This window comes from Pteronotus mesoamericanus, unplaced genomic scaffold (assembly GCF_021234165.1).
Source record: "Pteronotus mesoamericanus isolate MK-2021 breed Mesoamerican mustached bat unplaced genomic scaffold, CSHL_Meso_final contig_256, whole genome shotgun sequence".
NCBI lineage: Eukaryota > Metazoa > Chordata > Mammalia > Chiroptera > Mormoopidae > Pteronotus > Pteronotus mesoamericanus.
The window spans coordinates 816,629-960,807 of record NW_026555108.1 but is presented as its reverse complement, the minus strand read 5'-3'; the positions used below and the strand labels follow the sequence as shown (position 1 = coordinate 960,807).

The following is a 144,179-nucleotide window of genomic DNA, read 5'->3' as shown; positions in this document are numbered from 1 at the left end:
GACAAACATGACCACATAATTCATAAGGCTCATTGTTATACTAGAACAGAAGTTGGCACACTACAAACCAGGGAGGGGAGGGCAAGTCCAGTTGATCACCTATTTTTAGAAATAAAGCTTTATTGGCACACAGCCATGCACATTCATTTACACATTGTCAGTGGCTGCTTTTGTACTACCACAGCAGAGTTGAGCAGGTGCAGTAGAGACCATATAGCCCACAAACAGTAAAGAATTTTCTATCTGGTCATTTTCAGAAAATGTTTGACCGCCCCTGTACTCAAGGGCTAGGAAAGACTCTAGGACATAACTTGATTATGCTTTGGAGGGGAGGTGGTAGTGGAGGGAACAGATAAAGCCACCCAGAGTGGCACAGGGACTTGAGTCTCAGAGGCAGAGTGTGAGTCTCCATCTTCTTTCCAGTGCCCATCATGCTTTTTTGATACTTGGGTTTTTGGACATGTGCTGGCTCACCAACAGAGCAAATTCAGATTTCCTGCACCTCTAAATACACATGCAGTTGAGCTGAAAGATGCAATGGATCTAGGTGGTCGGAATAAAGATGTTGTGGGAGTACATAGCTGTCTTGGCTTCTTGGTATCCTGGGACAGAGAGCATCTCAAACATGGTGAGATGATCAAAAATAATAATAATAAGAGATAGATGATAAGAAAAAAAATCCTGGGTGGAATGAGGGCTTTGTGGGCTGCGTGACTTTGGGGAAGACACCTAATCTCTCTCATCCTCTCTGTACCCAAGAACAGTAGTTGCTGCCTAACCTGCCCTGGCTCTCCAGGTTCTTATGCAGAGTGGGGAAAGGACACCCGTAAAGAGCTCGGGGTTCAGATAAGGGGAAGTCTGGTACTAGAGGAGTTGGCCCAGGTACAAGATCTGCTTTTCACTCTGAGACTCCCTGGCTTCTCTCAGAGTTCAAATATCTTTCTTCTCCACCACCTTTTACCCCCAGGAGATAAACCATTTTGTCCAAGCCCCTAATTAGCTTGGGGAAGGGAGTAGTGGTAGAACTTATAGCCAGAAACTCCAAGTATGGACTGTTGGCCTTCTAGATCTCTTGCAGAGATAGTTTCTTCTGCAGTTTCTCCAGCAATAGCTGTAGAACCTTGGAGCAGACCCTGGAGTTGGCACCCACTGCCTTTCACAGCTCTGCCTATAATTACCTTGGGGCCACCAGCCCCTCCAGTGAGCTTAGGTCAGGTCCACTGAGCACCCAGGAACACGCACAGCTATAAGACATTAGTTAACTTTCTTATTCATCCTTTCCACAAACTTTCCTAGAGCTCCTACTCTGAGCCAGTCACTGTGCCCAGCATCAGAAACACGGTGGGGACTAAGACACAACCCCTACCATAACAGTGTTCTAACACAGAAACAAATAATTATAGTACCCTCTATATCATTGTCACTTGTCCTTTTGGGAATGTGGCAGTGTTTAAATTAATATATACTATATGGAATATAAATATGTAAACATGTACTGTGTTAGAGTACTAGTGGAGTTCAAAAGGGTGGAAGCAGACCGGGCCTCAGAAACAAGGGGACACTTGAACTGGGTCTTGAATAATAAGTAGTTTTCTAGGCAAATGGGGTAAAGGAAAGTCCAAGTGGAAGAAATTCCATATGCAAAGGCAGGCACAGAGGCATGAAAGGACATGGTGGATTTCAGAATAGTGGAGGGTTTCATGGAGCTAAAATATGAGAGTGGAGAAGTAGGAAGTAGGGGCTAGGGTTGAAAAAAACTAGTAGATGCTTCATTATAAACAGCCTTGAATGCTGTGCTAAATTTGGTGGGGGGGGTTTTCTGATGATTGTGAGGAACCAACATAAAATTTACTTATTTATTTATTTGTTTGTTTATTTGTTTATTTTTAGAGAGAGGGAAAGGGAGGGAGAAAGAGAGGGAGAGCAATGTCAATGTGCGAGAGATATATTAATCGGTTGCCTCTTGCACGGCCCTAATCAGGGACCTGGCCCAAAGCTTAGGCATGCGCTAGGACTGGGAATCAAACTGGCCACCTTCTGGTTCTCAGGCTGGTGCTCAGTCTATTGAGCCGCACCAGCCAGAAAATTTTTATTTAGTGTGGTTCTTTAAGCAATTTTTAAGAAAACAGATTCCAGCATCATTACTTAGGACTGAATCGTTAAACCCTCTTTAGATCTATGTTTTCCAAACTATAGTGAGTTTTGAAATAGACTTTTTTAAAAAGCCAGTTTTTTAATGAAATAGGAAATAATGGATATTTGCAGAGTATATCACATGATGAGGGTATGTATTGTTTCAGGAGACTTTTGTTTAAGGGTGTGTGGGTGTGTGTGTGTGTGTGTGTGTGTGTGTGTGTGTGTGTGTCTGTGAGCACATACCCATAAGGAGGGGTATGCAAAATGTATTCCTATCTATGGGTCACTGTCAAAAACGTTTGAAAAACATAGCTCTAGAAGTCTAGGCTCTGAGATATGAGGAACTTCAGCCCCTTCTCTCTCACTCTCAGCCATCTCTGACCTAACTTTTTCCAGGAAGCCTGCCTCCCATAGACTGTGACCATTCAGGCAAGCTTGGTACTAGTCATGGTGGCAGAAAATTACAGAAATATAGGGATATATTCCTGTACATGGTACCAAGCCAGGTGAGAGATGGCCTGTAGCACAGCCTCCTTTACTTTGGTGACGTGGATGAGGGAGAACTGTTGGTAAACCTGCTTGGCAATGCCAGTCACCTGAGAGTAAGGCATGGGCTGGGCTTAAGGAATATGCTCACCACTATCTAGTTTGAGCCTTGCAGTCCTCTGACAAAAAACATGAATCGTTTTTTAAAAGTACTTTGTAGGGGAAAGGGGATGAATAAGCAGGGCACAGAGTACTTACAAAGTTAAAATACGGTATATGATACTGTAATGATGGATATGTGTTCAAACCCATAGAATATACACCACCAAGAGTGAACCCTAAGGTAAATTATGGACTTTGAGTAATTATAATGTATAAATGTCAGGTCATTCTTGGTAAAAAAACAAAAACAAAAACAAAAACAAAAAAAAAACAAAAAAAAACCCTCTACCATTCTAGTAAGTGACGTTGCTATGACAGAGGTTATTCATGGGTGACAACAGAGGTGTAAAAGAACTCTCTGTACCTTCCTCTCAATTTTGCTGTGAACCTAAAACTGATCTAAAAAAAAAAACAGTCTTTTTAAAAGTGGTTTCTGTGAAAAAGGGTGGGTTTTTTCTCCCAGAAGAGAATTCTTCTAGGAAAAGTTCTAATGTTACTGAGATTGGTAGAATTCTATGCTTATTGTCAGAAGCAACTTTTTGAAAGTGGCTAATTCCAAAGGGAATTAATCAGGAGATTTCATTTTGTAGAAGATCTAATGAAGGAAGGAAAAAAGTTAATTAAGGTAGCAGTCTGACACAAACATAAGGTTTCAGGGAGAGACTGAAAGAACCTTAGATGTTAATAATTAAGGATGTGTCAGGAAGATACTAGGGCTTGGTATCTTGCATATAAAGCTCTTATATACTCCTCACAAGTTACTGATGTTAATAAAACATCAATTCATTAAACTGTCCTTTTCTTCAAATACAAGAAAAAATTTAGAAAGTCACAAATGTAGCAAAAGTGAGCTATGGAAGAAGTGAGCCAGCTGGGCTGTGTGGGCTCAGGAGACAAGTTACAAGAGGCAAAAGAAGGGCCCTTGTAGCTCAGGAGAAAGAAAGCAAACTTATTCTCCTTGAGGGAAGAAAGACACAGGCATGCTCTAGGGAGGAAGGGAGTGCACATACATTGAATTGTCTTCATAAATTAATTTTTTTATTTTATTTATATTTTACTTTATTTTTATTGTTAACCCTAATACAGATATCCCCATTTCCCCCCCCCTTTGCCTGCCTTCACTCAGCCCCTGCCCTTCCTTCCCTCTGCCCATCACTACACTATTGTCTGTGTTTATAAGTTATGCTATACTCATAAGTTCTTTGGCTAATCCTTCACTGTTTTTCATCCATTCCTCCACCAATAAATTAACGTTTTGTTTTGGGGAAATGTGAACACTGATATGCAACTTTATGATATTAAGGACTTATTTAACATGTGACAATGGCATTATAGATATAGAAAAAAGTCCTTATCTTTTCCAAATACATACTGAAGTATTTATAGATGAAATAAAATGATGTCTAAGATAATCCAGTGGGCAGGGTACTTTATATATGAAATCATTAGTTGATAATTATTGAGGCTGAGTGGTGGATACACAAAGTTTATTAAATTATTCTCTTTACTTTTTATAAACTTAAAATTTTCCACAATAAAGTTGCATAAATAAATTAAAATTTTCCACAAAAAAATTGCATAAATAAATAAAATAAAAATTTAAAGGGAGGTTTTTAATAGGAAAATACAATGAATGGGCAGAAAGATATGCCTGGTAAGCATAACCCAGAACCATCCTGTTGTTTGAACCAGTCCCTTCTAACGAAGTCCCTATACCAGGTTCAATAGTGCCCCCTCCAAATTCATATACTTCCCAGAACCTCAGGACGAGACCCCATTTGGAAATTGCAGATCTAAGTAGTTAAGATAAGGTAGCAATGAAGTAGGGTAAACCCTTGAGCCAATATGACTGGTGTCCTTAAACAGAGAAGAAAACACACACAGACACATAGGGAGAATGCCATACGAACATGGAGGCAGAGCCTGGAGTTATTCCACAAGAAACCAAGGAGTGACAAGGATTTCCAGCAACTACCACAAGCCCTGTGAGCCTCAAGAAGGAACTGACACTTAATTTCAGATTTCTAGCCTCTACAACTGTGAGAGAATAAATTTCTGTTGTTGTAAGCCATCTGTTTGGTGGTACTTCAGTGCAGCAGCCCTAGCAAACAAATACAGGCACCATTGGTTGTATATGCTCTCCTATTAGCTGCATATCTTGACTTCAGACCAACAGCCTGAGGCTTTGCTTCTCCAAAGAGTAGCCAGCAAAAACCTCGCAGCAAATACAGCGTGTGCGCAGGAGGCCAGGGCAGGGGAGTGAAGTCACAGGCTAAACATGGCATAGCCCATCTTCTTGGACAACTAATTTCAGTCAGTGGGTAAGTAATTCAAATCTTGATTTTTATACTAAAGAAAACAGGGACGTAGCATGGAATATATTGAAAAGCTGATGTGACTGTTTAAGATAAAACATGAGGCTTCAAAAAAATGTTTTTGACCTGGCAGCTGGAGGCTAGTCTCCTCCCCAGATTCCCAGGGGCTCAAGGACACTTTCCTCTGCTCTGAGATATCCTTTTGTAGAAATATTTGAAAATCACTAGCTTGAGGAAAATAAACAGAGTAAGGAGTGCAAAACTTGGAAAGTTAAGTAAAAAGTGAGAACATTTCCAGATGGATCTAAGATTTAAATATTAAGAAAGAAAAAGAGACTTTAAAATGCAAAAAGAAAAACTGGCAAAACTTGTATAACCTCTGAGTGAAGAAGCCCTTTTTAAACACGATACAAAAATTCAAAAGCAGAAAAGATAGATTACTACATTTTACTACATAATGCTTAAAACTTCTGCATCATAAAAATACATACAACATTAAATGAAAATACAAACAACAAACTAGAAACATATTTGCATAAAACAGAAAAGGAAGGGATTACTTTCCTCAATAACAGAGAGATCATATAAATCATTAAGGTGACTAATAAACAATAAAAATGGAGAGGGGTATAAATAGGGAGTGCACAAACTATTATTAATGGCTAATACAATTGCTCATCTTTAGTCATAATGAAAAAAATCAAATTAAAGTGAGATACTATGTTTTACTTATCAGACCAGTGGGATGAGAGTGTAGAGAAACAGCCATTTTTTTTAACTTTTTAAAAGATTTTATTTATTTACTTTTAGGGAGAGGGGAAGGAAGGAATAAAGAGAGGAGAGACACATCAATGTACAAGAGATAACATGATTGCCTTCCACATGCTCCCAGCTGGAAACTGAATGCCCTGAGTGGGAATTGAACAGGTGACCTTTCAGTTAGCAGACCAGGGCTCAATCCACTGAGCCACACCAGCCAGGGCAGACTGTATTCTTAAAATCAAGAAAGTCTTGTTTTTCTAGACTCTCACCCATTGTAGCAGAAATGCACAATGGTGCTGCTGAACTCCGTGTCCTGTGCGACTACACCCTTTATAGTGAAGGGATCTCTGAAGGGATTATCTCACCTTATCCAGGTGGTCCCCAAATACTTAAAAAATGCTGCTAGCATCTCAGCAGCAGTGTAAATATGACATGTCAAGCTGTTCTGAGTTTCAAGCAATACCGTCAGGAAGCTCCTTCGTTGGAAGTGCTCCCCAAAAGCCTGAGACAGCCAATAATATTGGTTGTGTATGAGGAAGCAGGAGTAGTTGAGGTCTGGGGAGAATGGGGGCAGTAAATCAGTTCTTGGGAGGAAGAGGTGAAGGGAGTAAGGACCTCTCTCAGGCTTACTGGCTTCAACCCTAAAATGCAAAGCTGCAGGATGAAGGATAGAGGAGACTGTTCTGTTTCCTTACCCTACAGTAGCCCACTGACTCAAAGACTCAGAAATTTAGAGTGGCAAAGGGCCTCTCAAAGATCATGGAGTTCACTGCTTCATGTTATAGAAGTCAGAGGAAAGAAGAAACTTGCCCATGTCTCACAACAAGTCTGTGGCAGAGCTGGAGCTAAAGCTCAGACCTTTTGCCTCCAAGTCCAGTGCTCTTTTCATAATATCAAGCTGCCATAGCAACTCAAGGGAGTCTGGCTGAAATTCCATGATTCCACCAAAGAGATGAGACTCCAGTCTCCCAAACCTCATCCCAGTAAGTGTTGCTCACAATCACTATCTTCAACAATCTGGGAGCGATATGTACATAATTTCCTACAATTTTCTGGGGTCTCCTAGTCCATCTCTGACTGGCTATGACAGTGATGAAGACTCTGACTCTCTCTCTCTCTCTCTCTCTCTCTCTCTCTCTCTCTGTGTCCCCTCCTCCATCTCTCTCTCACCTCAGCTTTCCAGAAGAGCGCTACTAAACAGCCCCAAGAGAGCTGAGTCAGTGAGGCTGACTTCACCCTCCACTGAGGACTTGCTAAATCCTGAAGCTTGGGATCAATAGCCTGCCCTGAAAATGATATAGTAGGCAGTAAGACAGACGTGAGCAGAGTATGAAGGATAGGCTAGGTACAGAAGGTTAAAGGCCTGGGTGCCTAGCAACAAGCAGAACTGGGAAAACAAGTATTGTAGGGTGTAACCTCGCCTGCAGGATGACATTTCCTCCTCTGGCATATCGCCAGTTTTGTGGTTTAGATACCCTCCCTGACCTTTCTTGTCACTGGTCATGAGGTTTGGGGCCTCCCCTGACCTTTCCTCCCTGGCATATCTCTAGTCATGAGGTTTAGACCCACTTAGAGGAGGGAACAAGGGGGACAGAGAATAGTCTCATAAGACTCCCATACAAGACCTTGCAGGACCACTCCCTTAAGCAGTAAGCCCTCAGGACAATGAGTTACTGACCCAAATCAGATAATCTTAGGAAAAAGCTTCCGATCTGTTAACCACAAAGACAGAGTGTTGGTCAAATTAGAGATAACATTTAGGCCTCAGTTGTGTTTCAGCTCCAGGCCAAGAAAAGCAGCTAAACCAGACAAAGCACCACTGTGCCTGACTTCAGGACCAGCTGCAGAGACTAACAACCTCCTGCTCTGTGGTCAAACAGTCAATAGAGACCATGACCCTAAAAGGGTACACCTGAAAAACTGATGCAGCCTCTACTGAGGTCCTCCCCTGAGACCCGCCCTAAAATTCCCCACCTTTGGAAAACAGATAAAAACACTTAAGATGAAGGACTCAGCACTCCCTCCCCTGTCCCCCCGCTCCCCCTCCTCCCTCTCCCCCCTCTCCCCCCTCTCCCCTCCTCCCTCTTCCTCCCCTCTCCCTCCTCCCCTCCTCCCCCTCCTCCCCTCCTCCCCTCCTCCCCCTCCTCCCCTGCTCCCCTCCTCCCCCTTTCTTTTTCTTCCTCTTGAGCATGCTTGTGCCTCTCCCCACCTGCTTCTTTTCTCCCCTCACCCTCTTTCTGTCTCTCACACGCCTGTGACTTTCCTTCCCCCTTTTCCCCCTCAAAGCACGTAGCTTTGCTTTCTTTCTCCTAAGGTCAAGCCCCCCTCTTTTTTTGCCTCTGTAACTTGCTTCCTGAGTCCACACAACCTAGCTGGCTCACTTCTTCCACACCTCACTTCAACTTCAGTGACTTTCTAAATAAACTTTTGCTTGTATTTGAGTTTCTTGGCTCTGAATTCTTTTCTTAGCAGAATTCAGGGACTGAGGTCTAACATCTGGTGCCGTTTGACGTTAACAAAAGCTTCATTATCCTCTCTTGGCCTGAGTTCCCATGAAGGAGCTCCCACCCCAGGTAAACACTTTGCCTCCACCTCCTCTCTACCACACTGCCTAGTCAGAGATGGGGTAAGACAGGGGTCAGGAGTTAAGGGGCCACCGGGGCTGTGGCGCTCAGTCAAGTGACAAGAGGCAGCCTGCTCCGGCTTCCTTGTCCAAAGATGATTCATTTCTGGCCTCTGAGAAAGAAAGGGAAGTGGGATAGAACAGATCCCAGAATCAAAAGCGGGAGAGGGATGACTCCTCTAACTTAAAAATTACCATTCATATTCCTTTCAGCTTCCCAGCAAAGGCTTTCACAATTAGACAGTCCAACGCCTTATATGACAGAGGGAAGAGTGAGGCCCACAGAAGGGAAGGATTGGTGGGGAAGTAGCTAAGGCCAGACTGGAATCTTACCCGTCTGCTGCTGCACCCTGATGGTGTAGACATAAAACACTCCTTCCAGGGCATATAGATGGGTATCTTCCTCAGGACCCCCAGAGAGAACGCTCCAAACAACTGCCAGGTACCTTGTCTGGCTGAGCTCCACGTTGTACTTAAGAGGAGAGAAAAGCTTTTAAGCCTTTGGGTGGCGGGGAACATTAAGACCCTACATTTGAGCCCTGTGGGGTTTCCTTAGAGAAAGGACAGGTGAATGCTTAGAGAGTAGGTCAGCACTCCTCTGTGTGGGGGGAATTACTTTACTGATTTAGGAATTATATACTTGGAACTGATAGGCACGTGGTACGCACAGGTAAAATTGTACATGTCATTTAAGTACTGAAAAACATCTGTAGTGATTGGTATTCTTCACTCTCACCACTTCCACTCTGATTCCTTCCTTGGGATACCCCCTGCACAGAGCTCCCACACAATCTATCAGCCAACAGCTAAATGGCTGGCATAGTGGAGGGCCTCTAGGACTCTGTTCTAGTAACAGGGCCCCCAAAGTTTCAGGCTCGTCAGAGCCTCTAACAAGTGTTAAGTATTTTAAATATCATGTCTTATTATTTCCATTTACTTTGGGGAAAACCAAGGTTTAGAGAGGTGACATGACTTGGACAAGGTGACAAACCTAGTCTTACAGGATGAATTATGTCCCTCCAAAATGCTTATGTTAAAATTTAAATCTCCAGTACCCCAGAATATGAGAGTATTTATAGGGGTGATTGAGTTAAAATGAGGCTGTTAGGGTAGGCCCTAAGCCAATCTAATTGGTGTCCTTATAAGAAGAAATTTAGACACACAGACATCACAGATGCATGTGCACAGAGAAAAGACCTCCCAATGAGAAGGTGACCATCTATCTGCAAGCCAAGGACAGAGGCTTCAGAAGAAACCAAACCTGAGGACACCTTGATCTTGAACTTCTAGCCTTCAGGTATATGAGAAAATAAATGTCTGTTTTGAAGCCATGCAGCCTGTGGTACTTCATTATGGAAGCCCTCCCAAATGAACATAGCTAGGAAAGAGCAGAGGCAGGAATTCACTGCCAGGATATGTGCATCCATAGCCATGCTTGCCCAGTGTAGCAGTTGCTTAAAGGTTAGGGCAAAGAGAATCAGAGAGAGATCAAAGCCCTGAGTCTCCCAGTGTATTAGGCCCTGGTCAGGCCTATGTAAGCATCTCACACCAGCCTAGTGTCTGCAGTAGTTGGAGCCAAGAGGTAGCTAATGCGGGGCCAGGGGACATTTAACCCAAATAATAAGCCTTGAAAAAGGCTTAGAGGACATTGCCAACTCTCAATTACCCATGTACTAATAACTAGTGGATGATTCACAAGGTGTTTCATTGTTTGTTTTTTATTAAAACCTGTTTCTTACCCTTTGTGCACACCTTGTACTACCTCCTCCTCAGCAGCATACATTCGGTGGTTGTCTAACTCTGACAAGTCCTGGGTCAGAGATGCCTTGCTAGGCCTGAAGCCAGGGTTCTCAGAGCAGAAGACTAAAGCACCTGATCCAAAGCCTACACCATCTGTTCATAAAGAATCAGACAGGGGATGAAGATGCATGAGCCAGGGGCTGGCAAGGACACAGGCTCTCAGTGGAATGGAGTGGAGTGTAATGTGGACTGAAACAGGGGTTTCTATGGAAAGCAACCTCACAGGGTAATCTGATCATAAATTCCTAACTGGGTAGGCCTTGGTCGGTAGTCACACCCGAGGCATATAACGTTTTCACTAAAAGGTTTATCTTTGCCTTAAGCAAGCCCTGTCCAGTTTTTCTGTGCATCTATGTTAACACACCATTTAAATTAATCATAACCACCCTCAGAGAAAGCACATAATCTTGTTAACTATCCTGTAATCCAATCCCCATTTTGTTTTCCCTGACGTCCACGTAATCTTTCTTCCATTCCCTCCTTAATTCCAAATGCATAACAGAAACTGCAAAACTGTTCCTCTCTGGAGCATTCAGATCTTGCTCCCTGGCATGTCAGCGTGGTGCAAATATACTTTTGTAAAAATTCTCTGTATGTTTGAATGTTTCCTTTTTGCATTTTATTTTTTAAAGATTTTCTTTCTTTCTTTCTCAGAGAGTGGGGAAGGGAGGAAGACAGAGAGGGAGAGGAACATCTATGTGTGGGACGTTTTCTTTCCCACACCCCAAACAGGGGAGCTGGCTGGAAACCCAGGCCTGTGCCCTGACTGGGAATTGAACCAGTGACTTTTCAGTTCTCAGGCCTGCTCTCAATCCACTGAGCCACACCAGTCAGGGCCTCTCTTTTTTAATTTTAGAAGTTTATTTTTTACTGTATTTTTTCCTTTACCGTTTTATCCCCCTTGTACTCTTTTCCACCTCAGGTTTGAACATTTCTGATGTTGATAGTGGGATGGCATGTGGGCACAAATGGAAACAGCAAGGAAATGTTAACTTATTAAGTTCCTATCAGATGCCATACACACATTTTCTCTTTTCAAGCTTTCCTTAAAAACCATCCGAAAAAACTACCATCTATTAACCCCATTTTACAGGTGAAACTAACAGGAGGGAAAGTTATTTCAGCCAAGGTTGTAGTAGGCACTTAGACAGGTATGAGCAGAGGAACGATAGGCCAGGTACTCAAGGTCACCATGGTGAAAAGCCACAGGTACCTAGCCATGAACAATCTTGGCATATTGAACTGATGCTCTAACCAACTGACCTACCCAGCCAGGGCAGCTACTACCTCAGTCTTTTAGTTTCATTCTTTATTTTTTATTGATTAGGCTGTTATAGTTGTCCCCACTTTTCCGCCTTTCCCACCTCCACCCAGCCCTTGCCCTCCCCCCACCAGCCATCATCACACTGTGGTCTGTGTGTGTGGGTTATGCATATACCGTATTTTGCCATGTATAATGCGCACCCACGTTTTTGGCCCAAACTTTCTGGGAAAAAAATCTTTCGCTTTAATTTTTTAATTCAATTTTTACCGTCAATTATTTATTTATTTATATTTAGATACTTGGTTTTTTATTATAAAGGAATTTTAGCATTCATTTTTGAACATATTATGGTACAAGAAATTTTATGTCACAAATAATTACAAAACACAAAAACAGATACAAGGTACAAGAAATTTATGTACCGGTACAAATTTATGATATTTACGCATCATAGAAGGCTGAGAACTCTTTGTCACTGTCAGTATCAGAAGTATCGCCTTCTCCAATTTCTACATTACATTGTCTTCTGAAGGGTCACTTTCCTCGTCCCAGTAAATTTCACTGTCCTCAGTTCCATCCATGGGCAAGTTTCGTTCGTGTCCCCACGCTCAAACCTTCTCTCTTCATAAAGTTAAAGCACCATTTAGGAGTCCCTGACAAATCATCAGTGTTTTTTTTTTTTTCTCGTGCAATCCTTTTACCTTCTTGTACCATCTTGGTTGAAACAGAGATCCCAGTCTGACGCTGCTCGAGAATCCAGGTCTTCACCTCCTGCTCCACCTCCAGCCACTTCGGAGGTTTCCCTCGCATTGCCTTCTGTCTTGGCATCTGAAGGAGCATTTCTTCCTGTTGCTTCCACAATCTGATGGCACTCTCTGTGGCAGGAGGTCCAAAGTGTCTCTCGGCAGCTCTGTTGCCATGCTTTTCAACATATTTAATAACTTTTAGCTTAAAGCTTTGCAGTGTATGAAAACCATTTTGACATTTTCCAAGGGGTTTTCCAATAATTTTTTCTGCCTAAAGTGTACAAAGAGAAATGTCATGTTGTTCACCCTATAGTAATAAAGTCGGTCATCACCTATCTTATCAAGTGGATGACAATCAGCATCACCTGTCTTATCAAGTGGCTAACAAACATCACTCTTCCTTTCATTTCATTGAATCTTTGGCTGAAACTCCTTTGTTACAAGTTCAACAAAACCGATTATTATCATATTCCAGGGTATTATTTTGCATATGGACTTCGTTATTGCTTTCTAGAGTTACACTTTTAACGCAAAAGCATAAATAAAAGAATTTAAAACATTTATATAGAGAAATTAGTACTGCCCATGTATAATGCACATCCTTATTTTTCCCTCAAAAAATTGGGTAAAAAAGTGCATATTATATCCAGCAAAATATGGGTATATTCTTTGGTTAATACACTCACCTTTTTTTCTTTTTTTAGTACATTTTATTGGTTATGCTATTACAGTTGTTCTATTTTTTCTCCCCTTAATCCCTCTCCACCCTGCACTCCCCCTCCAGTAGTCCTCCCACTTAGTTCATGTCCATGGGTCGTACATATAAGTTCTTTGGCTTCTCCATTTCCTATACTATTCTTAACCTCCCCCTGTCTATTTTGTACCCACAATTTATGCTGCTTACGCTGTACCTTTTCGTCCATTCTTCCTCCTCCCCTGCCCCTCTGATCTCCATTTCTGTGATTCTGGTCCTGTTCTAGTTGTTTGCTTAGTTTGTTTTTGGTTTTGTTCTTTATGTTCAGTTGTTGATACCTATAAGTTTGATGTAATTTTACTGTTCATAGCTTTAATCTTCTTTTTCTTAGATAAATCCCTTTAACATTTCATACAATAATGGCTTGGTGATAATGAACTCCTTTAATTTTATCTTATCTGGGAAGCACTTCATCTGCCCTTCCAGTCTAAATGATAGCTTTGCTGGAGAGAGTCATCTTGGATGGAAGTCCTTGCCTTTAATGACTTTGAATACTTCTTGCCAGCCCCTTCTTGCTGCAAGGTTTCTTTGGAGAAATCAGCTGATAGTCTTATGGGAACTCCTTTGCAGGTAACTCTCTCCTTTTCTCTTGCTACTTTTAAGACTCTCTCCTTACCTTTAATCTTGGGTAATTTAATTATGGTATGTCTTGGTGTGTTCTTCCTTGGGCCCAATTTCTTTGAGAGTCTCTGAGCTTCCTGGACTTATGTATCTATTTCCTGCACCAGATTGGGGAAGTTTTCCTTCCTTATTTGTTCAAATAAGCTTTCACTTTCTTGCTCTTCCTCTTCTCCTTCTGGCACCCCTATGATTTGGATTTTGGAACGTTTAGAGTTGTCCCAGAGGTTCCTAAGCCTCTCCTCATTTTTTTTTTAATTCTTGTTTCTTCATTCTGTTCCAAAGTGTTGATTTGAGTCCTGATTTCCTTCCCTTCACCGTTGGCCCTGTATAGTTTTCTTTATTTCACTTTGCATAGCCTTCACTTTTTCCTCTGTTTTGTGACCATACTCAACCATTTCTCCGAGCATCCTGATGGATTACCAGTGTTTTGAACTCTGCATCTGACAGGTTAGCTATCTCCTCATCACTTAGCTCTTTTTCTGGAGCTTTGATCTGTTTTTTTCATTCAGGCCACATTTCTTTGTCTCGGCGCACCTGTTACGTTGTAAGGTCAGGAGCCTTAGGTATTCGCCAGGGCGGGGCAACCCACATTCCTTTGTTGTGGTGCTGTCTGTGAGGGAGGGGTCAGAGAGGGAACAATGCCGCTTGCTCAGCTCTCACTCCACTTTTGGTCACTTCCCCTGCTACTCACAAGCAACTTGGGCCCTTCTGGGGCTGATTCCGGGGCAAGGACGGTGGGTTTTTGTACATTCTAAGGCCCCATGGGTCCCTCCAATGGGCTCTCCTGTGAGGCTGGGAGTTTCTCCCACCACTGCAACCCCCACAGATTTTTACAGCCAGAGGTTTAGAGGGTTTATTGCCCACACTGGAACCCTGGGTTGCGCTTTCTGTCTTGCTCCCCGGTTGTTCCTCCCAGCTTATCTGCACAGGAGTGTGGGACCGCCCCATCCATCAGCTGCCACCTCACCTACCCAGTTTGCCTACTGCTGCCTTGCAGCACGTCCTCTGTGCCCTGGCTGCCCATCTTAGCCCCTCCTACTGGCCTGGATGAATGTTTCTTCTTTAACTCCTTGGTTGTTGGACTTCCATACGGTTTGATTTTCTGGCAGTTCTGGTTGTTGTGTTTTTAAATTAGTCGTTGCCCTTCTTTTGGTTGTGTTTGGAAGCAAAACATGTCTACCTACGCCTCCATCTTGGCCAGAAGTCCCATTCATTTTTTTCTTCCAGGCTCCCCTCCCCGACTCCAACAGCTGCCAATCTATTCCATATACCTATGCCTCTGTTCCTATTTTGTTAATTAGTTTATTTTGTTTATTAGATTCTATGTATGAGTGAGATCATATGGTATTTGTCTTTAGCTGCCTGGCTTATTTCACTTAGTGTAATACTCTCTGGGACAAGCATCTCCACAAAGTATTAAACTAAGGATACACATGTTTTTATCTTGCTAAAATTCTAGCAGTGGACACTCCCTCCTTCCTTTTTTCCCCTCCCTGCCCCATTCACAGAAGAGAAAAGTACCACACAGGGTTCATCAAGCCTATTCTTCAGCATAAGACTGATGTGTAAAAGGATTTCATTATACAATGGAACTGGAGAATGGAAAATGGAGAATCTCTTACATGTGCCCTCAGAAGAAGAGAAGAGACTGATTCCCTGTAAATGCCTCATTTACAGAAAACTGAAACTTATCTCCTGACCAATAAACATCCACCACGAATTTCTTTTCATCAAGCCAATGAACTTACTACCTGGGCTCTGTATGGATTTCCCCCTTTTTCTATTTACTCCTTGCCCATAAACACAGTCCAACCCAAACCCTCAAGGGACTAGCTACAGCATGTATTTTCCAAATTTCAATTCCTCTGCATTTCCCAAATAAACTACATTTCAGGTAATTGGAGCTTGCCTCAGTTTACTTCCCCTAGGATCCTGTACATTTCCTTGACAAAGAGAAAATTCTGATATGTCCTAAGTTAAATAGCTGCAGACAGAGGGAAGAGGGAAGAGACAAAAAAGGGTTCATCAGTTAACAAATACAATGGAAAACCAACAAAAGACTGCTCCCACTCATTAGTGTATGTTGGAATTATTAAATTAACTTCTAGGTGGCTATTTCCAAGATTATTTTAAAAGACAGAGTAGCCAGATACCATGAAACCCTAGGAGCCTCTGATTCTTATTTACACACGAGCTTTAAGGAATCTGCTGTGGACTCTGCTGCCTCTATCCCGAAACTAGCCCTGCTTCAGCTTCTCCCACCCCCATTGTCTATAGGTAATGTAAATCCTTTCAGAATAGCTTACATCTTTCTCCCACCTACTTGATATATAAAAATGCTTGCAAGGCTCTGGAATGATGGACATGTTGTCTTTCCCACCTGGCCTTGCTGCTGGGGTTTAAAGTCTGTACCCCAAGACAGGTCTCCTTTTGTGTGTGTGTGGCTAGCAATGGCATTTAATAAACTCTTTCTTTTTAAAAGACTTTCTAAAAATAAAAAAAAATAATTTAAAAAATAAATAAATAAATAAATAGACTTTCAGCCATGGAAGTTGGGGGGGGGGTTGTTTGTTTTTTCAAAGATTTCAGTTATTTATTTTTAGAGACAGGGGAAGGGAAGGAGAGAAACATCAATGTGAGAGAGAAACATCCATAGGTTGCCTCTCACATTCCCCCAACTGGGGACCTGGCCCACAACCCAGGCAGGTGCCTGACTAAGGATCGAACCAGCGACCCTTTGGTTCACAGGCTGGCGCTCAACCCACTGAGACACATCAGCCAGGGTGGAAGGTAGTTTTTTTGTTGTGGTCAAACATTCTCTTCTACCTTACCCACTCTCAGAATCTCCCAAAGTCACGTTTTTGTGAAATTTGGCCTTGAGATCCTCAGTCATGCAGAATAGCAAAATCTATGTCTAGTTTTTCAAATGTATTCCACCGGCAGCCAGGGCAAGGCCACAAACTCTACAGTAGTCTGAATCTTAGAAAGAGTTGGCTAGCCACTTACCCAGTCAACCTTCACTTATTCAGCCTCCTTTCTTTAATTACACAGCAAGTTTTAATCAGTCATTCCTATCCTTGGCCAGGTCAGTCAGCTAATTAGAGAGCTGTTTTCTCTGAAGAGGTTGTTAGATGATTAATCAACTTGTCAATGTTGATTGCTCAGTTAATCAGTGAATTAGGCCCAATGAGTCAGGCTTTAGTAGGTGGGCACCAGTCAGTTAACTGAACAATACAGCCCAACTCATTGGAAAGTAGCATAATGTTACCTTAAAATATGCCTCTTTGTCATAAGAATTATTTTGAGAAACTGAAGACACAGGAGAAGCTCTAAAAACAGAGTAGAAGTTATCGTTTTATACAGAAAATCTATATTAGAAAGGGAGCCTGTACCAAAAAGGGAGCTATTACTGTTACCAGAGGAGGACCAAGACCAAAACCTGGTCTGCTCAGGCACCATCTGGGCATGGTTCTTCTGTAGTGTTGCAGGAAAGGAATTTCAGGGACACACGCATAGAAGGATTTTAAGCAATAGTCTCAAGATTTATTAGAATTAAAAAGAGACAGTACGCCCTCAAAGAGGCAGAGCATGCACAGGCTATAGAAGGGGGTTCTTTGAGGCCCTTGCTAAGTCTCCCTGTGTTTTCTTCGGTTCTGAAAAGAGTAGGCTTTCTTTCAAACTATCCAATCTCTTTGCTGGTTCTTCTGAGGACTGTGCTTGTGCCCTCCCTATATTCAATCCCTTTCCTGGATCTTCTGAGGTTTCATGTCCTTATCCTATCTGATTTTTTTCCTCAGATTTTCCCAGATTAATCTCCTCCCCCTTTGTGGTCGCCATTTTGGCTCCTACTGTGCATGCCTCATACTTCTGCTTCATCATTTGGTTTCTACTGTGCATGTGCTTGGTAAAAGAAATCCCTCTGCACCATTTTCTCCCTTCCCCCATTAATGCTGAGGAACAATGCTGGTTACCCACCCCCCTCCCTGGATGGCTTAAAGCTATCTTTCCTGCGTAGTCCACTAGGCAGGATGTTGACCAGAGCAATGCCCATTTCTCCCTGGGGTGACTATGAAACTGCTATTTCCCAATTTAATTAGGCTTAATCAGATGTTTGGCTCTCTTTCATTCATAACTAACTGCCTACTGTGACATTACTAGAGATAACTTTAATCTGAGAGACTTATCTACGCGGCAGGGCACCCTCTGTTTATGGTGTATTTTCTCCCCTCACCTTCCTGTGAATTGCCTTTTTCCTCTTTGAAGCCTTGGGCCCATATAGTTTTCCTAAACCTCAATTGTTTGGGTGACTTTTGGATCTTCTATTTTTGTGGGCCCTGTTATATGTACACAATCCAATTTGTTCTTATCTTGTTAGCCTGTCTTATGGCAATTTAATTATTAGACCAGCTACAGAACCTAAAAGGAAAAAATGCTTCCTCCCGTACATCATCAGTCTGTGCTATCAGTTGGTTAGAGTTAGTTAATTGGTCAGTTCCTAATCAGGACTAAGAAGTCCAAATTAGTTCAAGCCAGCCAATCAATAATGGTCAGTTGAATTTCTTAGGGTTAATTATTCAATCAGGCCATCAGGATGAGGGCTTAGTCAGTCAGAAGGTCAATCTAATTGACCTTCCAGTCAGTAAATTGAGTTGTGAGTCAGTGAAATTGTGAGTTAGCTTTTCAGTCAGCCAGCTGGTTGGTCAGCTGTGGATTGCTCACTTGACATAGAGTGCTGTGATACTGTGATTTATAATAAGACATATACAATTCAGTCCCCCCACCATTTCTGGCACAGAGTTCGTAAAACCATTGGAATTTCCTAAGTGATAACAGCTATAAATGTGTCTTGATATTCATAACAAACCCTTCAACCACACCTGAGTTTATGTTAATAAAGTGCCTTCTGGAAGGTCCTTAAGAATGGGGCTGGTTGCCAGGAGAACCAACCAGTCCCATCCCCCTGACCAAACAGGAGGGGAAAGGGCTGGAGATTGAATTGACTGGCCAATGTCCAATTAGTTAATCAATCATATGTATGTAATAAAGCTACCATAAAAACCCAAGAGGATGGAGTTTGGAGGGCTTTCAGGTAGTTTAACACCTGAAGGTTCTGTGAAAGCTCTGTGTCCACTTCTCACAAATCTTTTCCTATATGTCTCTTTCATCTGGCTGTTTTTGAATAATACCCTTTTATAATAAACTGGTAATCTAGTAAGTACAATGTTTCTCTGAGCTCTGTTAGCCGCTCTAACAAATTGAAGACAGTATGGACCAAAAAGAGGGGGCTTCTATGGAAAGTAACCTCACAGGGTGATCTGATCATAAATTCCTAACTGGGCAGGTCATGGTGGGGAGCCATGCCCCAGGCATATAACTTCTTTACTAAAAGGCTTATTTTGCCTTAAGCAAACCCTGTCCATTTTTTCTCTGAATCTAGGTTAACACAGGTTTGAAATAAACCATAACCACCCTCAATGGGAGCACATAATCATGTTAACTAGCCTGTAATCCAATACCCACTTTGATTTTCCCCACCTTTATTCAATCTTTCTTAGGTCCCTTCCTTAATTTCAAATGCATAAAAGAAGCAGCAAAACTGTTATTCTCTGGAGCATTTGAGCTCTTGCTCCCCAGCATGTCAGTTTGATTCAGGTAAGTTCACAAAAGTTCTCTACAGGTTTGGACATTTTTTTTTCTTTTTTTTAATTTAATCTCTATTGTATTTTCCCATTAGCATTTAGTCCCCTTAAACCCCCTCCCTCCAGCAATCACCACACTGTGGTTTGGACATTTCTTACCTCAACACTGAGGAGTGAGTTGTGGGAACCTCCAATCTATTGCCAGTAGGTGAGAAGCACAGGTTATTACCTGGACTTGCAATTGGCCTCTGAAGTGGAGGTGGGGGTAGTTTTGTGGGTCTGAAATCTTAATCTGTGAGATCTGATGTCTTCCAGTAGATAGTGTTAGAATTTAATAGAATTATAGGAAACTCAGTTCGTGTTATAGAATTGCTTGCTGTGGGGAAAAAGGCACATATAGATGGGTTTGCCTCAGAGCAATCTTCTTGCTCCAGGATCTCTAGCAGTGGCAGTGCAAGAAACCTCTGGAAGCAGGAGGCCAGAAATTCTGCCTTCTCTTGATCTTTCAGAGAGGGCTTGAGTTTGCTGGAAAAAGACCCCCTGTATATAGTAAAAAAAAAAAAAAAATTGGAAAGACCAGGTAGAAGGTGGCCCAAGGCAGAATATGGAAAAAGCAAAAGGGTATAGAGAGGAAAGGAGGCCTGCTCTCAGGGGCAAGATAAGAAAGAAAGAGGCAGAGCCTGAGACTTAGGCCTGGACTCTGTGGCCTGATCTATGAAGTATGGACCCAGCCAGCGAGGGGAAAGATGTCTGTCCCACACTAGGCAGGAGTTTGAGAAGTACTTATTTTAATTCAAGGATTGGTGGCTTAAAGCTGGGATTCAGCCCACTCAGAGGAGAAGCATCTCCTTTTTGGGCACTGCCCCTAAGTCCCCTTCAGGTGCTAAAGCACAAAGCAGCAGACAAAGCCCTCAGAACAGGAAGGAAGCAAGGGTAAAGGCCCCTGCCATAAGAACAAGGTGGTAGGGGGCTACCTGAGAGCAGCAACAGCAAGGAAGGCCTCCTGAATATCTGAGGTGCTTCAAGATGTCTTGAGGCTTCTGTCCCACCATCTCTGACAACAAATGGGGAAGGAAAACTCAGGCTAACCAAAGAGGATCCCTGTGACCAAGGCCCTCCAGGCAAAGGTTTTTCATAGGCTCCCCAGCTCCTATGTCTTTACTGACATCTTTCTCAATAGTGAATTGCCTTACAGCCATCAGCAGCTGCTGATGTAACATAAAAGACAAGATTAGACTCAAGAGGAAGGGGGAAGAGGAAATACACATTTAATGAGCTCCTACTGTTGAGACAGAAAAGAGAATAGGGAACAAAGGCCCCAAGCTCTACCCCTCCCCTTTTCGTCTTGGCTGGACACAACCTTCACTGACCACCTGTTCCCCCGCTTCCCCCTCCCCAATTTCCTGTCATTGAGAGGACCAAAAAGAAATCACTATCTGGAAAGGAGAGACAAGGACAAGCCACGTCGGCAGTCACCCAACCAACGTCAGAAGCCAAGGACCACCCTATTCCCCCTTGTCCGCATTTAATTAAAACCTTCCCACCCACACCCCATCAGCACGCCTTGTTCTCCAAGGTTGCCTGCTCTCACTTCTCCAGTGCGTACTGTTGCTTTAATAAATTTACTGTGCTTTACTAAATCCTTCTGTCACACTCTTGAATCTTTTCTTGTTCCATGACAAGAACCTGGATAAGGCTGAGGCCTCCCCTGGCCTCCCTGGGTGCCACTGGGGTCACTATGAGGATCTAAAAAATCATGGATTCACCAATGAGGGCACACAGGTCTCAAAGACAAGCAAATGGAGTGGTTAAAGAGTCGACTTTGGATTCAGACTGCCCTCTCACTGCCTTTACTCTCATATCTGGAAAGTACATATGAAAAAAACATGTACCTCGCAAATATGTTGTACATTTTAAAGATTTGATTTATTTATTTTGAGAGAGAGGAGAGAGAGAGAAACATCAACCGGTTGCCTCTCACACACCCCCAACCAGGGACCTGGCCAGCAACCCAGCAGGCCTGTGCCCTGGCTATAACGTTTAAATAAGTTCACATGCATTTGACATTTGAAAAGGTGCCTGGCACCCAGTATCACCCAGTACAGAGGAGCTGTTATTGTCACACATCGTGTGCCAGGTAGTTTTCCGGGAAATCAAATGGTAAACATGGTGCATCTTTCTGAAAAATTAATTTTCCTCCACGGTGTTGACATAAGTAACATCCAAACCTGTAAGAATTTTTATGAGCTTATTTGAGCTGAACTGACGACAATTGCCAGGAAGGAAAATCTCAAAGGACTGAGAAAATGCTCCAGAGAACAGGCAGTTTTGCACTTTAATTTATGCAGTACAATCAAAGGAGGGGGTGTAAAAGGATTACATTAAATCTTTTGGTGATAGATTAGGGAGGTGGGAGAAAACAGAGCAGGAGGGGGAGAGTCTCTGAGACTGGATAAAGAATAAAGCAACAGACATATTTCTTTTACTTTGGTGGGTATAGGACAGTTAACAATTAACACAATAACAATAACAATAACAATGAGAGGTTTTGTGGTCTCTCCTCTGGTGGAATGTTGTGCCCTGAGGGGTCTGGAAAAAGGAAATTACCCTGACATTCCTATGCTATTATAGATGTAAAAAGACAATAGACAGCCTTAGTTAAGATAAAGATTGACTTTTGTCAAGGAAGATACCAGCCTAGGCCAGAACTACCCTCCACAATTTGCTTTTAGTTACAAGTTTTAATTTCTGAATGTCCTATGTGGTTACTTTGGTCTCTGAGTTTGTGAGGATGCCATGCAGGCCTCCCCTGAGCTTGTCATGTTAAGTATGTGACCCGTTTTTCATCCACAATGGTAAATATTTGTAAAACATTACTTCAACATTAAACAGAATATTTTGGTGTAGAAATTCTTCATGAATCCTTAAGCTAAAACAAGATGTTTAGCTTAAAGGAAGCCTAGGACTCGCCACAGGAGACTTCCTGAAACTCTCTCTCAGACCGTGTCTACTTATTCTGTACTGTGTGTCCCCAGAGCCAAACATGGTGTTTGTCACTTAGAAAGCACTTGATGAATTTTTGTGTGTTTGAATGAATCAACATGCCCCACTTATGTGTCTGTACCTAAAAAGTTTAGAGGAACTTTAAATCTCCACAATAAACCTGCAAAATATTATACACTACAATTATCTTTAGATATTAGGAAATCAAAACTAGTTAAATAAAAAAAAAAATTAAAGCCCTGACCGGTGGGCATTGCCCCCGCAAACCAAAAGCTCTCCGACTCAATTCCTGGTCAGGACACATGCTAGAAACAACTGATTGATGTTTCTCCCTCACATCAATGTTTCTCTCCCTCTCTTTCTCCCTCCCTTCCCGTCTCTCAATTAATTAATTAATTAATTAATTAATTAAACTATTTAGGTCCTGATTCCCTCTCCCTCCCCATGCCTTTCACGGTGGAGCAGGAGGCAACCTGCCTGGGTCTGGGAACCATGTCTGCCCACTGCTTTCTCCTTTAGCAGATCACTTATACTACAAGTGTCTGTTTCCTCCCCTATAAAATGGGAAAGAAGCTCTCCTGCTCAGAGTGGCAGAGATCAAGAGAGATGCATGAGAAAGCACTTTGTAAACAGCTAAAGCAGTGTACACATATGAAAATTATGATTTGCTCATAAACCCATAGATTTATTGTTATCATATAGAGACGGCAAGTAAGTGATTTTAAAATGCATAGCACAGTAGTTAAGAGAGAAGGCTCTGGAATCACATTGCATGGGTTTGAGCCCACCTCTGACGCTGTATGATTTTGGGAAAGTCATATACCTGCTTTAGCCTCATTTTTTCCCTTTGAAAAATGGCTACAACTATAGTCCCTACCTCATAGGATTGTTATGAGGAATAAATGGTAGTTTTTATAATAATATCTAACTTGTGAAGTGCCAGGCACTGTGCTTAACACTTCTTATTTTTCCTGAGCTACAAATCAGATAAACTGAGACAGAGAGGTTAAGTCACTTGCCAAAAGTCACACAACAAGCGGCAGGACTGGATTCCAATACAGACCATCTGGTTCCAGAGCCCAAGATCTTTTTAAAAATTGTAATGAGTTTATTTGAGCCAAACTGATGACATATGCAGGGGAGCAAGGTTTCAAATGCTCTATCTACAGCACAAGTTCTTATCTGCCATGCTGGTTTGGTGAATATCCAGTTATTTCCCTTAACACTCATAATGATTTCTGAAAGGATAGAATCCAAGAGTTGCTAAAATCAGAGATTAGAATCTATCAGTATAAGAAATGTCCAAACCACTCCCTGGTTGGGTAGGTCAGCTGTTTAGAATGTTATCACCAAGGTTGCAAGTTTAATCCCTGGTCAGGGCACATACTTGTTGCTTTTATTAAATAAAGTTTGTATGATGCATTTTTTTAAAAGGATGGAACTAAGGTAGATTACATGAAGGAGAAAGCAAGGCAGGTATTCGATTATAGAATGGTTAACAAGATTATGTGTCCCCTTGAAAGTGATTACGATTTAATTCAAAGGTGTGTCACAAGTCCATTTTTAGGGGCAATGGGGAGTGTTCAGGGAAACAGTGAACCTAGTGTCAGAAGCCCTGGGTTTGATTACCTCACCCTGATTTTAGGCAAGTTGACTAACCCATGTAAGCCACATGTATGTACCTGATCTGTAAAATAGGCTGATGATTATCTTCTTCCCAGAGCTAGAAAGATGAATAAAGTATATAATGCCATAAATACCTTTAAAAATCATAAAGTGATGTAAAATGATATAAATTATATAAAATTATGATAAATAATTACATCATAAAGTGATTATAAAATTTTTATAATCATCAAAATTATAAATTCAGACACAATGCTGATGAAACATGCTAAATTCAGATTTTGTTTCCTCAATGAGTAATATCAACTCTGCCTACTAGTTTGAAGCTCCCAAAGGGAAGTAAGATGGTAAGAGGAAAGCAGTAAGAGATGTAGGGTGACCAATGCTTCTCTGATCTGCCCAGGACTGAGCGGGGTTCTCAGGGCTCAGGACTTTCAGTGCTAAAACCAGGAAAACTCCTGGGAAACCAGGACAAGTTGGTGACCATAAAAAGAACTCCAGCCAGAAAGTGAGGAAGAAAAAAGGGGATGAACATCTGACTTCCTCCTCTGTGCTGGACACTGTCTTGGCATTGTTCTTCAGGTTCAATTCCAAGCTCTGACATCAACTTAACCTTGAACAAGTGTCTGGGTTTCAGGTGGTATAAGAGCTCTGAAGCCCATCCAAATCTGAACATTCTGAGAGTCCTTTCCTTCAAACTCAGATGGCATTTGAGACCCAGGGAGGTAAATCCCACCCAGCATACTGGAGGCAGATGAATGTGGTCATGAGTTTCCAAGCCCTATCCGCAGCATGTCCCACTTCCCCTAATACCACCCTTCTCTAAAAAACTTTCTGGTAGAGCTTTATTTACACTTGCTGAACTCCTGCTGGAGTTCTGTCATCTCGATTTTCTCCATGAGCATCTGCAGGGACATTTTATGAATCTGTAAAAACATACTTAGGTTTCAGGGATCAAGGCAGACTAGATAGGGCCTCAGAGGTATGTGGGTCAGCTTCCTGCAGTAAAGTGTGGGGATGAAACCTGGGATTGATGTATGGGGGAGAGGAGGCTTCCTTGGAGTCCTAGCTTAACTCAACTTGGGGTAGTTTCAAAGACCCCATTTTAGGGTAAGGATTTAAATACTGGGACTGAGTGACCAAAGGCAGGGGCAGAGTGGAAATAGGGTTGTCTCAGGAACACAGTACTGCTCCAGGAACAGGACATGGAGATGACCTGAAGTGGCTCAGAATCCTTCCCAATTGGCCGGAGAGGGGTGCCAGTAGGAGCTCGCTTTCCCCCAAAGCTTACTGTTCTCAGACAAGCTGAACCTTCTCTAAAGTACTCCTCTCCCTTCCTACCTCAAGCCCCTCTGGGCATATATTTTCTCCCTCTGCTTTCTCTGCGCTGGCAGATCCACTGCCCCCACTGTTTCAGCTCTCTGTCTACCACCGTTATCTCTATTCCCCAAAACACATCCCAGGGGCCAAGACGAAAGAGGTGGCATACTTGGGCAGTTTGTCTGGGAACATTACATCCCTAGGAGCAGGAACAGCAATTTAGGCTTTCTCAGGGGGAGGACTGGGCTGGGGGAGTGAGGGATAGTGGCAAATATCCAGGACTAGGAATTGGAAACCCTGGGCCCAAGTCTAGGTCCTACTGTGGTAGGTAATTAGACAGGCATGGGCAGAGTAGGAACAATAGGCCAGGTACTGGAGGTCTCCGGGGCAGAAAGTCCTGAGTACCTAGCAATGAGCAAAACTGGGATGGGACCTTGCTCCCAGGATGACCTTTCTTCCCTTAGCTTGCCACTGGTCACAAGGTTCAGACCCTCCCCCAACTTTTCATATTGCTGGTCATTGTGGTTCAGATACTCCCCTACCTTTTCCACCCCATGACATGTCCTTAATCATGCAGGTTAGACCTCCTTAGAGGGGGAACGAACAAGGGCACAGAAGAATAGCCTATATAACCCACATAAAAACCCTTGAACAACCACTCCCTTAAACATAAAGCCCTAGAGATAACATCTAGGCCTCAGTTGTGTTTCAGCTCCAGGCCCAGAAAAGCAGCAAGGTCATGCAGGACGACATCATGGCTGACGTCAGGACCAGGTGCGATGACTAATGACCGCCTGTTTACGGGCCGACCAGTGAGTGGAGATCATGACTCTGATGGGACATACCTGGAAAGCTGATGAATATTCTGTTGAATCCTCCTCTGAGACCAGCCCTAAAATCCCTGCTTTTGGAAAACAGATAAAATCCCTTGAGACAAAGGACTGAGCACGGCTCTCGCTCTCTCTGAAACATACCTGCACCTTCCCCCCTCTACTTCTCCCAGGCACATTATCTTTGCCTCTCATTCTCCTAAGCTCCAAGGGTCCTTTTTACTTCTGTAACTCATTTCCTGAGCCCATGAAGCCCAGCTGGCTCACTTCTTCCACAGCTCACTTCTACCTCTACCCCTGTGACTTTCTAAATAAACTTTTGCTTTCATTTGAGTTCCTTGGCTCTGAATTTTTTTAGCCAAACTCAAGGCTCGAGGTCTAACATCTGATGCCATTTTGTCACTATTAATACTGCCATTTACTTATTGGCTGTGTGGACTCAGGCAAATCACTTGTACCTCTTTGAATCTCAATTTCTTCTTCAGCAAAATGGAAGGAATGACAATCTATTAGCCTCAAAGTGTTGATGTGGGCAACAGATGTGTAGTGGACATGGATTTTGTAAAGTGTCGAGGCCTCTACGTTTGTTTGCCATTTTTTTACTTCTCCCTCCAAAGTCAATTGAATAGAGCACATTAAGTGTCCTCAATGTGCCAGGCACTGTGAAGACTACAAAAGTAAATAAGACAGGATCCCTGAAGACAAGGCCAAACATTGTTGTGTTAAGGTAGTAGAACTACAAATAATTCTTCTTTTTCTATTTTCTACACTTTTTTATGTAATGTGGTTGTTATTTTTCATAAATAAATGATAAGCTAATATTGGTTGAATATCTAATATGTGCCAAGCACTATGTTGGACAAACTGCACACATTATTTTATTTAATCCTTGCAACAACTCTATACCGCACCCCATAAAATTGTCACAAGGATTAAATAAGATTTTTACTATTTCACACCGTTTTACAAATACAGATACTGGACTCAAGAGGTTAATCCACTTGCCCTGGTCAGGAAGCTCAGCTTGGTTAGAGCATCACTGCGATATGCCAAGGTTGCAGATTTGATCCCCAGTCAGGGCACATACAAAAGTCAACCAATGAATGCATAAATAAGTGGAAAAATGAATCAATGTTTCTCTTTCTCTCTTTAAAATCAATAAATAAAATCAATAAATAAAAGTTTTAAAAAGAGGTTAAATCATTTGTTGAGGGTATGACATCCAGTAAATGAGTAATAGAGCCAGAGTTTCAATCCAGACCTCTCAGATTCCAAAATCAAACCCACTCTTCAGGAGTTGCAATTCTTAAGGGGGTACTGAACTGAAATATACAACACACTATAAGACTATGTTAAGTTTCAGAATAAAGGTAGAAAATTCTGCATACACAAGAGAACAAGTAAACTCAAATGGGTCTGGAACTAAGTCATCTATTAGTCTCCTGCCCTTTATTTCATTCTTTCATGAAAACCATGAAAAGAATTTTCCAACAGACCACAAATCACACACATGTCTAAAATCACAACCCACAGCACACAAGACCACAAAAAAAGATAAGAGAGAAGCTGCTCAGACCCTTAGTTTTATTTTTATTTTTTAATGTATATTTAAGATTTTCTTCATTTTTAGAGGGGGAAGGGAGGAAGACAGTGAAGGAGAGAAACAGCAACATGTGGTTGCCTCTCGAGCACTGCCTACTGGGGACCTGGCCCACAACCCAGGCATGTGCCCTGACTGGGAATTGAACCAGTGACCCTTTGGTTCACAGGCCAGTACTCAATCCACTGAGCCACACCATCCAGGGCTCAGACCCTTCATTTTAATACATACTACTGGCTTGAGATTTATGGAAGTAAAAAAAGAGAGAGAGAGAGAGAGAGAGAGAGAAGTCAATTATTTAACTGAATTATGCCAAGCTAGGCAAATGAGTTACATCCAGGATCAGAGTGATCACCTTACCAATACCTCTGATGATCTGCCTTCTTCCCTCCCCACTTTAAGGCTGAGGACACTGACCTTTCAAAGGAGCAGGAGAATCAGCAAGCTGCTCTTCAGCTTAAGGTACCAGGTAGCCAGGTTCCTGCACAAGGGCTAGGAAAATGTTCAAAAAGTAAGAAGTCTTTTGAATAGTAATTTAGATTCCAACAGCAGTGTATTCTAGTGCCAAGCTCAGTGCCCAACGCTGATCGTCACTGCTTGCCCTTCTCTAAGCTTAGAAAGTTAAACTGGCTGATCTTCTGAAGGACCTTCCAGCCCCAATGGCCCGTGCTTCAGGGAGAGTTTGCCTCAGAGATTTTAAGTGTAAGAGGGGATCCCTGCGAGCGTGCTTCCTCACTGTCGCTGGTGGAAGTGGGGTCCTTGAAGCGTCATGAGAATAAGAAAAGCATTTTCAAGGGCCCACAAGGGAGGATAAGGTCTGGTGATAAGATTTATTTGGGGTGGAAATACAATGCTGCCCCAGGTTCCTAATGTCTCATCTGTGCTCATTTTGCTCTGAATGAAATCCAATCCCGTCTTCATTGGGCCCAGAAATAGGACCAGTGTCCACACATTTTGCACCATTGCTTCAGTCCACGTCTCTGTCCCCATCTGGCTGGCTTGGTCTATTCCTGGCTGGGACTGTACTCAGGCCTGCACAGTCTTCTGTGGGCCTCAGGTGGCTGCTAGGGCCACATGGCTGCTCTGAAGAGAATGCTTGAATGAACAGGGCGCCCGCACGTTACAGGGAGGGGGATTCTTTGTTAGACCAATTATATTATCTCAGGCTTGGGATGGACCAAGGGCTTCTTTAAACTGACCAATCAACTTCCCAAGCTTTTGTGGGTTTGCACTGGATCCTCCACCTAACCAATCTAGTTTCCAGGTCTTCCAGGGTTCTGTGTCCTTTAATCCAATCCAATCCATCTCCCGGGCTGGATAGACAGGCCTTTATGGTCACCATATTGGCTCCTATTGCACATGCCTCATAGAAGTACCCCTCCTTTGCTATTTTGGCTTCTACTGCACATGTGCGTACCTCCCCCCGTGGTCTACGGGGAATGGACCGGTTGTACCCTGCAGAGATTGGAAAGCTGGTCCTCCCAACATGGGGGAGGGAGGAGTGTTAATTTCCATGGCAGGTCAATGCTTCTCTGCCGTGGAGTGTATGAAGCTATAGCTTCCTGGTTAAGCAGGCTCATGCCTCCCTAGTTGATTATGCTTAATAATGTCTGATTCCCTTTGCTTCCTTCTTTTATTAACATCTAGCTACCTACGCTAACATCACCACTCCTTGTGAAGTATTGCTGACTGGCCTAAAGACCAGTAGATTACATGCAGGAAGTGGGAGGGGGATAAATCAAAGAACATTATTCTCTGGCAGCCTTGGACTTCAGAGAAAAACAGATAATACTGTGATGAGAGTGAACAGTTCCTGTTAGGCAAACAGCAGCACTAATAAATCCTGGCCTTTAATTAATCAAAAGATACTCATGGGAAAGCAGTGAGCAACTCTCAGATCACACTGTAGGTACTAGAAGCAAATGCAAATTTGTTTCCACTTTGCTAAGACCAGAGTGAGGATGGCTGTTTAGAACATCAAAATGCAGGCAGGAAGCAGAACATAAGAGACAGACAGTACATTTTCTAGCAATTAGCAGAGAAAGCCGCAGACTTCCCTAAAAAATTCCTCTCCCCAGAAAACACAGATTCCTTCCAAAAGGCCTAGCAAAGGGCTTGTGATGTTAGACGTTTTTGTCCAGGGACAAAAGCTATTTTTCTTTTTTTTGATCAGGGTTAGGGTGGAGTGTTGAGGGCTCCTGGGAAATGATGGTGCACTGAGAAAATGTGAGCTCCAGCGTGGCACAGTGGATTTGCTGTCCCTTTTCTGCCGCAAGTCACTCCACTCACCTCTCCTACCCTACCCTCTCCTACTCAAGGGTAATATCCCCAAAAGGTGTCAAGACAATCTTGTAGGTACATCTTCCTAGGACTCCCTCGTTTCTCATCACGGTCTCCTTACCCTTGAAGATGATTTTGTCAATGGGATTAATATACCCCAAGGAGGCCCGCTTCCTGCTGAAGGCTTTGGACATTAAGTGTTCAGACCTGTGTGTCCACACTGTCAACAGCAAGTCACTGGCTGCATTGTGTATTCCAGGCCAATGGCAGAGGGAGAGGAAGACCCTAGAGGGGGATGGAAGGGAGTCTGAATCATCCCGCTGGGTGTTTGGAAGACCTGAAACCATCCCACTTCCTTGGAATGGACTTGTCCGAATGCCCGTGGCTAGACCATCCAACTGCATGGAGTCTCAGTTGCCTATCCAAGGAAACTGGGATATTACTTTTGTCACACACTTGTTGCCAGCATTGAACAATATGTGTAAGGTGCCCCCAAAAACACCTGGCATATAGTATCTACTGAGGTTGCCTATTTTGACTAGAATGACATCCTGGTTTGCCTATGACTTCCCTGGCTCCAGCACTGAAAGTTCCTCATCTTGGGAAACTCCCTGAGTTCTGGCAGACCAGACAGTAGGTCATCCTATTTTCTATCCTCCCTCCTCAACTCTCCAAATGAAGGCACAATCCAACCATCTCACATTCTTGTTTATTTGACTCACAAACCAATCAACTTCTGTATTTCTCTAATCAAAATCCTAAAAATTTGTAGCATATACCTAAGTCCAACAAATTGCAATATGCTTCTAATACCTGTAAGTTTGGGTTCTAGGTCAGTGCTTCTCAACTGAGGTGATTTTACCTGCAGGGCCATTTGGCGATGTCTGGAGGCACTTTTTGTTGTCACGGCCAGGAGGCAGAAGAGTGCCAGTGGCATCTAGTGGGTGGGGACCAGGGATGCTGCTGAACATCCCGTGATGCACAGGACAACTCCAACAACAAATCATTTGGGTCTAATGTCAATTGTGCTAAGGTTGAGAAACATAGGTGTTACAAATGAAGACTGAGGCTGAGTGAGAGCTTAAGGTCAAAGAGCTGGAAAATGGCCCAGGTAGGATTCAAATCCAGACTGGTTGACTCTGAGTCCAGTTATTTTCTTACAATATTACAATGCTCTTGAGAAATGTTTTGTTTATCACCTCATTTGGGTGTATCATATCCCTGGCATGTTAAGACACAGCCTATGTTAGAGATAAAAAGATAGAGTCTCCAAAACTCAGGTTGTTAGTTTCTCAATCCATTTTTGCTTCATACCCTGCAGCCTACCCCACCTCTCTCTCTCTCTCTCTTTCTCTCTCTCTCTCTCTCACACACACATACACACACACACACACCCCCACACAAGCGCGGGGGGCCCGCGCGGCACAAAATATGATGGAAATGAGGGTTTGGTGATTGGCTGGGACCCCTGAGAGGCCTGGAGGTGAGTAACAGCCAGGAAACAAGGTGGTGCTGGAGAGGTAAGAGTGGAAAGATGGTAGTCAGTTATGGGGAGACAGAAAGTCCGTCCCGCCAGCTTCTTAGCATCCACAAGAATGTCTCCACCTTCTGATTCCAAAACCAGGTCTCAAGAGGGACCACATCTTGCACTGTGGAGCTCATAGAAGTGAACTGTTGATGTAATCTACTCCGACGTTCTCATTTTACAGATACAGAAATCCAGATAAGTGTCTGGCTCATTGTCTTGAGGAGAGAGACGGAAACGCTAGGGTATGCTGCCACCTAGTGCAGGTCTTATGTCACTGCATTCTCTGGAATCAGGCTTACATGCCAAGCCGACCTTTCCAATTTAGTGCTAGATGCAAGCCAAAACACCCCCTCACCCAGCAGGCTCTATTAATACCCTGGAATTTAAGGGTCCTAAGGCAGATGTTAGGGTATGGAGGAGGGGGAGGGACAGAAGAAAGGAAGCTATAAACCTTCCCCCTCCCCTTTCTGACATCTCTTTTACAATGTGGTCCTGGAATGTTGACTCTCTCATGTCAACTCTATCTCCCAGCTTCACTGTCTAGCTCCCACTCCCTCCGTACCCTTAACCTTGGTCAATTTGTCCTTTCTAAAGCTCCTGTTAAACAGAAAACCACAGGCCCAAAATGGCATCACTTCTGCTAAAGCAAACCTACAGTTAATACCTAAACTAATTGCAGTTTCGACCTAAACCAGAAACGTAATCCTAATCAACCAGTCTGGAATTTTCTGGTCAACACCAAAGATATAATCTGTCACGTGGGCCCTCTCTACCGCCGACCCCCAATAGGAAGAAGAGACAATCTGCATGATAAAACCCTTGCGGAACCGTCCCCCAAAGATATGTCCTGGTTTAAAAATAATTCTTTATTTTATTTTACTAATAACTCCCCTGCCACGTGCTCCTTCCTATACAAACCTTCCATTGAGTACACCTTAAGTGCCCTTCTAATTGCTAGATGGGATGTTGTTCGATTCATGAATTATTTAATAAAGCCAATTAGATCTTCAAATTTACTCAGTGGAATTTTGTCATTAACACAACTAAACCTCAAAGCAAATGAATTAACCCTAAATGTACCATTTTCCACACCCAAGCTAGCCCCTACACATACTTCTGTTACCTGCCAGACCTAATAGGCATCAGAGTTTGGGACCCCACTCTACCCTGAGCCCTGACTCCCTAAGGCAGACAGTCTAATGGAGTATTCCAGCTACATATATCATGCTGGCAGTGTAAACACCTCCTTTAATACATAGAGTGGTTCTTGAAAGGTGGCCCCTAAATGAATAATGTCACCACTATCTGGGAACTTGTTAAAAATGCAAAACATCAGGCTCTGTGCCATACCTACAGTATCAGAGACCCTGGGGTGAAACCCAGTAATCTTGGTTTTAACCAGAACCCCAGTTGAGTCTGCTATAAGCAGAACTTGGAGACATTCTGTGCTGTATCTTTTAATTTTAAAGATGTTATTTATTTTTTGAGCGAGGGGAAGGGAGGGAGAAAGAGAGGGAGGCAAACATCAATGTGTGGGGATAACATCCATTAGTTGCCCGTTCCACCTGGGGACCTGGCCCACAACCCAGGTATGTGCCCTGACTGGGAATCAAACAGCGATCTTTCAGTTCATTGGCTGGCATTCAATCCACTAAGCCATACCAGTCAGGGCCTGTCTTGTACCTTAGGTTAGTTTGCCAAAAAGCAAAATTGTATCATTTTAGGGGTACAAGGAAAGAGGGCTGTTACCACCCAGCTTTTACACCAGGGGCTCGCCCTGCTCCAGTACAGCCCTGGGAGCTTGAAGTCCGGGAGCTTTCGAGTGTCAGGCAATCTCCACGTTATTGATTCACGCACAAAAAATTTCAAGGCATGAGCCCTGGTGAGAACAAAGCAAGTTTAATTCAGGCAGAGAAAAAGAAAGAGGTCAGGATGCAGGCACCGCTGTGAAAGCAGCAAAAAGTACACACCTGAGTGGACATTGGACAACTCATTGAGTTGCACACGTGGTCAGTTAATTATTGGGATTTTACGTGTTTGGCGGAGGGCGGGGTCGGGCGGGTGTCTTTAAGCTTTTCGGCGCCAAATTCTGATTCCACCTTTTGGTTGGGAGGAGGGTCTTGTTCCTAATATTGTTTGTTCCAGAAGTGTCATGGCATTTGACAGTCCTGGGGAAGGGGGCTTCTACTTGCGGTGTCAATTTTCATTATAATGATAGCTCAATGAGATTTGGGGTCGTTCTCTGGTCAGTTTTTCTTCCATCTTGGATTAGTCTGGCTCTAATTGGTTTTCGTTATCTCCCCCCTTGACTATGGTGATTTAAACCACCTGCTTTTAGGCATCTTCAGTTAGGGAGGATAGGGTCTTGTGATTTATTAGCTAGCTGTTAGTTGCTCAGCCATCCTGGCCTTTTGTTCAACCCTTTATCTCAGTTTCCTGTTTCCACTGGCCAGGGAACTTTCCTAGTTTCTTACTAACCTGCCTGAAGGCCACCTGAGAGTAGTTGCACTTTGTACAACTTTCTTCCCGTACATGTGAATGGTGCCATGTAGATTTGTGTAGTGCAGACCTGCTAGTAACGGGGCTGTTCTTCCTGCCATGAAAAGAATGAAACAAAAGCCAAGTAAAGAACCCCACATTTCCTCTTAGTCCTCATGGTGATGCTCTGGAGCTGTGCCATACAAACCAGAGCCAATATTGTGCATCTCTTCAGAACTGTACATTCAGGAATTTCACATTGATACCTTGAAATCAGCTATGACAAAGGTATTTAAACCATGGAGATCAGCAAACAGTACAAATCAGATTTGTTTGTTTTTAAATTAAGCGTCTGTTTACCCTTCCTAGCAGAGCTATCTCTCCAGCAAATCTGTACAGAAATGTTCTGCATCATAGTTCTTAGTGGCAAAAAGTTGGTAACAAAGTGAATGCCCAGCAATAGGGGGTGGGTGAAGAAATTACAGTATGTCCCGCCACGGAATATTATGTAGCCATCAAAAAGGAAATAATCGCAGCTATACCAGATGATTTAAAGGGGCGTTATTGTTGAAAATAATATGTAGAAAAGTCTTTAGGATATGACCTCATTTCAGAAAACAAGCAATATGTACATCTATGCATAGTAATATTTGGTTATGTGCGTAATTTGGTTGATATGTAATAGCATATCAACGTAGATTATGGGAATGATGGGAAAAAGGATTACCACAAAAAAAAAAAAGGACTATTCAGCCATGACTGGTGGGGCTCAGTGCGCTGGGTGTCATCCTGCAGACAGAAAGGTCCCCAGTTTGTTTCCCAGTCAGGGCACATGCCTGGGTTGTGGTTTTTTGGTCCCCAGGTGGGGCCGTGTGAGAGGCAACCGACTGGTGTTCCTCTAGCACATCGATGTTTCTGTCCCTGTCTCTCTCCCTACCTTCCCCTCTCTCTAAAAACAAAATCTTTTTAAAAAACGACCATTCAAAATATCCCCAATATTTATACAATCAGATTTACATAGTTATGACAATTTACATATTCTGTAAATGTAAACCTGTTTGGAACACTATAATTAAAATGATATAAAGTTGGCACATGGTAAGATGGTGGTAGGCATGGCAATAGTATCAAGGATCCATCTGAGCTTGCACTCCCACAAGTGGAACAGTTCCTGAATCCTAGTCAGTAAGTAAAGGACCAGGATTTAACAATTCTCAGTTCCCCTGGCTTCATGACCTGATATACAGGTCAACTGCTGGGCAACGTAGGGCACAGCCAAGTCATTGATCAGAGGAAAAATTAGATACAGAGAGGTGACCAACCAGAAACCAGCTGGGCTCTTTCAATTCTAATAGAACCAGCGCAGACAGAAGAAAGCTGGGTCCTTCCTAAGGGTCCCAGGCTTGCGCTGGGACTAGACTCCTGAGCCTCGATTCCTTAAGACTTAGCCTCCCCAAACCCTGTATTTATTCCCTTTTATTAGTAGGGGTAAGGGCAGAAGCTTTGACACAGTTCATTTGAACTATATATCCCTTATCTTTAGCATTTTTCTCCAATATTCTGCAAATACACTCATTCCTAATATTTAATCCCCTTTTCCTGTTCCTTTCCGTCTCCATTTTCAATGTTTCACTCCCAACTCTAGATTGAGCTCATTCTGTAGAGATCTTCCCTGAACTCCTTGTTACTCTTTTATCCCTGTACTTATTTCTCTTTTTTTAAAAGCATGTGTACAAGTATATTAGTCCATTAAATGTTTTTAAAAATATTTTATTTATTTTTAGAGAGAGGGGAAGGGAGGGAGAAAGAGAGGGAGAGAAACATCCATGTGTGGTTGCCTCTCGTGCGCCCCCCACTGGGGACCTGGCCTGCAACCCAGGCCTGTGCCCTGACTGGGAATCGAACAGGAGACCCTTTGGTTCGCAGGCCAGTGCTCAATCCACTGAGCCACATGAGGGGGAGGTATTTCTTTTCTAATACAGCTCTTATCATTACCTGAAACTATATCATTTGGTATTTGTTTCAGTGTAGGTTCTCTCTTTCCTTACATTGGAATGTAGTAGGTTCCATGTAGACCAGGACTTTGCTCTGTTCACTATTGCATCTTCATTTCATTCCCTTTTTCAGTAGTTTAGCTGAGAACTGCCTGTGCTGTACTGACCCAGCAGTAGAAAGACAAGGCCTTTGGCTGATGTCAGCATTTCTGAAAAACAAAATTCTTCCCAGGGCCCTGTGTATGCAGACCTTGGCCCTGATCATGCACACTGTTCCTGATCTGCAGATTACTGATACATTTCTTGTTACTTCTAGAAACTAGGTATCGCCTTAGCCCCTCTCCCACCGTGTAGGCGGAGCTCCTGTTCTCTTTGAGTGCAAGCAGTGGAATAGTCAGCCTGCTGTCCAAGAAGCTCCTCTTTGCTGGGACTTTGGCCTTACCGCGTACAGAATATCTGTGACGGGCTTATGCCATGGAACAAGGAGAGTTCGGGGGACTATGTGAGCTCTGCTACTTCTCAGCTTGCTTGTAAGTTTTCCCTCAATTAATCCCATGTTGTAACTGCACCCTGTGTATGTGGAAGGCTGGCTCCCCAAATTTTACCAACACAGCCTGCTGATAGGAAGAAGCTGAGTTGCTTGCTTACCGGCTAAAGGGGAACATCACCGCTGCAAAGCTTCAGCAGAGGTGTCTCAGAGGGAGGGAAGGCACGGTTAGAACTTGAGAATTGGAAGTTTGGTATGAAGTAGGTTTTTCAATGTAAAGGCTTGATTAGAATTAGGTAAGGATCGTAATACAACAGTCCAGGATTGGTGGAAACAGCAAGACAAGGATTTTGAGTTGAGGGATTTAAAGAATCTTAGGGCATTTCAAGATTTCTGTTAATGCTTTCCATTGAAGACTTAGTTGTTGGCTTTTTCGGGATGGTCTGGTACTGAACCATTTGCTTAGGCAGGGAGTCCTGGAAAAGTAAAGTCATACTGATGAAGACAGTAAAATAGCAAAAAATCATATCAGTGTAGACAGTAAGGCATGGTTTCAGATCTCAATGTCCAGACTGAGTATGGGGGTAGAAGGTTTTGGTTCACAAGTGCTAGTGGTGTATATCCATGACCCCCTGACATGGCAGTAATGAGCAGCATTTAAAAAAATAAAACAAAATAAACAAGAGTTGAATTGCATGTAGTAAGTATTGTTTTGTGCAAACTTTGTTTTAGTCAGACATTTTGAAGGTCTGACTAAATGAGTCATAAAATAAAATGTATTTCATACAATGGGTCTGGACCCAGACATGTTCAAAATCTACTGCCCTAGAGAAATGCTGATAGACCTCCTCGCACAGCCAGTTTGCACTGCTCCAATCTAGCTCCCCATGCTAGTAGAGGAATATCTGGCTGTGTTAGGGAAGACTACATAATCTGAGAATTGGAACAGAGGCCTTGTTCAGCTAGATTAATGGCTGAGTGGAAATTGTTTGAATCTATAAGGCTGCCATCCACCATTTTGACAGAAAGCAAAAAAAGAAAGCCACATTGCTACAGAAGATGGAGGCTAGACACAAATAATGACTTCCTACTGCGAGCATCTAAAACAAATCCTTAAGAAGGAATAGGTTCCCATTGGACTGAAATACAACCCTGGGACTGGATAAGATGACCTCAGGGGGCCCCTGTATTGGAAGAATGTTATGATTCTGGACAGAATCCTACAACAAAAGCAGGCAATTAGCCTGAGATGCATTTATCTGGATATCACCTCCCAGCACCTGATTTTGAGGTATTGTTGGGTAAATGTCAAACAGTTGCCAATGAAGAGCTTCCAGGCCCCAGCGGGCCATTTACTTTTCTGAGGAAATTCTGCCACTTTAGGTCTTCAGAGGGCTGGAGGTATTGGAAGAGATATTAGCCCCTCTTTCCCCTCCCCTATCAGGCCTGAAATTTTTCAGAAGGCCCGTTACTTTGGAGAAGGCACTATAGTCTCCATTTTAAAATATAAATTCTCCTTTGGTGCAGAATTTCAGCCATTCACATTTGTTTTACCTAATTCTTAAGAGGCTTAGGTTAAAAAGAAAGTCTCAAAAACACTGCAATACTACGTTAGTGGGAGTTGCTGTGGTTTCTTCAGGAATTCACTCAGCAAACAAGGATTAAGGTAATTGGAGCCCTGGATGTCCCTGCTTTTGAAACTCTCATGGTCTGAGGCAGACCTGTAAACAGGTCAATCACAGCCCCTGTCTCCATGTTGGGGAAAGAACCTCCTTTCTTTATGGTGCCATCTTAGGCCACTGTAGCTGATTTCTGTTTCTCATCTGTAAACTAACTTGAACAAAACCAACTTCACAGAATTGTGAGGACCATGTGAAAGACAAAATGTTGCAGGCAATTAATGAGATGACTTTATTCGGGCTCTAGCCATAGGGAGAATGCTCAAAGTGGAGGAGGGAGGAGTTGGAGTTTTATAGAGGCAGGTAAACAAAGGAGTCATCAAGAAGTGTTATGGGAGTAATGAGGAAGTATATGGAGAGGGACTTATCTCAGAATATTCCAGGGCAATGTGATCCTTTGCAATAAGCTGTTTTTGGAACACAGAAGAGCGGAGGAGTTTCTCAACTGTGTCTGCTTTCTTGGTAGGCATTCAGCATGTGTTTCGTTTCCTTATTTCTTCCAAGAGAAAAATGTACAAAGTGATTGGGGGTTCAGAGAAGAACCTGACATGTTTATTCTGCCTGGGAGAACTAGAGTTGACAAAGGATCCTGAATCTTAAAAGATGAATAGTGGTTTGCCAGAAAAAGGGAAGAAAGGAGAGCATTCTAAATAGTGCTAACATAATAGACGAAAGCATTCAGAGGTGTCTACCCTTTTGGCGTCTCTGGGCCACACTAGAAGAAGAAGAGTTGTCTTGGGCCACACATTAAATGCATTGCGACACGTAATCACCAAAAAAAAAATCTCATAATGTTTTAAGTAAGTTTACAATTTTGTGATGGCTCGCATTCACAGCCACCCTGAGCTGCATGCGGCCTGTGTACCCCTGGATAGAGGCTTATAAGAGGTTTGCATATTCAGAGATTGGCTGTAACTTCAATGTAGTACAAAGAGTAACTAGGCACGAAGTTTTTTTTTTTTAATATTTTATTATTTATTTTTAGACAGAAGGGAAGGGAGAAAGAGAGGGAGAGAAACACCCATGTGTGGTTGCCTCTTGTGCACCCCCTACTGGGGACCTGGCCCACAATCCTGGCATGTGCCCTGACTGGGAACCGAACCCGCGACCCTTTGGTTCACAGGCCGGTCCTCAATCTACTGAACCACACCAGCCAGGGCATGAGGTAGGTTTGAGCCAAATTATAAAAATCTTTGAAAAACCACTTAATGCCTACTGTTTAAGGAAAGTAGTCCAGGAATTTATAATTCTGACAAGATGCAGTTTTAATTTTTGAAATCAGTTCTCTGCTGTGTAAGGGATAGGGGCAGGGAGACCAGTTAGGCAGGTAGTGTGTGATCCAGAGAGGACCAAGGGCTGAACTGGTGCAGTGGCCATGAGAATGTCAAGGAAAAGACTGATTAGAAAGATAGTAAGTAGAATTTACTAGACAGATTATGTAATTGTGGGGAACGGAAGCAAAAGGTGAGGGAGGAGGTGGAAAAGTAAAGGATTATAATATTAATAACAATACAGGCTAATATCTCAAATGCTTATAATGTGCCATATGTGGTACTAAGAACACTATAATTATCTCCTTTTTAAATCAATTTTTTGATTACTTATTTATTTTTAGACAGAGGGAAGGGAGGGAGAAAAACATCAATGTGTGGTTGCCTCCCATGCACCCCCTACTGGGGACCTGGCCTGCAATCCAAGCACATGCCCTGACGGGGAATCGAACCAGTGACCCTTTGGTTCACAGGCCGGCACTCAACCCACTGAGCAATACCAACCAGGGCTATACTTAATCTCTTTTAATCTATACAATAGTCCTCTGAGGTAAGTGCTCTTTTTTCTGCATTTTCAGATGAAAGTAACCTGTTCAAGTTTTCATATAGAATTAGTGGTAAAGCCAGAATTCAAGACCCAGCTGCTGAATTCAGAGATTGAAGTTTGGATGATAGTGTTGCCATTTACTGGGATCAAAGGATATAGGTGGGGGATCAGATTTATGGGGAAAGTATTTTATTTTGATCAGGTTGATATTAAGTGCAGCAAGCAGTTGATTGGATGGATGTGGAGCTCCACAGAAAGATTTGGACCAGAGCTGGAGACTTGAAGGGCATCAACATCTAGGTATGTACTCAGTAGGGGCCTCAGGACTGCCTAAGGTCAGTGCAATGCATCAAGTGAGGCTGAGCAGTTAGAGGGAGGGGGATGGTGGAACAAATAAGGGGAAGCGGTAGGTTGAAGACAAATTTAACCAACTTCAAGATTTCATAGGCAATGGCTTAGACTTGGAGAGTGCTTGTTGAATTCAATCCCACTGATAGAGCTGATGGTGTCCTGCAGCACCAGATGCCTAGGGATTCTTAGGATTCTTTTTTTAAAATATACTTTTTAAAATATTTTATTTTAGCCCTGGCTGGCATGGCTCAGTAGATTGAGTGCTGGCATAAAATCTTTGAAAGATAAAATCTTTTAAAGATAAAAATCTTTTAAAGATGATAAAATCTTTTAACGATAAAAATCTTTTAAAGATGATAAAATCTTTTAAAGCTGATAAAATCTCAGATTTTGATTTTATCTTAGATGTTATCTTTTTAAAGATTTTTATCTTAGTTTTTATCTTTTAAAGATTTTTATCTTAGGTTTTATCTTTAAGAGATTTTATCTATTTATTTTTAGAAAAAGGGGAAGGGAGGGAGAACGAGACAGAGAGAACATTGATATGCAAGAGATTCTTAGGATTCTTTTTTTAAATATATTTTTAAGAGATTTTATTTTAGCCCTGGCTGCTGTGGCTCAGTGGATTGAGCTCTGGCATAAAATATTTTAAAGATAAAATATTTTAAAGATGATAAAATCTTAGATTTTAATTTTATCTTAGATTTTATCTTTAAAAGATTTTATCTATTTTATTTTTAGAAAGAGGAGAAGGGAGGGAGAAAGAGACAGAGAGAAACACCGATGTGCAATAGATCCATCAATTGGCTGCCTCTTGCACACCCTGCACTGGGAACCTGGCCTGCAACCCAGGCATGTGCCATAGGCTGGCACTCAATCCACTGAGCCACACCGGCCAGGGAGGGATTCTTAGGATTTTTGAGCATGTGCCTGTAGTAGGTTGAAGAAACTGCTCCTCCTACCCCCAAATCAGACATCCACATCATAATCCGTGGAACCTGTAAATGTTACTTTACATGGTAAAATAAATAAATTTTTAAAATAATGCTACCCTATTAGGTAAAATAAATTTCATAATAAATCTAATTTCAGATATAATCAAATTAAAGATCTTGAAATAGGGAGATTATCCAGGATTATTCAGGTGGGCCCTAAATGCAATTACATGTACTAGAGGGAGACAGAGGGAAATCTTACAAACACAGAGAAAAGGTGAAGATAGAGCAGAGAGACATTTGAAGATGCTGACCTTGAACATTGGAGTGATATAGCTACAAGCCAAGGAATTCCAGTAGCTACCAGAAGCTGGAAAAGACAAGGAATGGATTCTCCCCTAGAGCAGCTAGACGGACTATAGCCCTGCCAGCACTTTGATTTCAGCCAAATAAAACTGATTTTGGACTTCTGACTTCCAGAACTATGAGATCCTGAAGGTGAAAGGGTATCTGGTTTCTAGCAGATACCTGGCCAACTGATTGGCATGACTACTCAGGACGGAGTAACTGTCATTCAAGAACCATGGGCAGAATACATCTTAGGAGAAGCTGGCTGGATAAAGAAGCATATATGGAAAATGGATTGGAATTTGTTGCTGTAAAGTGAAAAAATAAAAAGAGCCTACTCACAACAGTGATCTTCAGATTGCTAGCAACACCTCTCTCTTCAGTATTAAATTCGAAAAGGACTTCTGTGAGGATTGGGACGGAGTCCTGAACACATTTTAACCAACCTGTAAAATCAGAAGGGGTTCATAAAATTGCCTCCCTCCCAGAACTGCAAAATTCCAAGGAATTATTCAGTAAAACGAAACATACCTTTGTGGATGGTGAAGCCAACATAGATGCGGAACGCTGGCAGAGTAAATTCCCTACAATTTTCACCTATGGAAGAGAACCCAGAGATCACCCATTCTTAGCCCTGCATTGTACAGATATGAAGGCTCAGCAGATTTTTCAACCCAAGTTTAGATATTTAAATATTTGCTCTGTACTCCAGCTTCAGGGTCCACGATGTTCTACGAGGTCAGGTGCTGATCTGTGGCAATGAAAACGTGCGCATTTCTACTTCGTAGGATAACGACAATCCCTCCCTTGCCCTCCAGGGGGCGCCCACTAAAATTGTCCTGTACCCCAGACAATATGTCTTCGGGTCTGTAAAAAAGACCCGTTAGCAACTAGAAAATTAGCGGAACCTTGAGGCCGAATGCTTGTAGCTGGTAGAGTTGCTTTGAGAAAAGAACACTTCCGGCCGACGAGGGTACACCTTCAACTCGTGCTTCCAACGGTCCCCCAGCTCTCACGTTCCGATTTGTTACGTTGGCGGTGGGAGGAGGGCTTGCGTCGGGGTCACACTCTCCCATTGGCTGCTGGCGCGTGGCGGTTCGGAGTGAGGCTAGCACGTCGAGCTGTAGGCTCTGCCGAGTGTGTGACGCCAGACTTGGCGTCTAGCCGAGAGTGTGGCGGGATTCCTGGGTCGGGTCAGGTCTGGGTTCTCGGAGGGATGGATCGCGTGTGGACTGCATGGTGCGGGAAGGGCGTCAAAGAGAAAAATGTGTCGCCCCTCTGGGCTCAGCGCATCGTAGTTGCCTGGCTCAGTAAGGCCGAGTGGGATCAGGTGACGGTGTACCTGTTCTGCGACGACCATAAATTGCAGCGGTACGCACTGAATCGCATCACAGCGTGGAGGAGCAGGTAAGGCAATCTGCTCAGCCCTACTGCCTGTGTGCTGGTCACGCCTTCGTTTGTGGAAATCCTTTAAGGGTTTTTTTCTCTAGTCTTTCCCAAAAATTGCCGCGGGTACCCCTCTGAGTGGTTTGGGTGTTGCTTCTCTCAAGTTCCTGAGGGAAAGTCGCAGCCATGCTCTGGCGCTAATCCTGTTTGTGGAAAGAAAGAGGGTGTGCCTCAGCCAGCGTCCTGTTAAATATGCAAGCTTTTACCCCTAACTTCCCCCATCTTGAGGAGGGTGTCGGAGGGACCGGTGTGACTGAGCCAGGGCGTAAGGAGTAAGTTAGCATCCTAGGGTGGATTCCCGATTTGAATTAGAGAGGTTCGGGGGGAGGTTGCCCGCAAACCCGTGTTTGAATGGGACGCCTCAGCCCAGTTGGTAAGATTGATTTGGGTGCGGACCAGGGGTAAAATTCTCAAGGAAACAGTCTTCTCTAGCAAAATGAATTGGGGGTTTAAGGGGAAAGAAAGGGTTGTGTCCATGCTGACTTGTTCGTTGATTGCATAGCAGTTAGATATCCTCTGTGTATCCTGGCCAACTTCTCATGCCCTGTATACTGTTGGATCTCAGGGACATTGCCTTTCCTCTTTCCACCTTCTGGACTCATGTCCATTCATGTACACCTGAGGCGGTATATACAGAGATTGGAAAAAGTAGGTATACAGCTGTCATACAAATAAACAATACAATCATTAAGAAGTAATAATACAAGAATAAACAGTTTTGCATACTCACAGCTGTAAACCTCCTTTTCACACCACTGTGTTTGGAATAGCCTACAGCAACTTTCGTTGTGAGGTGGAGGGTGGACCAGTGTCAGGGACCTTTATGATGGTGCTGGACTGTGGCCCTTTAGGTTAGGCAACGAACTGCCCCTGGCAGTGGCTTCTACTGCTGACCTCGTACGCTGTAAGCTCTTGGATGTAACTGGTGGCTTGGGCACTGATGAACTTAGACTGCTCTATGGCATGGCATTGGTCAGGTAAGACCCACATGGGTAGGGGTGGAGGGTGGTTTGGGGGGTAGGGGTGGGTGGAGGTTAGCATGTGATGAACAAATTTTGGCGTCAGGTGCCATCCGAAGGAAAAAGCCACGTGTGTCCTTGTGTATCAGTCACCCTGTGATTCCTCGACAGCTTTGTCATACTCTGTCAACACACATTCCTCTCTTTCTTCACCTGAGAGCCTTCTCTCTTCCATTTTTCTTGCCTTCTTTTTCTTAGAATGTGAGGTGGGGGGCGGTTCACACCAAATGATCTCTGTGGGTCTCTTCCAGCTTTAACAGGTTGATTTCTTTCTCCCCGCTCCAACCCTTTCATCCGCAGAAACTTTTCTGAATGGCTCAGTGTCCCTGTCCCATGGTTTAATGTGGATTTTCCAACCCTACCCCAATGTACACCTAGCACTACCCTCTTCTTCTCTGAAATGTTGCTGAGTTGTGGATGTGGAGATGTGGGCTGGGAGTTCCAGACTTACAAAGTGCCTCAGTGTGGTCCTAGCTCTCTCATGCACATCGGGAAAAGGGCTACTGCGTTTTCTCACCTGTCAGACATTTTGCTCATCTCATCCTAGTCCCCTCAAGGTCCTTCCTGGCTCCTCTTACCTTCTCCGTTGTTTAGCTGCGCTCCCCATTGTCATGCGACATAGTCCTTGGTTCTAGCATTTATAACGCAGTATGTTCTATCATCATATGCTGTTTCGTGTCATGACTATTTATCCTAGACTGAAGTCTTCAAGACCAAAGCAGTGTCTTATTCACCTGTGTGGCTTCAGTACAGGACAGACTCTCAGTAAATGCTGGACTGGATGGGACCATCCCTGCTGTGCACACACTGACCATAAGAACAGGACAGAACAGTCAGTGGACAGGTTGTGGAAATGCAAGGTGTCAGTAAAGCAGCGAGGGCTTTTGACGCCCCACTGCTTTGACTAAAACAGTTAACTTGGGCTGTGCCACTCATTTCTCCCCCAACCCCAGGTTTGTGAATCTTATCTCGGAGAGGAAGACAAAGTCTGCCAGGCTCCCCCTCAAGTGCCTGGCTCAGGAGGTGTGTATGACAAAGTGGTCTCGCTCAACTCTCTTTCCCCAGGAGGGCTCACTATATGGGGCGTGGGGTGATGTGGGCACACAGCAAGGCTACCTCATGTCATCACTGCGCGCCAAGCCCAGCAAGAACCCCAGAGCCTCAGCCTCCAGCTCGAAAAAAGGAAACAAGGAGACTTCCTCCCTTGTTTATGCCTGCTCTCTCCGGTGGGCTTGGCCTAAAGCTAAGGTGCCCACATGGAATGCATTACTGGGTGGGGACAGGAAAGAGGTAGCAGTCACAGCGCCTGCCCTCTGGGAGCTGCCAGTTTGCTGGAGGAGACAACTTCAGCCAAGCAGCATGGAAATGCCAGGCATTACTGCCCTGAGTGAGTGTGTGAGGTGTGTAGAGGGCAGGAGGGTTCTCAGCCATCAAGTGCAGCTTCCTGGAGGGAGTGTGGGACAGAGGGAGGGTGGGAGGGAGGGAGGGAGGGAAGGTGGGAGGGAGGGGTACAAGGTACTCAGGAAGAGGGACTGGTATTGTTAACGGTAGCTTATAGGAATCTCTTTGTTGGAGGAATGTGGTTGGTGGTTGGGGGGAGGCAAGTGTCTGATTTTCAAGATTACCTTCTCAGAGCAGTAAAAAGAATCAGGAGACCTGGTTTCTCATCCTAGCTCTTCCACAAAGACTGACACCTCCTCTCAGGACCTCAGTTTCTCCATCTGTAAAACGGGGGGAGGCCAGTCTCCTTCGTGCCTGTGCTCCCCTCCAGCTTTACTAGTTTCTAATTTTGGCACTCACGCCCTCCCCCACAATCAGGTGAACATTCCAGATTGGATTGTTGAACTTCGCCATCAGCTTACCCACAAGAAAATGCCCCATATAAATGACTGCCGCAGAGGTGAGTCCCCAGGGTGTATATCTATCACAATTAAGCGTAGGGAACAGGGCTCGGTGACACTGTGGGGAGAGGGAGGAGGGTCCCCACCTGGGGTCAAAGCCAGGACTAGAGTGAGGCCAGTGAGGCACGCGTCTCGGGAACAAAGTCGAAGAGGGTGTCAAAAGCTCAGTAGTCACAATAGATAACATTTTAATTTGGGAAAACCCCACAATGAATAAAATCCCCAAAATTTTAAATGAAGACAGAGTTAGTGTTATTGAGTTCTCCTTTGGCTTTAGACTCCAGTGTGGCTTGGCAGGGCACGATTCTGCTCTGAATTAGGGCGCTTTTTTTTGGCATCTCCTTAAGTTTTGTGCCGGAGGAAGAGGGGAGTGGGAACAGGTGGAAAGGTGCGAGTCATTAAATGTCATGAGCCCAGAGGTGCTTTGGACACCCCGTTCCAACTGAGAACCAGTCACTCAGCCTAGCCCCTTCATGTTGGGGGAACTGAGATCTAGAAAAAGAGAAGAGACTTGGCCAAGGCCACGTAACTAGCTAGTGGGACTGTCCCTGTTCCCCCACTTGCCAGTCCTGTGCCATTTTTGGCATCCTGTTTGCAAATCCAGTGTTAGGTTTTTTCGAAAAAAGGCGCTTGTAAGCAGGGGAAAGCAAATAGCCCCAAGCAAGAGGGGCTGCTTATGGATATTTGAGATTTGTGCTTTCTTGGAGTCAAGCCTCTTCCCCTGGTGCTTGCAAGGTGAGGCTGGCGGCTTGCGTGCGGCTGCTTCTGTGGCACTGCCTGTCTTCCTGCCCCCCTCTAGGTTGCTATTTTGTCCTGAATTGGCTCCAGAAGACCTACTGGTGCCGCCAACTGGAGAACAGTCTGAGAGAAGCATGGGAGTTGGAGGAAGACAAGGAAGACGGAGATGAAGACAACCAGGAGGAAGTAAAGAGCATTGTTGAGGACATCACAGAACATAAACCAAAGGCTGAGGATGAGGAGAAAGCTGCAGAGCTGGATGTCAGGGCTGGTGGAGAGAGCCAAGGCGACAAAGAGATGGATGCACATTGGGAAAAGGCTCGCAGGAATAAAGAGCTGTATGGTAGGTGTCACTGGGGGTGGGCAGAGAGGGACTCGCGAGCCCCTCTCGGGCTTAGGGTTGACAGTAGTTATTTTCCTTGCTCAGCCTTCCCTTTGGGGTTGTGGTGCATCTTAAATGAATCATGTCACAAACCACCTTCCTTAAGCCTTGTGAAGTGGGAGAGGTGAGGATTCTCGTTACCCAAGAAATAAGATGAGAGGGGCTCACAATTCCATCAGTAGAAGGGGCTAGGCTGGCTGCCCTATCTGTTTCCCTCTTTGGTTTTCAGAAAGAGCCCGAGAACTGCTGATATCCTATGAAGAGGAGCAGTTTAAGGTAAGAAAGGGCCCTTAACTTGGCCCCAGCCATTTCTTCCCTTTTGCCAGCTACCTGAGAAGGAGTTTGAAAGAGAAGTGGCAAAGCTTGAGGGAACCTCTCAGTAAGAGAGAGGGGGCAAAAGGAAGGAGACGAGGGTCAGAGTCCAGTTGGCTGATCCTCCACAGTGATGGAGGGGAGCAGATGATGGAAGTTAGCGCCTAATCAGTGGTAGGGAACAAGTGGGCATAGGTGGTTGCATAGGCCTGCAGTACTGCAGCTGTTCAGCAGGTGGCGCCCAAAGAACTTTCATAGATCAGGTGCGCTTAAGGCGTCCTGTTTTTAGCAGGAAGGGAGATAGCTTAGAAATCATTCTAGCTCAACCCTTCCTTTTCACAGATGGAGAAATGGAAGCCATGAATAAGTGGAATGGCCTGGGATCACATATGCAGTTAGTGGTGGAACTAGGATTAGAACTTGGGTCTCCAGATTGTCTTCCATAATCCATCACTTCCCCTCGCCCCATGGCCCGAGAGTCTTTGCCCAACTCCATCCAAATGCCCCCGGTAGATAACTTAGTATTAGGGTATCTGGTGATTGGGAGCCACAGGGAATTCAGTGGTGGGGGGAGGAGAGGGGATAGTCTAGCATTTGAGGGTCAGGATATTTTTAGTTGCAGGTCCCATAGGAGAGTGGCGGGCCCACCCCTGCGTGCCCTGCCCTATCCCCTCAAGGAAGGTGCTGAGAGGTCTTATGGGAAGCGATCCTGGAGGGGTGGGGGCAGGTGACCTGGCCAAACCAGCCTGCTGATGGGACCCTCTTTGCTGGCAGGTGCTGGAGAAATTTAGGTATCTACCTCAGGCCATTAAGGTGTGGAATCAGCTGCCTCCACCTGTAGACTGCATCCTGGCAGACCTCAAAGGCATTACATGGGAGAACAGGTGGGTAACTAAGCCATCAGGGGTGGCCTGCCCTCTAGGGTAGAGCGTAGCGACCCCACTGAAATCAGTTTCCATATCCCAGCTTGCCACGCTGTGCTGCGGGAAGTCTCTGGGATCGTTCTGATCCCCACACAGGGTGACCCTACGTTCTAGTTTCTAATTAGGAGAAAGAGGAGAATTTATTCTTGTTACTCATATTAACATTATCTCTTCCATATGATAATGGAATGGTGCAGTTTCGTGTTAGGAGTTAGCATATGTTTTTGAAATTAAGATTGTTGGGTTGTTGAGCTTGAACACGATCTTACAATAGCTAGGACTTTTTACAGTTTAGCTAAGATTTGGCTTTATTATTTGGGTGATCTTAAACCATCATCCCTTTCGTTTGGCGCTGTCAGCTACCAGGCTGGGGTTGCCTACTGTGAATCACGGAAATGGCTGGAGGCAGGATGCCTGCTGTCACCTGCCCACTAGCCAGGTTTGCTCCTCTCTGTCCAGTGGTATGTGGAGCTCTTGGCAACTGGGAAAAGCCCTTATTCCTTATCCCTTCACTGTTGGGGCCTTGTTCAAGTTTGAAGTAAAAGATACATGGCGGGCACTGCTGCTCTTTCCTTTTGAAATTCTGTTGGCGAGTATGAGCATCCCCTGGAGGGTTGTGATTGGGGCTTTCTCAGGGTATGACTCCTCCAAAGACTAAGTCCATCCCGACTCGGTATGGCCATGACCCATCTTCCCCTCCCACCAAAATTAGCGCTTCATTCAATCCAGGGCAGACAAACAATGTCTGTCTCTTCCTGTCCTCCCTGGTTCTTGGGGGCTTGCTGCCTAAATTCAGCTGGAAAGGACTTTGGGGGACATACCCCTGAGAACCTGTGGGCACAGCCCTAGGTGTTCCCAGCCAGAGACAGGAATGGAACTGGGACGCGGCAGAGGGTGCAGGAAGGTGGTGTGTAGGTGGCAGAGTGGGCCTCAATAAGAGCCCGCAGGGCAGGCTGGGGTTGCCCCTGGAGCCTTCCTCACTTCCAGGATACTACTGGGTCCAAAGGCGTTTTCTCAATGTTTGCCCAGCCTAGGCTTCTTGGCCGCAGCCTTCAGCAAAGGTGTGGGCAGTGGCCCCCTCAGCTGCTGGGGGAAACTATCCTCATGCCCCAGTACAGTAGCATCTGTCTGGCTGTGCTGAGCACGCAGCTGACTGGCTTCTTTAGGTGCTCTTCCTGGATACTGACCTGGGGAGGCTGATGGAAGGACAGACAACTCCTTTCCTTCTTTAGCGTAGCAGAGTGTGGGATCTGAGTATGAGAAGTCTCCGTGCGTTGAGATACCCTGGGAACTCTCATTTCCCCGCCAGCCCTGTTCAGCTAGCAGAGCCTCTCTGGCGGAGGGACCGCTGGCTCTGGAGGAGACAGCTGGCTGTGGCTGGTGTCAGTCTGAGCAGACGGGGGTGAGGAATTACTCCCGTAGCCTACACTTGCAACCCCTGTAACTCAGTTCTGGGTTCTTTGAGTCCCTGGAAGTAGGGATCATATGCAGCCCAGCAATTGAATCCCCAAGGTTTCTGCTTCTGGGATCTGAAAGAGAGCAACTGGGGGGTAAGAGAGGGGTAGGAGACCAGAGGACTGTCCAGACAAAGAGCCTGAGCAGGAACTGACATCTAAAATCCCTTAACCCACTGACTCCAGACGTTTAACTCCTCTGCGGACCTGCGACTGTTCGCCATCTGTGCTTGCGGCTTGATCAGCCTCTGCTGCCCTCACTACGGGCCCTAGGTCAGCATGTGCTTGGTGAATGCTTGTTCGGAACCCACTGATCGCAGTCTCTGGCCCAGCCCCTTCCCCAGGAGGCTGGGGCCTGAGATCCAACCGTCAACTGTCCATTCCCACCCCCGCCCATGCTGCTTTGGCCAGTTGAGCCAGAGGCATTAGCTGCTTTGGGAGTGGGTAGGAGAGTAGGAGAGGGTCTCCCGCCTGTTTCAGTTTGTTTAATTGAGTGTCATTTTTCTCCAGGGATGTTGTGCTGGATGCTTTTCTGGATGATGGCTTTCTTATTCCTACGTTTGAGCAGTTGGCAGCTTTGCAGATAGAGTATGAAGGTAGGGTCTTGGGGGCTCACTGCTGCCTGGGGGAATGTGTTGGAGGCAAGAACACCAGGGGTGGGCTTGGTGGGCCTGGGCTCTGGGGAAATGCTGTTTCCTGCCATTCCATACCCTCTGGAAGCCCCACTGGGCTGAGAAGAACAGGTAAACTCACTGATAAGCCCTGACTGGGCTTTCCTTAGGGGGCCTGGAATTGGGTGGGCTGCGGTGGGGTGGGGGGGAGTCTAACGCTATTATTGTGCTGTGTTAATTGTGATTTAGCCACTTGCTAGAGAGCTAGAACAGCAGAACTGGAAAGACCTTGTGAGGTCATCTAGTTCAACATCCTCATGTTACAGACGGGCAGACTGAGGTCCAGAAAGGGGAAGGTACTGACCCAGAGTCACACAGTGAGTTACTGACAGAGCTGAAGCTAGAACCAGAGCTCTCTTTCTTGTGTACTGTTTTGAGTGAATTGTTGGTTGCCGGATACTAACTAGTTTCTTTTCCTGCTGTTCTGCTCTCTCTCTCCTCCGGTTCTGTGAACGGCACCTGTTTTTGTTGGTGATGGGGGTCTCCTCTCTTTTCCCCCTCTCGCTCCTCCCCTCCCTTCCCCCATTCTCTCTCTCTCTCTCTCTCTCTATCCCTCTTCCCCGTTTTTCCCTCTCCCTCTCCCTCCCTGTCTCCCTTTGCAACCCCCCACCTCTCTTCTCTCTTTTGACGCATGGCCCTTAAACAACCAGAAAATATGGACTTCAATGATATCGTGGTACCAAAGCCGTTCTCTCAGTTCTGGCAGCCCCTGCTCAGGGGCCTGCACTCTGAGGCCTTCACGCAGGCGCTCCTGGAGAAGATGCTCTCCGAGCTGGCAGCCCTGGGGAGCACTGGGATCCGGGCCACCTACATCCTGAGATGGACCGTTGAACTGATCGTGGCTAACACCAAGGCTGGTGAGGGAGACTAGCCCTAGCCTCAGGGCCTAACATCGCCGAAACAAGAACACCTGCCCCGTTCTCAGCTGGGCTGAATAACACCAGGTGGACACATCCCTTGTTAAAGGTTTAGGTTTGCCCAGGAGGGACAAATCTCCCTCTGCCTTTTCTTCTCAGAGGCGACTAAACTGAGCTGGAGGCAAAGCACTTCCACAGTGCTTTGAGCAATTGGGGGGTATAGAGTGGGGAGTTGGGGGCTGGGGTAGGGAGGGCCAGCGTCAAGTTTTTCAAAGGACAAGGTTGGATTGGGAGTTGGGGGGTGCGGTTCCTGGTTCTTTCTCCTCAGGCCCTCTCTTTTCTCTCAGGACGGAATGCCCGCCGATTTTCTGCCATCCAGTGGGAAGCAAGAAAGAGCTGGAGGCTCTTCAACTGCTCTGCCTCCCTTGACTGGCCCCGGATGGTTGAGTCCTGCTTGGGCTCACCTTGCTGGGCCAGCCCCCACCTCCTTCAGCTGTAAGTCTCTTGAATTCCGTCTGTTAAGAGGGTGAGGCACTGCAGGCCTTCGGGCCGCACAGCGCTACAATGGCAGAGTTAGACCGGCCCTTGCCAAGACAACTAGTCCCGTCTCCCTCCCACTGACTGATGGGAGAACTGAGTCCAGTATGAGAATGGATGAGACAACCCCTTTAGAGTGCTTAGCACAGTGCCCTGTACAGAGTGCACAATAAATGGTAGCTGCTGTTTATTATTGAACCCAGGTTCTGGCTCTAAGCCCAGTGCTGCTTCCTCTCTTGTCTTCCCCAAATACCCCTCTCATAGAAGCTCTGCAACCTTCAGTGGCTCTCTCTGGCCTTCCTGAGATCTAAGCTTCTTAGGCCTGACATTCAAAGATCTTTCTGACTCCGCCTCAACCTACCGTTGTAACCCCACCTCATGCGATCCCCCTTTATCCAATCCACTGTGGGCGCTGTGGTCAATCTGAATGTTGCACTGGTTCCTGTCATTGTCTGTGGTTGTCCCCCTTCCATTTTCTTTGTCACTTCCTCACCGTGAGCCGCTTCCCTCATACTCACGGAAGCCAATTCTCTTCCTGCTTTCTGGAACGATGTCGGTTTCATTCAAGGGATCCATCTGACACTGCAGCATCTCAGCTCCAGTGACCTTCATTCTCCATGATATGCAGCAACCCATTTCCATCTCTCAAAGCTTACATGCCAGCCTCTCACGTAGTGATCACCACCTCTTGTCCTTCCAGTCCTTACCGTTGTACCCCATAGCATCGGCTCTTTGCCCGCATCCAGATCTCCATCCCTGCATTTCCTACTCCCTCGACCCTGCTTTCCCTGGATCCTGTGGTTGATCCCTTCAGCTGCCCATCAGCACCTTTGGCTTTGCCACATCTGACTTGCAAACCCCTGAGCTGGGACTGATCCCCATTCTGCTCCCCTCAGCTCTGCCAGAGGAAAAAGCACATAGCCCTGCAGATTGCTGCCACTGCCCAGGTGTGATTTTTAATCTTGGGCGTGACCTCAGTTCTGCTCATCTGAACTGCTTGTTTTCTGCCCATTTTCCTGTTTCCTGACTGTTTAACCCCTTACCATTCACCTCAAAGCCCCTCCGCCTTCCACCTTTCCCCCTAGGTTCCTCAAGCACAAGGAGGCGTCCTACAGGGCCCCTCGACCCAGAGTCTAGTTCTTGTGAACTGATCTGCGGCTACACTCAACCTGCTCACCAGTGTCAGGATGAGGTGGCCTTTCCCCGCCTCATAGCCTCTCTGCCGCCTGTGCTGGGGAGCCACCTCTGCCAGCATTGCTGGGGCCTCATGCCGGCCTCTCCCTTGGTGCCACCAGCTCTTGCTTTTCTACCTATGAATGTGCCTGACTGTTTCTTACCCTAAAACGACAATAACAACACAAGCAAAACCTGCTTTGACCCTGCATCCCTCGGTTAGGTTAGCACCAGCTTCTCTGCTTCCTCTCCCATCAGAACACCTCAAAAGAAACTCTACACTGAACAATCTCAATTTCCTCACGACCCTCTTACTCCTCGCCCTGCCACAATTTGGTGTTTACCCCAAGAGCTACTTGGAGCTAATCACCAAATGCCGTGGGCCCTGGTCCGTCACTGTGTCTGCAGCATTGATGCTGTTTACCACTCCCTCCTTGAAATGCCCGTGCTTTTTTACTAGTTCCTCTAAAGTGCCGAGGCTCAAGTCTCTTTGTCCAGCCCAAGCCTTTGCCCCAAGATTCAGCCTCCTACATTTGACTCCGCGCCTGGGAAATGGGAAATGAATGAAGGTGGAGTCTGGATGCCAAGGCCCCCTTAGTCCCCTGAGTCACCCAAAATGACCAGAAAGTCTTTCTTGAGCCATGATGCCTGTGGGGGCACAGTAGTAGTTTGTAAGAGAAAAAGGTAGCCTCGTGCTCAAAGCCGTCCCGGGCCAGACCTGCAGGAGATGGGACTGAATGAGAGACCCAAATCTCCGGGGGTGTGTGCTCTAGACTGGAAGTGATGTGGATGGGTGGGAAACTGGGAGAAGAACCAAAAAAAAAGGCACAGAGCGGTCTGGAAAGTGTTACAGATTAGGCATTGGAGCAATTGGAGGACAGAAGACAATAAAGGAAGTTTCAAAGGCAGGAGGAACACAGGATGTGTTACATACTGGAGAGAGGGAGTGAAAAGAGCAAGGAGAGGTTTGGACAGGTGGCCTTCAAGGTACTTTGCAATCCTAAGTACAGAGTGCAGAGAGCACTTTGCAGCTGCAGAGTGGAAGCAGCTGGTCTCGTAGAAGTCTGGAGCACAGAGATCTCCCCACCCAAGCATGCCAGGGGGATGTGACACATACCAGCAACAACAGTGGCTCACTTGAGCGTGATTTCTTGTGCACAGATCCTGCTTTCCCCAGATAATCAGTGAATCTAGTCCAAATCACAGCATTGCACAGATAGGGAAACCCGGATTTAGTCAGGTATTATGCTGCAAGTCCATAGCAAGTTCGGCATGTCCGAGCTGAGGTCAAAATCCAGATATCCTGTCCTTACTCCTGTGCTCTTTGTACAGCATTCCAGTGGGTGGCCTTGTTGCCGAAAGCATGTTATTAGGCACGCACAAAAAAAGGTAGCTTTTGTTTTCCCCTGAGGAAAAATAAAAGCTAGTGTTGGCCATTCACTGTCAGGTGCGGTGCTGTGTTTTTAGTAGAAGTTATTTCATTTGGCACAGCAGGCTTTGAAGGTGGAGGAATAGTACCCCTCTTGGATGGATAAGAAAGATACTGAGTCTAGGAGGAGCAAAAAGACTTCTCCAGAAGTCACATGGCTTGTGGACAGTGGGGCAGAGATTTGGGCACAGGTCTTGCAAGTGCGAAGGGCATCGTCTTTCCATGAGCCTCACCTGTGACCCGACGAACCGAGAAAGGAGATGCATTTTAAGATTCCCATCAGCCCTGCACCTCAGTGGGCAGGCTAGACAGCTCGGGAGAGCGAGTGGGTAATAGGAAACAGCGGTGATACGGCATCTTGCCAATGTCAAGTGCCTAGGAATATTCATTATTAATCATACTAATGGACCACAGTGAGAGGGAAGAGTGTTTCTCTCTGGCTTTTCCTCTGATAAAGCTGGCAGCTTTTCCAGAGCTTCCCCCAGCCAGCCAACATCAATGCAATTTGAGCCCATGTCCTGAGGGCATGTGACAGGAGCCCCGCAGGGAAGGTCTCCCAGTCTCCTCGCAGAGGCACTGGCCTCGAGCCCTGCTCCCTGCGACCAGTGACCAGAGACCACCCGTACGTGGCCTGTCTGCCTGTGGGGTGCAGAGAGCAAACAGCCCCCTCGGAACATATGGCCCCTCCACGAAGGGCCCACTGTTCAACCTGGATGCACCAGGAAGAAGCTACCCATCTGTGCACCCCACCCTCGCCTTCGTGGCTGACCAGGTGGCTGCTCGGTGGCCGGTTGTCCGGGAGGTTCTGCAGGGCGTGCTCGCCCTCTCCCTTCCCAGAGGCTCTGTGTCTGTGGGCAGTTCTGTCGTGACCACCGTCTTGTGTGCGCACCACTGTAGCGTCATCTTTAAGTCTCCTCTGCCTGACCCGTGCCCTCTGCTCATCCAGCCCTGTTCTCCATCACAGCTCCCCGCCATCTCCACGGCCCGTGCCCTGGGTCAGCCCCCACCGGCGCTCCCTGGTCTCCCTGCTTCCATCTCAGCCACCCTAGACATGGCCGTCCTCCACACGGGCACCGTGGCGATCTTCAGAGGTGCACCTTGTACCCGTGCTCCGCCACCAGGTGACCCTTCCGCCCAACACGCACACTTAACCTTTGCAGCCTCTTCTTCCTCCCACAGCTCCTGAGCACAGCCCTTCCCCCGGAGCCAGGCTTGTCTCGCCACACGGTCCAGCACAGTGTGCCCGCTCTTGTCTCCGCACCAAGTCCTCCCTTGATCTCTCCTGCCTTCCTTGTGCTTTCTTCCTCCCCCGGCTCCGGTAGGGCCCGAGGTCCTCAGTGTTCACCTGACAGCCCTCCTACATCCTGCTTTGTCTTGTCGACTGCTGCTTTTCTGCTTTTTTTCCCCATTCTGGGCTGGACCGTAGTTGTTCCCAGAGAGGGATCACACTCATGTTCCAACCAGAAGGGGCGTGTCCTTGGTGCTCAGGACAGGTTGCTCAGATGGGCCAGAGAATCTGCCATTCTCATATCCAGCCCTGTAGGCTTATTGTCTAGTTTGTATATTTACATAGCATTTTAGTACAGGTTAATATTAGCTATCATTTATTGCAAGCCCACTATGTGCCAGGCATTCTATTAGGTGGCATTATTGTTCTCATTTTACTGACAATGGAAGTGAGCCATGGAGCTGAATCCCAGCTCTTGTTCAGGGTCCATAGTCTTACCATTGCGTTCCATCCACTCTGCTGCCCAGCCTTTCAGAGGCAGGTCTGGAAGTTCAGAGACCGAGTTGAAACTGGAGTGGTAGATATATTGTGACTTGAGATTCTGAATCTTTTTTACCCCACCCCTCCCTTTGGGCAGGATCTTCAAGGCCATGGGGCAGGTCCTGCCAGATGAGGAGCAGGAGAAGCTGCTGCGCATCTGTTCCATTTATACCCAGAACGGAAAAACCAGCCTGGCGCAGGAGGGCACAGAGCCTTCCCCCATTGGGAAGTCTGCGTACACCCTAGACAACCTGTATTGGAGCCTCAAACCAGCCGGCTCCGTCCTCGGGCCTGCAGGAGAAGGCCAGCAGCAGGAGGAGAAGGGCAGCCTGAATGATATCAAGGAAAACGAGGAGGAGGAGAAAGAGGCCTTGGAAGACCCCATGGAAGAGGAGGAAGCGGAAAACGTTGACCAAGAGAAGTGGGAGGAAGATGAAGACGAAGATGACGAAGATGATGAAGACGATGAAGACGAGGAGGAGGAAGACAGAATGGAGGTGGGGATTTTGTCTTTGGTGGAGGAGTCCCCCAGTGCCGAGAGTGCCAGTCTCCTGGCCCAGAAAAGAGCAGCGTTGCAGGGCTCTGCATGGCAAGTGAGCTCAGGTAAGAAGCTGATACCCATGCTCTCCCCACACCCACCCGCTCTCTCAGGCTGCCTCCTGAGCCATTTGTTCATCCTACAGAAGAAATGGAAAGTAGCTAAGAAATGGAGGGTAGCAAGAGGTAGCACGTGTGAGGCAAGCCTGGAGGCAGCCTAGTAATATGCTTGCCAGCTGGCTTCCCTGCCCCTTAACATGAAGCATAAAAGTGCCGGGGACCTGGACACCGCCGCTGGCTACTTCACGCTGAGAGCACACTCACAGGGGATGGTGTGGGTGTGGGTCCTGTGCCACCCAGCAGAGGAGGAAGTGAGAGGTAGACAGTGGGTTCATGTCCGATTCTGCATGTGTTCCTCACACGCAGTGATGCCGGGCCCAGAGACAAAGGAGTGCTTTCTGTGCATACATGAATGTGTATGTACACACAGGAGGCGGGGTGGTGATGAGACAGGATTTCGCTGCGTGTATGAGAAAGAAGGAACCGAGGGGCATTCAGTCAGTAGAAGTGAGATCAGCATAGTGAGAGAATAAGGAGCGACATGGTTTTTTGGTGAGCATTCAAGCTAGGGAGACGAAGCTGGCAGAGAACAGGGACGGTTGTGTGATCAACCCCCCAGGGTTGTGTGGGGTCAGTGGATTGAGCACCAGCCTGCAAACCAAAGGGTCGCCATTTCAATTCCCGTTTGGGGCACAGGCGCGCAAGAGGCAACCACACATGGATGTTTTTCTCTGTCTGTTTCTCCCTCTCTTCCCCTCTCTCTAAAAATAAATAAAATCTTGTTTAAAAAAAAGAAAGTGGGGGAACATGAATATGGTCCTCCTGAGGATGGTGTTTTGATTGCCCTCATTTAGGTTGGGGAGCAAGAACCTTAAAGCAGGGAGACCCCAAAGGAATGAACAGCCTGGGCACAAGTGCCTGCATCCACACTTAGATGTGCGTCCAGCCTGTGTGTGGAGCCGGGCGGAGGGGAGGCAGTGAAGGAACTGAGGGGAGCGTGGAGCCTTTGCCCTTGTGTGTGGGTGCGTGCAAGGGTGGGGGCATGAAGGCCCTGAGTGCTAGGGGGTGAAGGAACATGTTTATGTCTGTGTGTGTGACCGGGCGTGTGCCTGCATATGCTAGGCAAACCAAGGCACAGTGACACAAACACCGTAGGGCAAGGAGGTCTTTGTGGGTGTTCATAACTATCAGAAGCGAGCGAGAGACATTGACACAGGTAGCGTGCGCATGTGTTTAAGAGAAGAAGGGGCTGTGCAAAGAGATCACTGTGAAGTCAGTGTCCATGCACCTGGGTATACACGTACACGTCATGTGTACAATGAGGTGGGGGTGTCTGGGAAAGTATGACAACAGGCAGTGAGACTCCCATCCAGAGATCCCCTGTGTGTGTCCATGGTGTCCCTGAAGGAACATGCACAAGGCCGTCCGGCTAGAGAGGCAGGGGCAGTGATTAGATGGGGAGGAAGGAAGGTCAGATCAGTGACTTGGGGGCAAGGTCCCTGTGTACACAGTTGTCTCTGTGTGCACAGGGCGATGCTGGGCATCAAGACAGGCACCGCTGCCTTCTCATAAAAGAGCCAGGCTGCGGAAATGAGCCAGGCACGCAACAGGCAAGCCCCTTCCTGAGGGGCTTGTGTGGGAACATCAAAAGCTACTCCAAGGTTGGCACTTCCAGAATGCTAGGGGCACAATGACAGGGAGAATTCTTTGGATACCAAGGAAACGCAGAATACCAGAAAGTGGATCTACTAGCAGAAGCTCACTATTAAAGGCTTCACTTGAAAACACTGGTGTGAGGACGGGGACGGGCATTTAGTATAATGCCGTGTGGACAGCGTTTAAATGCTAGAGCCAAGGGCCGAGGGTCCCTGACGTAGTCGACTGTCAGGTCTTGGCGTGTCTGTGGTTTGGGAACATGGAAAGGTGAGGACATTAAAACCTTTCTGTCTCCGAGCCCATGACATTGCTTCCTCTGTGTGCACACACACGTGGGAATGCAGTAGCATTAAGATGTCTGGGTTTTGTGCCTGTGAATGAGACATGTAGGAGGCGGGGTGTAAAGGGGAACATTTGTTGAACAGAGGACTCAGTCTGTATGCTGGTGGTACTTAGGTGATGGTGGGGGCTGGGATTTGTGGTGACACAGCCCCTCCCTTGAGAAGGGGTGTTGTTTGAGTGTGCACCTGGGGACAGCAAGACCTGGCAGGGGATCAGGGAAGCGTATTGTCCCTGAAAGGGAGTTCATCCTGAGGCGGTGTGTCAATCTCACAAGCCAAGGCCACTAAGAAGTGGTGTGGCCTTCAAACACATCAGGGAGTTTGTGTGGACGTATGCAGGCAATCCAGATCCTCCACATACTCTGAGGTGTCTGTGCATTTGAGGAGGACGTGAGGTGGGAATTTGGGGCCATGTAGACTTTCCAGAACATATACGCATATGGAAATCAGGGTAAGGGTGAGAGGTTTATATAGTGATACACCTAGTCTAAAGATGTTGTCTGTGTCTGTGTAGCGACATGTCTGGGAACAGGGGAAAAGAGTGGCCTCAGTGACGTGGGTGGGTACACCGAGGAGCTAGGCCCATGCACCAGTCTGAGAACTAGCTAATCAACCCTCTCTTGCTCCCTTTGCTCCACAGAGGATGTGCGGTGGGACACCTTCCCCTTAGGCCTCATGCCGGGTCAGACCGAGGACCCAGCAGAGCTCATGGTGGAGAATTATGACACCATGTATCTTTTGGACCAGCCTGTGCTAGAGCAGCGGCTGGAACCCCCAACAAGCAAGATGGGGTGAGTGCCTACGGCAGCAGGATTTCCCACCCCTTTCTCTGCATCCTGTGGGATGGAAAACAGGAGGGACGGAGAGGACACAAAGTGGGATGGGTGGGGGACACAGCTGTCCCCAGTCAGGGCCTAAATGAGTGAAGTATAAGTTCCAGTCCATGGCTGGGCCCTCGCAAAGGCTCCCCGCAGCCCCCAGTGAGGGCAGCCAGCGAGGCCAGCCAGTGAGGCAGCCACATCAAAGTTGGCTTGGCAGCCTTCTCTGATTGCACCGAGTATTTGCCCATGTGTAAGTGTGTATGTGTGTGTCTCTGTGCAGTTTGCGAGGAGAGAGTCCCATAGCTTTCAACAGGTTCTCTAAAGGGTCTGCCACTCCCCAAAGGTCAAGAACAGATGCTCGAATCCAACTGGATACTCTAATCCAACTTCCTCAGGTCCCTGAGGAGAAAACAGGCCCAGAAGCGGGAAGGGATTTGTCCAAAGACTCACAGAGTACTCAGTGGGCTTCCCCACACTGTCCAGGCATCTCAGTAGCAAGCCTCTCCCTCGAAACTCGCCTCTGGGTCATCAGGGAGGCAGGAACCACGCAGCCCTTGCTGAGGAGCTCTGGAAATTCGGGGAGAGGACTGGAGAACTCAGAGGCAAGCAGCCGGCCAGGCCCAAGGCAGTGCCATGAGCTGGCTGTCCAAGGCTAGGGGACAGCAGGCCTCTTAGAGAGGAGAAGGGACGAGGCAGCTGGGCAAGCCGGGTGGTGTGTAGTTGAGACTGGGGCCCACATGTCAGAAGCCTCCTGTCTCCTTGGGTAAGACTGGCTTGATGGACAGCAGGGGATCAAGGGTTAAGTGTGGGCAGGTGGACCTCATTCCAGAAGGAAGCTAATTTGGCCCAGCTCCCACAGGTCGGAGGAGCAGGTTTGCCCAGCCCTGATTTGGCTTTTCGCCTGGGGCAAGTCCCTTTTCATCTCTGAGCCTTAGTTCCCTTATCTGTAAATTGGAGGGTAATAAGAGGGGATGGGACTGCATCATCCTTAAAGGCTTTTTCAGAAGCTGTAGTGTAGCCAGAAATCTGCCTGAGGGAAGCAATGTGAGCTGGCGCCCTCATCTACCTGGAAGGTCCTTTGACCTGCGGAATGCAGGGGAAACCACAGCATTCTGAGCAGGGCGGGGGCGGGGGGGTGGGGATGGAGAGCAGTGTGTCGGTAGAGCGAAGCTAAAATCCTGGCTTGGGCCCCTTCGCGAGCTCTTGGGAGTGGGAGGGATCCAGCCTGGGGTTCTCTGGGCCCCCAGGAACTACAGCCTTGGAAGGTGGCCTGTTAACACAGCCACTTTCAATATCTTCCTGTTGTCTGGGGTCACATAGGACCCCTCTGTCCCTCAACCAAGATCTGGTTTAAATACTGGGGCTCTGCATACAGTTTCATTTGAAAAGTTCTGTTTTTCCCCTTCCTCAACTGGGAGGAGAGAGCAGAGCCATCGCTGGAGGCTGTCCGAAGTGGTTTCTCAGGTTTGCTCTAATCTCTTCTTTGTAAGGCCAAGCAGAGCGGTGGGCCCTTCCCACAGACACCCAGGCAAGCACTCTTAGCCCTTCCAGAGCCTAGACCTGCGTCCTTCTCTGACTGCCCCTCCTCTCCATAGCACCCTGGCCCTGACCTGTGGCATCGGCAGTGGCAACTGTGGCAATGACAGCAACAACTTGGAGGGCCTTCTCTGGAGCCAGGGCCAGCTGCACGGGCTCAAAACTGGTCTGCAGCTCTTCTGACGTCCGTCTTAGTACCGCCTCTGCTGGGGCAGGGCCCGCCCCCGGCGCGCCTGACCTTCCTTGAAACTACCCGGGAGACAGCCCTGATCAGCCACAGCACCCGTGCTCACCAGAATGTTATTTTGATTGTTTTTGTTTTAAATACCAAAAAAAACAAAATCAGCCCCATCACCATGTTTACTATAACGTTATTTTGATTGGTTTTGTTTGTTTTTATTTTAAATACAATAAACAGGCAACTGTTGTGTTGGTGTTTTTGAGATGAGGAGTTGTGTACTGTGGCGACCAACAACCAACCTCCCTTTATTCTGGGGGCTCCAGAGAAGGCAGGAGCATAGTGTGGCCTTGAGCGGGAGGTGGGTCCTGAGGCCCCTTGGGCCCACTACCCCTGATTGTTTCCATCACCATGCTCCATAGCTTCTTCCTGACTCAAACCATTTGTGCTCACCTCACCTATTAGTTTGAGTCCAGCTCACCAGGAGGCATCACCAGAAGAGAGCATTGCTGGACACAGCCCAGCCAGCAGCAGGGGAGGGTGCTCAGAACCTCCCTGACGGGGAATACCCAGACCTCTATGATACTACCCAGCAGGCTTCTGACTCATTTCCTTGCCTGCTCTCACTGGGCACCAAGCAGCAGTTGAAAGGGAAAGAAGGCTTTCTTCGTTCCTTTCCCACTCCTTTGGCCCAGAAAAGATACAGTGGACTTCCCTGTAGCGTGGACTTCCCTGTAGCGTGCACTAAGGCCGAAGCTTCTTCCCTGTGGGCACTCAACTCCCTCAGACACAGAGTGCCTACCCCGTGTCCGCTCTGAGCTGCCAAGACACATGGATGAGTAATCCATGTTCTCACCCCTCAGAGCCCTCTGCCTGCTGAGAAAGGACAAAGTCACCAGTAAGTGTCTTAAGGGATCTCTGGTACACCCCCACAAATTACTGGTTTTTCTCAGGGTGGTGGTTGACCAAACACAAGTCTAGCTACAGGATCCCCAGCCCCCACTCTGGAGAGAGGAATCAGCTGGGCAAGACATGGGGGAATCTCTGTGGGTCCAGTTTGGACCCTGAGGCATGCAGTGAGGGCCAGAACCAAGCAGTATTCCAGCCAAGGAGTGATGGAGAGGGCTTGTGCTGTGAAAATGCCAAGGAAGAATTTAGTGGAAATGTTATGCCAGAGCCCTCAGTCAAGGGTTTTAACTTGAGTTAGGACCTCTAGGGAGTCCCCAAAACTTTTTCAAGGATATCCTGAATGTCTCTGTGAATATGTGTATATAATCATTTTTCTAGAGCTGGTCCACAGATTGAATCCAATTATGAAAGGGGTCCATGAACCCAGCAGCCCAACAGGGTTAATATTTCCTGTCCTGTGTGGATATAACCATTAGGCATGGCCCAAGCAGTCTCCTGCACTGATTAAAGTCAGCGTTTGTCCAGCTCTTCCCTCTCTTGCTAAAATGACAAATGCTGTGTTTCTGCACCCTGAAATGTCAGAGCAAAAGGAGCCTTCAAAGAAAATCTATGCCACATTGACTCAAGAGACTGGCAAAAGAGCTCTGAGAGAGAGCTCAGCGCCTGTTCCATGACAACCCAGGTGCTGCAGGCTCCTGGTTTCCCTCTGCCACTTCTCCAGAGCAGCCTGGATTTTCTCTGTTGGGTATGGATTCTACATGGGATTTTTAAAGTTTTTGCTAAGTTGGTTTTACAGCTAAAAACCCGGAAAATCAGCCCTGGCTGGTGTGGCTCAGTGGATTGAGTGCTGGCCTGTGAATCAAAAGGTTGCAGGTTCAAAACCTGGTCAGGGCACATGCCTGCCTGGGTTGTGGGCCAGGTCCCCAGTTGGGAGTGTGCTAGAGGCAGCCGATCAATGTTTTTCTCACACACTGATGTTTCTCTCCCTCCCTTCCCCTCTCTCTAAAAAAATAAAATCTTAAAAATAAAGTTTGGAAATCAGTTTTAACCTAGCTTCTCATTTTGAGGTGGGAGGGGGCAAGGGAAAGAGGTGGGGGGAAGGCAGAGACAAATGTATTTAAAAAGTAAGTATTTTTTTTAAATAAACAGGGAAAACCTGTTCTCATTAGGCATGGAGACACTGAGGCAGACAAAAAGGGAAGGTATCAGCCCAAGGGCACAGAACAACTTCATAGCTTGGGGTGGATCCGTTTCTTGCAAAATCGGCACCACCTGGGTACTTGTTAGAACTGCAAATGTTTTTTACCCCGCTCCTGACCTGAATCAGTTAGGTTGAGGGTGGGCAGCAATTTGGTTTAACAAACCCAACTAATGGATGGTAAAGTTCGAGATGCACTGGCATAGAGGAGAAAGCTAGCCAGAGATTACCTCCAGGTGAGCTCCATTGCCGAACGAGAGCAACCTTGGACAAATCATGACACAGTGTCTTCATTTGTAGGAGGTAATATTTGCTTCACCGGCTTGTAAGCATCAAAAAGGTAACAGATGTGAAAGTGCTCTGTAAAGCTTATCACGCTTTGCATATATGTGTGGTGTGGATTCCTGCCAGAGTTCGTGGGCCTTGATTTCAGGACTCAGGTGTCCATATAACCTTGGACAAAGTGTTTTCCCCTGGCCTTCAAAAACTGAAAGATGAGGAGCAGGCTCTCTGAGCTCATTTCTAGTCCAGGTCAAGGGCCAGTAAGAGGAAAAAATCATTGTTGGCTGGAAGCGTCCTGAAACAAGGGATTTGTGGAGCCAGATTCCTGGGTGGGCTGCTTCAGATGGCAGGGACGAGGGAGGTGTCTGGGGGAAGGACTGGGCAGGAAGCTACTTTAGCCAAGTGCCCTTGGACCTTCTCCTTCTGACTGGAGATTAGAGACTGAGTAGAAAAAGCCTTTCAACTACACGCATTTAATTGGGAACAGGGTTGTGAGTCAAGAGAAGGGAGCATAGATTATATTATTATTCAACAACAGTATTTGAGTCACCCCTTCATGATTCCTGCCCCAAAGGAACTCCAGTTTTGTGGGGAAGCCTAATTGTGACAGAGTGACAAGCGCTTAAATACAGGTATTGTTCAAGATGCCTGCAAGGCCCACTGGGTGGGGGCAACTAACCGTGTCTGGACAAGGAGGTGGGCCAGCTTAATAGAAGGAGGTGACATTAGCAATGCGTTTTCAGAGTCAATACTGGTCACAACAAGGACTAGAAGGGAGGTAAAATTCTGCAGGGGATAGGGAAGAGCATGACATGTTGGGGCACCCGTGAAGGGTCCCGGATGATTGGAACATGGCTCATGTGAAGAAAATGTAGGTTCTGAGGCCAAAGAGGTAAGCTAGAAAAGGACATAGTCAGAGTAGTTGAGTTTCCACTCATGATTAGGGAGAGTCATTGAAAGTTGTATAGTCCCTCCTTGGAATTCTCTTTTTATCACTTCCCCTACCTTCATGGTGTCGCTGCCCTCCTTTTAAAAAAAATTAAATGTATTACGGTAACACTGGTTAATAACATGAAAGTTTCAAGTGTAGAAAATAACATTAAGTAAGTTTCAGGTGTAGAATTCTATACTAAAGACTTTTTTTTTTTTAAGCTCATACCTAGTTTTACTTTTATTTTTTATTTAATAATTTTTATTGTATTTTTTCCATTACCATTTATTCCCCTATACCTCCCTCCCCACCCCAAAGGAAAGTCTTAATTTATTAATTCATTCTCTAAGTGTACTTCATTCCCTCCCTAGTGTGCCAGTTCAAGACGACAGGAAATGTTTGCTCCTCTTCGGTCTCTCCTTAGGCCAGTATAGGCCAAGCCCCTATTTTGTACTCAGTAGAAACCTGACAGAAGTTTGCCTGAGAAATGTGCGGGAAGGCAGCAAGAGAAAAGACAGAGAGGAAGAAAGAGGGTAGGGAGACAGGAGCACTCTTAGTCTCAAGACAGATGATGAAAGAAAAAGCCCTAACTGGTGTGGCTCAGATAGGTTGAGGGTTCGATTCCCAGTCAGGGCAGATGCCTGGGTTGTGATCCAGGCCCCCAGTCAGGGGTGTGTGAGAGGCAACCAATCAATGTTTCTCTCCCTAAATAAATAAAACCTTTAAAAAAAGAGAGATAAAGATTCTTAGATTCACGAGCAGCCCCTCTCAAAGGGTCCTAGGCTGGACTTCACTGTGGCCACCTCTGCCTTTACAATGAGACAGGCCTGGAGTGGCAGGGGTGGGGTGAATAGGAGGCTCCAGAGAGGCCAGAGGGAAAAGCAGATTCAGCTGTGCCAAAGGACTCACTGGCCTGGAGCAATGAGGCCAGGGTTTCGTTCTTGTCAGTTTTGGTGTCTTCAGTTTTTGGAGTCCCGGTTCCCACACCTGTAACCTATACACTGAATATTGCCCAAGTGACTTTTCTATGAACTGTAGGGTGTCAGGCCACTTCTACCTCTGATGTGGGGGCTAAGGCCCTCTGTGACCCTGATAGCTATCCAGGGGATAAACTATAGGCGTTCACAGCAATCAGCCTCAGATTTGAGCTCTCCACCTGGCTCTGACCAGGGGACGCCTGGCCCCGCCCAGCCCTGTGGGAAACACCAGTGGACTAGCATTTAGAGCTGCATTAGTGTACATGAACTGGAATGCATGTGCCTGCTGTGATAAAATTCAGGTGAGCTCATCTGGGGAGATCCCTCTCGTATAGCTTATCTCAAGATGCAAGTCCCAAGTACAGAAATTTAATTTTTTTCAGGAGCAAACTGGAGTGTGTGTACATGTAGGTGGGCTATGGCTTTTGGGGGTTGTTGCTCTTAAAGAAGCACAGCCATTAGTAGTTAGTAGACAAATAGTTTATGCAGTAAATAAGTGTGGTTACAGTTCATTGTTGTAAATGATACAGCATTTTCATCACTATTATAGGGAAACAAATTAAAACCTCATGAAGTAGTCATAGTACATTCATGCTAGTAGGAACATTTTGCAGAGCATTACACGTGCATTATAGGGGCAGACAAAATTGGGGACAGAATATGTTTTCACTCACCTCTGGTTGGCTTCGTATATTTTGTCATTGAGACTTACATTATGTTTGGGTCAAACAAAAAACCCAAAGAGGTTTTATAAAAGTTTACAACCATTAAACAGTATTGTTTAATCCCACCAATAGAGAAAGCAAACCACTATAGCTCCTTGATTCACAAACCAGGATTAAAAATAGTCAATCTGCCTATGTATATAGCTAGCTACAATATGATAGAACTGAGTATTCTGAGTCTTTTCAAAGGCATCGACTACTTGAGACCAGCAGGTTTTCCCCAAAATATACTGGTTTGGTTTCCAGTGAGAACTGTATCGTGATTGTATTTGAAGACTGCGCTCCTCAGTGTCGGGCCTGAGGAGAAGCAAAGGAGGGGAAGGCAGAGAAGGGTTAGGAGGAGACCTGAGCAGGACTCTTTGGACGGCTTGACATTACTTTCCCTGTGCAGTTCCAGACCTGATTCACAGAGTAAAATAAAGTGTATTAAAACCCTTGGCCCTCAAAAAGGGCATTTGTACAGCATAGATAGAATGGTAGCTCACGCCTCTCAAAATGAATTCTTTTATGTTAGCAGAAAACCCAGTGCCAAAGGTTAATGGATATCCATGTTTGAACATTGTATAAAGATCATTTATTTTAAAATAGAAAAAAATGGGATTTAGAAGTATTCTCCTAGAAACTGGCAGAAAGAGGGGGGTGGGGGCAGAGAGAGCGAGAGAGAGAATTACTCAGAAGAAAAGTTTTGCAGACCATTTCCATAAGGCATCTCTGTCATTCTCCCTTCCATACCTTGCACCTTAACAGAGTACAACGGCTGTATGTTGCCTTTGAAAAGGCTCGCTGCATTGAACATGCCACTCCAGAGTCACACTTCCTCAGGTCGAAATAAAACAGAACAACAACAACAAAAATCACAAAATGTACAAAATCCAAGGTCTGAACCAGCATAGACTTCCCATGAGTTCAGAAATTCAATGAAAGAATTAAAATTGCAAAGCACCTCTTGCAGAACGTACTGCTGCTTGAAAACCACACAGAACACTGTGCAGTCCCCTGCTGAGTGCTTTGAGGTAAATATCCCGAAGGGTACCCACTTAGCCCCAGGAAGGAAGCTTCATTTCATTATCAAGGAAGCCGTGGGGGTCCCCATGCTTCTTTGTATTTGCTGTTTTATAACTACAGACAAAATGGAAAAGTCAAGAGGTGTGCAGACCTCAATATAAAGAAAATGTTTCTCTGATAACTTCACTAAGAACCAAGCTGGATTTATGCATTCATTAAGTATACAGCTCCATTTATAGATTCTTGCAGATGATTCACTAACACTGACACTTTTTATACAAAATCCCCTTTGCAAGGACAGAGTAAATTTAATAGGCATAAAGAGAACTTATTGCAATATAATGCTTGAAACTGTATACACAATAGCTGTGCACATAATAATAAAGAGGCCTTGAAAACTGTCTTTGTCTATAAACTGCTACTGCCCTTTGGAAATTAAAGCTCTCTCAAGACCCCTGGGCTACTTCCCTGTGACACACAGTGCCACAAACATCATGGTGAAAGTCAGTACCAAACCTAGTTTAAGATGAGTTTTGTACATTTGTTACTATACAATCAGGAAAAAAAAGAGATACAATTTGTATCAACAAAAGGTCATTTCTGGTTATTTGAGGCATTGCTCCCAGCAGCTTTGGTTCATACACGTTTTATGAGAAGAGAAGAATGACAATTGTTTTTTTAGGAAATAAGGACTACATAGTCTGCCTTAAAAAATATGTCCTGCATTGGGAGGAGCTTACAATTTTTCGAGTACTAAACATGAACATGTTTGAGATGAACTGCAGCTGACAAGATTAATCTTGTGCTTCCCAGTACGTTGTGCAGGTAGCGGAGACTGTGATGCCGTCGATGATTTTGGTAGGAACAGGAACTAACTGGCACAAAGTCAGCAGAGTTCTCTAAGATTGTCAAATACCCTGATTTAGACATAGGACAGATTTAGAAGATCCAAGAAGTTGAAACAATGAAATGGTGTATGTGTGAAATAGCGAGCACGTCAGTGGGAAATGTGACTCTCTATGGACTTACATGACATAAAATACTTTTACACCTCCATATGCCAGGGGATGGAAAGACCAGAGGATAGGACATGAATGTGAAGCTGTGGTTAATGGCAGGGAAACATTGGGTGGGGTGCAGTTTGATCAACCAGGACAGAGGTGGAAAGCCAGAAAGCAGCATGCAAGCCATTATCAAACCACCAGAAACAACCCTGACTACAGCCTCACATTCGGAGTGTTTCAGAGTAAGAAACATTTATAGGCAGTGTCACACCTTCTCATGAAGAAACAAAAGGCCAAGGCCAGGCCTTCTCGACTTTCATGAAAAAACGACCATAGAAATTAGCAAGTTCCAGCTCAATACATAGTGAGCCGGTCATGGTTCAAAATGCTGAACTATACAATGGATTCAAAAAGGGGGTTCATTTAGTGCAGCTTTTTAAAAAAAAACAAAAAATGCCTTTTCTAGAGGCATTTAACTACAAAGGTTCCCACCCTGAGCAAGTTACAAGTTGTGCAAATGATGCCACTCAACCCAAAGTCCTGCCTTCTTTAGTAACGCATGTAAGAATTATCTAAGGGCAAGTTCGCGCTCTTGGAGTGTATTGGAAGTGCATCACTGAACCAGCTATTAGAAAAGATGTGGCATCTCCTTCTGGGAGCTACCTTTTCCTATCTAGAAAATCCCCTGGTTTTGTTTCCTAAAGAAATTCTGCTCCACCAATAATCGCCTTCGTTGCCCCGAAACTGGACAGCAGGAGAAAGTGGATCGCATGGCTGTGCACTGTCCTCCATTACATTTCATCCCGTGGTGTTGAATACTGCATAGATCAGAAGTCCAAAGCTCATCCGTCAGACCCTCCTTGAGTGAAGCTTTGGTGTTCATCATGTAATGCCGCGTGAGTTTGGCCATCTCTCTGGGAGTAAATTCCTTGGTCCTGGGCAACCTCTTCTGTGCTTGTCGAGCACACACCTACTATGCTTGGGAGTTGAGCTTATCCATCAGTGGCTCTGCAGAAAAAGGCTGCAATCTGATCCCTAATTGGTTGAGGTGAAGAGACTTAAAAGCTAAGAACTGTCAATAAATGTTGACAAGTAGAAAAGTGCGAAGGAAATAGAGCCAGTTTGCTCTGGTGTTTAAGAAAGCAATGCTTAAATACTAGTATATAATTTCACTTTCAAAACTAGTTTAAACTATGAAATGTGACATAAAATCATCAAGTCAGATTCGTGATCTATTTAGCTGTAGACTAAGGTCTGTATAGAACCTATCTTCTCATCATCACTATATAAAAAGTTATACAGAGATATACGCACATCTCAAAATACATAGTCATACATGCAGTATAATTCCTAGCAATAGGTTTGAAATATAACTCTAGAAGCGTCAGTGTGACCCTATAGCTTGATTAATAAAGATATTAAATGGTCACATATCCATGCAATAAAATATGTATTTACTTTTAAGTACCTTTACATATTCCCATTAAAAATGCTAAAAGGTTAATACCACATATTCTCTGATCCCAATGTTCTCTAAATTAGATATATCATTAACACTTTGTAGTATAAAACATGTAATTATGACAATGTTTATAATGGAATCCCTTGGGGTTTCTTGCATTTAGGTCTCTCCCCCAGGGTTTTATCCTTCATTACCTGCACGGTGCAGTGCAAAAGGGCATGAGACTTGGAGTTGGAGGACTTGGGTATGAGTCCTCACTTGGTTCTGATTCGCTAGCGGTATGACCTTGTCAAATCACTTAATCTCACTGAGCTTCAGTTTCCTTGTCTAGAAAACAAGGCATTTATTAGTAAAACTTACCTTACAGGATTGTTATGTGCTTCAATGACATAAACACTCTGGAACTTGTAAAGCACAACACACAATTATTAGTTATTGTTACCATAGTATTAGTGCATTATTAGTATTAATATTCATATTTGTATAAAGGAATAGGTCTTATGTCACGTCAACGTGCAGCCCTAAGCTTAGAAACAATCAAGGCTGCCAGCTGCTGGGCATCTGCTGTGTGGGGATTCTTCTCCATCACTGCAAGGACGATGTTGGAAGGGAAAATATTGCAGAGGTTCTTGTAGGTCTGGTACTGGTGTTCTGGGATCATGTGCTCCCTGGAATCATTGCACATTCCAACCCAAGGATTCCTCCAGAGCTGCTCCATCTTTTCAGGCACGCTGCGTACCATGACTGGCTCATAGCATGGTTGCATGAGGCTGTTACTCAGGGGGTAGGAGTGGTAGCCATAGGAATCGGTTGCACAAGGCAGTGGGTCCCAGCTGGCATGTTGTTCCCGGCACAGAGGAGGTCGTCTTTGCCTCATGGGGTTGCTCTCATAGAGGCGGGAGTCAGAAATGCTGTCCATCCGAGTCATCACCAGGGCACGGCCCGGCTGGGGGGTTGCCCCAGGATGGATATTGGGAGGCATGGGGTAGTCTCCAGGACAGCTGGCGCGTGCTCCAGCTGCTGGGTGCTGGGCATGCAGAACCAAGTGGGGGACTGCCTGCTTGTGGGAGGCCTGCTTCGAGTCCTCTGGGCCGTAGCTCTGTACTCGCGTTAAGGCTTCATGGTAACCATGAGGGAAAGGCTGAAGACGGTTTTGAGATGCTGAGCGATGTAGCTTCAAACTGCCTTCAGGATGGGCATCAGCTACAGCCAAGTACAGGTTGTTGTAGGAGGAATAGTTGTCGTTCCTGGTATGGCTCATATGGCTGTCAGGACAGAGGCTGGGATTCCTGGCGTACACCGCCCGGTCTGCTTCAGCCATGTAGTACTCTCGATTATGCATGCTGTTGATGTTCATTTTGGAGAAGTCGCCTAACATCGAATAGTAGCCGTGGTCCCCCAAGGACTCAAACTTTGGGTATTGCTCAGCATAGCTAATAGGGGTCCCGTGGCTGTTGGTAACCAGGATGGGAGGGTACTGCATGCTGGCCATGTGCTCCAATGAGGACTTCTGGTGGGGGAAATGAGAGGATCCCGGCACTGGGCTGCTGGCTGAACGGGTGTTGAGTGCACCCACTGCATGGCTTTTGGGAGGTGGAATTGTGGGGACACTTAGGGCAGTCACAAGTGAGGGGACAGAGCTGGCCTCCGGCTTCCGGGAAATGGACACCCATTCCTCAGGCTCCACGGCCACAGATCGGATACTGGGATCTGACTGGCGCTTGGGGGCCACACGCTTGACTTCTGAGGTTATCTCACCTTTGGCATTAGACAGCCCCGTGCCACACTTGGCCAGGGTACCTTCGCTCATAGTTTTCACTGTGGACAGCTTGGCACTGATGCGGAGCTCGTCAGCCACTGAACGCTGGGGCTGGTTGGCCCGCTCCGGATGGTAGTATTTGCACTTGTGGCCGTAGGTGCATTTTTTGCCTGAAAAAATAATGCCTTGGGGTAAGACCTCTCTCGTAGCGGTGCAACTCTCGGTGCTAGACACTGTCCTAACAATCTGTTCACTCAGATTAGAGTTTTACTATTTGTGGTTAAAGCCAATAAGTAACTTTCCAAACAGATGAAAGACACACCACACCAAGGAGGCATCACACACTGTGAGGGCAGAGAGAAGAAGGAAGCTGGGGAGGAAACTGCAGTGTGAAAGCTAGTAAGTAGCTAAGCAGTTGAACAGCCTTCATTTTCCTGGAATTCCCAACTCTGCCTAGGCATGGCCTGTGTGCCAAGGTGGCGTAGAGCAGCAGCAGGCAGCATGGTTCAATGCCAATAGCACAGGCTTGGAGGCCAGTCAGACCTCAGTTTCATTTCCAGCTCTGTCACTGACTAGCCATGTACCCTTAGGGAGTGACTTCACTTCTTGAGCCTCAGTTTCCTGTTCTGTAAACAAGGTTTGCAATTATGCGTATATTATAGGCTCTTTGAGAAGACGAAATCAAGACCCTGAACATGAAAATACTCTATGCTTTCAATAAATGTTAAGTGAGAACAAAAACTAACATGTACCAGAAACGAATAAATGACCCCAAAAGACTGAACATCCAAACTAGCCTCAGACCAGGCAGGATACGTTGCATTGTTAGGCTCACAAAATTTGTAACAGAGGGACTTGGGTAAGATCATGAAAGTACGCTATAAAATTGTATTTTTAAAAAGTAAATGAGCCCTGGCTGGTGTGCCTCAGTGGATTGAGGGCTGGCATGCGAACAAAAGGGTCGCCTGTTCGATTCCCAGTCCGGGCACATGCCTGGGTGGTGGGCCAGGTCCCCAGTGCGGGGACACTCGAGAGGCAACCACACATGGATGTTTCTCTCCCTCTGTTTCTTCCTCCCTTCCCCCCCCCTCTCTAAAGTAAATGAAAACAAAACGGAAAGTACAGATCCAAAGAAAAGGGTATCTGTGAGGTGACAATGGTTGCAATCAGGTGCCTGACAGACATGTCTTTCTTGGGGCCAAACCCAATTTGGCCTTGTACTTTCTGCTTCTGGAGGCCCTGTGGGGTTCTGTGCTTCCCTGCCCCCAGCAACGCTGCTTGGGACAGAGGCAGCTAGAATGCGTGCATCATTTTAACAAGTGACAAGCAATCTTCTCTTCAGTTTTAATTACCATTTTCTCATGCAGCTTCTGGGATGTCTCTTTAAATGCCTAAATGAGACTACAGGAAGACACAGGCTTTAACTCACAGAGTGGAAAAGGCAGAATTTTCCATTTGAAAGGGAAGTGTTGAAGAGAAAAGCATTCAGAGTCCTTGCGTTTCCCTTAGTACAGAACTCAGATTTGTGCAAAGATACTCACCATAAGGACATGGCTGCTTCTTATGCTCGGGAACAACAGGTCTCTTTCTTAAGAAATTTTCAAGGCTTGGCCCATGGCGTCCTAAAGGATCATCTGGAGGCATAAATCTGAAAGCAGGCAAGCAGAGGTAAATGTCATCCCTTCCGTTCCTGCTACCCTTTACCGGAAGTTCAGACCTTCATTACCTCTCGCCTTCACTACTGTTACAGCCTTGTAACCGCCCTTCCTGCCTCAAGCCTATCTTTTGCTAAGCCAGCAATTTTCACTGAATTACCACTTGATCACAAAAAAGGATAATTTTTCTCCTGTGCCTAACTCTTCCATGGACTATACGTTCCAACCATACTGGCATGCTTGCTGGCTTCCCCAACATGCAACCCACTTCCACACCTTTATAACTTTATTCATGATGTCTCCTTTACCTGTAATACCCAGCCGCCCCCTTTCCTCTATCTGTCAACTTCATCTCAAATGTCATCCCTTCTGGGAGGCCTTTTCCTAGCGTTTCACATAGATAAAGCAGTTTTAAAAATTGTAACCATAGCAATTATCACAGCACAGCGTGGTTGTCCCTTCCTAAGGGTAAGTCCTGTTTCTTATCCAGCATTTTATCCCCATGGCAGCCAGTACAATGCGCGTAAGCATTTAGTAAATGTTTATTGACGTGAAATAACATCTATTCCTAAGGGTAACTTGGATTTAGGCTATTCAGAGTCTACTGGAAAGAAACCTACTTGTCATTTACGAAAGAATACATCAGCAACCGCTCTTCTATAAACTTCTTCCATTCCGGCTTTTCGACTTGAAGGTCTCGATAGTTATCGTTGGATACAATGATGCCGTCGGAATCAAAAGCCAGTTTGACTATGAACCGGTCATCGTAGCAGACAACTCTCCTGCCTTGGACCCTTCGGGATGGTGTGAAGACAAGAATCTTTTCCTTCTCCAGTTTTCGTAGGATATCTTGATCTGTCAAAATACGGATTATATGCTCCAGAGTACAAGTTACCTTTGGAAATTAACACTATTCCCACATCATGAATACATAAGTTGGTACTTAACACTATCCCCACATCATGAATACATAAGTTGGTACTAGATGAATATATTATTCTCCCATAGGGGAAGGTGACTTCAGTTTTCTTTTTGATAAAATGAGGGAGCTGGATTCAATGACAACTAAGTTTTAAATCTACTATGAAGAGTGAGAAATAACATTGATATTCTAGAATTCTTCATGCTTACTTTCCTCTTTGCCTGAAGCACCAGCTTTTGCTTGCCAAGGAAAAGAGGGCAGTATGCTGAGGATGTGGCTGCCACACGGAGAGTAAAGCATCACTCCTAGGGACTTGGTTTGGGGTTTTTTGTTTTTTGTTTTTTGTTTTTTGTTTGTTTGTTTTTTTTTTTTGCATTCTGCCTAGAGACAGGCCACAGCTAAGGGAAAACACCCAGCTGTAGCATGTCAATCCTGACCCTTTTCCTTCTGGCCTCTTAATCGCTGAGGAGAGGAAGGCTGGGCTTGAGCAGAGCCAGGATCCATACTCAGAGTGCTGCTCCATGACAGAGCTCTGACAGCCATTCACTGGACTTTCTCATTTGCCACATCAGGCAACAGCTGATGCTGAGAGGACTGGGGTCTCTATGCTCTCAAATGTTGTAAAGAGCTAGCTTCAGCCCTGGCTGGTGTGTCTCAGTGGACTGGGTGCAACCTGCGGACCAGAGGGTCGCAGGTTCGATTCCCGGTCAGAGCACATGCCTGGGTTGCAGGCCAGGTCCCATGCTGGGGGCGTGTGAGAGGCAACCAATCGATGTATCTCACACATCAGTGTTTCTCTTCCTCTCCTTCTCTCTCCCCTCCCCTCTCTCTAAAAATAAATAAATAAAATCTTAAAAAAAAAGAGAACATATTGTCGTTGGTGGATGCAGCGATCCTACTGCTGTTAGGGCTGCATATGATTTTTGTGGACCTTAAGCACTTTTGCCTTCATGGGCCTCTTCTTCCACAAAGAAATATTAAAAATTATACTTTAAAACTACATTAGTATAGAGACACATAACCTAGTCAGATACATTATTATACATTCATTGTTGTTATATTCAATCTCTTCTCTGGGGACTACAATGTCTCACAGATAAATTGGCTCTGACTAATATGGGACTTTTCTATTCTATCCCCTAATTTGCAAAGCCCACAATCATTTCTCTGGTGTAGAACGAGATTCATTTTCTACCAGAGTTTCTTCAGTCTTTTGTAAAACAGTCGTGTTCATAACCAGATTCATTCTCCTTTAGTCTGAAGTCTGTGATAAAACAGAAAAGCACACTTTTTGCAACTGTGCGCTTTATTCTCTGCTGAATTGAAGTTGTCTCTATGTAACTGTCTTGTGCCACACAGAATGGTGGTTTTGTTTGGAAAAATGTGCTTAAAATACACTTAATAAAATACATTTTAAGTATACTTAAGAAACTTAGAAAATAATGATCTAAATTGCAACCACTGACCTCTCCCCAAACCATCTTGCTAGCTCTGCCTCTGGATGAGAAAACAAAGTCTCATGTAAACTCGTACCGGTAATGGGCGCGTCAGGCCGGGACTGCTCCTTTCTCCATGCAGGCACAAACACAGTAATGTCTTTGTGGCCTTTATCGAGAAACCAATCCACAGCAAGCTGTATTCCTCTGCAGGAGAACTCTTCTTTATTCCCATGGCTTTCAAAACACAGAGAGTGAGAGGGCAGGACTGACAACAGGTAGCAAAGAAATAACTCTCAACAGGCTTTTTCCTAGTAGCAAGACATTACCAGACATTTTCTTTCTTGGTAATGCCAAACATGTAAATATTTATTAAAAGAGCAAATGAAATTCTTTTGTATTCAATGATTACAAATATTGCCATTATTATTATACCTTCACTCAGAGTCACAGATGGTTGAAAACAACTCCCAATTTATTGTGATAGGTAACTTCCTATCACTACTTCCATTTTCTTCCTTCTCTTTCTCTTTCTACTATTCTCAACAGATACAAAAGAAAAGGTGTCACCAGAGACTAAGATAAAGTTTATACGGAAGATTAGTTACAGAAGAGTCTTAAGGACACATACAAAGTTTAAAAAAGAACAATGACAACAAGAAGACACACACATAAACACTGATGGAAAATAGTTATCACTTTTAATTAAATATAATACACCAACAAAAATCACGTTATTGGAAATTTTAAGATGTGAGAAATGCTTATAATACTAAAAGAGAAAAGAAAAGATACAGACTAGTGTGTATAATGTAATCTCAATTTTGTAGAAAAGTCAATGTGTAAGCCTATAAAATACTAGAAAAGAGGTACATCAAAATATTAATAAAATTGTTATTCTGTGTGAGAGGGTTATAAGTGATTGATTTTCTTTCTCTAATTCCAAAATTTCTTCAAAAAATTAGATATTCCTTTTCTAATTAGGACACAATGTAAAAAGAGAAGACATTCTATCATAATTACTTACAGAATAAACACTGTAAAAACTTAATTCATTTGATTGGAAATTGGAAGAAGGAAAATTAGCAGATGAATTAGGAAAAGGTATATTGATTGTCATCACCCTAAAAAAAACTCCCAAATGGTGTGCTAGTTTAACTGTGAAAATCCTGATCACTTAGCATCAAATCTGGTGCTCTGACATGCACACAAACCACACTAAATTACAGTACATTTAAACAGCCTGGATGGTAAAACACATTGCCTTCCATATTGCAGTTTCACTGCCATAACTGGGTATTACCTGTCAAGCAAGACTGATTAGAAGAAAAGACAATGTGAAGGAGACTCTCTCTTTAGATTCCTCACTTTCTCACTGATACTCACTCAACGACAAGAGAAATTAGCTCCAATTACATTGTTCCCTTTGGGTGAATTCATACATAATCTCAGGGGCCCCATTAACACACGCACTGCAAGACTTCCTGCAGTCTTGTCACTTTTGAGGTACATGACAAAAATTTATTAAATGCCCTTGTTAACATTTCCAAACATGTTCAGCATGTTTAAAAGTCTCCAGTGAGTACCATAAAGCAATTATATTGCTCTACTAAAAGTCAAAGCACTTAAGAAAAAAGAAATGAAAATATATTTAACTGCCAATACACTCCAAGGTAGCCTTAGAGACAGCTACCACGGATTGCTTTGGAAAAGGTAAACGGTGGGTAAATTGGGCAAGTCCGTGGTTCCTAAAGGGTTAATATCAGAGTAACCAGGCAGGAGGCTGGCTTGTAGGGAAGATGTCCAACTGTGCTTTTTTCCCTCACTGCTTTAATGCTGGTAAGTGTAAGAATAACAAACGCTGGAAAATCATCAGAATTTCTATTAGAGAAGAAATTTGGAGAAATGGGATGGGATTTCATTCCACTTGGCTCTATGGTGCTATAAAGCGTGTCGGTTTGCAAACAGTCTAAAACTAGGAATAAAACGGGAGTAATATTTGCTGTTGGATACCTCAACTTTATAATTTATATTACCAAATTATTTCTTTAAAATTAGTTTTCATCATTACAGAAGTAATATATGGTAGAAAATGTGGAAAATGCATAAAATATTTTTTTAAAAACCCCTGCAGATTCTGTTTTACAATCACCAAGAGACAGGCATTTCTCAATATTTTGATGCATCTGTATTCTGATATCAATTTTTTAGCATACCGGGAATTATCATGCTAAGGAAAATGTAAAAAACCTATAACATTCCATTGAAAATATATTAAAAACATGCTGTACCTCCAATGCCCAATAGGAATCAGCATTCACTTCCAACATTTATCAAGGTGGTAAACTGAAGTCCTACATAAGGACTCAGTATGTGAAGTATAGTGCTCACTAAATGTTCAAGGAAGTAATATATTTTAAAAGTGAAAAATAAAGTAATGCTTGCCAGGATGACTTGTTTTGGCCAAAACTCACAAAAAGTCTTGTTGCAATTTTAAAAAGCTAGGACCTATAAGCCTATCTAAAAAGCAATGAAGAGTTTATAGGACCCACAAGTCACAGAGTATCTTGGTGACACTACAGCTCACTTTGTCCCATTAACTGGCTTAGATACATGTCATGATCCAGGTTCCAAACCAAATTCTGCCTAGCAGATGGGTCACTGGCCTCTCCCTCTGAGCTTTTTTAAAAATAGGGTTCAAATACTTGGGCTCCTCTCAGACTTAACAAACAATATGGTAGCATTTACATTTGGAAGCCTTAATTTCCGTGAAATGGATTTTTCTTCCCAAAGGAGACAGGTCACAGAATGAACATACCTTTTAGTACCTTAGTATGTGAATCACAGGTACATCACTACTGCAAATATTAAACATATGCTGTCAATGGCAAACAAAGAATTATAATGTCAATGCAGGCTCATCCAACATGCTGAGGATGAATAGATGTTATTACCTACTTTGTGTGAGAAGTACCAATCATGATAAATTTACAGCTAACTAATGGGGAAAAACCCCCAAATTTTAGATTAATGGCACTAACAAATTCATAAGCTGTCTGTTGCACTGAACTTTGACCATGTAAAATGTGACTGCAGAATAATAGACCCATCAGTAACTTACCTAGTTAAATAAGGGAAGAGATGCTAACAAGAACAAAGCTGGCAATTGAAACAACATCATGTGGTCCACTATGTACTATTTTAATATACTCCCAAAAATAAGGTTCGATGTCATTTTTTTGCCTTCTTTAAATTGTGTGAAATATCTTTAATTTAGTAAAGCAACTTCTACAAAAGACAACAGTTCATCTTCCTATCAGTATGACAGTGTGCTACTGGCACAGACTAGATATGTTAAAACTAATTACCTTGGTAATTAATTCTCCATTATTCCTTTCAAAGCAAAAGAACCGTATAGTATATTTCATAACTATCAATGCTTGAATAGAATTACAAAGACAAGGAAGATTGTATATCACCATGAACTGAAAGGCCTCAAAGAGGTTCTGGGTTCTTCTCATCCCCGCCTCTAAAATGCAAAACCTACATCTAGTCTAGGTGTTCTGCATTGTCTGATCTGATAAGAGATTGAGTATAGCAGATCCCATACTGCTCCCTCTCAATAATCACTCTAGTTTATGCCTATTAGCAGGGAAGCAGAGTTACCTTTGGCCCTTTGAACAAAGAAATCACCCTCTGCTTCCACTGGCCCACTGCATCATTACTATTTTGTGTACAGATCATTTAACTCTCTTGTTACTAAGCTTCCAGCCTCCCCTCATTAAAACAGGGACGACATATAACCTGCTTTGCCCACTTTGCAATGATGCTGTCATGATTTAAAAGGTTTTAAAAGGAAATCTGTAAATGTATTATCTGCTCCTAGGAAGAATGTGAAGTAGTCTTTTTTTATTTTTTTATTGATTTGCAAGAGAGAAAGAAAAGGAGAACGCAAGCGCCACTTATTTCTTGTCCCACTTATTTATGCACTCATTGGTTGATTCCTACATGTTCCTTGACTGGAGATCCAACCCACAACCTTGGCATATGGTGATGATGCTCTAACCAACTCAACTACCCAGCCAAGGCCAAAGTATTCTTAACAACACTAATAGCCACACAGTGTTGCATGATATGGTTGAAGGAACATTGGCATCAAATTCAGGTTTTGATAAAACCTTTGTCATTTATTGCTTGTAGAACATTGGGCAGTTACCCAACCTCTCCGAACCAAAGTCTCCTTACCTGCAAAAAGGATCGGACTTAGTCCATTCATACAGGGTTTTTGGTGAGCATTATATTACATATGCAAAAGGACCTGGCACAATATATACTTATAAATGTTATTTTAATTTCATTCATTTGAAGCCAGAGGCTTAAGTTGAAGGGCTTACTTTGCTACTTACTAGCTATAGCAAGTCAACCCAAGGAGGTCACTTAACTTTGCTGAGCTCTAGTTCTGTCATCTGTAAAGTCGCTCTGAGGATTAAATAGAACTATAGATTAAAGCGTATCTATAGGCAGCCTGCTAAGCAACTCCTGAATACAGCAGTGGTATGTTTCATAAGAGTTGCCCTTATTCCTGCTCCCTCATATCTCTGTGGGAGCATCTGACACTGTGCTATGTGCTGTGGGGGAAAAAAATGGCAGCAAAACAAGGTCCCCACCCTTAAGAGTAATGGTATAGTCAAATGAAAAATTTGCTAGTCTAAGCTTTTTACTTTCTTTTGATTGTGTATGGTCTAAGAATTCCTGTGAGCTCATCAAGCAGTGGTGGACTCAACAGAAAGTTGGCTCCTGATCACTGGGAATTTTTAAGCCAAAGCTGGGTGACAATTCGTTTGAGAAATAGAAAAGGGAACTTCTACGGCTCTCTGACATGAAATAAAAAATTATGAGAGAGTATGGAATAAAGTATGAAGGCACTCTTGGTTCTGTATTACTTTCCTATTGCCGAGGTAACAAATAACTAGACATTTAGTGGCTTAATATCACACCACTTCATTCTAGTTCAGGAGGTGAGAAGTCTAAAACCAAAGTGTTGGCAAGGCTGTGTTCTTTCTGCAGGCTTCAGGGGAGAATTAGTTTCTCATCCTTTTTCAGCTTCTGGAGGCTGCTCACAGTCCTTGGTTCCTGGCTCCTTTTATACATTACTCTAACCTCTGCTTTCCATCATCACATTGACTATTTCCTACTGTTCATTCTGATCCTGCTGCCTCCCTCCCCACTCCCTCCTTTAAGGACCCCTGTGATTATACCGAGCCCACCTCGATGATCCAGGATAATCTTCCTCACCTCAAAATCCTTAACTCAGTCATATCTGCAAAGTCCCTTTTACGTTGATAACATATCACAAGATAACGTATTCACAGACTTGAGGGATTAGGATGGAGACATCTTTAGGGAGATGTCATAAGCACTTATCCGTAAGTACTGCAGCTCAGAGGCAATCACTGGGATAGGAAAAGCCAGAATGTTGAGTGCGGGGGGGTGGCACATCATGGAGGGTATGAAGATAAGGAGGAGGTCACTCCTAGGTTGGGAAATGACATGAACCCAAGTAGTGGGCATAGAAATTGGCATAATTTACATGGAGACCATTAAAGAATATTGTAAGTGCGGTTAGTCTGAGAGGTACAATCAAATAGAAGGAGTAAAAGGTCAGATCACAAGGCCAGGCAAAGGGATCCTAATGCAGTAGAATGGCAATGGGGAGTTACTGTCAGTTCCAAAGTATGTCCCAAAGTGACATTATAAACACAACATTTTCAGGATGGATGGTCTAGCCAAGTATAGGTGGGAGGGAGAACTCCAAGAAAGACAAAGGCTGAATGGTTATGTCTTCTCTGAAGAATCACTGATGTCTAAGCTGCTTTCAGGACACCTGAAGATAAACTGGCAGCAATTTCCAAGTAGAGAGACAAGGCCAGGGCAGAATCATTTTAGCCTCTGTATAACCAGAGGAGCACAAGCTACGGACAACAACCAAGGGCCTATCCTAGTGCTTTGCAAAGGGTGACAATTTCCATGAGCTTGTGGTAGCTTTAAAGAGAGTGAAGCCCTAGCTGGTGTGGCTCAGTGGACTGAGTGCTGGCCTGTGAACCCAAAGGTCACCGGTTCAATTCCCAGTCAGGACAGAGGTCGCCAGTTGGGGGCATGTGAGAGGCAACAGATCAATGTTTCTCTCAAACACTGATGTTTCTCTCCCTCTCTTTTTCCTTCCCTTCCCCCCTCTCTGAAAACAAATAAATAAAATCTTTAAAAAATAAAAAAAAAATCAACCAGAACTGTCAGAAAAATCAAACTGTATGGAAGTCCGACAACCAAGGAGCTAAGGAAGAAGAAACATTCATCTAGATGGGTAGGAAGGGCAGAGATGGGCAGCCGGGCCAGAGAGGACAGGTGGCTAGGCAGCAGCTGGAGGACCAGGCGAGGCGAGGTGGCGGCTGGTAGACCAGGGATCCCACATTCGTGTGTGTACAAACAGCGAGGAACAACTGGGGAGCAAGACAGACTGCACAACCCAGGGTTCCAGCAGGGAAAAGAAAGCCTCAAAACCTCGAGGTAGAAACTTGTGGGGGTTGCAGTAGCAGGAGAAACTCTCAGCCTCACAGAAGTGTTCACTGGAGAGACCCACGGGGTACCAGAATGTACACAAACCCACCCACACAGGAATCAGCACCAGAAGGGCCCAATTCATGTGTGGGTAGTGGGGGAAGTAACTGAAAGCAGGGCAGGAGCTGAGCAAGCAGCATTGTTCCCTCTCTGACCCCTCCCCCACATATAGCACCACAGTGCAGTGACTGGGTTGCCCTGCCCTGGAGAATACCTTAAGGCTCCGCCCCTCCTAACGTAACAGGAGCATCAAGACAAAGAAATATGGCCCGAATGAAAGAACAGATCAAAACTCCAGAAAAAAAAAATACAACTAAGCAATGGAGAGATAGCAAATCTATCAGATGCAGAGTTCAAAACACCGGTAATCAGGATCCTCAGAGAAATGGTTGAGTATGGTCACAAAACAGGGGAAAAAGGGAAGGCTATGCAAAGTGAAATAAAGAAAAATATACAGGGAACCAACAGTGAAGGGAAAGAAACTGAGACCCAAATCAATGATTTGGAGCAAAAGGAAGAAATAAACATTCAACTGGAACAGAATGAAGAAAAAAGAATTCAAAAAAATGAGGAGAGGCTTAGGAACCTCTGGGACAACTTTAAACAATCCAACATCCGAATCATAGGGGTGCCAGAAGGAGAAGAGGGAGAGCAAGAAACTGAAAACTTACTTGAAAAAATAATGAAGGAGAACTTCCCCAATCTGGCCAAGGAAATAGACTTTCAGGAAGTCTGGGAAGCTCAGAGAATTCCAAAAGAAGTTGAACCCAAGGAAGCACACAAAGGCACATCAAAATTACATTACCCAAGATTAAAGATAAGGAGAGGATCTTAAAAGCAGCAAGAGAAAAGGAGACAGTTACCTACAAAGGAGTTCCCACAAGACTCTCAGCTGATTTCTCCAAAGAAACCTTACAGGCAAGAAGGGGCTGGCAAGAAGTATTTAATGTCATGAAAGGCAAGGACCTCCATCCAAGATGACTCTATCCAGCAAAGCTCTCATTTAGACTGGAAGGGCAGATAGAGTGCTTCCCAGACAAGGTCAAGTAAAAGGAGTTCATCATTACCACGCCCTTATTATATGAAATGTTAAAGGGACTTATCTAAGAAAAAGAAGATCAAAAACTATGAGCAGCCCTGGCAGGTGTGGCTCAGTGGACTGAGCCTTGGAGTGCAAAGCATAGGGTCACCAGTTTGATTCCCAGTCAGGGCACATGGTTGTGGGCCAGGTCCCTAGTAGGGGGTGCGTGAGAGGCAACTACACATTGATGTTTCTCTTTCCCTCTTTCTCCCTCCCTTTCCCTCTCTCTAAAAATACATAAATAAAATCTTTTTTTAAAAAAACTATGAACAGTAAAATGACAACAAACACAACTATCAACAAGTGAACCTAAAAACAAACTAAGCAAACAATTAGAACAGGAACAAAATCACAGAAATGGAGATCACATGGAGGGTTATCAGTGGGGAGGGGGAGGGAGGAGGATGGGGGCACAGGTACAGGGAATAAACAGCATAAATGGTAGGTACAAGATAGGCAGGGGGAGGTTAAGAATGGTATAGGAAGTGGAGAAGCCAAAGAACTTAAATGTACGACTTATGGACATGAACTAAAGGGGTAGAATGCTGGGGGGACGGGGGTGCAGGGCGGAGGGTAATAAAGGGGAGGAAAAAAGTGGGACAACTGTAACAGCATAATAAAATTTACTTTAAAAAAAGAGAGAGAGAGAGAAAATATACCAGTCTTACCTCATTGCCACATTACTTCCATCGATGACAACTGGCCTCAAATTGTCACTGCTGTCTATGTCATCGTCAAGAGACATTTCAGGGCTTGCAATCTCTCTGGAGCTGGGCCCCCGGGGCACTAACAGACTCAGGTTGACTTGCCCTTCCGAATCACCTTTGTTCCCAAGTCTGACAAGCTCTGCCAATACATCGTTAATAAGTGATTCTGGGCCCAGCTTGTTCAGCACTGATTGAATCTGTTCCTCTGCATAGCCCAGCTTTAGAGCAAAATCCATCTTGGCTTGGTACTCCTTTTCCAGGTCAGGCTTCCCATCCTGCAGAATGCTGCTCTGGGAGAAGCTTGGACGATCTAGGCAGGGTGATCTACAGAGCTGGCGGTGTGGCTTGGAGGGAACCTCCTTTTTCTTCAACGGAACAGCCCCAGGTTTGCAGCTATTGTCATTGTTGTTGCCACTCTTAAGGCTCATCTGTTCAGGATCACTCTCGGAGCTCACCCAGTCTTCGGATTCAGCATTGCCCTGCTCCGTGCTGTCTTGCTTAGGCTGCTGCTTCTCTTCCTTGGAAGCGCTCTTCTTCATTTTTGGTGTCTCCACTGCAGCCGTGGCCGTCATCCCGTTCAGTGGGTCTGATATCTGATCAACGTTTTTTCTTCTTAGCCTGCTTGGAATCCACGTACGGTGGCATTTCTTTGTGATAAAATGTGGTGGTAGTGATGGTGCAAGACTTTGTCTGTTTGGTTCGGTATGTTCAGATGTTTCTAGTCCCTGCAAATGAGCACGCATACCGCAATCACACTTAGTAAAATTCTGGAAAACACTTTGGAATGTAGCAGCTTCTTCCTAAGACACTACAGGTTGGCTGACATTTTTTTTTCTTTGCTTAAAATGGTTGGACTCACATTAAAAATATAGAAAGTTTTTAATTCTCTAATAACTCTAGATATAAGTCTTTCAGTAGTGGCAATAATGCTATAATCCCCCCCACATATCCTCACCATCAAATCACAGCTAAAGTTAACTGCTTATTACAACTTTCAGAAAGAGAAACATGGCATTTGAACAAGGTGCAAAAATATAAATATCCTTGAAAGGACTCTCTCTCTTCCTTTATGCCAGGTAGGTTGTCCAAATCCCACACCAGTTCCTTCCTGCTAGAGCTGAGCTCTACTATTGAAGACTACAGCCTCTCCAGCACTACTTTTTGCAAAATATCAGGGGACTCATCTACTGGGGGAAATCTAAAACCATTAAAATTGCTTTTAAATGACTGCAGCAGCTAGAAGGGCAACAAATAGAGAGGTGTGCTCTGGATCAGGAAAGAGGTTTGTGCTCACTCAGAAATTGTATCTGCAGCTTCCCATATCTGTTGTAATGGTTTTTGTTGTATTGGAAAAGAAAGAAAATCGACTCAACTTGCATGAGAAACCAGAACTTTAAAAAAATATAAATTACAGAAAAGAATCAAGTACAATTTTATTTCTAAACTTCTCTGCCTTAACCTCGTCTGTCCCCACAGGTTTCATTCTAACCTGGCCAAAGTGTTCCCTTCAATCTGAGCCTCGGTTTCTCAGATGTACAATGAGGATATTGATAATTACCTCACAGGGCAAAAACTTACATATGATGAGTAAGAAAAGTGCTTAGGTAAGTGAACAGAACATAGATATATGTAAACAGTGCAACAGACTGCACTAGGGGTTTGGTTAAAAAAAGAAAGGAGAATGACCATGAGGAAAGGCTGTAGGCCTGTGAGCACTGACAAGCTCTTCAGGTAGCAGCTGTGGTCAGTACTCTAAAACCAGACTATCTATGTAATCAGTGCACTAGGGTTTTCGAATTTTACTTCAATCCTACTTTTACAAACAAGAAGAAAAGCTACCAATAGTTCTATCTAACAATAATATGCCCAACTGCATGCTTCCTTAAAAGAGTCACACTGGAAACATCATATGCACACAGAATTGACATGAGAACTGCCATTAAGATAGCATCTAACTCCTCTAATGATTATACCACCACTTGTGACTTCAATACTTCCTTCAATTATTTACCAACACGTAGACACTGATTTCACTCTTCTCCATTAAACTTTGTTATTCATATTTTAAAGACTATTCCCTTTATAAGTTCCACATTTGCTATCTGACTTACATTTTATTCTCGTCAAAATAATTTCTAGGACACCGAGATTTCTGCCCCTGCATTTATTCAAAATTCCAAAGTCACTTAAAAACAATTGTTTATAAGACTACATATACATATTTTCTTGGCAAATATAAAAGACACGTTTGACTACTCTTAAGGGAGCATAGAATGTTCTTCCCCTCTACTAACTTTCCGAATGGACACTGAGGTGAGCACCTCTACCATGTTCACATAGACAGACATACGATAGCAAATCTACACTCAGGGAAAATGCCACAACAAAGAAAATCCTCATTGAAGTTACTAGTTATTATTGTGAAACTTTCCTACTCAATAACCTAAAGTATAAGAGAAATAAATGACTTAGCAGGCATAAATGTGGGTTTACCATTCAGTCTTAAGCAACACAATTTTGTAAAAATTGTTTTTCATCTGTCCTAGAACCTGTGTACGTGTGCGGGTATCATGCATTTTTTGTGTGTTTGTTTTTTATCGTTTTACAATGCAAACTTCTTGAGGCAGTGATACCAGGAATGTCTTTTTATTCAAAAGAACAGCCACTGAGTGCCAGATACTATGATAAGCCCTGGCTCTAGGAAAAGAAGCCAGACCTGATCCTTGTCCTCAAAGAACTCACAAACTAATATAAAATTGGCTGGAGGGGGCTCTATAAAGTGCTGACACACTATTCTATACAGGGCGACCATCTCAATTACAGTCCAAACTGGGACACTTTTAAGAATATAAGGAGGATTATTACTTATTGTCAGAACAATAGGCAAGCCTAATGTCTGGCTGGTCCTACAAGTTACTTGAACATTTCCATTAACATACAGAAGAGGAAATGTTCGATTCTGTCAATGCGGTTGTAGATGGCAGTGGTGGTTGTAGGGATTAGGAAGGAATTCAAGAATGATATAATCCTTGGAGTCATTTTCCCCCTTTTTATTGAATTTATTTGGGTGACACTAGTTAATAAAATTATACAGGTTTCAGCTGCACAATTCTACAACGCATCATCTGTGCACTGTACTGTGTGTTCACCACCTCAAGCCAAATCTCCGCCCATCATCATTTATCCCCCAATACCCTCCTCTCCCTCTCCCACCCTCCTCCCCTGGCAATCACCACCACACTCTTGTTTATGTCCAAGAGCTTTTTCTCTTTTATTCTATTTTGCTCAGTTCCTCCACCCCCCCACTCAGCCCTCTCCAGGAGCTGTCATCCTGCTCTCTGTGAGTCTGTCTCTATTTTGCTTGTTAGTTCATTTTGTTCATTAGATTCCACATGTGAGTGAAATCACACGGTACTTGCCTTTCTCTGCCTGGCTTATTTCTCTTAGCATAATGCTCTCCAGGGCCATCCATGCTGTCGCAAAGGGTAATGAAAATTAAAGCCACAATGAAATATCACTTCACACCTGCCAGAATGGCTGTCATCAATAAATCAACAAACAGCAAGTGCTAGAGAGGGTGCGGAGAAAAGGGAGCCCTCGTGCACTGTTGGTGGGAATGTGGACGGGTGCAGCCACTGTGGGAAGCAGTAGGGCGTTTCCTCAAAAAATTAAAAATGGAACTGCCTTATCACCCAGCGATTCCACTTCTGGGAGTCCACTTCTGAAGAAACCTGAAACACTAATTCAAAAGAACCTATGCACCCCTATGTTCATAGCAGTGCTATTTATAACAGCCAAGATATGGAAGCAGCCCAAGTGCCCATCAGTAGATAAGTGGATAAGAAAGCAAGCTGTAGTGCATTTACATAATTGAATACTACTCGGCTATGAAAAGGAAATCATTTTTTGACTTATTAAGTACCGGGAAACAGATTAAGGGCCGAGGACATAAAAACAGACATGGTCCCTAATTTCAAGCTGCTTTTAGCGATGGTGGTGGGGAGTGAAGACAGACAACATTAAAATAATTATATAATTCATAATTACAAACTATGACAAGTGATTAAGGGACAGAGAAAGACAAAAACTGCGTTTCCTTTATATGTAAAATCTAAACAGAAAACATAAAACAAATGAACAAACAAGACAAGAAGAGACTCATAGAAACTGAGAACAAGCCCTGGCTGGTGTGGCTCAGTGGATTCAGCCCAGCCTGCGAAACAAAGATCACCGGTTCAATTCCCCTTGGGGGCACATGCCTGGGTTGCCAGCCAGTTCCTCAGCTGGGAGCCTGCAATAGGCAACCAATAGATATTATCTTGCACATCATGTTTCTCCCTCTCTTTCTCCTTCCCTTCCCCTGTCTGAAAATAAATATATAAAATCTAGGAAGGAAGGAAGGAAGGAAGGAAGGAAGGAAGGAAGGAAGGAAGGAAGGAAGGAACTGAGAACGAACTGATGATTGCCAGAGGAGAGGGAGATGGGTGGATGGATAAAAAAAGGTAAAAAGGAATATACTCAGTAATACTGTGATAACTTTGCAGGGTGACAGATGGTTACTACACTGAATGTGATGATTACAGAATAAGGTATATAAATGTCTAATCACTAGGTTGTACACTTGAAATTAATATAATGTTGTATGTCAACTATACTTTCATTTAAAAAAGTATAGGGGGTATGAGTTTAGCCTTAAAGGAAACAGTAACAATTTTCTGGGCAGAGAAGTTTTTCAAATTATAGATATATGAAGGTTAATATGATATTGTGCCTTAGTCAATACCTCATGTATAATATTACTGGTGAGAGCAGTAATAAGTAAAAGCATTGATGATGGCTAAAAGAAAATAGTTACTTTTGCCCAAAAAGGAAGTGAGTGGAAGAAAAATTTCAAAGATGATATTCTAGCACGTACTTATGACAGGTATTGAAAAGAGTTTTTATCTTTCATTGTTATTGATTGAAAAAATCACAAATGAATGCACTAAAGGCTGGCATACTATAGAAAATCACATTAGATGAAATTACAGGACTGAGGTGTAATTTAAGAAGCTAAGAGCTCTGTCACCAGAAAGCCACGTGTTATATGTGCAGTGCTTTTCTATAATTTGCTTAAGAATATGATTAAGCAAATGATTGCAGACTTGCATTTGAATATAAAAAAAAGCAGAGAAATCTATGCAGGCAAAAGCTGCCAATAGTGACCTCAAGAAATTTCCACTAAGAAAAAGCAAAACAAAACAAAGTCTTCAAGTCTGCTCCGTGTACTTTCTTTCTCCACCTCTCCCCCATCATTCTCTTATGAAATACAACTCATTTATTTTGCATTTTCACAGAACAATTTTCCAAGGTCAATATTCAAGTGCTACTACAAACTTCCTTCATTTTTTTAACTAAAATGTGCCCAAACACCCTGTATGGAGACAGAAACATCTGGCCATGTCTACTGAGCCAGTGTAAATGTTCAAAAAAGCCCAACTGCCATGTAGGACAGAGCTATCCAGCAGATGCTAAGTCAAGAACAGAACAGTAAATCCTTAATTATCTACATATGGGTAAGTCACTTTATTATTTGTGGAATTGTTAAGTCTCAAGCTGTGCTCTGTGAAGGCATGTTTTGAGAGAGACTTAGACATACCTAGTTAGACAACTGCCTTTCCCTTTCTCTTCTCGCAATTTTTTTTCATAGCATGCATCCTCAAAGAAAATATGCATAGAAAAATTATCTAAGAAGTGGGATTTTTAGTGGGGCCCGGGTAATTGAAAAGTGACTATAGTTCAGTCATTATAAGGCTACTAAGCTCTTTTCTTGGTTCCTACTCTTCGAACTGTACTATTTAAAAAAAAATAGCTTTAAAGAGACCAAATCCAAATCTGTATTGTATTAAGCCATCATATTTTACTTTAAAAATGGCAAAAATAAAAGTTATAATGAAACTTTAGGAATAGTAGTAACATGTGACTAGTCATTTCCATTTGCATTGTATATGTGCGTGACCTAAGTGCTTTTACATACACACTTTCAATCAACAGGGCCACATCATTACCTACACAACCCAGATTTGGATTGTTATGACTTATATAGCCCACCTTTAATTGCTCGTGCCAAGCACATCGCCTAAAGAAATTACACAAATCCCAGGGAGAAACATAAAGTGTAAGCTTTTTTAATGCTTGGCAGGTTAAGGGGTTTGAAACCTTTCCTGATGCTCAAAATGCAAAGGGTTCACATGAAGGCTAATAGAGATAATCCAAAATCTTAAATGTGTTTCCATTTTCATTTATATTAAATCAATTACATACAGCAATTACATGATAAAGGAGATACAGACTTCCTTCACTGCTTCCTCAACCTCCAATTACACCCACTTGTTCACACATTCTTTTTTTAAAATTTTAGTTTTTTAAAAAGATTTTATGTATTTACTTTTAGAGAGGGAAGAAGGGAGGGAGAAAGTGACATACATTGGTGTGTGCAAGATACATCAATTGGTTGCCTTTCACCACCCCCCCAACCGGGGACCTGGCCCACAACTCAAGTATGTGCCCTGACCCGGAACTGAACTGGTGACCTTCTGCTTCGTAGGCTGGCGCTCAATACCGTGAGCCACACCAGCCAGGGCTGTTCATGCACTCTTAAATGGTACATAGGTATGTAGCACTTAGCAAAGAAATAAGTATAAAAAAATAACATTTTTTCTATAGTTTGTGAAAATGAGATTTCCCTCAAACAGTGAGAACATGCTTGTCAGCCTGTCTGATTTTACACTACCCTCTAAAACAAAATTGGCTTTTTCTTTCTTCAATGCATTCTCAGTATGATGTATGTCACAGCAAAAATCGTCACCACCAGAACTAAGTACAACTGAGCTTATTTAAAATTTAAGATTTCATTTCATAGCTCTGCATGATTGTATGGCCTCAATTCGTGTCCTTTGCCCCCACATCAAATGTTGAAGCTTTAGACAAAATGCCGATGGGAAAAGTAATAATCTGGTGATTTTCATTATCCATTTATCCTTGTAGGATTTCAAACATAATAGACACACAATACTTTGATTTCAAGAGCCATTATTTCTAGGTTTTGAACTGGGGCTCGTATTCCTGCTACCTTCCACCACCATTTCTCCCATTAGGGAGGACTCATGTCCATGGCCCATCTAAAACGCCTTCCACCACACACACACACTGTTGTCCAAACTAATGAAAACCGCATTGTTACATGTAACATTAATTTATACTGGACTTTATCTCCCACACACAAAGCATTTGTAGTGCTCAACCGTCCAGAAGGACAAGAAAGCTCTAGGTTACATACTTAACTAGTTACCTCTTGTTATATAAAGGTCTGGAGAAAAATCCATTGCAATTCAAGTGGGAAAGCTGTGCAGTGAATGTGTGTTCTCTGGTCAGTAGTGAAGGCTGGGGAGCTGTTATTAAAGTAGCTTCTCCAGAGAACACTTTCATGGGTCATTTGTGAATTTCCTTCTCTCTTTTGCTCTCTTCTCTCCTCTATTACCTCTCCCCATCTCTCTCCTTCCTTTCTACTCTCTTTCTCTCAGTGCCACATACTCCCATCCCTAAGGCCCTTTTGATCAAAGGCTGTAGGGAAATGTGGCTATGCTATTCTGTATTTCCAGTACATTGCAAAAATAGTGCCTGTTTTATGAATTTAACAGGAATAAACATATCTTGAACATCTCATTTAGTTAATAACACTGAGCTTGATCTTTTCGTTTATTCTCTCCAATTCAATTGCTTAGAAAAATGAGTAGAATATAGTCTGTTTTTTTTTCTTCATATGCAAATAAATAGACTACAAAGAGAAGACTCAGAGATCAGGACAGTTCTAAGGGGTGGCTGCCGTACTGCAGCCATGATGTCATTAGCTTAAGTCCGGTTATCCCCAAAGATCTTTAAGGAATCTGAAATGTATTGAAAGGCAAATGGAAGTAGAAGGAAAAGGGGAATGGAAGAGATATTACTAGACTCTCCCAAGTCTTAATTCTTCTTATTTAAACCAACACACTACTTGTTTTCACTTCTACAGTTATGCGTTGTCGTTTTTTCAACAGCTCTGTTTTATCTCAGCAGCCCTGCACTTCTGTGGCCAGTGAAGTTCATAAGAAACAGTTATAAAAATATTTCACCCCGGCTTGTGTGGCTCAGTGGATTCAGTGCTGGCCTGTGAACCAAAGGGTCGTCGGTTCAATTCCTAGTCAGGGCACACACCTGGGTTGCAGGCCAGGTCCCCGGCTGGGGGTGTGTGAGAGGCAATGGATCAATGTCTTTCCCTCTCCTTTTCCCTCCCTTCCCCTCTCTCTAAAATTAAATAAATCTTAAGAAAATATTTCAGAGGCTTTCAGAATAAGGAATGCTTAATAATACAATACATGTTATACTAAATGTGTCAACCATGTTATGCCAGAGGTACTCTCCTGGCTACCCCATGAGCCTAGCATGTTGGTGATCCCTAAAGGTTTCAAACAGGAATAAGGAAGCCAAATAATAGTGAAAAGCTTTCTGCATTTGGAGTTGGAGTCAGGAGATGTGGGTTCAAATCTGCCTTCTACCCCTCACAAAAGCTGTGTGACTTTATGCAGATATCTCACCTATAAGTATGTTTTCTTATCTGGAAAATAAAGATATCCTTATCTGTCTGCTGAGACAACTCGTGTGAGGTACAAGTAAATGTATGATGAACATATGATATAAACTGTAAAATTGTATAAATGTTAGATATTGTTACTGGTTACTGCAGAAAGAGGAATGAACTGCTTAATAATAAGCAGCTGCAACTGCAGTAGAATGAGAGTCAATAGAGTTAAATGCTAGTACTAACTCTACTGTGACTAATTATGGGATTTTGGGTAAATTACAATACTTCTCTGTGCCACAGTTTTTACTTTTTTAAAATTATTTTATTCATTTATTTTTAGAAAGAGAGGGAGAGAAACATCAATGTGTGGTTGCCTCTCGCACACCCCCCAACTGGCCCTCAACCCAGGCATGTGTCCTGACAGAGAATCGAACCAGTGACCTTTTGGTTCTCAGGCTGGTGCTCAGTCCACTGAGCCACACCAGCCAGGGCTCTGTGCCACAGTTTTTTCACCTGTAAATTGAGAACAATGATAGTACCTATAAGTGTTTGTAAAGATTAAAAACAAAACATGTGAAAACTGCAGATAAGCTGTAAAGTTCTCTACCAGTTGCCCACCAAGTTAACCAATTTTCATACCCCAGACTTGGTAGGTTGCTTCACCATCAACTGTACTGTAAACATGTCAAAGTAGTATTTCTCTTAGGCTTGCATTAACCATTTATCAAGACATCGCCACTAGGAGGATATCCAAAAAGTGCCCTTCCACATTATAAAATCACTGTGCCATTCTGGATCTTTAAAGTTCTAATGTTTCACTCCTTCTCTGCATGCTAAGTGCCCAGCACTGCTCCAGGTACTAAGGGTTCTAAAACAAATATGATTAAGTCCCTATAGGCTGCTCACATTCTATTAGGTGAGGTAAACATGTAAAAAAAAATAGCTACAGAGCAATATAATATGTTCTCATAAAGTTGTTCTTAAGTGCTAAGGGAATACCAAGGAGAGAATAAGTAATTCTGTTATCTAAGGTGAGGGAAGTAAAATTTGAGCTGGCTTTGAGGGTTTATCAGGTAAAAGGTAAGGAAGTTGTAGAAGGCCTGCTGACCATATGGATTAGCATATAAAAGGGCAAGGACATTTGAAAGGCCAAGGTGGAATCAATAGTGAGCAATGCCCTCTGCGCTCAGGATTCTCCCCCTCACTTGTTACAAGACTGTCTCTCTCTTCCACCAGACTGTAAGCTCCACTAGAAGCAAGAACTAGTCACATTCATGTTTGTATCTCTGCTTTTCCCAATCCCAACATTTGGCATATTGCTATGTATGTGGTAGGTTTTTAATAAATATTTTATTAAATGTAGCCTCTTTGTACTATTGTAACCTCTGACATAGTCCTAGAAGCCTGCAGTCAATTTTAGCTGATCAAAATAATAAAAAACATTTAACTTTATACCAGTTATATATAGCTCTGACTTTACCTAAATGATGGCAAGTGAGTTAAAATGATTTTTTGTGAGTCACTTATTATCTAGAGGCAATTTTCATAAAAACCTGTCTATAAATGACTTTGTATTTCATTCAACATTAATAATAGAGTTTTTTTGAAAAGCTCTTTTTTCATAGTAGAGATTAAAAATAATAAAAACTGTGTATAGCAAGTAATACTTCTCCAAATGTCTAAGTTTATGAAATTACCTTTATGCCATGAAATCTTTTGATATTTACATGACTTTAAATAAATACTAGCTATGAGTGATGTCAACAGAAATTGAGAGAAAAGACCTCTAAAAATCTGCTTGTCAATAAAAGTTATGTGAACAATAGCAAAAGTTGTTAAAATCCACTTTTCCAGAATTCTGGAAATGAAGCAAAGATTGGCAGTTATCCTAGGAGTGTTTAATTCTAAAACAAAACACACACACACACACACACACACACAAACAAGCTTTGCTGGCTGCACCTTGGTTAGAACAGAAAATGTCGTGTCATTTTAATTTCTCCTATTCCCATCTCCCTTCCCCATATCCACAATGACCCTGAAAGTCAACAGCCTCACAATCTATAGTAGCCATGAGAACCAGCAACACAGAAGCCAACAGAGGGAAAGGAATGAATTTGGAGCCTCTCCAAAGTCCCATCCCCATAGAAATATTTTCTGACCTGTCTGGAACTTCCTGGAAAACTTGAATCACAGGGCTTGTCTTCATTTGACGTGACTTACAGCTGAGCTAGGGCATGGTAAACAGATGCCCCCAATCAGGGATGTTCATCAAAAGCAATTAGAGGCAATTGTTAAACATAATAGCTGCCTTAGGTCATAACAGATGAGGCAAGCAAGAAGCTGACCAAAAACTCATAAGGAAAAGCTTGGAACTAGATGTCCATAGGGGATACTGAAAAGCTCCAAAATATCCCTGGGTATCTAGGACATGTGCATGTGCAGGGCTGTGTACGTGCTCAGTAAAGACCTAAAAAGGCTCTAATCTTTCACCTCTTGCGGACTTTAAGAATCTATGCGTCATAAAGTGAAGGCTAAAACAAAGCTATCAAATGCCTTCTACGCTGCTGAAAGTATGTCTCAATGTGCACACAAAGTCCCTAACGGTCGGAAATTTATTGGTTCATAGCATTGAAATTCTTTGTTGAACCATAAGCTGATAACTTCGCTATTCCAAGCGGAGACCTCAGTGATCAAACATCACAAAGAATACTGACTTTACGGAATTACTTCGGAAGTCATTAAATAGCTCGCCCAGGCTGGTGTGCCTCAGTGGATTCAGCACCAGCCTAGGAACCAAAAGGTCACTGGTTCAATTCCCCATCAGGGCATGTGCCTGGGGCCAGGTCCCCAGCTGGGGGTGCACAAGAGGCAACCAGTAGATGCACTGGTATCTCTCATACATCCCTCTCTCTTTCTCCCTCCCTTCCCATCTTTCAAAATATAAATAAGTAAAATCTTTTTAAAAAGCCATTAAATAACTTAATTACAATAAACCCTGGGGAGAGGAGGGAATCTGATTTTCAGAGTTGCCACATTGCATTATTTAAAATGTCCAATTTTCAACAACAAAAAATCAGACATGAAAAGAAACAAAAGGCATGGCCCAGGTGATTTCAACAATATGGTAAAACAGGGGTACTCTGCTTGTATCTCCCCTTAGCAACAATAATCTGACAGTTATTCATGAACAAAAATGCTTTGTGGGAGCTCTGGGATCTAGATAGGAGACTGTGAAAACTCGGTGAAGCCCAAGACCAGTGGGGGCCATCTCAAGAAGGCAGGTCTAACCCAAGTGGCTGACTCACCAACCATGGTCTAGCCACAAACTTGGAAACAGCTCCATCACCCTATGGGCTCAGCTAAAGCCGTGTTTGTCTGTGGTTCTGCTACCAGTACCACAAAGCTGCTCTTCAGAAATAAAGGAGAGATGAAAACATTCCCAGACAAACAAAAGCTGAGGGAGTTCATCATAGGCAGACCTGCCTAACGAGAAATACAAAGTGAGTTCTTCAAGTTGGAATGAAAGAACACTAAGTAATGATATGAAAATATGTAAAAGTATGAAACTTAGTAGTAAAGTTAAATATATAGTCAAACTCAGAATAATCTAATACTATAATGGTGGTACATAAATCACTTTATTTCTAGTATAAAAGTTAGCGGTCAAATAGTGTTAAAATTAACTAGAGTTATAATTTGTTAGTGGATACACAATATAAAAAGATGTAAAATGTGACATCAATAACATAAAATGTGGGGAGAGGAGACATAAAAGTGCACAGTTTTTGTAAGTAGTTGAAGTTAACATGTTATCAGCTTAAAACAGACAAATATAAGACATACATAAGATGTAATCATCTCTGGTCAGGCTTATTAGATGGTCAAAACTGGACATTATACTCAGTAATAAATGGGACTACTAATTAACTTCCTTGCCCTGGCAAGACAGCAATCCAGAGCCCAAAGGCTGTGACAGCTTGTTATTTGGGGGCCTGAATCAGGCCTGAGTGTGCACTGAATTCCCTGGTCAGATGAGATCACTGAATTTGCTCTCCAGTTTGGGCAAACAATTGGCTGTGCTCTCTCTTCAAGTGCTACTGTTCATATGATTGTTGAGTGGGCTACACAGCTTACTAAGTGCTCTAATTAGGTCCCCTGGTTGGACAGGCTGAAGACAGTATTTAGCAATGAGCAGTCCTATTAATTAGATTGCCTGCCTGGTCACAGCAGGAGAATAAGCTCTAAAACCGGTAAAGCTCTTTGTTTGTTGTTTTTATTCAAGCTGACCTGCACACCAAGTTCCCTGGGCCTTGGCTAAACAGGTCCATTGGTTCTGCCAATTATCAGCTCTATCTGCCTTTCTCTTGGCTCAAGTGCCACTGGGCTGCACAGGAGTTCTCTCTAGCACTTATCAGATGGGGCCAGAAGACTCTTTTCATAGCAGGTGGGGCTGTTTCAGCCCCCTTTGCCTGGAAAGGGAAGAGGGGTGCTCCAGGTTACCCCCAATTTCCCAAACATGCTTTCCAGTTGGGAGGGGCCAGGAGCTACCCTCTGCCTTGGCTATGAATTAATTCCCCTGTCTGTATATGGCAAAGAAGCCTCCATGCCCGGTAACGGTTTCGCTTTGGGGAATCAGTTCTGCCCACGCACCTCTCAGCCTAAATGCCACTAGGCCAAACAGCTTCTAGTTGTCACCAGCACTTCTGATCAAATGGGCCTAAAAGGCATTCTCTACAGCAGGTGGTGCTACGACTCCGCACCTTGCCTGGGCATGACCAAACCAGTCTCTAGGGATGGAAAATCAGGCATATCTGCACCGCACCAAGTTCCATGGTCAGAGTATGCCCACTGTCTTGGTTCTGTAGATGAGCAAAGCTGCTGGCAGGATCGCTATGACCAGCGCATGGATTGCTAGGATCCACGTGCTGGTTGTTGCAAGCTCTATCACAGATTCTCAGTGGCTGGGTCCTGCACATTCCCCTTCAATCCCCCTAGTGCAAGATCAGAGTGGAGGTTCCCACAAAGCAACCTGCAAAGGCTGGGGAAACTGCTCCCACCCACCCCCAGGTTCCCTTTTCCCACTGGAGGAACCAGAGGCTGCGTGGTGTCGCAGCAATGCAGTGAAAATGTAGATGCTTCTTACCCTTCTAATGCAGTGTGTCTTGGTCTCTGAGGTACAGGTGGGTGCTTCAGCCTCACCCCCATGTTCTAGGAGTCTCTCAGTGGAGTCTTATTCTTGAATAGATGTTAGCTGTTCTTGTGAGGGGGACTGAAGTCAGGGATTACCTATGTCGCCACCTTGGTGACATCATTTTGAGCTTCAATTTTAACATCTGTAAAGTGGGGATAATACTTTCTGGTCATAATAAAGATTAAATAAGACAATAAATGTAATGCACTTTGTAAATTACAGATCAGTTTAAAAGTCAAATAAGGATTTATGAAGTACTTGCTATAGGCCAGGCATTGTGATACAGTGATATATAAATAGTCCCTGACCTCAAAGAGTCTATAAAATTAATGGCTCATTCTACATGGCGTGGCATAGTGGAAAGAACACAGACACTAATCAGACACCTATGTTCAAGTCTTAGCTCTGCTACTTCTCAGCCGAAGAATCTTATTTTTTAAAAATCTCACAAATGTTTTACATTTCGGTGCCCTGATGATAGATGGAAATAATGGTAACTGCAAAAAAATGTATTTTGTGAGGACAAATGATATAAACTATAATAAAGACATCTTCATTATGAAAGTTAGATATCCTATGGAATATTCTGAGACCATCTACAGTGTATCACACTGTCACCGTGTTTTTTTAAAGATTTTATTTATTTATTTTTTTAGAGAGATGGGAAGGGAGAACGAGAGGGAGAGGAGCATTGATGTGCGAGAGAAACATTCATCGGCGGCCTCCCACATGCACCCCAACTGTGGACTGAACCCACAACCCAGACATGTGCCCTGACCAGAATCAAACCAGTGACATTTTGCTTTGTGGACAATGCCCAATGAACTGAGCCACACATGCCAGGGCTCTTATCATGTCTTGACATACATAAAAGCAATAGGTGCAGATTTTGGTATGGACACTGTATATTCAATTGGTTGTGGTGTTTTGTTTTTTTTTTACAAAAAGCTTTATTGAGATATAATTAACATACTATACAATTAATCCATTTGAAGTGTTCAATTATATCAGGTTTTGTATATTTATAGATACATGCAACCATCGCCAGTCAATTTTAGAACATTTCACCACTTCAAAAGGAAACCCCACATGTGTACTGATTGAGAGACTTAATATTGTGAAGATGTCAATACTACTCAACATGCTCTACAGATTTACTTTAATCCCTATTAAAATCCCAATGGCAATTTTTGCAGATATAGAAAAATACACCTTAAAATTCATATGGAGTTTCAAGGTACCCAGAACAGCCAAAGCAATCTTGACAAAAAACAAAGTTGGAGGTCTCATACTTCTAGATTTCAAAACCTATTACCAAGGTACAGCAATGAAAACAGTGTGCTACTGACATAAAGACAGACAGACCAATAGAATATAATAAAAAGCCCCTAAATTAACCATCATATACATGGCCAAATTATTATCCACAAAGGTGCCAAAACCATTCAATGGGGAAAAGGAAGTTTTTTCATTAAATGGTATGACGCAAACTGGATATTCACACAGAAAAGAATAAATTTGTACACTTAGTTTATAACATATATAAAAATTAGCTCAAAATGGACATAAATGTAAGAGCTAACATTATAAAACTCTTAGAAAAAAACACAGGGAGGAAGCTTCATGACATTGGATTTGGTGATGATTTCTTTCTTGGATATGACACCAAAAGCATGGACAACCAAAGTAAAAAATAGATAAACTACATCAAACTTAAAAACTTCTGAGCATCAAAGGACACAATCAACAGAGTGAAAAGGCATCTTACAGAATCAGAGAAAATACTTGCAAAACACATATCTGAAAAGGGCTTAATAGCCAGAATATGTAAAGGATTATTGAAACATCACCAAAAAAAAGTAGTTAAAAATGGACAAAAGATGTGAATAGACATGTTCCTATAAAAGATATATAAATTACCAATACACACATGAAAAGATGCTCAACATCACTAATCATTAAAGAAATGCAAATTGAATCCACAATGAGATATCATCTCACAGTCATTAGGATGTCTACTATTAAAAAAAAAAGAAAGAAAGAAAATCCAGAATATAAGTATTGGCAAGGATGTGGAGAAATTGGGACCCTTGTGTACTGTTGCTTGGACTGTAAAATGGTGCAGCCACCATGGAAAACAATATGAAGTTTCCTAAAAAAATAAAAAATAGAATTACTATATGATCCATCAATTCCATTTCTGGGTATACACCCCAAACTGAAATTAGAGTCTCAAACATGTATTTGTACACCCGTGCTCATTTCAGCATACAATAGCCAAGAGATGGAAGCAACGCCAAGTGTCGATCAATGGATGAATAAACAAAACAGTTGTGGTGTATATATACCACAATGAATATTCAGCCTTAAAAGGGAAGAAAGTTCTGACATTTTCTACAACATGGATGAACCTTAAGGACATTAGGCTAAGTGAAATAAACTAGTCACACATGAAGAAATACTGTCTGATTTCACTTATATAAGGTATCTAAAGGAAACAGATGCTTAGAATCAAAAAGTAGAATGGAAGTTGCCAGGAACTGGGACAAGGCAGATAGGGATAATTATTGTTTCATGGACATAGATTTTCAGTTCTGCAGGATAAAAATCTTCTAGAGAGCTGTTGCACAAAAACATGTATATAGGTAACCATACTGTACAGTTTATCTAAAATAGGGTAAAATTATAAATTTTATGCTGTTTTATAAACAAATAAATTAAAATTTCCAATGCATGTGGCTTGGTATGGCAGACTGAGATATTCTGTTCAAACTAAAAAAATGGTTGACGGTAAATTTTATGTTATGATTTTAACCCCTACTACAACTTTTTAAAACTCGTGCTCTGCAATCTTTAGCATTCACACAACTATCCTCACATCCCTGCCCCAGACCCTAAGCAATCACTAATTTACTTTCTGCCTCCTAGTCTGGATTTTCAAATAAATGGAATCATAATATGTGGTCGTTTGACTGGCTTCTTTCACTTAGTGCAGTATTTTCAAGATTCATCCATGGTGTAGCATGTACCAATACTCCATTCTTTTTATGGTTAAATAATACTTCATTGTATGGATATAATAGTTTGCTTATTCATTCATCTATTGATGTACATGGGTTGTTACCACCTACTGGCTATTTAAATTAATGCTTCTATAAATATTCACCTCTAAGTGTCAGTGTGAACATTTTTTCATTTCTCTTGGGTGTAAATGTATGAACAGAATTGCAGAGTTATGAGGCAATTCTATGTTTAATCACATTAGAAACAGCCATACTCGCTTACAAAGTGGCTGCACACCATCGGTGTATGAGGGTTCTTCTGATTCCTCCACATCTTCGCCAACACTTCTTTATTATCTGATTTTTGTTTTATTTTAGCCAGTCTTTATGGGTGTAAAGTGATATCCCATTGTGCTTTTGAGTTGCATGTCCCTGATGACTAATGATGCCAAGCATTTTTTCATGTGCTTTTGGCCATTTGTATGTCTTCTTTATAGAAATATCCATTCAGATCCATTGTCCATTTTTATGTTAGTTTGTCTTTATTATTGATTTGTAGGAGTTCTTTATATATTTTAAATAAAAGCTCTTTGCCAGATATAGGATTTTCAAATATTTTCTCCCATTCCATGGCTTGGTTACCTTTTCATTTTATTGATGGATTATTCTGATGCACAAGACTTTTTCATTTTGAGGCAGTTCAATCTTTTGTTTATATCAATTATTTTGTTGACAATCAATTGTCTTTTGTTTCTTGTGCTTTTGTATCATTGTCAAAAATCCTACATCATGAAGATTTATCCTTATGTTCTCTTCTAAGGATTTTTAAATGTCTTACTCTTACCTTTATGTTTTTAATCCATTTTGAGTTAGTTTTTGTATGTGGTATGAGGCAAGGATCCAATTTAATTCTCTTGTACATGATTATCCAGTTGTGCCAGTACAATTTTTTGAGGACTGTAATTTTCTTCACTAAATGGTCTTGGCACCCTTGTCACAAATCAGTTGGCCATAAATGTATGGGCTTATTTTTGGACACTCAATTCTATTACATTTATCTATATGCATAACCTTTTGCCAGTAACATAGTCTTTTTTCATAAAAACTTCTTTTTATTTTTTTAAATTGAATTTATTGGGGTAACATTGGTTAACAAAACCATACAGGTTTAAAGCATACAACTCAATAAAACATCATCTCCACAATGCATCATGCACCCATCACCCCAAGCAAAGTCTCCTCCTATCCCCATTTCCCCCCTTTGCCCACCTCCACCTCCCCTACCCTCTGACCCTGTGACTATCACCATACTGTTGTCCATATCTATGTGTCATACATATTTTTTGCTTAATCCCTTCACCTTCTTGATCTCAGCCCCTAAACCCCCTCTCCTATGATAGCTGTCAGTCTGCTCTATGTATCTATGCTTCTGTTTCAATTTTGTTAAAATATTTTGTTGATTAGATTCCACATATAAGTGAGATCATATGGTATTTGTCTTTCTCTGACTGGCTTAATTCACTTAGCATAATAGCCTCCAGGTCCATCCATGCTGTCACAAAAGGTAAGATTTCCTCCTTTTTCACGGCCAAGTAGTATTCCATTGTGTAACTGTACCAGTGTTTTTATCCACTGGTCTACTGATGGGCAATTGGGCTGTTTCCTGATCCTGGCTATTGTAAATAGCACTCTTATGAACACAGAGGTGCACAGATTCTTTCAAATTAGTGTTTCAGGATTCTTAGAATATATTCCCAGAAGTGGAATCACTGAGCCAAAAGGCATTTTTAATTTTTTGAGGATCTACATACTCTTTTCCATAATGGCTACAACAATCTGCAGTCCCACCAACAACGTACTAGGGTTCCCTTTTCTCCACATCCTTGACAGCACTTGTTAATTTATTGATGGTAGTCAGTCTGACAGATGTGAGGTGACTTCTCAGTGTGGTTTTAATTTGCATTTCTTTGATGATTAGTGACATTGGGCGTGTTTTCATATGTCTATTGGCCCTCTGTATGTCCTCTTTGGAGAGTGTCTATTCAGGTCCTTTGCCCATTTTTTAACTGGATTGTTTGTCTTCCTGGAGTTGAGTTGTAAAAGTTTATTATATATTTTGGAAATTAACCCCTTATCAGATGTATGTTTTCCCATACAGATGCCCTTTTTATTTTGTTAATGGTTTCTTTTGCTGTGCAGAAGCTTTTTAGTTTGATGTAATCTCCTATGTTTATATTTTCCTTCATTTCCCTTGCCCTATGAGACACATCAGCAAAAATACTGCTACGAGAGAGAGGTCTGAAATTTTACTGCCTATATTTTCTTGGAGGATTTTTATGCTTTCACGACTTACATTTAGGTCTTTTATCCATTTTGACTTTATTCTGGTGTATGATATAAAATGGTGGCCTAGTTTCATTTTTTTGCATGTACCTGTCCAATTTTCCCAACACCATTTATTGAAGAGACTGTTTTTACTCCATTGTATGCTCTAGCCTCCTTTGTCAGATAATAATTGACTATAAAGGTGTGGGTTTATTTCTGGGCTCTCTATTCTGTTCCATTGATCTAATGTGTATGTTTTTAGGTCCATTTACCTATGTCTTTTGATTGGAGCATTTAAGTCATTCACATTTAAAGTGACTATTGATAGGTATGTATTTATTGCTATTTTATTCTTTTAACTTTTTCTTTTTTTTTTTCTTCTACTTCTTAAACAGGCCCTTTAACATTTCTTGTGATACTGGTTTGGTGGTAACAAACTCCTTTAGTTTTTTTTCTTGTCTGTGAAACTCTATCTGTCCTTTAATTCTACATGATAGCTTTGCTGGATAAATATTGGTGGCAGGTCCTCGCTTTTCATCACTTTGAATATTTCTGGCCAATCCTTTCCGGTTTTCAAAGTTTCTATTGAGAAATCAGTTGACAGTCTTATGGGAGCTCTCTTGTAGATAACTGATTTTCTCCTGCCACTTTTAAGATTCTCTTCATCTTTAACCTTCGGCATTTTAATTATGACATGTCTTGGTGTGCGCTTCTTTGGGTTCATTTTCTTTGGTACTCTCTGTGCTTCCTGGACTTGTGTATCTTTTTTCTTCACCAGGTTAGGGAAGTTTTTGGTCATTATTTCTTCAAATACAGCGGTTAATTAATTTCAGGACTCATGATGAGTGCCGAAATCGATGAGTACTGAATGATGAAATATCTTTTCTTGAGGGATAGCGTTGTGACTCACACAAGTTCTAGCAAGTGCTACAAGTCACAAGCAAGCACCGAGTCCTGAAACATTTTTTTCTCATCAAAATGCAATGAGTACAGGGTTTAATGAGTTCTAAAGCTGACGTGTACTGAGGTATGACTGTATGTTCCTGATTCCTTGCTCCCTTTTCTCCCAGTACACCTAGGATACAGATGTTACACTTCGTGTTGTCCCAAAGTACCCTTAAACTACCTTCATTCTCTTTAATTCCTTTTTCTGTTTGCTGCTCTGATTAGGTGTTTTCTTCTACCTACTCTTCCAAATTGCTGATTTGATCCTCTGCTCCCTCCAACCTCCTTTTTATTCCTTCCAGTTTATTCTTGATGCCAGATACGGTATTCTTCCTTTGTGACTGGTTCTTTTTCATGGTTTCTGCGTTCTTTTCTATGCTGTTGCAGTTCCTTGAGCATCCTTATTATCATTACTTTGAACTCTGTATCTGATAGATTGCTTGCTTCCATTTCATTTAACTCTTTTTCTGGAGATTCCTCCTGTACTTTCATTTGGGGCCCATTCCTTTCTCTCCTCATTTTGCCTGTCTCTTTGTGTTTTTTCTATATATTAGGGATAGATCTGCTATGACTTCAAGTCTTTAGGCGTCCTTTGGGACCCAGTGGTGCAGTCTTCTTGATCTCCTGAGCTGGATGCTCTAGGAATGTCCCTTGTGTAGGTTATTGGGTCCTTCTGTTGTAATTGAGTCTTGATTGCTGTTGGCCTCTCCATGCACGGGATCAACCCTCAGGCTGGCTGACTGAGGCTCAACCCTGAGCATGGTATGTAGGCTGCTGTGCAGGTTCAGTCTCAACATGGCTTTTTCTACAAATCCTTGGTTATAAGACTCCTCTTCAGCTCATCTTTAGTTGGTTATTCAGGGTGATTTTTTTCAATTTAGTTGTACTTCCAGTTTGGTCCTGGGAGGAGGTAAGTGCAAGATCTACCTACTCTGCCACCATCTTGAAAACTTGCCTGTCCTATTGTTTTTAAAAGGGCCCTGGGGTATAAGCTGCTTCGCAGACTAATCCAGTCAAATTGTACCTCCTTTACTGAAATGGTTTCTGAGGTCAGTGCTTGATATTTGTTCTCACCATAGCAGGTCTCTTCTTAGTTGTCTAACCCCCTAGTTCCCTTTTGGGAGGCACTGGCCTAGCCTCAGCTGTATTTTCAGTAGATCTACAAATATCCTCCCAATTCTCTTTTCTAACCTCCACTCTTCTTGAGAGCACCCTCAGGTTTAAACTTCTTGCTCTGCAGCAAATTTAGGAAAACATTAGGAACCATATGTTTTATCGCAAAATCTTTGTGCCAAGGCCCTGGAGCTGGTGGTGGGGAACATGGGGAACTTTTCTCTGAATGACATTATCACTCTAGTAGCTGAGTTCTTGGTGGGGAAAAAGTAGCTTGACAGCCTCTTGGCTTGCCTCTTCTGGAGTGGAACCACTGTACTGAGAGCCTGAGTATTCTCAGTGCACCATGTCCAAAGTTAAGTTCCTGTTCCATTAGTGGGGGTTGGTCTTCACCTCTGCAACAGCCCCCCTCCTCTCTACTTTACTTGCCTATGACTTAGCCTCAACAACAGGTAGCTAGGACAGTATGAAAAACACTGAGATCCTGTTCTTCCAAGGAAGAAAGCACTCTGGCTGGGAACAGAGGGAGAGGGAGCCCTGTGTTCTTGGCTGCAGCAGTTTTGAGTAGTTTCTGCCTCATTATGCTGCGAGTGTAAACACAGAACAAGCTCAAACTGGTCCTATCCTGGTTCTAACAAGATAGTGAGTTGCTTTTCAGAGACAACAGTCCAAAACTCAAATCATGAAGGTGAAGCATGCAGAGGAGAGAACTTTGACCTCCGGTTGCTCCTGGAACCAAAGCTTCACTCCTCTCCTGACAGGACCGAAGAACCAGGACATTACCAGAACTTGAATACTGGAACCCTTACAGAAGCAAAGGGTCAGTTGTACAGGAAACTCTGGTACTGAAGTCCCTTTACCATATCTTGGCATCAATGGCCATGTTCCAAATATCTCCAATCAAAACCCGCCCTGCCAGCACTTCTGCATACCAGCCTGTTCCACCTAAGTCCTTAAAAATCACTCCAAACTCTGGATTGAGGAGACAGATTGGACTCCTTTGTCAGTTGACTTAGCAATAAAAGCTTTTTTCCTCAAAAGCTGGTGACATAGTATTGCCTCGTATGTGCACAGGGCAGTGGGACCTTGCTCAGTAGCAGAGTGGAAAAGCAAAGGAGTAGCTTGGTTCAAATACTACAGACTCACATTTCTTAATAAATTTTCATAGATTTTTAAAAATAGATGTTTCCTGATTTTCTGCTTGCTCTTAGGACCATTTTCAGAGGCTTTAAGTGGTTGTTTTTAAAAAAAGGGGTTTTTTTCCACCAGTTTCACTGGAAGGGTCAGCAGAGCTCCTCATGCTGTTATCCTGGAATTTGATTCCCTGTATATTCAATCTTGCTTACATTTAATAAAGTGGTTGATTTCTTAAGTAACTTGATCCCACGCTAAAGTAAGTGCCCAGTAGAACTCCTGCACCACCTATTTTACACCTCAACAAAGCATATCCAATGAATGTGACATATAATGAAAAATTATATTTTTCATGCAACAAAAGCTAACTCTTGCAGCTGATAATTTGGACCTACAATTGATTTCATTTTGTTTGTGAAGGTTAAGAGCTGTCCTCCTTTTAATAATAAAAAGTGCCAAAAGAATTGCAGAAAACTTTAAAGCAAGCTTAAATCTCAAAGATTATCTAGTTAGGGGCGGAGGTATATTTGAACCCAGGTGTCTAGATGCTCAAGCTTGTGCCCTTTGTAGATGAACATAATGCCTGTCAAACAGCAATGAACAGACTGTGCATGCTTCAGTATTTATAAAACATTTTTATCTATATTATCTCATGTAATCTTCACAACAACCCTGGAAGGGAGCATGGGAAGTATACTATTATTTTCACTTCACTGGTGAGGAAACTATAATTCAAATCTCCAACATAGAGAGGAAATAACTTACATGGTTATTTTCATCTGTATTAGCTTATGTAATATTCATATGACCCTAGAAAGTGGTCTGAGCAGTATACTAATATTTTTACTTTATAGATGAGAAAATTCAATTCAAATATCTAATATAGAGGTAAAATGACTTACATGTTATCTGACTCATACCTCCTGTTCTTTCCATTATACCAGGCTTCAAATGAGGTTCCCAAGTTGGAGCACAAACCCTTCATCTTGAGGCAAAGAGCTGCACGTTCTAATAATGATGTCAACATTAATTCAGAGACAAAAAATAAACTAGGAAACTTAACACCATATTCTCACCTCAGACCCTGCGACTTCTGACCTGAAGTTTGCCTCTTACTTCTTTCCATCCTCCCCCCTGATTGATAGTCCAGACTTTTTTTATGTCTCCTTGGTAATACAAATGTAGAGTCAGTCAGGTAGTTGCAGCAGTGGGAGACGGTGTCATGTCAGAAATAATACTCTGGGCTTCTTGATGATCCCTACCGGAGCTACCTCTTGGTCCCCAAGCCCTTTATCTTCCTGGAGAACCAAAATATTAAAATATACCATAGTCAGTAAAAACATCTTGGGACTCAGCATATTTCTTTTGAAATGTCAGACAACAAAAAATGGTGTAAATATACCATGAAGGAAGAAAGCAGCTGGAACCTAATCAGTTAAATATATTTCTTATTCTTATCATGCTTTGGTATACAATCAAATGGTAATGCACAATTTGTAAATTTAAAATAAAGCTACAAATGCTTTCATGAAAATAATCCACACAATCACACGCACATGGATTCTTCCCTTTTCCTAACTCAAGAGTTGATGTATTTTGAATAATATAGACCTTGGTTCAAATTTTTACTCTGCCCTTTGCCAGTTGTGTGACCTGTTAGGCTCTTCATCTGCAAATGAGAATAATACAACTTACATCAATGTGCTCTTATGAGCCCTGGCTAGTGTGGCTCAGTGGACTGAGCCTGCGAACCAAAGTGCTCTTATAAGAAAAAAATGAGTTAGTGTATATGAAGGAACCAGCACATTGACTAGAACACAGTGAACACTCAGTAGATGCTCTTTGTTTTCCTTTTTTACAATTATAGTGGGGAAATTACCATATTTTGCCATGGATAATGATTACATGCCATGGGTATAATAATGGGCATAATAATCCTGCATATAATGTGCAGGAAAAATATGGGTGCACATTATACATGGCAAAATATGGTAGTAACCGTGAAGCTCTCAGAGAACAACTCAGTCTATTTCATGGTATTGAGGCTATGTAAGAAAACACTCAGAAAAGACAGACCAGTGAAAGGATCGCAATGATTAAGGAAGTCTTCCTAAGGAAGGTGGGAGTAGAGTTTGGCTTTAAGGAATGGATACCCTTTGGATGGATAGTCCAGCATATCTCAAAATCCTCTCTGAGCACTGAGACTCTGCACAATGGGCCAGGGTGACTCATCATTTAAATGAAATAATAGTAATCTATTCTCAGTTTTTGAAACAATTAAGATAACATTTTCTCGATTTGATTATTTCCCTTCTACACATTTAATTATTTGATACTTGCTACAGCTTCTCTAAATTAAAATACACAATGAGATACTAAATTTAGCATAATCATATACTTATTTATTTTATGCTTAATACAGTTACTTTGTGATATTCTACAAAGAGAATTATGACTTCCGGTGCTCTGCCACCTGACCACATTTGTGACTCACTGAGGTGAAAAACATGAATCAGATGGGAAATAGTATAAAGATAGCATATAAGAGTATTAGATAATACAGTGAGCAGACCCATCTGGAGTGGACAATATGTGTTATAGATTAATAGAAAATAATAGTTAGGTAATATATTACAAGGTAGAATACTATCCTAAGTATAGGAATTTATAATTTGCAAAGAGCTCACACATATTTTATTTTCATACCAACTTTGAGAGATGAAGAGGCAGGCAATAATGTTACCATTAATACCGATAGCTTCTAATTACTGAGCTTTCACTATGTGAACAACATCATTGCTAGATGCTTTACCTATGTTACCATCAATGTTCCTAATAACCCTGCAATATAGGTATGATCTTAATTTTACAGTTGAGTAAATTCAGGCTCACAAAGGTTAAGTCATTTGCCCAAGACCATACACCTAGTAAGGAAAAGATGCTTAATGGAGCCTCAAGTCTGTCTGGTAACAGCTCCACTACACTATTCTAACAGTGTGAAAAGAAGAAATAAAAGAGGTGAAAAGGGAGAGGGCATTAACAAGTACGTGACAATGCAGTTTACCTAAGATAACCCTAAGGTTGTGTATTTCACAAGATAAACAGAAGTAATTTTAAGTCCATTTTGTAACAATATCAGCAGCACTGTCAATCTTGAAAATCCACAGACCGTGCCTTTGAAGGTCCTGTTGCCATACTGAAGTATTTTGGGGGTACTGGGTTCATTTTAGAACTCAGATTCTGGAGTAATTTATCCAGCTTGAAATAAGAGAAATACAAAGCTTTCTAGATTGACATCATTTACCATTTATTTGTTTTTCCTGTCTGTGGGGAGAAACCAACACAAGCTCCTTATGTAATAGGAATGTTGTAAAGCCACCCGCAAGGTGAAGTGTGAGGAGTTTTCATGACTGGCTCCCTATCAAGGTATTTCCCTTCTGTAAGGAGAGTTCCAGAGGTTGCCAAAGCCAGGGATCAGCACCAAGGCCTACCTTGAAAGGGTGAAACATTCAGGATACTCATTTAGAGGGAACAAATGATTTCACCTGTGGGAAAAGGCTTGGCTTGTCAATACCTTTCAGGGAGGGAGCTAAATACTGACACTAGTTTAGAGCCAGGGACAAGGCAGCATCTATTTTAGCTACAGAAAGAATGATGCAATCTGTCATAGAATTTTGGCCCTTGTGACAGGGAAGTTTTGTCAGCCCTTCCCCAGTGGAGGTATACTTAAAACACAGGAGAGTCAACTAACTGCTCTCAAGAAGCCTGAAAAGATGATGCTTGGTTTAGAAATTAAAGCTTATATAACTTTACTCATAGGAAGAGTTCTTCCGTCCTGTATGTAAGCCAAATAACTCATATTGTGATTAAAACAACTCATTTTTTTTAAATTTAAGAAGTATAAATATTAGTTTCAGGTGTACACTTGAGTGATTAGACCGTATATAATTAACTAAGCAATCACCCCGATAAATCTCATACCCATCAGACACCATACATACATGTTAGAATGTTATTGACTATATTCTCCTATGTACTTTACATCCCCATGACTATTTTGTAACAAATAATCTGTACTTCTTAATCTTTTCATTTACATATATATAATATTGTATGTACTAATTGAAAAATGTAAGAAATGATTTTTAAAAGCACGAATAAACACCCCTGAAACTATTTGATTTTAAAGAAAGTTGCATGTTTTGTGAAAACAAGGAAGACTGATACTGTTTTTACTTATCAAAAAAATTCTGACTGTCAACTAGGGTTATCCAGTGCAGCAGGCCAGTGCATCCCAAACCTGAGCATATATCAGAACTGCTTGGAGGGCCTGGTAAAACACATATTGCTGGGATTTAGCTGAGTTCTCTGATTCAGTAAGTCTGAAGTAGGGCCTGAGATTTTGCTTTTCTTTTTTTTTTTCAACCAGGGAAATTTATTTTAAAACATAAACAAACATACATTAAGCTTTAAAAATAGACCAGTTTTAAATAAAAAGAAAAAAAAAAAAGCCCTTTGATCCCAGAGTCTCTACAGCATGCATTGAGAGGCATTTTAAAACGATGTAAGGAGAACTTACAGGCAACTGGAGATGGAAACCCACACCTCTCTGCCTCCAGAGTCTGCCAGGGGGAGGGACACACTGGTGACGGCGCAGCCACTGCTCATACTAGATGCTCCTGTGGTGACAGCCACCAATGGCCAAGGGTGACCATAAGAGCCCAACATCTTAAGTGACTGAGACAGATGTCTTCAGTCTGGGGGCACCCTAAAGGGAAGCCAGCTCCTCTCAAACACCACATGAAGGGACTCAGGAGACACATGAGAAATGCTCAGGGGTTTTGGCTATGCAGAAGGTATAACGTCCAGGAATTCACTAGAAATGCCCTAAAATAGTCAGCTGACCATCCAAGAGGTGCTGTAGAGTGGCCTGTGGATGGCCCAGGCCAGACCTCAATCTGTGAGGGGTTTTTGGCGGGGCTTCTCCTCATAGGACCCCCCGCCTCCACCAAATTCGTTCACTCTGCCCCTATCCACAGGGCAGAGCCATCGCTGGTACAGGTAGACCAGAAACACCACGTTGTCCCTGAAATAGGTGAGGAGATGGGAGGTAGGTATAGTGATGATGGAGGCAAAGACGTCAAAGATGAAAGTGCTAAAGGCCGCGTACATGAAGGCTTTCCGGGGCAGGTGCGCCATTGACTTCATCTTGTAGTTCGCAAAGTGCTGGGGCTGCACAAAGAGAAAGCCAAAGGCATACACCCCATTGACGAAGCTGTTGATTAACAAACAATTACCAACTCTTACACCTGATGTTGAGCAGTGAGTAGATGATGCCCTGATGCACAGAGGGCAGAGCAGGTAGGACAGGTACTTCATGACCTGAGAGTTGAACTCCTTGATTTTTCTCAGATTCACTGTAGGCACCAAACTGAAACTTGGGCCTGAGGCATCTCCAAACAACAGTCATTTTCGGAACCTTTTCCACTTTTCCACAGCTTGACGACAGCTCTGACACCTGCCAGAACCAGCACCAGCAGCTCATCTGCTCATCCAGCAGGGACAGAAAGATGACCACTGTGCTGAAGCAGCGCCGGAACACTGCTTTGGTGAACATCCCAATCACACTCTTCTTTTTCTTTCAGAAACTGATGTTGTTTTTAAATGCCAGGAAATCAAACAGAAGGTGAAACACTGTGGCAAAGAAGGTCAACGTTAAGAAATACAAGTTGGTACCGATCAAAATTCCTTTCACTTCATAAGTATCTTTCTCTGAAAACCCCAACTGCTGATGAAGTACAGTGTCCTGTATGTGGATCCAAAAGCAGAGCTTCTCCAGCAAGATCTTTTTGAAGGGTCCCTCAGGGTTGAGTGGCTGATGACCATGATGGTCCTTTACCCGATTGCTGAGCTTGTGGACGAACAGGATGGAGGGGTAGCGCATGGTCTTCCCAAGCTGGATCACCTTCATGTATGGATGCACGTTGGCAGGCAGGGAGGGCCTGTCAAAGAGAAAGTCGTTCACCATCATGCTCAGTGTCAAGTCTTGGTCTTCAGTGAGAAACTGGGCTCGTCCCGGGCAATCATTGGCTTCTTCTCAGCTTTGATCTTCTGCGCAGCCAATCCCCTAGTAAGCAGATTGACCTCTTCCGGTTTGGAGACCATGTAGATAGGTGGTCAGAGGGCACATCAGGTGCACCTGCTTCCCATCATGCCACGGCAGAATGCCAGCATGATGGAGGAAGATATATGCATACAGCGTCCTGTTATTTATTGTTTTCTTTGGTACAGAAACATTAACTATCCTTTCATACTTGGACTACATGTCAAAGTCTTTCATGTTCAAGACAAGATCCACATCGTTCTCAGCACCAAGGTTGGGCTGTGTGGTGGGTACACACTCAGGTGCAGCTTGGGCCTCTGTGCCAGGTAGGGCTGGATAAAATTACTGTCGCTGGTGCACGGGCTGTGTGTAGAGGATGCCATACATGACCCAGCACGTGTGCATCGTGTGCACCATGTACACCACGTACACACAAACACGTCCACTACAAGGCTGGGGAAGGAGCTGCTGCCGCTCCACACAACACCGCCACCTGCAGGTGGGTGCGGTGCGCAGCTGCCCTCATCCTTCTTGCTGCTTTGGGACCCAGGAGCCTCCCATCGGAACACCCCGCTGGGTGCTCCTGCCTTCCACTCACACAAGAGCCACGCCGGGACACCACTGCTATAGGGAAAGTAGCACGCCCAGCGCCGTGAGTCACCAACCACCCTACAAACTCTTGCCGCTGCCACCACCCACACCTACCTGTGGCTACCAGCAGCTCAATTTTGCATTTCTAACACATTTCTCAGTGATGTTGGTCCAAGAACCACAATAGAAGAACCACTGCATAAACATAATTTTAACATGTTTAGATATATGGTTTAAGTGTAGATTAACAGCTGACAGAAAGGGAATAGTCAGAGGCAGGCATACCAATGGCAGCAAGAAGCAACATCTGGTAGGCTAAGAATGGAGGGAAAGAAAATACTACCAAGCCTGTCAGATTGGTCACCATCATAAATCAACAAACAAGTGCTGGTGAGGATGTGGAGAAAAGGGAACACTCATGTACTGTTGCTGGGAAGGCTCACAAGTGAAGCCAGAGGAAAACAGTATAGTTTTCTTAAAAAAATTAAAAATGGAACTGCTTTATGATCCAGTGATTCCACTTCTGGGAATATATCCAAGAATCCCAAAACACTAATTCAGAATAATACATGCGCCCCAATGTACATTGCAGCATTATTTACAATAGCCAAGATCTAGAAACAGCCTAGCTGCCCATCAGTAGAGAGCAGATACAAAAGCAGTGGTACATTTACGCAATGGAATACTTCTCAGCCATAAAAAGAAGAAAGTCTTACTTTTTGTGACAGCATGGATGGAACTGCAAATTATTATGTGAAATGAAATAAACCAGAGAAAGACAAATACCAAATGATCTCACCTATATGTGGCATCTAATGAACCAAATAATTTAACAAACAAAATAGAAACAGAAACCTAGATACACAGAACAGACTGACAGCTGTCACAGGGAAAGGGAGTGGGGGACGTGGAAGTGGGCCAAGGGGGGATAAATGGGGATGGACACAGACTTTGCTTTGGGCAATGAGCACATGATGCATGCTGTTTTATTGACTTGTACACTTTAAACCTGTATGGTTTTATTAACCAAATGTGACCCCAATAAATTCAATAAAAATTAAACAAAGAAATGAAGACATACAAATGGCCAACAGATAGATGAAAAGATGTTCAACTTCATTACCTATCAGAGAAATGCATATCACAACTACAATGAAATACTATGTCACGCCTGTTAGAATGCCTATTATCAACAAGACAAGTAATAACAAGTGTTGGAGACGTTGTCAAGAGAAATGAATCCTCATTCACTGCTGGTGGGCATGTAAACTGATACAGCCATGATGGGAAACAGTGTGGAAGTTCCTCAAAATTTAAGGATAGAGTTACCATATGACCCAGCAACCCCTCTCCTGAAAAATTTGAAAACATTTATTCACAGAGATATACCTGAAAAATTTGAAAACATTTATTCACAAAGATACATGCACCCCTACGTTCACTACAGCATTATTCACAGTGGTCAAGACATGGAAACAACCACAGTGTCCTTTGATATATGTTTGAATAAAGAAGATGTGGTACATATATATATAATGGAACACTACTCAGCCATAAGAAAAGTTGAAATACTACCATTTGTGACAACATGGATGGACCTTGAGAATATCATCCTAAGCAAAATAAGCCAGACAAAAAAAGTTTAAAAACTATATGCTTTCACTCATATGTGGAACATAAACCTGACAGCAAGAAATGAACAAGCAAGACAAACAAACAAATATTCATAGACACAGACAACAATATGGTGGTTACCAGAGGGTAAGGGGGCAAGAGATAGTAAAGAATAAAGGGGTCAAATATATGGTGACAGAAGGAGGTTTGACTTTGGATGGTGGGCACACGGTGCAATATACAAGTGGTGTATAATAGAAATGTACGCTTAAAACCTATATCATCTTATTAACCAATGTCACACCAATAAATTTAATTAAAAATAAGAAGGAAATGGATAAATATTTCTGAGGCTATCAAGTGTACATGTCAAGAACCTTATGTGTCTAACTCCTGTCCCTCTCCCATGACTACCAGTCTCCTAGTCTTTAAGAGTGATCATTGTCTTATATGGTAATGATGCGAGATAACAGATGCTCACTAATCATCATCTCTGGTTTAATGAGATTAAATTAATGAGAACATTACATTTAAAGAAGTTTAATTCTCTTTAGCTTACTGTTTAAGTAGGTATAGAATTGTAAAATACATATTTTTTGATATCTTAGAAATATTTCCATTGAGGCTCAACTTTTAAACACTAATGTTTAAGTTCACTTTTGAAAACCACTCTATCAATTCCAAATGATGCAGGATAAATGAAAATTATCTAAAACTGGAGTTTAGGCAATCCCAAGACGGTGACAGCATCTAACATTTAAAAAGCAAGTTTTTTTTTTTTCATGTAATACAGTAATACTTTGAGACATGGATAATCATGATTTCTTAAAGGATGACTAAACTAAGATTCAGAAAATGGAATTAAAGTACTGATATCACCCAGGTAGTTAACTGGTAGTGGAGCTAGATTTTAACTTAAGTCTATCTGATTCCGTTTTGCTATACATTTTGCTTTCTTTACAGGGAATAAAAATTCTCATGCTGAGAAGCTGGATACGTAGATAGTTCTCCTGGGTCTCTGCAGGCCATACTCCTTTGTAGAGCTTCCTGTAAGACAGGAATCCAAACTTTATTAGCATTAGCAGTTTCTTTCACTTACAGAAACTACAAGAACTCCCTTAAATGCTTCTGTGTGCCCTAGCTTAGAATATGTTTTTTTCCCTCCTTCACTCTGTAGATTTCACCGCTGCATGGAACCATCCCTGCCTTTTCCTATACCGATCCTTGCCCTACACTCCAGTTCTTCAGCGAAAACACAGAAGGGCTAGTGGGGATAGAAGAGGCAATCAGAGATAGAGAGAGAGGAAAGACCTATGGTCCACGTAGCTGTCCCTCCTCTCCCACTTCCACTGGGTATTCCCCCAGTGCCTGGGGGGATCCCCACATCATTCTCACAGTCTCATCCTGCTCCTATGGGAAGTTCCTCAAACACTGAGGCTGGGTGGTTCTCTGGAATGAAGATAAAGCTCACTTATCCCTCCAAGATTTCAGGTCCCACCATTCACACACGTCTGCACAGTCAGTTGTTCTGAGAGGGCTAAGTGAATGGGATGCTTAGGAGTGGAAACTCTTACACTCCCTCTTTCTTGCAATTGTTGGCAGCTGGTATTCTTCAAATTCTCCAGAAGCAGAATGCTTGCTTCATTCAGAACGGGCAACTGAGGAATATTGTTTTATTCCATAGTGTGTCTCAAAAAAAAGAAACTGGGAAAAATGAAAGGAACAGAAGTTTTGTGTACAGCAGACCTAGGTAAAATTCCTACCATTTCGACTTACAGTTGGATGACTTGGAACATCATTTAATTTAGCTGATTTATAAGGGCTATTATAGGCTAATAACCTCTGCCATTCTTAGCTCACAGAATGGTTACGAAGCGCTAATGAAATAATAAATATGAAAGTGTCCTGGAAAGTGTAAATGGGTTTGTGGATATCAATTTTGATTGCTAATACAATTGTGTGTTCCTGGCATTTCACATGTTTCTGTGTAATCGTGGTTAGATTTTATAGTACTATTCATGTATTCAAGATGCATTTATTGAGCACTTGCTTTATTATAGGCACTATACCAGGAATGGGGAGTACAGAAATATACCAGACACAATTATCTTTCTGAGTGAGTGAATCAATTCAGGTAGATTGATAGGTTTTAGTGGTGGTGGAAGAGGAATCCAACTGATGACTGGCCAGGGAATCCATCTACTACTTTTATGTCAGTAATTTGGAAATTAACTGTACTATGCTGTTTACGTGTGGAGTCATATCAGGGAAATGCTGGAGTAGCCAGCTCCAAATTCCTATCCTTCCACAGACAAATTGAAGAACAAGTAGAAAGTGTCAGAGCCAACTTTATCAGAACTCTGGAAAACAGTAAAAGGTCTATAGCAACCAAGCAAATGTGGAATCAAGAGAAAGCCAATTTAAAAGTGTAAGAAAGTTTTACAGTGTTTTTCTTGACCTTTGCTCTACCCCCTCCCAGCTCAGCTGTGATCCGGAAGATGGCAGTCCCTACTCCCAGTCTGTGACCCTGGTTTCTGGGTGCAGAGGCAGCAGGCAAAACCTCATTTGCAAGTTCATTGTGTTCCTGTGTTCTAACCTGTCTGAGAGCTGTGGGAAAGACTGATGCAAGGTGCTCCTATTTGTTTCACCTAACTTGGGAACACAGTGGGAAAAGTGGAAGGCATAGTTTGAAAACATTGTAAGGTGGATGAAAAATCTGTACGCTCAGGGTCAAAAGACTACAGCTGAAAGTTGCATTTCAAGATGCAGACATAAGAATATCCTGATCTCGCCCCTTCCCCTGGACATGCTGAATCTACAGCTCTGAATGGAATAACTTCCTCTAAAAAAACATACAGTAGTGGAGCTGTAACGGGACACAGCCAGGGCCAACCCCCCCAAATGGTATTTGAGAAATTGGGGTATCCAAGAAAAATACGATATTCTCCCCGCCCCAAGAGGGCCCGCCATGGGGGATGGGAGGCCTGGAGCAGGGCCATTGAGAGTCACTTTGCGTATCAGCAACAGGCCAGCTTCACACCTGAGGTGGAGCAGGGCCATTGAGTCATTTTGCATGTCAATAAAGATAGCTGCAGACCTCACATGCAAAGACGCTGATTTTGCATCTCAACAAAGCTAACAGGAAGGTTTGAAAAAGTTTTTAACAGAGAATGTAACTGGGAGAGGAGAGGGCCTGTGGGAGGGACAAAGGGACACAGACTCTGGGGAACAATGGGAAGGCCACGTGGGAAGAAAAAGGGAGAAAGGACTCTTGCTCGTGGATCCTGAGAAAGTGCCATTTGGTTTTAGATTAAGAGCTGGAGATCACGGTGACGCAGCGGATGGTGCTGGGAACCACGAGAGGCCTGCCTAGCCGAGCTCCGGACTTCTGGTCTTTTTTTCCTTCTGAAGGACGGTGCCCCTGACTGGCCTGACTGGGCAAAGGGGGGATGGCAGGACTGAGTGTGTTGGTGGGTGTTTTAAAGGGATTTTGAGATTTAAGGGCAATATTTAGCCATTAATCAAACCTGTATAACTTTTGAATAAATAGTTCCTTTCCTTTTCACCCAACTCTGCCATTGATTTCAAGGGCAGCGGGCAAAGGACCTACAACCGAAGGACCCTGGAGAAGGTGAAGGCATTGTTTCGGTAACAGCATCTGGGCACCCCTCCTCCACGGGTCCATTGTTTGGTAACAGAGACCCCTTCACATTGAGCAAATGACAAAAATACACACCAAAGTGGGGAGGAAAGGCTGAAACACAATCTCTCCATAAAATCAACCCCTGGCAGAGCAACCCACAATCAGGAGGGGATTCAGAACTCAGAGCATCTTCCGAGTGAAGGGTTCATACCCACATAGGGCTCCCCAACTTTTAAGACTAACACCTGAAAGATGAGCCCTGAAAACAGTGAACTTTGAAAACCAATGGAACTCATGCCTACAAGACCTGCTGGGCTGTGACAAACCAAGAAATAGCTCTTAAAGGGCTCACACTCAGTCTCACCTACCCCAGAGTCCAGTGTGCAAACTACCCTTTGAAAAGTGCCTAGACTTTATGTGAGAGAGACTCATTTGCTAATTTTATGTTTTTGAAAGACTTCATTCATTTATTTTAGACAGAGGGGGTGGGAGGAAGAGAGAGAGAGAGAAACATCAGTGTGTGGTTGCCTCCTGCGCACCCAGCACCAGGGGCCTGGCATGGCCCGCAACCCACTGAGCATACCAGCCAGGGCTCATTTGCTAATTTTAAAGCCCTGGTCTGAGAAGCACAGGCCCATGGGGTACTCTCTGGAGACTGAAATTAGGGGACACCATCTTACTGTTTTCTGTCTGGCTTGTTAAAGCCAGCAGACAATATCCTTCTTTTTTTTTCATTTGTTTTTATTGTTTTTTGGTTTACTTTGTAAAGAAGTTGCTAACTTTGCACAGCCCTCTGCCTGGCTCCAGCCAGTGGGTATCATCTTCTCACGCCCTCTGCTGTACTCCAAAGCACCAGAATCTCTGAGGAAAGCTTATACACATGTCTGGTGACCAAGGTTTTGTGGCCGCCACCCACGGGACACTCCTTGATCAGCTAGCTCTGGCAGCCAGGGAGGCTTGCATTCCTGGGTCCCAAGGGAAGTAACAATCAGAGAGACAGTTCTTGGCGAGCTGCCACCCCCAAGGCACTGCACCGACAACAGACTGAAACACACCCCCAGCCTCTCAGTGAAACAGACTTGCTTGCTTGTCAGAATCTAGCCTGAGCTGCGGCACTCTTACAGGGTCCTGTGAAGGTGCTCTCAGGGAGCAGAGGCCAGTAGATGCAATCTTTGTGCTCTCCCTCTGCCTCACTTTAACTTGCTGGTGTCTTTCAGAAAAGAGAGCTTATAACTTTGTCTGGTGCCCTGATTTTTGTGGCTGCTTTAAGGGGACACCTCTAAATCACTCGGTGGCTAGCAGCACTGATAACTGTGGGTCCCACAACACTGTAACCAATGGAAAAAGATTTCTTAAACAGCTACCACCCCCAGGGCACAAGAGGCCACAGATCCAGATCAGTCTTTTTGTGAAAGAGGCCTATTAACTTATATCATAGCTGCAGGCTAAGGGGCAGGTTGTAAATTACTTACATATCTAAGGGCTTGCATTTTAAACATTTCTTGAAACGCTGGAGGGCAGGCGCTATCTCGCAGCACCATCTCTGCTGCACTTCACAGCACCAGCCTTAGGGGCAGGCTTCAGGACTGGTTCTTATCTAGAGCACAGTAGTGCTCTCAAGGAATGTAGGCAGGGTGGGGAAGGGAGACTTTGCACTCACCCTCTGCATTACTACAGCTCCTCGATCTCTCCCAGAAAGGAGCGTACACACTCACCTGGAGCCCTGACTTTTGGGACTGCTGCCCAGGGACGACACCCCCAGATTGCCTGGCTCTGCTGGCCAGTGGGGCTTACACTTTCGGTCCCCACAGGAATGTATGTATATGCATTTGTTGAAAGCAAACGCCCGAAGCTCTGGCTTCCAATCAGCCTGAATATAGATGCCTACCAGGCTGAGATCCTCTCCTTTGGGACACCTTCAATTACTGGGAGTATTAAAAATAAAATAAGCTGTTTGGGAGAGGGTGGAGTCTAAGATGGCAGGGCAGGAGGATTCTGAATTCACCTTTTCCCATGAACACATCAAATTTACAGCTATACATATATACAGCTATAAATATATATAATTTCCCATTGAAAATGATCTGAAAACTAGACATCCAGCTCTCCACAATAAAAGATAAAGGGATTACTCTGAGGTGGGTAAGAGAGGCAGAGACGGTCTGTAAGAAAAATCCCACCCCCAAACATGTCAATACACAATAGAGAGGGATCTCACCAGACAGGTGCTTCTCCTGAAGGAGTGAGGCGTTGGTAGCCCACATCTGGAATCCTGAACCCTGGGAGCTGCACTGGAGAAACAAGCCCCGAAACATCTGCCTTAGAAAATCAATGGGGATGGCGCTGAAGGGACAGCATGTGCTTTAAAAACCTGAGACTCCTCTCTTAAAAGGCTTGGGTATGGTCTCACTCGCCTGGAAAACCAGCAGTTTGAAAAGCACTCACACAAAATGGGAAAGAGAATCATTTATTAGACTAAAAAATCATCAACTGGAGGGATGGGAGACAGTTGAAATGCTCCCTGGAGCCCCAACAGGTGTGGCTCGGCTGTTTGGGCATCATCCTGCAAACCGAAAGGTCACTGGTTCATTCCTGGTTAGGGCACATGCCTGGGTTGCAGGTTCAATCCCCAATCCAGGTGTGTAGAGAAGGCAGCCAATTATTGTGTCTCTCACATTGAGGCTTCTCTCTCTCTTTCTCCCTCCCCTCCCCTCTTTCTAAAATCAAAAATAAAGATTATAAAGATTAAAAACAAACAAAAAAAAGAAATGCTCCCTGGAGACACCGTTACTGCAGTTTCTACCTAACCTGCTAGTGCAAGCAGGCGCTAGCAGTCACAGCATTATCGCACTGCTTGGCTAAAGCCAGAGATGTGGGCAGCTCTAACACTCCCTTACTTCCTGGATGGGGCAAGTGAGTGTGAATGGGTTGTGGCATCCACCTGCTGCCTAGCTATTGTCTGTGAGTGTAGCTGGTTGTGACCCTCCTCAGCTAGGGAGCATGAGCAGTCATGCCATTCTCCTGCCAGCCTCAAGTCAGAGAACACACATAGACAAGGCACTCTCTTGCTGCCCTGCTGAAGCCCACAGCGACTTCCAGTCAAGACACTTTTCTGCAGCCTTTCCGAAGCAAGCAAGCGAGCCCTGCCGCTGCTTTGCTAAAGCTAATGGATGCACACAATCTACTCATATAATATTGTCCTATTCTTTTTTTATCTTGTCACATTTTATAATACTTTTGTTTTTTTAAAGATGTTACTTATTTCTAGAGAGAAATAAAGGGAGGGAGAGAGGGAGAGAAACCTCGATGTGAGAGAGAACAGGGACCCAGCCCGCAACCCAGGCCTGTGCCCTGACTGGGAATCCAATGGGCAGCCTTTTGGATTGCAGGCCGGCGCTCAGCCCACTGAGCCACACCAGCCAGGGCTGTCCTAATTCTTTACGTTTAACATATGAAAAAACAGTAAGTTTTCTTTTAAATTCATCTTCTAGATGAATTCCACTTATTCTAAGCCTGGGTAATATCACCTAGACAGCCAGGTGTAATGGAAAAACATTCGGCTTAGAGACATACAGACCAGAGGTGGATTTTTTACTCTGTCATGTACTATGTGACTGTGCAAACCTTTCAACCTGTTTCTTAATTTATTATGTAAGGATACATAGTAAAATGCCATTATTTTGAGACTGAAATGAGATGCTAGATATTAAAATACTTTGAAAAAATAAAGAATTATGTTAATTATACCCGAATAAAGGTATTAATGTAAGCGAATAGTCATTACAACACGATTAGAGAACATCTTTTGTAATTTTTTCTTCTTTTTCCTTTTGGGTGTAAAGTGTCATCCTAAAATCTATATATAATTTGAATATTTTATTGTAATTAAAAAGAGGATCACTGACTATCAGTGCTGAAATAGACCTTGAAGATAATCTAGCCTATCCCACATAACAGTAGGGAAGAAAACCTTGAGGCCAAGAGGAAAAAGGGACTTGCTTTAGATTATGAAATCAGTCTTGAAATCAGGATTTGCGCTTTAGTCTCCTTTGTTCTAGTTCAGTGCCTTTCCTGCTCTACCATAATGTCTCATCTCAATGGTTCTTTTAATTTTTGTTATCAAACTACTGTCTTCCCCAGCTTTCCTTTGATTGCCCTGAACCAAGATGTTGATGTGCCTTCTTAAGCAGACTTCTCCGTGAGGAGAGAACACTTTACATGGAGACAAAAACGTAGGAGGAAGTTCTTCCACACATTTTTACCCTCCTGCCAGTATCTTGGAAACTACTGCGAGGCTTCTGGGGCAATAGGTAGCAGAGTCAGAAAAAGTGACTCATCAGAAAGGCTCAGACCTTACTGTTCATTTGATTTCCTTTCCCCTTATATTGCGATAGAATTTTATTGTCTATAAAGTACACTCATATTTATTATCTGAAGTTATTCTCACAGCAACGATATGAGGCTGGGATTATTATCCCCATATTACAGATAAAAAATTGAGGATTAGAGAGATCAGGTATCCAAATTTACGTAATAAGAGGCACAGCTAACATTTCAATTCAGATTCTCTAATTTCAAATACAGGAATCTTGCCACTATACCACAGTTGCCTATAATTTTGACATAATTAATTCTGAAAAATATTAGTAAAGATGTAATTAAAAGTTAATAAAATGTCATGAATAATAAATTCTAAGGCTGTAACTTAATAGACTCCTATTTCCAACTTTGAAACTACCTAAATGATTTTAAATTCTAAAATCAAAGTGGCTTAAATTCCTTATGTTTATCAAGTGTCCAAAAGTAGGTGACAAGAGTCTAGAATGAGTCAGAAAGAACTTTACATTGCTGCTTTAGCTAAATGAATTAAACATATAGCAAAACAGAAGGCTTCATTTCTACACTTACAAAGGGTGTAAGTGCTCTGGAAAATTTGATTTTCATTCCCATAGTATATGGAAAAATGAAGAAGAAAAAGGAAAGTCAGAACTACAACTATTTCATTAAGAACGGTTTCTTCTCTCTCTAGTGCTGATTTTTCTTCAGTTGCACATATTGGGGTTGCTGAAGTATTTTCTGAAAATACTTTGTGAAAAATTTCCCTAGGAAAACTAAAATGAAGTACAGGTACAATTCTTCATAAGCAAACCATGAAATGATATAGTCATAGTTTTCTCTTAGATATTTAGTCCTCTCTAAGTGCGGTATTAGATGTATGAGAGACCTGGATCTAAAACACAACCCTGAACATAATAGTTAATGACCTTAGGCAAGTAAAGTAACTCATTCAAGACTGTTTTCTCTGCGTCAAATGGAAATGATGATAGTGCAAGCACCTCAGAGAACTGTTACAAGGATTAAACACAATTAACAAATGTAAAGCATTTGGAACTTGATTAGTAAAGCTCAAAAGGTATTAGTTCCTTTTCTCTCACCCCCACCTAGGCTGGTTTCTTGTTACAAAAGTCTATAATACTTTTTAAAATTTTTGTTGAATTTACTGAATTGACATTGGTTAATAAAAATTATATAGGTTTCAAGTGTACAATTCTATAATACGTCATCTGCATATTGCATTGTGTGTTCACCACCCAAAGTCAAGTCTCCTTCCATCACTCTTTATCCCTCCTTTACCCTCTCCTACTTCCTCCCTTTTCCTCTGATAATCACCATACTATTGTCTATGAGGGGTTTTTTTGCTTAATCCCCTCACCTTTTTCACCCAGTCCCCTAACCCCTCTCCCCTCTGACAACTGTCACTCTGTTTTCTGTCTGTGAGTGTGTTTTTAGTTTGTTCATTAGATTTCACATATAAGTGAGATCACATGGCATTTGCCTTTCTCTGACTGGCTTATGTCACTTAGCATAATGCTCTCCAGGTCCATCCTTGCTGTCGCAAAGGGTAAGATTTCCTTCCTTTTTTATAGCTTAATAGTATTCCATTGTATAAATGTACCACAGCTAGAAAGCCTACACATTTTTTAACCTCAGAAGATAATCTTATTAACTGTGTACTTCAGATTTTCACAATTGCTTTGATAGCTCAACTTTTCTGAAAGTTTAACTTTCTTATAAAAGTAGCCTCAGCTTTTGATATTATATAAATCATGATAATCTTCTCACTGAAGTCTTCTCTTTCTCAGACACACAGACACACACACACACACACACACATACACACACAGACACGTTCCTTAATAAAAATAACCACCAAAGTACTCACCTTTTAACATCTCAGACATGTCCAACTTTCCAACTTCTGGCACTGATCTTCAGCAAACTCAGTTATTTTTTGGAGGCCTGCAGTCCACATCTGTATTTCTTACTTGTGTAGCTTATCCATCACATCATGGCTTTTATCCTTTGTTGTTGAGGCAGAATGTCCCAGATTCCTAAGCCTTGGAAAAGGGAAATTCCAATAGAGTTGCATGAGTAGAGGCAAACCTTCCTCCAAAACACATATTATCCATTTGAAGTTCAGTACTACAGTCAGGGCAGCAAGAGATTTTGATCTCAAAGGTTGATAGTTTCTTTCAGTAACTGTGCTAATCTGAAGTGTAGCACTCTTCTAGTCTTCTATATATACTGACACTCAGGATCTTCCATAGGCCCAAGAGAACTTACGTTGTAACTGTGGAAAGGACTCAGTCTAAAAGAACGTTAGTTGAATCATGTGGGTGTGTGCATGTAAACACACACATTTTTTCAAAAAAGAAAAACAGATGAACAGTTAATTTAAGAACTACTTTATCTTGACTTTTCATTAAGTACCAGAATGTTTCCAGATAGATCCTATGTAAAATTTGCAGATTAGTTATGACTATCTCTTCTTGTTGATCTTCTGTGCCAAAAAATAAGATCATAATCTTAAAAGAACACAATTCTGAACAAACATTAATTTCCTAATGACTTGAAATGTATTAAATTTCGCCTTGAGGAGACTTTCCTCTCCTTCAATTCCCTCGTGGTCCAATAAACCAAAAAGCCACACATGCAGTTTGCAAAGTTGACAGAAACAAGAAAAACAGCTAGATAAGACTAGCTTTGAACACTTTACCCATTCTCTTCTACATCACTCCAAAATAAATGAATTAATGATCTTCCAGGAACACTCAAAATGCTAAACCATTAACTAATAACCAATTACCATTTTCTATTTTGAAGTGGTTTAAAACATGTTTCCCACCTAGACGTCAGAACATTAAATCATGGTCCAGGAGCAAAGTAAGGTTTAACAAAGTTTTCTAAAGGTCCTTATCATTATCCCCACTCCCTAACTTTGGGTATTTTCCCATTCCCTGAACATTACTTTTAGTAATGTGGCAACTATATTTTCCAAACTCCAAAAAATTTGATAAGATCTGGTAAATGACATTTTGTGCTGCTTCTTAGAGCCAGATGCAATCTAGGAGATGTACCTTGGATACTGAAAAAAACAGAACTTCTGAACATTAATGGCTTGGAAGGATAATAGAATGTTTGAAATTAAGAATGTCTTAAAAAATCCGGTTACTATATGACTAGGACGTTGAGTCAATGATACTGGATAGGTAAGCAAAATCAATTAAAAATCAATGCAGGAAAAACAGGCAATAGTATTTAACCTGAAATCATCAGAGAATATATTTCACAGTTCATTTGGACATATATAAGTTTCAAGGAAATGGCATGTAGCTTTATGCAAATATGCCTATGACCTTCTATTAGATGTGAAACAAGTTCAAGAGTGAGATAGCAAAGAGTGAGATGCTATTCTCCAGCTGATACCCCATGTATGTATTATCAGAATATGAAGTTTAGTGCTGAAGTCATGAGGCACTGGCATCTGAGCTGGCAATACCAGCAAGTATGTTCTTAGTCGTAGTTCCTTGTTGCCACAGGTATCATCATGAAAGGGTCATCCTTGTTTACCCACATCCCCTTTTGATTATACTGTTTTAATGATTTATAGACACAATAACATTTGTGGGCAGCCAAGAAAAAGCTCACAATGTGCCTCTGAAGTCTACAAGGAGACTAAGAATGTTCTCCACAGCTTTGATTCTGCTAAACTAAGCTTCCTGAATAACAGACGGGTCTTATTCATCCCTAACTCCCCTATGCTAAGTTTCACATATATAAAGTAGATGCTCCACAAATATATGTTAAGTAGCTTATAATATTCTCAGGGAAGAAAACATAGTCCTGATCTTCCAAGTTGTTCTTCTTGTCTTTATCACTGAGTAGCAGCTATTTCCTTGAGTTGACTGTCATCTTATAGACAAGCAGGATAGGAAGCAATGTTGTGAAGTACCAGATAGTTATTCAAACAATGGTGCAATTGTGGAATATATGACTTGGAGGAGCTGCCACTCACCTACACACCTTCTCATGTGTCCAGGATGAAGGAGATAGGTGGTCATTGTCTCTCTTTCCAAGTGCCACCTATGAAACTCATGGTCCTTCAAAGAAGCAGTAGTACCTTGCAACTTGGCTACTTCCTTGTAAAGCAGTAAGAAGCAGCACAATCGGTGACTGTTAACTATATGTCTCTCTCAGAGTGTAATCTTGCTAGAATACAGAAGGTAGTGAAGAGGGTTAAGAAAGTGTATCATTCTTCACTAGCTTTCCAGACATCTAATCTTCTCAATGGTCTGGCTGGACAGAGAGAGAGAGAGAGAGAGAGAGAGAGAGAGAGACAGGGGGGGAGAGAGAGAGAGAGAGAGAGAGAAGGTAAATTAAACATGACCTCGCAATAGCAAAGAACAAATACATATACAACAGAATCCCGAGAAATTTTCAAAATTTCACGAGCAAGTTAAAGGGCTACCTATCAGGACAGATGACCATCACTAGAAGAAACAAATCTATCAGAAGAAACCAGATCCATAAACTTGTTTCCTATTTCTACCACTTTTAAAAAAGAATCATTCCCCTTTGTTTAACCGATAAATCAGAAATCATTTTTTGACCAATGAGAAAAATACCCTTTCTCTTGCATACATACGTATGTGTATGTGTGTATATATATATATACACACACCAAGAAATATATTACTACAATAGACAGTTACTATGTAGTAACTCAATATGGGTTAAGCAAATAAAAGCCAAACAAGATTAAATTGGGACTACTAGTCTAGCACTGGGTACTAGATGACTGGCTTAGTTTTGTATATTTTCTTTGGTGGACTTGCCTTCATACAGTTTTGTTTTATGTTCTCACACAGATATGGCTTCAAGAAGGTCACTAAACCAAACGCAAAGAAGAAATGTGTACAACTGTTGATTCCCAATTTACATGTGTAAGTTTTCTCACAATAAAGATATGCTCCAATCTGAAGACTATTTGAGTTGGCCATGTCAGAGTAACAGACGGATTGAACATATTAGTGCCCCAAATCTCTTATTGTAATCCAGAAGCCAAGCAATAGAATTCAAAGACAGGGCATAAATACTGTTGATGTGCTGAAAAGGGAACAGACATGATGGTATTCTTGCTATGTCTTAGCATACACGAATCAACTTTCTGAGAATGTCAAAATGTACCAATTATTACTTAGGATTTAAAGTAGCTCTCAGGCTATAGCCTTCTTTCATATGAGAAAACATGAAAAGAAAATTTCAAGTTTCAGAAAATATATTTTCATAGCTTCAACTGGAAAAAGAAATTTAAATGACAAGAAAAATGTCATGCAAATGATAGTTTACCAAACAAGTCCATATATTTACCTCATTTGAGTTTTAGAACCAACATATGAAATAAACAAGGTAAATATTATTTCCTTGTTACCTAAACGAGGAAACTGAAGCCCTGAAATGTTATGTGACTTATTCCATGTCATAAAAATCTACACTGGTGGAGGCAGAACTGGAATACCAGTCTTCTGACCCCTAGAACATTTTTCCTTCCACCTCTTAGACCACTGGTGAGTAGTATTCCACTGTATTTATAGATCAGCATTTGTTTTTTCGTTCACCTGTTGATGAACCTTGGGGCTATTCCCAGTTTTACAACTAAAATTGCTATAAATATTGTATACAAATCTGTGTATGAACATATGTTTTCATTTCCCTTGGTTAAGTAACTATGAGTGGAAAGATTGGTTCATATGTAGTTACACATTTAACTTTCTAAGGAGCTGCCAAACTGTTTTCGAAAGTAGTCACATCAATTTACATTCTCACCAGCAATGGATGTATGAGTTCTAGTTTTTCTATATCCTTGCTAACATTTTTTATGGTCAGGTTTTTAAAAAAATTTTTAGTCATTCTAATAGGTATGCAGTAGAAACTCACGGTGCTTTTAATTTGCATTTCTCTAATGATTAATTATATTTAATATTTATTCCAGTGCTTACTTGCAATTGGTATCTCTTTTGTGGTAGAAGTATCTATTGAAATATTCATCATTTTTTTAAAAAATTGGGTGTTTTTCATATTAGTGAGCTTTTATTTTTACTTATTTTAAGGAAAGAATAAATAATACTTTGGTTCAAAGGCTTTACAAACTAGTTAACTATGAATCTAACACTATTACTTATAGATAATAGCAACTATTCATTAGAATCTCAATTTATAGATGACGAAACCAAATGATGATAACAAAGAGTAAACCAAATATTGTCTTAAGACAGAAATGAAAAGTCTATGTGAACAAAACAGCTTTTGGCTTGTATCTAAAAACAGATATGTTCATATGGTATTTGTCTTTCTCTGACAAATTATATGTGGAATCTAAAGACAAATATAAATGAAAAATCAAAACAGAAACAGATTCATAGATACAGAAAACAGACTGATGGTTGCCAGAGAGGTGGGGGGTTTTGATAATTCTTTATATATTTCGTATTTAAGTTCTTTATCAGATATGTGATTTGTAAATATTTTCCCCCAGACTGTGGCTTGTCTTTCCAATCCCTCAACAATGTCTTTTTAAATTTTTAAAAAAATTTTCTCCCTGGCTGGTGTGGCTCAGTGGACTGAATGTCAGCCTGCAAACCAAAACGTTGACTGTTCAAGTCCCAGTCAGGACACACGCCTGGGTTGTGGACCAGGTCCCTGGTTGGGGCTGTGTAAGAGGCAACTGATTGATGTTTCTCTCCCTCTCTGTGTCCCTCCCTTCCCCTGTCTCTAAAATTAAATAAATAAAATTGTTTAAAAATTTTTTCAATTGCAGTTTACATTCAATATTATTTTGTATTACTTTCAGGTGCGCAATATAGTGGATTAACAGTCATATACTTTACAAAGTGTTCCCCCAATATTTCAATATTACCCACCTGCCACCATACATATACCACAGTATCATTGACTATATTCCCAATGCTGTACTTTATATCCCCATGACTATTTTGTAGCTACCAATCTGTACTAATACCCCTTCACCTTTTTCACCCAGTCCCCCAAACTCGCCTCACCTCTGGCAACTGTCAGCCTATCCTCTGTATGAGTCTGTTTCAATTTTGTTTGTTTATTTATTTTGTTATTTAGATTCTACAAATAAATGAAATCATATGGTATTTGTCTTTCTCTGGCTTATTTTATTTAGCATAATACCCTCTAGGTCCACCCATGTCACAAATGGTAAGATTTAATTCTTTTTTATGGCTAAGTAGTATTCCATTGTGTAAATGTACCACTGCTTTTTTTTATCCATTTGTCTATCGCTGGACACTTGCGTTGCTTCCATATCTTGGCTATTGTAAAGAACACTACAATGAACATATTCTTTCAAATTTGTGTTTTAGTGTTCTTCAAATATATACCCGGAAGTGGAATTGCTGGGTCATAAGGCAGTTCCATTTTTAGCTTTTTGAGGAACATCCATACTGTTTCCCACAGTGGCTGCACCAGTCTGCATTCCCACCAACAGTGCACTAGGGTTCCCTCTTCCCTACATCCTCAGCAGCACGTGCTGTTTGATTTGTTTATGATGGCCATGCTGACAGGTGTGAGATGGCATCTCACTATGGTTTTAATTTGCATCTCTCTGATGGCTAGTGACATTGAACATCTTTTCATATGTCTATTGGCCCTCTGTATGCCCTCTTTGGAGAAGTGTCTATTCAGGTCCTTTGTCTATTTTTTAATTGGATTGGTTTTTTTGGTGTTGAGTTGTATGTGTTCTTTATAAAGTTTGGATATTAACTGGGAAGAGATGTTTACACTGATAGTAGCATTGGGTGGTGAAAAGCAAGGGGGTTCCTCTTCACCAACAAGAGGTGGAGCCCGCTGGAGGCACAGGCACCCACTTAAAGGGACAATGCGCAAAATTGCTGTAGCAGCCACTCACCCTGGGCTCCAGCAGAAGGAGCGCAATGAGGACTGCAGGGTCCTGAGGAGAATCTAGGGCTTGTGGCTCTGGGGAGACATGTAGGGGAACAGCTGCCAGGATCCTGGTGCTGAGTCAATCTCAGATACCAGTAATAGACACCTTTTCTGGGCTGAGCAATTCCCTATGAGCAGTGTCAGCCTGGAGGAAGGCAATTACCCATTATCCCACCCGTAGGAATTCTTCACACCCCATCCTCAGGAATTTCTGTCTCAGGAGACTGGATAGAAACGCCCTCCTGGCAAAAAGCCAACCCAACATCTGGGCTCCTGAGGCTCCACCCTCCTGGGCTCCTGAGGCTCCACCCTCCTGAATACTGTATGCTCCGCCCCACAGATTCAGGGCAAAATCTAGGACAGACAATGTGACTCTGGACCAGCGACACCCACCACCTTCCCTGAAACCTGAAGGGCACCTCCTCCTCACTGGAGACCTATTAGCTCCATCCTCTGGATTCTGCCAGAAGCTCTCCCAGAGACTAAGCCTAGCAGGCAGCTCGCAGGCCGACGGAGGGGCAGAATCTGGGGTGCCTAGGGATGTTTGCTGGCCTGCCCCTGGGCCGGGTGCCTTGGAAAGCAGTTTGGTCCTTCCCACGTGCAGCCAGGTACAGCAGGGTGCGCCACAAACTGTGGATCCCTTGTAGCTTCAAACAGGTTGCCAAAGGCAAAGCACCAACAGTGCTTCTGACGTTGGCCAGAGCTGGAGTCCCACCCTAGGGGCCCAGAACCAACACGCTGAGTGGCCAGCGTCAGACAACCATGGAGCAAGGTCCAACAAACTTCAAAAACAGTATATCCAAAGGGAGATCGCAGAAGGCACCAACCTCTGCAGAGGAGAATTCCGTTTTTCTTTTTTAAATTTTTAAATGTTTTGCTTCTTTTTTTTCTATTTATTTTATTTTCTTCTTTTCCGTTTCTCCTTTTTTGTATACAATTAAAATTAATTTGTTATTGGCTTAAAAGAGACTTATAACTGTAAGATGTTTTATATAATCTTCATGGCAATCACAAAAAATACCTATAAAAGATACACAAAAGAAAATGAGAAAAAAATGAAAGTGTGTTACTACAAAAAAAAAAAAACCTATGAAGGAAACATAAAGGACAACATCAAAAAAGGTAAGAGGGACCAAAACTACAAAATAGACCAGAAAACAACAAAATGGCAGTTGTAAGTCCTTCCACATCAACAATGACTTGAAATGTAAATAGATTTTACTCTCCAATGAAAATACATAGAGTGGCTGAATGAATTTTTAAAAATCCAACTATATGCTGCCTACAAGGAACTCACTTTAGATTTAAGGTCACATACAGGCCAAAAGTGAAAGGATAGAATAAAATATTCCACGGAAATGGTAATGAAAAGAATAGGTGGCCATACTTATATTAAACAAACTAGACATTAAGTTGAAAACTGTCACAGAAACAAAGATATTTATAATGATAAAAGTTAATTCAACAGGAATATATAACAATTATAAATATATATGCAACCAGTATCAGAGAATCCAAATATATGAATCAAACATTGACAGCACTAAAGGGAGAAATAGAGAGCAACACAACAATAGATTTCAATTCCTCAAATTCAATAATGGATAGAACACCTATACAAAATACAGAAAATCATAAGAGAACTTGCACACCACACACAACTTTAGAACACTATGAACCTGACAGATACACACAGAGTAGGGCAAAAGTATGTTGTTCACATGGAAAATAATATAATAATTAATAAATAATAACACAAGAATAAACTCTGTTTTTACATACTCCCAACTGTGTGTGTGTAAAACCCAATGGCAGGAGAGCATTTATTTTTCATAAGTACGCATGGAACATTCCCTGGGATAAATCACTTTACATCACAAAACAAGTCTTACGAAATTTAAGAATTAAGAAGACTGGAAACATAAGTATCTAGTCTGACCTCAATGGATTGAAATTAGAAATGAACAGCAAAATGAAAATTGAAATATGCTCAAACACGTGGACATTAAACAACGCATTCTTGAAAAACCAACGTGTCAATGAAAAGGGAAATAAGAGAATCATGGTAGCATAAGACATTCTTCCTTTTTGTCCTCCTTTTTAAATAATGAACTAGACATCCATCCACAAACAAAGAACCATTGTGAAACCTAGCACCTTATACCAAGGGACCCATGAGAAGTCTTGCCCACCAGTGCATCTAACAATAATAGGCAGACAGACCTCAGCACAGGCTTTGGAAACTGTAAAGCCAGCAAACCTGCCCAGACCAATCAGGAAAAAGCCTGGGGAATGATGACCTTGGCAGATTCCCACACATGTGACAGAATTTGCAGAAGTCCATCTTTCCTCAGGGAGATTCCAGTATGACATTGGATAAAAATACAAGTTTGGTTGCAGCAGAGGCAGCAGTAAGAGAAATCTTCCCAGCACCACCCACCCGCATCGATAAACTAGCCAGGGCTATCTATTGAATGGCAATGACTTCTCCCTTTGGGGAGAAAGAGTAGTGAGTGAAAGCCTAGTTAACCTAGTTATACAACATGCATCTGGTGAAACCCATTTTTTTTTTCAGAAGCACCAAGAGTACTAAGGCAAGACCTCCATGACTGGAGGGAGACAGGTTATTTGGAAAGGGGCAAATAAGATTTGAACTGTACACTTGAAACATACATCATTTTATTAACCAATGTCACCTATAATAAATTTAATAAAAAATAAATAAAAATAAATAGACCTCTGAGACAGAGAGAAAGAATTTCTTTTTTTAAGAAAGATTTTTGCCCTGGCTGGTGTGGCTCAGTGGACTGAGCACCAGCCTGTGAAGCAAAGGGTTGCCGGTTTGATTCCCAGTCAGGGCACAGGCCTGCGTTGCAGGCCAGGTCCCCAGTGGGAGGATGTGCGAGACGCAACCACAAACTGATGTTTCCGAGGGGGAGAAACACCAATGTGAGAAACATCAATTAGTTGCCTCTTGCATGTGCCCCAACCAGGGACCTGGCCCACAACCCAGGCACGTGCCCTGACTAGGAATCAAACCGGTGGCCTTTTGCCCTGCGGAACAACGCCCAACCAATTGAGCCACACCAGTCAGGGCAAAAGAAAGAATTTCAAAGTGTAATAAGGGGATTGCACTCAGCAGGAAGTCCATCCATGAACCTTTGTGAGTACCACACACAGGGGTCTCTCTGCTAGGTCCACAGGTAATCCCAACACACTAAGTAATAATAAACCTACACCTCTTTCCACTCTGAAATGGGCCCCTTCTCTGCACCTCTGTGTGCAGTGCATGGTAAGGACCTCCAGTAGACAGAGAGGCCTCGGTTTATGAGAGGTAGAAAACACAAACTTGAGCCATAGCATCACTCTCTAAAAAATCTCTAAAAAACAAAAAGAGGATTCCAGTAGCCAACCTGGTGAGTCGTAACCAGGTGAGTCGAGAACCGAGAAGACATAAAAGCTTAAGAATTCTGTCACAAGAGAGCAAGAACAGTGGAGCAGTGTACTGATACAAAGAATGAGAAAACCCCAGATAATAACACCATCAAACAGACAATATGAAAATAACTAGCAAAGATTTAAGGAGATAGTAATTCAAATGCAAAAGCAACAACAAAATGACAAGGAATGTAAAAAAATCAACAAAATATACCATCTTAAAAAAGAAAATAATAATTCTCTAATAACTGAGCTCAAAGGCTTAGAATTCTGTGATCTAGCTGATAAAGAATTTAAAATTTCTGTTTTGAAGAAACTCAATGAGCTACAAGACAATTCAGAATGACAAGTCAATGAAATCTTAAAAGAAAAATACTTGATCAAAATGAAATGTTTACCAGAGTCAGAAATCATTTTAAAAAATCCCACAAATTCTGGAGCTGAAGAATATAATGAAAGAAATTTAAAAATGTAACAGAGGGCATCTGCCGTAGAGCAAATGGAAGACAGAATGTATGAGTTGTTTGTGCTATTGGCTATTGAAACATCTCTGACTCCTGGGGACCCTATGAATAAGTAATGTCTACAATGTCCTGTCTTAAATTTTGAAATAACCCAGTTAATGGTAAACAAAGAAAAAACAACTAAAAAGGAGCAAAGAAAGTCTACATAATATATAGGATTCAAATTAAAAAAATATTAATAAAAATCGGGAATCCTAATAAGAGAGGGACAAGGGAGATGAAATTTAAATAAAGTAATAACTGAGAACTTCCTAAACCTAGACCAGTTCTCTGCCTACTATCTCAATGCAAAAAAAAACAAAAACAAACAAACAAAAAAAAAACCAAACTCTAACACGTTATAATGAACCTAGAAAATAAAAGTTAAAGAAATGATTCTAAAAGCAGTTAATTTTTTTTAAAAAAAGATGATAACATAAAAAGGAATCCCCATTAGGGTATAAGTGGATCTTCAGCAGAAATTTTCTGACCAGATGAGAATGGAATATCATATTCAAAGTGTTGAAAGATGAAAATTGCCAGCTAATAATACTCTATCCAAAAAAGTTATCTTTCAGATATGAAGTGTAAATACTTTCACAGACAAAGAAAGTTCAGTTTATCACCACTAGAACTGTCTTGGAACAAATGCAAAAGGGACCTATTCAAGCTAAAATACTAATTAGTGGCATGTAAACATACAAAAGTACACCACATACTAGTAGAGGTAAATATACAGTCAAAACTATAAAACTATAAATGTGTAATAGAATAGTGTGTTTACCATCACCTATGGTATAAACATCAAAAGGAAAAGAGTATTAAAAATAATTATAGAACTTCTGGTCAAGATGGAGGCATAGGTAAACGTGGCTCGCCTCCTCATACAAGCACATCAAAACTACAACTAAAATATAGAACAACCATCACTCAAAACCAGCAGAAATACAGTTGAATGAAGTCTGACAACTATGGAATTAAAGAAAACACATCTATCCAGACCGGTAGGAGGGGCAGAGATACAGAATGGGCTGGTCCCACATCCACACATGTAGTGGATAAAAAATTCAGGAGGGACATCTCAGGAGCAAGGAGTCCCAACCCCATGCCAGGCCCTCCAGCCCAGGGTTCCAGTGCTAGGAAGATAAGTCCCCACAACTTCTGGCTGTGAAAACCAGCAGGGATTGAGTCAGTGGACGAAACTTCTGGAGTCCCAAGCAGTACCTTTTAAAGAACCCACACACGGACTTAGACTCACTTCCTGTGAGCTCCAGCACCAGGGTAGCAGCTTGAAAGGCACCAGTAGCATACAGGGGGGAACTGAAGTGTCTGGCATCAAAGGGAGAGTGGGGGAAAGCCATCTCCCAGTCAGAAAGGGAGGCCATTTTCTCTTTTCTGAACTCTCCCACCACAGAGCCACAAAGCCACAGAGCCAGCATGCTGGTGCCATATCTGAGACTCTATCGACCTGGCTAACACTGTTTGCCCCACCATGGTGACCCCAGAGAATCAGTCCCACCCAACTTTCTGGCCCACCCAAGCTGGTTTTCCATATAAATGGCTGGTCTTGGCTCATGCTTCAAAACTTCCTACATCCTCTAAAACAAGCTATCAAACAGCCAAGATCACTCTACCCAGCAAAGCTATCATTTAGAATTGAAGGGCAGATGAAGAGCTTCTAAGACAAGAAAAAACTAAAGGAGTTCATCATCACCAAACCATTAATATATGAAATGTTAAAGGGACTTATTTAAGAGAAAGATCAGTCCTGGCTGGTGTGGCTCAGTGGATTGAGTGCTGGCCTGCAAACCGAAAGGTAACTGGTTCGATTCCCAGTCAGGCACATGCCTGGGTTTCAGGCCAGGTCCCCAGTGGGGGGCATGTGAGAGGCAACCACACATTGATGTTTCTCTCCCTCTCTTTCTCCCTTCCCTTCTGTCTAAAAATAAACAAATAACAACCTTTAAAAAGAGCGACGATCAAAACTATGAACAATTAAATGGTAAAATAATTATAGCTACTATAATATGTTGATAAATACACAAAATAATAAGAGGTAAATAAGGACATCAAAAATAGAAAAAGATGGAAAGCAGGAGTAAAAGGGTGAAGCTTTTGTACATGATAAAGTTAAGTTACAATCAGCTTAAAATGGACTGTTTTATCTATGAGATGGCTTCTATAAGCTTTATGGTAACTAAAAAACAAAAACCTAAAGTAGATGCACTGAATATAAACATGGGAAACAGGGCACACTACTATGGAAAATCACCAATTTACAAAGGTAGAAACAGAAAAAGAATCAATGGAAATACAAAACAACCAGAAAACAATTATTAAATGAAATTACTAACTTCTTACCTATCAATAAATCAAAATGTAAATAGGTTGAATTAATCAGTGAAAAGGCATATATATAGTGGCTGGATGAATTTTTTTTTAAAACTATATGCTGACAAGAAGAGACTCACTTTAGCTTCAATGACACACAAAGGCTTAAAGTGAAGGGATCAAAAAAGATATTCCATGCAAGTGGAAACCAAAAGAAAGTAGAGGCAGCTATACTTACATCTGACAAAATAGGCTTTAAGACAAAAACAATAACAAGGGACAAAAAAAGTCATTTTATAATGATAAATGAGTCAATTCATCAATAATATATAACAATTGTAAATAGACATGCACACAACATGGGAACACCTCAGTATATTAAGCAAATATTACCAGATATAAAGGGAAAAGTAGAAAACAATGCAGTAACAGTAGGGGACTTCAAGAGCCCACTGTGAGCAATGAAGAGATCATCCAGACAGAAAATCAACAAGGAAACAATAGACTTGAACTACGCATTAGACCAAATGGCTCTAACAGATATTTGTAGAACACTGCATCCAACAGGAGTATAATATATGTTTTTCTTAAGAGCACACAGGGCATTATCTGATACCCATATGATAGGACACAAAACAACTCTCAGAAAATTTAAGAAGATTCAAAGCAAGTATCTTTTCTGACCACAATGGTATAAAACTAGAAATCAACAAGCAAAAAACTGGGGAATATACAAATATGTGTAAATTAAACACATACTTGAACAACCAATGGGTCAAAAAAAATCAATAGTCAAAATAAATCTCAAAGCATATTAAAATGAGCCCTGGCTAGTGTGGCTCAATTGGCTGGGCACCATCCCACTAACTGAAAGGTCACTGGTTCGATGATCAGGCAGGGCACATCCTTGGGTTGTGGGTTAGGTCCCCGGTTGGGGCATGTACAGAAGGCAATCAATCAATGTTTCTCTTTCACATTGATGTTTTTCCCCCTCTCTTTCTCCCTCTGTTCCCCTCTCTCTAAAAAAAAAACCACACAACCTAACTTTACACCTGAAGAAACCAGGAAAAGAAGAAACTAAGCCCAAAGCAGAAGGAAATAAGATCAAAGCAGAAACAAATCAACTAGAAACCAGAAAAACAACAGAAATAAATCAACAAAACTAAGAGCTGGCTTTTCAAAAAAAATAAAAATAAAATTGACAAACTAGCAAGGCTAACTAAAAAGAAAAGAGGGAACACTCAAAATCAGGAATCAAAAAGAAGACATTATAACTAACACAAAAATAAATAAGAATATGAGACTACTATGAACAATATATGCCAACAAATTGGATGACCTTAGAAAAAACAGATAAATTCCTAGAAATGTACAACCTACCAAGACTGATTCAAGAAGAAACAGAAAATGTTAACAAACCAATAATGAGGAAGAAGATATTGTGGTAAGTTTACACGGTGACAGATGATTACTAGAGTTAGTGGGGTAAGCACACTGTAAGATATAAAAATGTCAAATCACTATATTGTATACCTGAAACTAATATAACCAATATAAGATGATATACCAACTATACGTAAGTAAAAAATAATAATTTTAAGGCTCTGGCTGGTGTGGCTCAGTGGACTGAGCGCCGGCCTGCGAACAAGTGTCATGGGATCGCTTCCCATTCAGGTCACAGCCCGGACTGCAGGCCAGGTCCCCAGTAGGGGGTGCGTGAGAGGCAACCACACATTCATTTTTCTCTCCCTTTCTCCCTCCCTTCCCCTCTCTCTTAAAAAAAACATAGAAGTCTTTGAAAAATAATAATATATTATTTTTTTTAAATCTCTCCATATAGAAAAGCACAGGGACAGATGGCTTCAGTGGTGAAATCCACTAAATATTTAGAAAAGAATTAATCCCAATCCTTCTCAAACTCTTCCAAAAAATTAAAGAGAAGGAAACACTTACAAATTATTTTGCCAACCTGCATTACCCTGTTATCAAGAAAAGATTAGGACTCTAGAAGAATAAAACATATAGACCAATAACCCTGTTAATATAAAAAGAAAAACTGTCAACAAAATTTAGCAAACTGACCTCAACAACCCATCAAAACTATTACAGATCATGACAACACTGAAAATTTTACTCTAAGAGAAGAAACAAGGCAAGGATGCTCACTCTCACCACTTCTTTTCAACATACTACTGAGTATTACTGCTAGCTAGAGCAATTAAGCAAGTAAAGAAAATTTAAAAAGGCATCAAATCAGAACAAAAGAAGTAAAATTATCTGTTCAGAAATGGCAAGATCTGACATATAGAAAGTCCTAAAGATCACATACACACGTGTCACACACGTGTACAAATACCTTTTAGAATGAATAAATTCGGTATAGTTGAGGATAAAAATATCAACATATAAAAATCAGTTGTATTTCCATACACTGACAATGAACAATTTGATAGAAAATTAAGAACACAATCATAATTACAATAGCATCAAAATTAAGGCGATTAAGAATGAACTTAATCAAGGAGGCTAAAGACTTGCATGTTGAAAACTACAAAACATTTCTGGAAGAAATTTAAGATGACACAAATAATTGGAAAGACATCCCATGTTCATGTATTGGAAGACTTAATATGGTTAAAATGCCTGTACTATCCAAAGCAATCTACAGATTCAGTGCAATCCCTATCAAAGTCCCAATGGTATTTTTTACACAAATAAAAAAAAATCCTAATATTCAAATGGAACCACAAAGGACCCTACGTGTTAAGCAAAAAGAACAAAGCTGGAGGCCTCACACTTCTGTTTTCAAAACATATTAGAAAACCACAGTAATTAAAACAGCACGGTACTACTCCTGACCAGTGTTTGGCTCAGTTGGTTGGGCATCATACTGCAAAGCAAAAGGTCGCTGGTTCAATTCCCGGTCAGGGCACATGCCCGGGTTACAGGTTCGGTCCCTGGTAGGGACACATACAGGAGGCAATTGATCAATATTTCTCTCTCCATTGATGCTTCTCTCCCTCTCCTTCTTCCTCCCTTCCCCTCTCTCTAAAAATAAATATTTTTTTTAAAAAAACAGCCTGGTACTAGCATAAAGACAGACATATAGACTTATGGAACAGAATAGAGAGCCCAGAAATAAACCCACACATATACGGTTAACTGATCTTTGATAGGGTGCCAAGAATACACAACAGGAGGACAGGTTCTTTACACAGACAATTTGTAAAGAGCCTGTCCTCCTGTTGTGTATTCTTGTGTCTCCTGTTGTGTCTAAGACAATAAATTGGGTTGGAAAACTACATATCCACATTCAAAAAAATAAAATTCAATCCTAACACAATACACAAAATTCCACTCAAAATTGATTAAAGACTTAAATGTAAGACCTGAAACCATAAAACTCCTAGAAGAAAACAGAGAAGGAAAACTTCATAACATTGGTCTCGACAATGATTTCTTGGACATGACACCAAAAATATAGGCAACGAAAACAAAAATAGACAAATAGGAGTCTATCAATCTAAAAAGCATCTGCATAGCAAAACAGATCATCAACAGATTAAAAAGGCATCATATGAAATGGGAGAAACTATTTGTAAACCATGCTTCTGATAAGGCATTGAGTTCCAAAATATTTAAGGAATTTCAACAACTCAATACTGAAAAATAATAATATAGTAATAATAATAACCCAATTCAAAAACAAGAAAATGGCCCTGGCTGTTCTGGCTTGGGTGGAGTGTTGTCCTGTACACTGAAAGGTCAAGAGTTCAATTCCCAGAGAGGGCACATGCCTAGGCTATGTGTTCAGCCCCGCATAGAGTGCATAGGAGAGGCATCTGAGAGTCATTTCTCTCCCTCTCTCTCCCTCCTTCCCTTCCCCTCTCTCTGAAATCAACAAGCATGTCCTCAGGTGAGGATTAAAAAAACAAGGAAATGACTTGAACAATTATCCGAACAAGATGTACAAATGGCCAACAAGTATATGAAAAGATGTTCAACATCACTAATTATTAGGGAAATGTAAACCAAAACCACAAAGAAATATTACCTCACACCTGTTAGGATGGCCAAAAAGAAAAAAACAAACAGAAAATAAGATAAGAAGTGTTGGTGAGAATGTTCAGAAACTATAAACCATGTGTCATGTTTGTTGAGTGTAAAACGGTGCGGCTGCTCTGGAAAACAGAATGGAAGTTCCTCAAAAATAAATTTAAACTACCATTTTTAAAAACATACCATCAATACCACTTCTGGGTGTTTATCCAAAAGTACTGGAAATAAGATCTCTAAGAGATATTTGCACTCACGTGTATATTGCAGCATTATTTACTATAGCTAAGAGGTGGGAACAACCTAAATGTCCATTGAAAGATGAGTAGGTAAAGAAAATGTGGTAGATACATACAGCAGAATATTACTCAGTCTTAAAAAAAGGAAGGAAATCCTATTACATGCTACAACATGAATAAACTTTGAGGGCATTACGTTAAGTGAAATGAGCCAGTCACAAAACAACAGATACTGTACAATTCCACTTATATGAATATATGAGGTATCTAAAGTAGTCGTCTGGACTGGTGTGGCTCAGTTGGTTGGAGCATCATCCCACAAAGTGAAAGGTCAGCAGTTCGATTCCTGGTTAGGGTACATGCTTAGGTTGCAGGCCCATACAAGAGACAACTGATCGATGTTTCTCTCTCACATCAATGTTTCTCTCCCTCTCTTCTTCCTTCCCTTCCCCTCTCTCTAAAAACAAATAATAAATTTTTTTTTAAAAATTAAGTATTCAAACTCATAGAAGCATAAAGTATAATGGTGGTTGCCAAGGGCTGGGGGGAGGGGAAATGGGGAGTTGCTGTTCAGTGGGTATAGGGTTTCAGTCATATAAGATGAAATCTAGAGATTTGCTGGACAATGCATTTCTGAACACTTAAAATTTTAAGGGGTTAGACCTCACATTACATGTGTTTTTTTTTACCACAGTAAAAAGTGGAAGATGTAGCCCTAACCTATCAATAATTGCTTTAATATATAAACAGTCTAAATGCACCAGTTAAAATACAGACTTTGGCAGAGTGGATTAAAAAACACATGGTCTAGGCACACCCTCCTTGAAGCACACACCTGATCTTCTCTCCAGCATGTTCTTTTTTTGCCTTCTTTTCTCCTAAACTCTAAGGGTCCCCACGAGACTTACAAGCAGGGGAACAGCGAGCAGCAGCAGAGGACTCTCCCTTTTGCCCAGGTTAACTTTCTTTCCTGAATCCACGCAGCCACTCCTATAGCGGGCCCGCTCTCTGCCTTTCTGAGGGTATACCATCTCTTTTCACTCTACTAAATAAATCTTGCCACTCTTGCTTAAAATTAAAAAAAAAAACATGGTGTAGTATATGCTGTCTACAAGAAATTCACTTCAAACATAAAAGCATGTGTAGATTCAAAGTACTGGTAAATGGATGGGGAAAAGATTTAACACTGAAAAATGAATTTTTTTAAAAAACCACTTTCACATAAAGTACACTTCACAGCAAAGAAAATGACTAGGGCTAAAGAGGTACATTATACAACATTCATGAAATAACACAACTATAAAGATAGAGAACAGATTAGAGGTCGGGGGCTAGGGATGGGGACAGAGAAAGTATGGATAATAAAGGGTTAGAACGAGAGAGCCTTGTGATTGATACAGTTAAGTGTCTTGATATGGTGACAACATGAAGCTACACACACAGGTGCTTATATAAGTGGGGAAATCTGAATAGGATTCATGTCAAATTTCCAGATTTTGATCTTGTACTTTAGTAATGCACCACAATATTGGGGAAGGCCAGGCGAAGGGTGCACATGATCTCCCTGGACATTTATAACAACTTCCTATGAATCAAAAGTTATATGTACAAGGCATATATATTTGTTACAAATATACTTCAGATCTATCTACCTACCTACCTATCTATCCATCTATCTATTCAGAATCTACTTTTCATTTCCCCCACTACTATGACTCTAATCCATCCATTTTTTCTCACCTAGATTACTGTAACATCCTCCTAACTGGTCTCCCTGCTTCTTCTCTTTCCCTCTTGAAGTTCATTCTCCACATAGCAACCAGAATATTCTCTTTACATGTAAATCAAATCAAGTTCCCATTCTCTCAACCTCCTAGTGCCTTTTCATCACACAGATTAAAATCCAAAACTCCCATTTTGTCCTAAAAGGCCTATATGATTTGGCCTCTGAATACATTCCTGACATTTTCTGCCTCCCTCCCTCTCTACATTCTATAGTTACATTGGCCTCTTTGCTGTTTTTGAACATTCCAAGTAGGTTCGCACCTCAGGGCCTTTGCACATTCTCTTCTTGCAACCTGAAATGCTCTTTCTCTAGATATTCACATGTTCTGCTGTCTTGCTCGATTCGGGGCTCTGCTCAGTGTTACCTCATCAGAGACACCTTCCCTGACCACTGTAATCTAAAATAGCACCACCTGTTACTCTTTAGCCTCTCATCTTGGCTTATCAGCCTCACATCTCTTACCAATATCGGACAATATATGTTATATATTGTTTATTCCCTGCCTGCATTATCCTCTGGAATGCAAACTCCATGAGTGCAGGAACTGTGTTCTGTTCACCACTGTATACCCAGTGCCTAAAGCAGGGCTGGGTACATAGCACTCAATAAATAAATGTTACTCGCAAATGAAAGCATAAAACAAAAGGGGGAAAATAGATCTGGTTCATAATCTAGGTTTCCCAGTAGCCAAAATGTCATATTTATAGGATTGCTTCTTTAAGCCCAGCAACATTAAATCATACAGTCCAGTTATTTGTCTGCTCTTCAAAATCACCCTGTTTTTATATTTCCTTTTTTAAGTTACTTTTTAAAACATGGACTTCTGATGTTTTCTGCTTCATTGTATTAATATAGAAGAGCAATTTTGCTTTCATTCTATATTTACTTTGCTTAGACAAAAAATTTCCTCAAAACTTAATTTATATTTTGAAGTTCTCTTTTAAAGTGTGTTAACAGCCCTGGCTGGTGTGGCTCAGTGGACTGAGTGCCGGCCTGCAAACCAAACACTCGCCAGTTGGATTCCCAGACAGGGCACATGCCTGGGTTGCGGGCCAGGTCCCCGGTTGGGGGCATGTGAGAGGCAACCACACATTGATGTTTCTCTCCCTCTCTCCCTCCCTTTCTCTCTCTCTAAAAACGAATAAATAAAACCTCTTTTAAAAAGTGTGTTAACATTTTAATAGATACTTTGGTTACTTGGTTGCCAGCATTTAGGAAAAACTAGAAACCAAAAGGTTAGGATTCCAGTTATAGCTTTTCAT

The 144,179-nt window shown here is 42.6% G+C and overlaps 2 protein-coding genes and 1 pseudogene across 4 annotated transcripts; 1 reads left to right on the top strand and 2 right to left on the bottom strand.

The window, feature by feature from the left end:
* The first annotated feature begins 42,675 nt into the window (after positions 1-42,675).
* LAS1L (LAS1 like ribosome biogenesis factor) lies at positions 42,676-61,589 on the top strand. Of its 3 annotated transcripts, XM_054574249.1 has the most exons (14): positions 42,676-42,992; positions 43,883-44,008; positions 45,004-45,073; positions 45,869-45,950; positions 46,751-47,032; positions 47,301-47,347; positions 48,158-48,267; positions 50,271-50,356; positions 50,698-50,748; positions 51,082-51,288; positions 51,636-51,783; positions 56,293-56,798; positions 59,430-59,580; positions 61,206-61,589. In XM_054574249.1, exons 1-14 carry the CDS (start codon positions 42,802-42,804, stop codon positions 61,327-61,329), a joined length of 2,181 nt encoding a protein of 726 aa, XP_054430224.1. In that variant the 5' UTR covers positions 42,676-42,801; the 3' UTR covers positions 61,330-61,589. The 3 variants fall into 3 exon arrangements, with proteins under 3 accessions (XP_054430224.1, XP_054430221.1, XP_054430223.1); XM_054574246.1 differs by lacking the exon at positions 50,698-50,748; XM_054574248.1 differs by lacking the exons at positions 43,883-44,008; positions 50,698-50,748.
* Positions 61,590-70,325: 8,736 nt separating this feature from the next.
* Positions 70,326-97,814, bottom strand: ZC3H12B (zinc finger CCCH-type containing 12B). The gene is made up of 6 exons (XM_054574198.1): positions 97,738-97,814; positions 83,954-84,717; positions 75,687-75,826; positions 73,852-74,086; positions 73,118-73,224; positions 70,326-71,746 (listed from the first exon to the last, which is right to left on the bottom strand). Exons 2-6 carry the CDS (start codon positions 84,562-84,564, stop codon positions 70,326-70,328), a joined length of 2,514 nt encoding a protein of 837 aa, XP_054430173.1. The 5' UTR covers positions 84,565-84,717; positions 97,738-97,814.
* A 13,443-nt stretch (positions 97,815-111,257) lies between these two features.
* LOC129071090 (lipid scramblase CLPTM1L-like) lies at positions 111,258-142,162 on the bottom strand (annotated as a pseudogene).
* Between the last annotated feature and the right edge of the window lie 2,017 nt (positions 142,163-144,179).

Bases quoted from the DNA above. Each gene is read 5' to 3' on its own strand.
- ZC3H12B (XM_054574198.1), bottom strand. From the start codon at position 84,564: ATGACGGCCACGGCTGCAGTGGAGACACCAAAAATGAAGAAGAGCGCT. The intron at 75,827-83,953 runs GTAAGACTGGTA...GTGTTTTGAAAG, and splicing joins GGAAGTAATGTGGCAATGAG to CCATGGGAATAAAGAAGAGT. The intron at 71,747-73,117 runs GTGAGTATCTTT...TTATTTTTTCAG, and splicing joins GAAGCAGCCATGTCCTTATG to GCAAAAAATGCACCTACGGC.
- LAS1L (XM_054574249.1), top strand. From the start codon at position 42,802: ATGGATCGCGTGTGGACTGCATGGTGCGGGAAGGGCGTCAAAGAGAAA. The intron at 50,357-50,697 runs GTAGGGTCTTGG...CTCATGTTACAG, and splicing joins TTTGCAGATAGAGTATGAAG to ACGGGCAGACTGAGGTCCAG. The intron at 50,749-51,081 runs GTGAGTTACTGA...TTAAACAACCAG, and splicing joins TACTGACCCAGAGTCACACA to AAAATATGGACTTCAATGAT.